Source organism: Odontesthes bonariensis, chromosome 21, assembly GCF_027942865.1.
Source record: "Odontesthes bonariensis isolate fOdoBon6 chromosome 21, fOdoBon6.hap1, whole genome shotgun sequence".
NCBI classification, from domain to species: domain Eukaryota; kingdom Metazoa; phylum Chordata; class Actinopteri; order Atheriniformes; family Atherinopsidae; genus Odontesthes; species Odontesthes bonariensis.
The window spans coordinates 12,738,233-12,860,128 of NC_134526.1; the positions used below are offsets into that span (position 1 = coordinate 12,738,233).

General features: G+C 40.4%; 7 protein-coding genes and 1 pseudogene across 10 annotated transcripts; 5 read left to right on the plus strand and 3 right to left on the minus strand.

Annotated features, from left to right (window-relative positions):
- Nucleotides 1–9,398: 9,398 nt before the first annotated feature.
- Nucleotides 9,399–36,776, plus strand: notch3 (notch receptor 3). Its single transcript, XM_075453789.1, has 33 exons — nucleotides 9,399–9,706; nucleotides 10,538–10,610; nucleotides 20,632–20,774; nucleotides 20,852–21,187; nucleotides 21,842–21,964; nucleotides 22,050–22,283; nucleotides 22,375–22,530; nucleotides 22,636–22,821; nucleotides 23,987–24,100; nucleotides 25,149–25,262; nucleotides 26,238–26,471; nucleotides 26,665–26,775; nucleotides 26,877–27,069; nucleotides 27,235–27,380; nucleotides 27,595–27,828; nucleotides 27,920–28,072; nucleotides 28,183–28,411; nucleotides 28,547–28,748; nucleotides 28,865–29,021; nucleotides 29,117–29,301; nucleotides 29,423–29,555; nucleotides 29,668–29,925; nucleotides 30,018–30,130; nucleotides 30,240–30,757; nucleotides 30,844–31,170; nucleotides 31,257–31,405; nucleotides 31,494–31,722; nucleotides 31,856–31,946; nucleotides 32,040–32,208; nucleotides 32,305–32,609; nucleotides 32,744–32,891; nucleotides 33,003–33,100; nucleotides 33,222–36,776. Exons 1-33 carry the CDS (start codon nucleotides 9,646–9,648, stop codon nucleotides 34,701–34,703), a joined length of 7,404 nt encoding a protein of 2,467 aa, XP_075309904.1. The 5' UTR covers nucleotides 9,399–9,645; the 3' UTR covers nucleotides 34,704–36,776.
- A 1,661-nt stretch (nucleotides 36,777–38,437) lies between these two features.
- LOC142371179 (retinol dehydrogenase 8) lies at nucleotides 38,438–41,752 on the minus strand. The gene is made up of 7 exons (XM_075453790.1): nucleotides 41,606–41,752; nucleotides 40,272–40,414; nucleotides 40,017–40,178; nucleotides 39,758–39,937; nucleotides 39,570–39,663; nucleotides 39,254–39,437; nucleotides 38,438–39,118 (listed from the first exon to the last, which is right to left on the minus strand). Exons 2-7 carry the CDS (start codon nucleotides 40,366–40,368, stop codon nucleotides 38,912–38,914), a joined length of 924 nt encoding a protein of 307 aa, XP_075309905.1. The 5' UTR covers nucleotides 40,369–40,414; nucleotides 41,606–41,752; the 3' UTR covers nucleotides 38,438–38,911.
- A 2,597-nt stretch (nucleotides 41,753–44,349) lies between these two features.
- Nucleotides 44,350–46,272, plus strand: soul5 (heme-binding protein soul5). The gene is made up of 7 exons (XM_075453731.1): nucleotides 44,350–44,438; nucleotides 44,578–44,637; nucleotides 44,767–44,848; nucleotides 44,941–45,061; nucleotides 45,464–45,600; nucleotides 45,687–45,850; nucleotides 45,968–46,272. Coding segments are annotated over exons 1-7 (642 nt in total). The 5' UTR covers nucleotides 44,350–44,436; the 3' UTR covers nucleotides 46,044–46,272.
- Nucleotides 46,273–48,265: 1,993 nt separating this feature from the next.
- On the plus strand, nucleotides 48,266–51,673 carry nr5a5 (nuclear receptor subfamily 5, group A, member 5). The gene is made up of 7 exons (XM_075453628.1): nucleotides 48,266–48,417; nucleotides 49,205–49,320; nucleotides 49,573–49,714; nucleotides 50,036–50,757; nucleotides 50,922–51,041; nucleotides 51,167–51,314; nucleotides 51,426–51,673. Exons 1-7 carry the CDS (start codon nucleotides 48,318–48,320, stop codon nucleotides 51,671–51,673), a joined length of 1,596 nt encoding a protein of 531 aa, XP_075309743.1. The 5' UTR covers nucleotides 48,266–48,317.
- A 580-nt stretch (nucleotides 51,674–52,253) lies between these two features.
- camsap3 (calmodulin regulated spectrin-associated protein family, member 3) lies at nucleotides 52,254–79,500 on the minus strand. 3 transcript variants are annotated; one of them, XM_075454890.1, is made up of 18 exons: nucleotides 78,983–79,500; nucleotides 72,356–72,618; nucleotides 64,844–64,984; nucleotides 64,568–64,654; nucleotides 62,326–62,358; nucleotides 61,372–61,510; nucleotides 59,504–59,643; nucleotides 59,334–59,418; nucleotides 59,187–59,229; nucleotides 59,032–59,087; nucleotides 58,708–58,744; nucleotides 56,516–58,619; nucleotides 56,282–56,406; nucleotides 55,721–56,013; nucleotides 55,502–55,595; nucleotides 55,054–55,178; nucleotides 54,833–54,951; nucleotides 52,254–54,679 (listed from the first exon to the last, which is right to left on the minus strand). In XM_075454890.1, exons 1-18 carry the CDS (start codon nucleotides 79,113–79,115, stop codon nucleotides 54,380–54,382), a joined length of 4,317 nt encoding a protein of 1,438 aa, XP_075311005.1. In that variant the 5' UTR covers nucleotides 79,116–79,500; the 3' UTR covers nucleotides 52,254–54,379. The 3 variants fall into 3 exon arrangements, with proteins under 3 accessions (XP_075311005.1, XP_075311003.1, XP_075311004.1); XM_075454888.1 differs by having other exon boundaries at nucleotides 58,708–58,780; XM_075454889.1 differs by lacking the exon at nucleotides 62,326–62,358 and having other exon boundaries at nucleotides 58,708–58,780.
- A 1,239-nt stretch (nucleotides 79,501–80,739) lies between these two features.
- Nucleotides 80,740–88,663, minus strand: xab2 (XPA binding protein 2). 2 transcript variants are annotated; one of them, XM_075454010.1, is made up of 19 exons: nucleotides 88,514–88,663; nucleotides 87,998–88,146; nucleotides 87,644–87,767; nucleotides 87,338–87,535; nucleotides 86,888–87,022; nucleotides 86,620–86,784; nucleotides 86,279–86,423; nucleotides 86,040–86,191; nucleotides 85,830–85,949; nucleotides 85,592–85,723; nucleotides 84,526–84,657; nucleotides 84,301–84,414; nucleotides 84,013–84,175; nucleotides 83,700–83,890; nucleotides 83,236–83,358; nucleotides 82,961–83,132; nucleotides 82,178–82,298; nucleotides 81,930–82,033; nucleotides 80,740–81,813 (listed from the first exon to the last, which is right to left on the minus strand). In XM_075454010.1, exons 1-19 carry the CDS (start codon nucleotides 88,547–88,549, stop codon nucleotides 81,752–81,754), a joined length of 2,538 nt encoding a protein of 845 aa, XP_075310125.1. In that variant the 5' UTR covers nucleotides 88,550–88,663; the 3' UTR covers nucleotides 80,740–81,751. The 2 variants fall into 2 exon arrangements, with proteins under 2 accessions (XP_075310125.1, XP_075310124.1); XM_075454009.1 differs by having other exon boundaries at nucleotides 82,178–82,304.
- Nucleotides 88,664–91,342: 2,679 nt separating this feature from the next.
- Nucleotides 91,343–102,383, plus strand: LOC142371607 (myosin heavy chain, fast skeletal muscle). The gene is made up of 41 exons (XM_075454309.1): nucleotides 91,343–91,379; nucleotides 91,710–91,758; nucleotides 91,875–92,096; nucleotides 92,224–92,367; nucleotides 92,521–92,677; nucleotides 92,788–92,815; nucleotides 92,903–93,014; nucleotides 93,100–93,192; nucleotides 93,277–93,340; nucleotides 93,491–93,589; nucleotides 93,677–93,780; nucleotides 93,864–94,002; nucleotides 94,143–94,261; nucleotides 94,359–94,508; nucleotides 94,590–94,760; nucleotides 94,876–95,182; nucleotides 95,526–95,599; nucleotides 95,689–95,776; nucleotides 95,863–95,980; nucleotides 96,074–96,197; nucleotides 96,291–96,427; nucleotides 96,543–96,798; nucleotides 97,117–97,359; nucleotides 97,470–97,646; nucleotides 97,728–97,873; nucleotides 97,956–98,046; nucleotides 98,411–98,800; nucleotides 98,904–99,030; nucleotides 99,104–99,222; nucleotides 99,370–99,566; nucleotides 99,650–99,833; nucleotides 99,907–100,072; nucleotides 100,190–100,314; nucleotides 100,457–100,765; nucleotides 100,848–101,051; nucleotides 101,134–101,259; nucleotides 101,357–101,527; nucleotides 101,645–101,749; nucleotides 101,832–101,927; nucleotides 102,029–102,160; nucleotides 102,270–102,383. The coding sequence occupies exons 3-41, from the start codon at nucleotides 91,893–91,895 to the stop codon at nucleotides 102,285–102,287; spliced, it is 5,814 nt and encodes a 1,937-aa protein (XP_075310424.1). The 5' UTR covers nucleotides 91,343–91,379; nucleotides 91,710–91,758; nucleotides 91,875–91,892; the 3' UTR covers nucleotides 102,288–102,383.
- Nucleotides 102,384–103,111: 728 nt separating this feature from the next.
- Nucleotides 103,112–121,018, plus strand: LOC142371895 (uncharacterized; annotated as a pseudogene).
- The last annotated feature ends 878 nt before the right edge of the window (nucleotides 121,019–121,896 follow it).

Genomic DNA, 121,896 nt, shown 5'->3' on the forward strand with positions numbered 1-121,896 from the left:
CCATCTTTAATGGTGGAGGGTTTTGAGGGCCTGACAGCTGCTCTTAAATTAGAGAGTACGAGGAAACTCTACAGGACCCGGGAATGTCTGGATTGTCTGGATTGCCTTTTTCTTCCGCAGAGTCCTGGGAAGATAGCTGCACCTAAGTCATAGTTTAGTCAGGATGCTGGTTAATCCAGTGCATCATATATATACATTCCTGACCTCACAGCATTCCTCTGGAAATTCTAGTTGGCTTAGAATCAGCAGGGGGCATATATGCAGGCAATGGATAGTAGAAGATTAATATAACTGAGCAGCAGGGACACAGGAATTGAACGTGTCAGTTATTTGTGACAGGCCCAATAGTCTGGCCATCCTGAGTAAAAACCTCCTGTCTCTTGCATTATCACACTTCCTTCATTGGTTGCTGGGGAGACAGTGACCAGGCCTCTGGGGTCAGCGTGGCCAGAGGCATAGTTGTAAAATTGCCCAAACAATAAAGCCAGCCTCAATAATGATGTAGTGGTCATTTAGGACAGATTAGCAGGACACAGGCTGGGACCCACCCAGGAGCAAAACCTCTATCTAGGGCTGTAGGAGCGGTGTGAAAACAGGTTTACAAGGTTTCCAGACAGGAAAATCTGTGTCATTTTGAGTATAGATATACGGCTGTGAGACACAAAAAGGAGATGGTGGAACAAAAAATTGGTAGAGCTGGGAACAGAAGATGGGTGGTTTAGCACAAAGTAAGGAAGAGAGATTAGTGTTGGCTGGGCAGCTGTTTGGACAACTCTAAATGGAGGTAGAGAAGCAAGATGATAGAAAAGTAAAAAGGGAATGGCTTTACTGAGAGGAAAAGATTAAACATTCATGGAAGCTTAGTAGCACAAGCTTCCAGATAGATAGTGAGAAGGAGGTTGGATCCAGCCGTCATGCTGATTTCATCCTCCTTCTGCCATTGACCAGCATGTTGTTTTTCTTCAATATGTTTCAATAAAAGTGGAATTACCAAGAGCCCCCCTATTCCCTCTGCCCCTTTGGTGACGTGATGTGGAATGTCTGGAGCTACTCCTTCCACCCACTCTGTGGCACAACTAGCATTTCTGAAAAGGGTTATTATTTGACTCATACACTTGACCCAAGTGACCCAGAACTAAAGAGAAAAATATTGACAGCAACAGGCTTACGGTAAGTAAGACATAAAATGCCTAAAGCTTATCTCAGTGGAATTTTATAATTTCATTCAATGAAAATATTTTTCCATGAGAGAGCTGAAAAAGGCCCAGTCACAACAATGTCCTGATAAATTCTCTATCAGGTCAGTTTATGTTTTAGTGTACATGAATGTTGTGTTTGGAATGAGCTACAACAGTTAAGAGCAATAATAGGTTTCTTCTTAACGCCGGATTATTAGTCTCAAGCATTTGAGATTACCTCGGACCCTTCACTCTAGCCCAACCTTGTTGTATTTCTGCACTGCTTTCCTCAAGTTTGTCCTGAGGCCAGCCAGAGAGTAGGGAAGGAATCAACATGCACCTTTCAATCTGTGTCCAGTAAGCCTGCCATTTCCCAATTTCACCTCTTTAACTTGGCTTAACTCTTGCTTTCACTCCATAAGATGATCATAGAGCACCATTGGCCACTTTTATTGAAGTCCAACAGCTGGGTCTGGTGGGTCGATGTACAGTATTGTCTTTGACTGGATCTACTTCTGCTCCACAACCAATCTAGAGTGGCGATGGTGGGGAGAATAACCATGCATGTAATCTCATACTGCTTCAGTAGGCTTTGATTAAAGCTGGACTTTGCAATCAGAGACTACTTGGCCAACAAAGTAAGCTGGTCTATTGGATTTGGTGAGAAGTCATGCTCAAACTGAGTATTATCACTTAGATAGATTTCAGATATTAACAATTGGCAACTCCACACTCTTACACAAAGCCACAGCATTATAAACTGGAAGGTTAAACATGTAAAATCTTATACATAATCAAAGTTACATGGAAATATACAAGTTAACAGTTAAAACAAATTGTTTCAAACCGGGTCATGTGCAAAAAAGTAGTTATGGGTTTGGTAGGTATATGTTAATTATCCAATTTACGGTTGCTTTGGTAGTAATAATACCTCAGTGGTAAACTGGTATTGTTACATACTGGCTGTTGTGATTGCGCACTTGGGACATTTAGTGTGTTGTTGTTTTTTTTCCTTTTTTTCCCTGTTCTTTTCTTAATGAAGATCCTGGCTCAGGAGGGTTCTGCTGGAACATGAAGAGGCACAGGTGGGGCTGTGGGTGCAGCCTCTCTCACCTTGGTGTGTTAGTGTGGGAACCACTCGGCTGTCAGTAGTGCATGAGTAACAAGTATCCTGAGGGAGTGTGGCGTAATCTCCTCTAACGCTCTAGTCTCTTGTCTTTCTCTCAATCAATGGAACACACACAGTCAGTCAGAAGACTGAGTACACTCAGGCATTTATCTCAATCAACACGTTTTGCAAACAGCAATCTTCAAATGAAAGCTCACTCTGAAATCACATACACACAGCCATATTTGTATTGTAAATGCAGTCGCAGCCAAGTAAATATTACCTTGCAGTGATTGCATTGTTGGAGAAAAAGGCAGAGCTTTGGAAAAGAAGCTTGGAAGACAAATCACCCCATAGGAATAAACTAGTGGGACAAATACGTGACGTAAATTTATGGATGAAAAGTAATTCAACAATGAACCTGCTGTTGCAGGTAGAGACAAGATACATTCTGCCAAGAGCAGTTGATGACACAAATTTTTAGTGATATCACTGTTTTTGCGTGCCCCAACTCAACCGCACCTAACCCTGCATAGAATAAAACACTTGCAGAAGATCCTAAGTAATTAACAATGAATATGCAACTGACCACACAAAGTAAAGTTCTGCTAATTTTTTAACACAGATTACCTCAGTGTGTCTCACTTGACAGAGCTAGACTTTTTAAATGTCCAGACAGGAGAAAATGTTGCATTACTAAATTGTATTGTATCATGTATAAAAATACAGGTCAATAAGCACTGATTTCATCTTGTTAAATTATCTTTATCTTTGGAACGAGCAATAAAATATGACATTATTAAATGAAAAATACTGTAAAACTGGTAATTAAAAGTCCAAATAAATATGGCAGGTGCTTCCATCACTGAATAACATTTTTAAAACAATGTAGCACAAAAAAATTGCACAAATTTGATTGCAATGTTTACAAAATTTACTATGCTTAAGTCAACAGAATTTGCCATGACATCCAATGTGGACATATTTGTGAGGGAATGTAAAGGAATGACAATAAATTGCTGTCCTAATACAGATTTTATAGATCTGCGTTGGTGGGGTGGTCGAGGGCAGTGGGCTGGCAGCTGTTACTGCTATGCGGGGGCCCTCAGGTCCTGGCCTACCCCTAATGGCCAGACCAGCTGTCGGAGTTCTGTCTGTAGGGGCGCAGGGCTTCAGGAGGCGGGGAGGGCATGAGAACTTCCACCCCCCTGTCCTGGGGGGCGGGTCCCCGCCTTGTCTGCCCTCCTCTGAAAGGGGGTGATTGATGGCGCAGGGTTGACACCATGCTTCCCCAACAATTGACTCAGGAGGGATAGAGGATGAACAGAGAGCAGGGGACCCCTCCATGTCTTTCTCTTTTGGTTTTCAGAAGCAAATGTGGGATCAGTCGCAACTATAATTCACTCATTTTTCTCAATATGTCTTTTATTTGACATTTTTAGTGCAGCATATGCCACTCGAAACATCTTTCAAGGCTGTCACAGTCATGATTCTGCGGAAAAACTCCAGTTATTTTCTACTTCATTGGTCAGATTAAAAATATTTGAATTTTTATTTTAAAAATGGCTCAAATTACCCTTTGCTTTGCGTTAAGATAAGCCCTCTTGTCGCAGTGGGCCTTTGGTGCCCTCTTTGTTACATCAGTTCAATTCATCTTGAAAAGAGAGGCCTAGATACATGGCTTATCAAGGATGGACATCGTTGTTGTCCCAAGAGTGTGTGTTAGGTCATCAGTGGGTATCAGCCCAAAGTCTCGGCACCAGGGCCTGCTAACACAGATATGACCTTTTGCACTGAACCCCAGGATTCTCCCGAGATCCCTTTCAGCAAGTCGCCAGCACCTCTGTTCTCCTTTAAGATTTACAGCCTTATGGAGGGAGACAGGAGTTTCAAGAAAAGAGGGGGGGGGGGCACTGTCCAGCAGCTGTTCATAGTGGTCTTAAGTAGCTATTTCACACGGAAGCAGAGTCATAGCACTCTCAATTCCTCCAGCTGCCGAGTCTCTAGCTCCATCCGAAATGCATTCCTGCACAGATATATTTACTGCACGCTTTCACTGCTGTATGGATGCACATCCTTACAGACCTTCCACTGACAGTCCACTGTCCACCCATCTGTAGATTTATATCTCACAAGAAAATGAAAAAAACTGTACCATCTTGACAAGTGACAGGAAAAAAATCTATTTCCTTCCATCTGTCTTTTCCAGTGCTCTGCAGAAAAAAGACCTGTGCACACATACACACACAAAATTTAATAGCCGTTTAGCGAGCTTGTGTGAAAGTCAAACACTTTTTCCCACAATCCAAAGAAAGATCCATCATTCGTGTATGTTTACTTTAGGCAAGAAGCCTCAGTCTCTAAGTCACCCTGTGTGTGTATGTCAGAGAGTGGGTGGAAGGAAAAAAAGAAGAAAGGAATCACAGTGAATGAGGATACAGAATGTATGAATACAAACAAAGCACCAGAAACTTGTTTCTCTTTAGAATGCTTGATGATAAATTAATAAATTGTGGATTGGGGGATTATTGAGTAAGTAAGCAAGATGTTGTGTTTGTAAAGCAAGCCAACAAAACACAGGCATATAGGTTTAAAATGTTTGAAATACATTACATTAAGGGACAGAAATGTTGAACGTTTTAATCCATAAGTTTTGACTTGGCAACACAATGGTCATCAGTACACACCAAAGCCAAGAGAGATGTCAGATTATACAAATAGATTACACACTTTTCACAATATTCTCAAAGGTCATGAGTCCAAAGACCCATCTCTGCTACTTTAATATGTGTAAAAAATTACAAGATAAAACCTTCAGTGGGTATGCAGTGGGGGCTGTTGCTCTGTTGTGTATTTTCTTGGAACAACTGATGCATAAGTGGAAAAGCGACTGAACAAACAACTGTGTAAGATCTTGGGAGAAGCAGACGTGTTTATTTCCAAACTGCAAATCCTTCCCTCTCCAGAACAGAGCAGAAACAAAGAGCAGTAATCTTATCGCTGTGGAATACAGATGGGTGTGAGCATTCATGGGGGCTGCTTGTGCTTTCACACATAGAAACAAGGAAAAGAGTGTGCCTCGTATTTCGTCACAGCTCAGAAAGCCACAAAACTTAAAACCAAAGTTGTAGAATCCCCAAAAGATATTGAGATCATACAATTTTGTAGTTGTGATTAAATTAAAGTCCATATAAAAAACCTGAATCCTCTTCTTCAATTGGCGTCAAGTCTGTCTGTAGGGGGTCTCAGCTGCTGATTGGCCATGACCACTTTTCTAGAGGAGCTTCTAATCCTCTCCACACTCTCTGTGGGTGCTCTTTAGGCTTTTCCCACATAAATCAGTCTGGTCTGGGTGGTAAAGTCATCACGTCCACTGTGTCCACACACACTGCCTGTTAGTATCCCTATCACAAGGAGCGTGCTAGCTCAGAAAAGCCAGCAGGCTTTAAAAGGAGTATGATGATTGTTCATAAAATAGTCAGCATATTAAAATGACACTATAAAATAACAAACTATTTTGTTAGTCAGATCAAAACCGGACTTGTAAAATGCAATAAAATCATACAATAATACAATACACCCAGATATTGCCCTTTGGGGGTTGAATGGATACATTCGTGCAAATAGATGTTTGTGTGTGAGCTCAAAAGTTGAATCCTTACAATGTTGGTGTATACTAATGCACTTTTTTTCTGGTCCTGGTTCTTTTGTCTGGCAGTTACAAGCTCAGAAATTGTGACTACCTTCCATTTAGGCTACCTGTCAACTGGCTACTGCCTGAAGCCTTTCCAGACAGTTCTTCCACTCTGATAAAATCACAATGACACATAGAACGTGCACATAAAAATGCACACTGGTCAGGAGGTCACAGGTAAACAAAACCTGTCATGTTTTTGTCTTTATTGACAAATAAGACTTTATTATTTAATTTTCATCTGAAACCACATTTTCCTTTAAATGCACCATAATTCAAGTCATCCTCATTTAAATACATTTTTTAAACTGTCTATTCTATCTATGTACATCTATATTCTTCAAGTATATCTCATTAGCCTCAACACCTTTAGGTACCTCTATGGTTCTTGTTTGCAAGCCTGAAACCTGAAACTCCCTTTTTTGTGTGAGGTATTCATGTCAGAAGATGCCAGAGCACAAAAAGTTTTTTTTAAGTTTAGCAGCTTTAAGCCACACCTCTAATTCTGATTAAAAGGCTTTATTTAAATTAGAGATGTCATGGAGCTAGTTGCTTACTTTGGAAACACAAAGTTTCACATTTTCAGAATGAACGGGAAATTAAAATAATGTGTTATTGATCTAAATAGATTATAATTCTTGTCAAGTATAACTTTCTTGAAGATCGGGCCATATCGGGCACATTTATTGGGTTCACTTAATTTTTCTTATCCTTATACAGTATATGGAGGTTCTTACTTGCAAATTTACTTCAGAATGCTGTTGGCATGACTGATACAACTACCATGAGTTGTATCCCTATTGAGAAAGCTCTGAAACTTTAAATAAGATGTGTTGTTAGGTCTGTGAACCTGCTGCGAAAACACACAGTTGCCTGCTGTGTGAAAAGCCCGGCTGGGTTACGACGGCCACTGACAGCATGAGTTTCACATTTTGCTTTTTACCCACAGGTGGTCTTCCTTTACCAGGCTTTGGCCAGCTTTTCTTCTTGACACTGCAAACGTACAGTATCATTCACATGCAATTCTGTATAAAAGCTTCTCTGTTAGCACTGTGCATCACACTGTGCATGGTATCCAAAGGTATTATCAGAGGGAGCTACTTTGTACAGCTGGATATACACAAGCAGAGAGGTGCTGCCAAATGCAGGTTCTACAATAAATATGCATGCTTATATGTCCCACTTAAAATAGAAGTGCTATTTCCTTAGCTTTACATCTATCGACTATAAACAGTGCAAACATTGTTCAAAGGGAAGTGCTGCTCTGTTTTCAACAGAGAACAGAGCTATAAATTCTGACCTGTCACATTTTTGTTTGTGTGATTGGAGATTCCCCCTGAGTCCTGTGCGAGAACTTTGTCACCAGGGCTTCCACTCTCACAGCTTCTCTCCAGTACAAACAAAGCACTGACTTATTTGCCCAGTTTGTGTGTGTCTGTTTACAGAAAGAGAGTGGGTGAGACAGGGGAGATACTGAGGCAAAGGTGTAACATGATTAATATTCAAAATAAGAATATACAGACTACATTACAAAGAGAAGAACAAAGTATGCCCCACAAAGAAACAATGGGCAAAGTTCTTTTTATTTTTTTAAACAGTTAAGGAGATCATATTTCTCAAGGGAATGGCTGGAGTATCCTCTTCCACAAATGAAATCAGAGAAATAGAAAACAAAGTTGTATTTCCTCATTGGCTTTTTCTGTTCTTTATTTTTATCCTTCATATTCTCCCAGTTGTTTATTTTCAAGAGTCAAGTGGTATTTATTGCAAGCCTCTCAAACAAACTATTTCAACTTGACCGGGATCATTTGGGAGTCTACCTCCAAACAGCAAGGCCATCAGTTTTTCACAGGAATAAAGCACATTTGCAGACAGATAGTAAAATATTTTGAATGCATCTGTCTGACCTCGAGCGCAGTAAGAATACTCTCACTGGGATCTCTTCCAACTGGAAACCAGTCAAAACACTGCCCACACCTGCCAGGGTTGGGAATGTGTCTACTACATCCCTAATGGTGGAAGACATATTTCACAGTCAGATGAAAACACAAAAACAGCTTATTGCACTTACTTGTCACATGCATAAACTGTATTACACTTTTTTCCATGCAACAAAAAGATAACACATCATCAGCATAAAGATGGCATAAGTTGGCATTTCAAAAATAGAAAATTTGACCAGGCGTAGTACTGTACGAAAGGACACAATAGTTTAGCATATAAAGCTAAATCTAGCTATTGAAAACTTTGCACTACCCAACTCATCACACGGTGGGTGCCAAATGAAGCAGGTGTCTGTGAGGCCTAACAAGCTCCCATAGATGACGTCACAGGCACTAACGAAGCTGTTTCCAAACCAGCCTGCTGCATTCATAGCCTAACCCATGCCTGTAATTTATGCAAGGCCAGGACCAGGAATAGAGTGATAGAGAGGGGGAGACATTGGAGTAGGAGCAATGTGCTTGAATATTGGTGCGCTGCCCTCCCCTGCAGAGAGAAACTGTGTCATAATGCTGCACTGCTTTTATGATTCAAATCAAGGCTATTGTCTCTGAAAGCGGCCGGCTCTGCTCTGTGCTGCAGAACAACTGAGGTACTATACGGAGGCTATAGAAAATGAGTCCACTGCCATAGGCTGAGGAGGTGCTGGCTGAATTGAGAGAGCTGATCTTAGGAATCAGGTCTCCAAGTTCTGTACACTGGCTGTGAGGACAACAAAAATGCCTACTGTCTGCTTCTCTGCTACCCTGTAAACACAATTCCCTCTGTTATCAATGATTCATCAACCCTCAACACACAAACAATTAAGCTGGCACAGAACTGGACACATTCCAGACTGCTAGCACAATAAAGAAGCTGTAATCTTGGAGTTGATGTTGTTACTATAAATTTAGCAATGTTATCAAAGGAAATGTATTGATTTGAAGTCATCATGTATTGGGATCAACTTTAAGGCAAAGTTTGGCGCTTGAAACTTGTTAACAAAACCAGACCAGGAGTTTTTAATCATGTTCTTCTGAAATGATTCTTTATATTTTTGGTCTCCCTGAGATTCTAAGATTGCTGTCAGTTACAGTGGTACTCCGTCAAACAACAGTCTAACAAAGGTCCTGTGTGTTTTATTTGTAATAAGCAAGGTCTCAATTTTTCTCACAAATGTTTTGACGATTGACTTTTTTTTTCTTTTCAGAACTGCATAGTTCTTTTTTTTTGGCACTTTCTGTTTTTGAAGTGTGTATATACGCAGACTATGTGTATTGTAGTACGCGTGTGTGGGTGAGAGAGAGAGAGAGAGAGAGAGAGAGAGAGAGAGAGAGAGAGAGAGAGAGAGAGAGAGAGAGAGAGAGAGAGAGAGAGAGAGAGAGAGAGAGAGAGAGAGGAGGAGGGGGCGGAGTGATACCAGACGCCGAGACTCATCTGGAAGGAAAACTTTTTCAAAAGTTTTAGGAGGTGAGAGGAGAATCACAGCAGCCGTGGCCGAGCTGCGGAGGATAATACGGGACTGGGACTTAACGCTGCGCTTTCCGGCAGACTTTACGAAAAAAGAGAGAGAGAGAAAAAAAAAAACTTCTTCGAGTTTGGAGCCTTAATTTTTTTGTGAACTTAACAAAGGATGTATTTCTACTGAAAGCCCTATTCGAAACGCTGGAAACTTTTCCACAGAAATGGAAGGGAATATTCCATGGATTATTTTGCCATTTTTATTGTTTATGCATTTTGCTGAAGGTGAGTTCATTTAACACTTGTTGCATGCAAGTAGGTTCAAATCCACAGGTGGACTGGACATGTCTGGACAGCCAACCCACCTTCGTCCTCATTATAGTCTAATTAATGCTTTGCTTGAATATCAGGCTACCACTGAGTACCTTATCGTGTGCAAAAGTCTTTCATTACTTTCCTTTATTTTTGTTTGCTTTATTCAGTAGTCCCGGCTATTATATCAGTAACAGACACGAATGAACACGTTTTGCAAAGCCTCTTGTAGTAATTTAACCGCCACAGAGAAAACAGAACAAACAGAATCAGATTAGCATATAACATGTTAACATATTTCATTCACACACGTGTCTCCAAGAACAAGGGGAACAATTAAGTAGGCTATCCCCAAACTTTCTGCTGTTGAAAACGGTGGCATTGTTATCCTGCGCCAATGATAACTAACAAAACGTAATTGTAGAGGAGAGGAGGTTTAAAAGGCCATTTGAATAGGAAACGATAAGACACACTCATTTAAGAAAAGAAAAAAACATGAACATAGCTTAATGCCAGCTTATATCTCTATCAACGAAACACAAAAGTTTATCAGCTTTCGACAAAGTAAAAACTAAACATGCGGGACAGTCTGCAAAATGCCACAAGTGGTAAACGCCTGCTATCTACACATCACTGTCAGTGAGTTTAACGGAGTTGGAAGAGTTGATGAAAATCTAGGCTTATCTGCTTGTTTGATCATGCGAATTTGAGTTGGGATTTGTTAGATTCCCTCTGAAGGCTAAAGTGGATGACATCAAGATGTATAAGTTATGTGGTTCTCTAACGCATGTCTTCAATTCACAGGGTTCCGCTGTTTGGATAAAAACAGACCTTGTGAAAATGGAGGAACATGCATAGATTCACCCTCTCAGTGCATGTAAGTGCAACATAAAGCTTTCTACAATATGTAATGATCTACCAGGATAAGGCTTATGGGACAGAGTTTCTTTACAGCACAGTCCTCCAGTTGTCTCCTGCACTAACACTTTCTGAACTGAACCTTTGAAAAGCATTCAATCCCAATGTGTTGACCTTGGTATGAATTCATTTACACATGCTTTAATTTGTCAGTTGGTTCTTGAAATGTTCAAGAGTGTGATATTTAGTTATAGACAAATAATTAGATAAGTTATATCCTTGTTATACCCTGTTGTCTGTTCATTTATAGCACACACATGTTGGCTAAGTGTTGAAAGATATGACAAATTGATTAGGCCTACACAGATGAGCATCACCAATCCTCAAAATGTTTTACTGCCTGACTCATCTCTTGCACCTGTTAAAGGACTTTCTAAAGCATGTGTATTTTTTTGTCATAGCTTTTTTAGTGGGTGAATACTTTCATTGCTGCTGTAGGGTAAGCTCTTTTTAGCAATATGAGTTTTTTTTTTGAGTTTGTGAGTTTCTAAAAACGTTTTGATGAATTGCCTTTTTTTCTTCCCGCCTGTGCCTGGAGTCTTGAGCTCTTGGATCTTCTGACAATGATAAGGCTTTTGTTTTTCAAGTTGGTGAGGGGGTTGTATGGGAGCCTATTACAATAGTCAAGTTAAATAGCCTACAGTGTCTTGGCTTGGGGTCATTTGCCCTTTTTTAAAAACCCTTTAGTTTAGGAAACATGCCAGTGTTCCAGATGTATGGGATACAGTGATGGAACAGAAGTCCTTGGTTTCCATCTGCTCCCCTTCAAAACAATCCATTTTTTATTCTATTGGTGAGAGCTTTCAGCGTACCACACTTGAGGGGTCAAAGTTGAACCAAAACCGGGAATGTACTTGTCACTGGCAAGAATAGGTGTGTGTTAATGTGCATTTGCCAAGAGTTCTATAAAATCCTTATTCTGCTAAGGGTTGCCATTACACCCTAGCCAATGTGTAACTCGACTGCATGTGAAGCATGTAACTACTACCCACATTTTTTCAATCATTAGCTGTAGTCAAGACGATTGTGGGTCATTTAGTAAATGTATAATTTCATCAGACAGATCTTTTTTCACCATATCTAACATCACAGTCAGAAGCAAATCTTTTCATAATTTCAGAGATAAGAACTCCCCTACTGTGGGTGAAAATTAGCACAACACTCATTGTTTTGCCTTGTGTATACAATAATCTTCTGATTTTGTGCCATGACATCAAATGTGAAATTAAATCAAATCAAATATCACTTCGTAGTGAGAGTCTCATAGCAGTGGTAAGCAGTGAAGCAGATCATGGACACATGAGAGTGGTCAGACCAGTCCTATGAGTGGTGGAACCACTCCACCCCTTCCCATGGGAGCCCACAGAAACGGGAGATCCAGAACAGCAGAAAAGATCCTTTCTTCCCACAGATACCTGGCTGTAACCTGGCACCACAGCACAGGGTGTAGGGAGGAAGAAAAGAAAAAGGCCATTGCAAAGAGAGGGCAATATGGAGGGGAAAGAAATAGAATGCAGATAGAGATAGATGTTTTTGCTTTCACAAGGAATTTGGGAAACCAATAGAAAACAAGCTTGAAAATACAGCTGTTCCAAAGAACTGCACACATTGCTTTGTGGAGAGAATGTTCATCTGTTGCTGTGTGTAATTAAGCCACTGTGGTATTTCATTTCTGTTACAGAATATAGCATCTTGAGTGACAGAAATACTGTTTGTATGGCAGATACCATTGTTACTGTCCCAGATACCAAAGTATCCAGTCTTGTTGGCAAGAAAACCATGCCAACGTTTGAAGGGGCAATTAATCTTGATAGTTTTATGTATCTCTACGGTAGCTTCATTCTCAGATAACTTGTTTTTTCTTTTTTTTTCAATCAAGAGTATGACATACCAACATGGGTCTGTAGCCATGCTATCGACCTTTATATAATATGGCAGAAAGAAGCTGGTTGCTACAGGTGATCTGATTGTTTTAATTCAGGGTTCAGCATTATGTAGTATGTGGTGGCATTCCCTACTCCTAAAAATATTTGAAAAGAAACCAGTGTGCACCACTGCTGTGACCACTTATCAAAATTTGCCTAAACTGATCACTGACCAATGGTTTTTAGTGATGTCATAAATGCCACAAGAGCTGTAAATTGGATTATTTTAAGTACTTTATAGTACAAATCTAATTATAGGAACTGGATTTCAGTCCAATCCTACCGCAGATGAATGTTCTTCACTGATAGAATTAGAGACTCTGTAGATAAATGCATATTAATGCTTTAAAGTTAACTTTACTTGGAAACACAAACCCTACAAATCAGCCTTCAGTTATTGATATGATGATCATATGTTCAACAAGTTCTAAAAAACACTTGTGAGCACAGTCCTGATTCTAATTTCTGTTCTATCCTGTGATGTGAGGTTTTAATCTGTATTTTCTGACCCTTTCCTACACATACACTGTAAATATTATGAGGATATTCTCTCTATAATCCTACAATGGTTTGGAGTATTGAACTTGACAGTGGATGGCTGATAGTGTCACAGACAGTGTGGGCTTCTAGGTGAGCGGTCAGAATGTCCAGTTGAAGAGCTGTGGCCCTCAGCTCCGCCCTGTGTGCAGAATTTGCTGCGTGGAGAGGGCCATGGCGGCATAGCTTGAGGAGAGATAATTAGCCAGATTGAGCGGGTGTCATTCAGAGAAGATCCAGCTGGAGAGATTGGGCTGGGGGTAGGGAATGGGTAAAGGGAGGCTGGGTAGGGGGGATGGGGGAGAATACTTTGGGGGGGGGGGGCTGCGTATAGGACAGCTGGTGGATGTTGTGATGGTAATCCAGTGAAGTCAGATCTTGACAAAGGGAAAGCATAGGGCCAGGTGCTGCTATTGAGCAGTCAGTCGCCCCCATACTGTGAGAGACAAGCTTGTGGAGGAATGAAGCCGGTAGCGCACAGTCCCTTGAGCACATGTTGCTTCTCTCACAGTGCAGCAGCAAACGGGACGCTTTTTTTCTCACTGCATGTTGTCCCACTTTTTGCCTCTCATCCTCTGTCTTGTAGCACAGTGGCTCATTGCAGATGACAACCAGTTCTTTCCTCTCAGATCTGCTTAGCTGAGTGGAAATAAATCTTGGTCCTCTCTGCTGTCCAAAGCCCATGGATCGGATATAGTGGTCCACTTTATGTTATAAATGTTCTGCCCTTGGCCTCAGTAGCAGAGTCAACATATAAATTGAAGATGTTTTGTCATGACCCCATAGCAACTCCCAACCTCTTAAAACATGATGAAAGAGAACATCTTTGACTCTGATAAGGAGCAGGCTGTCCAGATAGAGTGGAGTGCTGTTTCTCTTAAAAATGCTTCAACTGATTACTTTGTCAAAATACAAGTCCAAAGCTTTTAGGAGAAAGCACAGCATCCTTTTTTTTTTTTTTCCATCAATGAAATTTTCAGTTTATGAAGATAGGATACAAATTTTCCAAAGGGTAAATTTGGACTACATGTAGATATATTTTTCTATATGCGTTTTAAAAATAACATTTTCTCTAGTAAGTAGAAATATACATTCATGCCAAGGCATGCACTTACTGACAAAACTATGGCAAAGAGACAGATTATATTGTTAGCTTAGTTCACGGCACCTCAGGGCTAGTGTTTTCTTTGGCATCTTTATGGTGGATTAGAAAGGAATGCTTAGTGAGTAAGATTCCTCCTCTCCCTCTGGTGCTTTCAGGTTATTGTCTCTACCTCCCATCCATTCACCCAGTTTACCCCTTCAGGAATGCCTTGAACAATAATGTTAGCCTGGACTCATTGAAAATTGGACGTTTTAAATGACTTGTTTGATTTGCAATTAGTTACTCTGCAATTTTGTGTGGCATCATATAGCCCACATCACTCATGCTGCGCTGTCAAGCAGATGGTGCCATTGTCATGTCATTTCCCAAGACAACTGATACACTGCAGGACGAGTAGATTCAAATGGTAGTGTTCATATCCATCAGGAGATGAGTACTATCTGACAAAGGGGTTAAAGATTTGGGTTTGCTGTCCCTTCTCTCTCTGGGTCATGTTTGGAAACTGGGAGCTGTGGTTCCCAGGCCCCGTCAAAGGAAGTAGTGCCTTCTGACCTCCATGCTACGCACATCCTGCCTTATTTCAGAAGCTTAAGCAGCTTACAGAGTGTATGAAGGCCTCCATGCTCCTCACTTTTCTCATCTTTTGCTCCACTTTGTTCCATCCTCTCTTTTCCCCAAATGGCTAGAATGCGCTAAATATCTTCTTCCTTTGTTACTTTTTACACCTGGGGATGTGGAAATGTAACTTGTGTATTTCTTTGCACGAAACACATACCAAAAAAAAGTAGTTTTTTCATTAAGTGAGCTGGCAGTAAAACATCCTGTTGGAATTTGTGTATTATTCTTTTTGGACTCGATGTATGTCTGAACCACAGGCTTATGTAGGGATAAGCCTGCCTTTGAAGTCTCATCCCCTGGTTGTTTGTTCTTATCCAAGAGAAAAGGGCTTCTTAAGAGACATTCAGTCAGGTCTGATTGTAATAACCATGGTCTACCAGCAAAATTTCCTCAGTCTCTCCCTCCCTTTAGGGATGGGCCCATGATTAAATGATTCAGGAAAAGGCATTCTCTTTTCCACTAAGCAGACATTCCACACACATCTTGATTTTAACCATGCATTGTCTTGCTAATGTTTACCTTTTCCTAATTTAAGAAATGCTCAAAGCATTGTCAAAATGCCTGAAAATACATTTTTGGGACTCCATTGAAACTTCTTTCAGTTTATTTGACATGCCATAATGTATGACTGTCACACATTCGCTAACATATCTAGTACTTCTTTGGTTGACAGCACTTGAGATAATAAACATTCTCTGGCTGTTTTCCTTAGCTTATCACAAAAGACCTTTGCCAGTGCACCATAAACAAATCTCATTCTTCAGGACTATAAGCATGTGAGAGTCTGTGCTGGTCTCAGTCAATCTGTGTGACAGTTTCTGTCAACAGTTTTAAGTGTGGAGTGTTGTTTATCAGATGTTGTTGTAGGTTCTATTTATTCTTCATTCATTGTGCAGAAAATCTATGCAACACATGCCATACATACATATGTGTGTGCGTGTGTGTGTATATGTGAACACACGACTTTCAGGATAGGTTGAGGACGGGGTCTTTTCAATTTCAAAGTTTTACAGAAATCTGGTTCAGTTTAGATGGTTGGGTGGGGCTTTGTGGCTGAGTTTAGTTGTGAACGATTTTAAAAACCTCTACTCTTGAATTTATGTAATGTGGTTATGGGCAAACGCATTGCTATTTGAAAAATGTTGGTGGTGTGTTCTTCCAGATTAACATTGGATTCAAATTATTTGAAGATCATGTCTGAACTACAGGAAAAGTAATGACATTGTGAGCATGTGTCTGGTTCATTTCAGAGCAGTATTACTGAGTACATTTTTATTCTCTTGGTGCAATAGATCTTTACAGTCCAAGAAATTGTCTGGCATTTCCTTAGAATTTTTATTTATTTTCTTGTAGATCTGACTATGACTATGAAGATCAGAAAGGTGGGAAGGATTTATATCAGTCATCATTTTTTGTGAGATTGATCTCAGTTTTTCATCAAGACATACTTGAAAGTCTTTGTAGTCACATGGTTAATGTTAATATTTATCAGATGCTCTGGAGGGCCTCTGGAGATCCCTTCATTGTTTACCAAAAAACTCCTTTTGAAACAAGCTTTGTCTATACTATAAAACACACATACTTTGGACATGATTGCAATTACTTATCGGACTGAACTGGTTCAGTAGCAGCGCTCAAAGCTACCTGCATATGGCCGGGGACCCATCCTCAGAAGTACTACAACTGTCCTTATGAAACCCTGCCTCCCACCACCCCCTTTCTGTCTCTGTCTCACCATGGGTTACTGTTGCCAGGCTACAGCCCAGGCCTTGAAAGACTAGCTGTTTGGGTCACTGCTCCCCCTAACCACCACCCCTCAACACTTTTATACAAAGGAGTTCTGACTACTTTAGCTCTTTTATTTGGGCCACAAAACATCCCCCATCCCCCAATCTGGCTATGTGCTGTAGAAGGGAGAGCCAAGCAGAGAAGACCTGAGCAGAAGAGACTGCTGGAGGGAGGGAGGGCGAGGATGGGCTCCTGTTGGCACTGTGGTGTCAGTGTAGGCTCTCATAAAGGAGAGGAGCTGGTTTCTACTTGCCTGGGGGGGGGACGGGGGACGGACACAGATTGTCTTGGGAAATTCAGACATTTTTCCAAAAGTACAAAAGAGTTTACAAAACTTTCGTCAGATCCTTTCATGCAATAAATGTATTGAAATGTTACCTTGAGTCGAAACACAGCAGTTTTGTTGTTGCTCTTCCTCCTCATTTGACTTAGGAAATACCTCAGAGGTAGGAAAGCTCCTTTTTACTTGTTGCTTTGTGGAGCATGACTGTGTGTACGAAGCATGTCAGAGATTACAGCCTCTTTGTTCACAGGTGAACCACCTTCTGACCCCTGGCAGAGTAGCTACTATTGTGTAGAAGAGGATGAGCTCAGGTTACGCTGCTGAAGTGAACCAGAAAGCAGGAAAATTAGCATTGTATTACACATGTATTGGTAACAGAACTCAGTCACATAAATCAAAGTGTTAAGACAGATAGTTGATACAAAACAACTTAAATATCACCACACACAGATTAAATGTCTTATTTCAAATAACCAACAAAAAAAATGTTATAATAATTTGTTGCACTTTTTCTTCTTCTTCCTCTTCTACTTCTTCTTCTTCATCTTCAATAATGTTCTCAGTGGATCTTTAATGCATTCATGGTTCTACTGTTCCTCAGAAGCTGAGACTGGTTGTAAGTTTATCTTCTTTGTGCTTGGGTGTGTAGTGACTGTTGCATGCGTTTGCCCTCTTGCAGTGGTGCCTTTGTGTAACAGCTCTGAAAATGCGTGTTGAGACTGAGGAACTGCTAATGCATGTGTTTGTGAAGGATGACCACATCTCTCGAGTGATGTGAAATGGCTTATGTGTGCAAGTATGCGTGTTGGTCAATGGGCCAGTCCCATGGGCAAAACAGCACAGTTGTTTTGGCTTAAAGTCTGGCAGGAGAGGTAAATGCCAGACACGCAGAGGTACTCTGACAGATGTGGACAGATGGCAGGATTGCAGCTGGCAAACGCCATCATATGTGTTGACACAGAGAGATTACCCGCTCTGGCCGACTTTCTGCTGCACTCAGAGACCTCCTCATCATCTGCTGTACTCTCTTCCTCAAAGGTCAAATGTCGGCAGTCACAAAGTATGAGTCAGGGGCTCGTTGCACAATAGCAGCCTGCACCTGCCGTTTACATCCGGTACAAATAAAGTAGGACCCAGGCAATAGCTTAGATCATGCCCTGCTGTTCCCATAGACAGTGGAATCCATAAGATTGAAGAGAGCCTGACAAGCAGAGTTTTCATAGCAGAGCAAAAAGTAAACTAGGACAAAGTTGCATATCTTAAAGTCTCTGCACTGATAGCACTCTAATTTGTGTGTTTTGGGAGTAGCATGTTGGCAATGAGTCAGGTCTGGACAAAAGTATGTGTGTTTTGGCTTCTTGGTTCTGTGTGCATTTGTAAGGGAGGACAAATAATTTATCAGGCATCACTACAATCTTTATTCTTACGGACCCACCCACACACTCTCATGGTCAAATGTGCACTAATGGAAACACAAATGAACACCAGGGAATTTAATTCCCATAGCTGAACACACCTTAAACCTGAACAGCTAATATTTTTACATATCATATTAACATGCACTGTTACTCATATTGCTTCCTAAAGTGAGTTGTTAAGTTACTCTCTGTCCACAGGGAGTCATGATGATTTTTGGTGGACAGCAGCTTGTTAAGATTCTTGCTGTGGTTTTCATCAGCACTCAGTTGCCCACAGTACTAAGAAGTTACTGGAGAATGTGACAAGTTGTGCTGTATTTTTTTGCTCTTTAAGCAACTTTATTCATCGGTGCTTTCAAAGACCTCTTTGTGCCACATTTGTGTTTCATTTTTGGTGACACCCTAGATTCCAGACATAGTTAATTTGCCTCTAAATAAACCCAGCCAAGCCATGACAAATAGCCATGGGGACTAAGGGTGGGGGGAGGGGGTGAGTGGTTGAATGTCAGGCTTGCTTGTTCGTCTGCGAGGTTGCTAGGGCAACAGAAATTGTGCACAAGAAGAGAGTGTTGTGTTTTCAGAGCAAGGGGACCAGGGATTACTGGAAATATGACATGACATTGCCACTGGACCAGGCTGCTTTCCTCGATTTTTAGTTTTCCTCAACAGCAATTGCAGCCTCCAAAAAAAATGTTCTCCTGCAGAGCAACACCACCCCACACTCTGCCGCCCAAGTGACATTATCATCACAATCAGACAGGGGACCTCTGACATCTGACCTCTCAGCGCGTGAGAGGAGGGAGTCGTTCGGGGGAAGGCAGAGCTGGCATTCACGGGGGATTTAGGAGCTGGAAGAGAAGCTGTAGTAACTGTGCAGTTTCTTTCTCTCAGCATAGGCTCTTGAGTGCAGCTTCACTTTAACTTTCCAACCAAGTCCACATGCCTTACTGCTGGCATTCTGAAGCTTGTCTTGGAAAAATCTTTCTCAGTGGCATTTATAGTTCTCACACAATGGATTTTTATACACCAAGAAACTATTTCTTTGGAAATTTTGTACATTTATCACTTTTTCTGCATTCCTGTGGATACTCTTGCATACATTCATGGTTATCCCTGTGGCTGCTCCTATTCACAATTGACTCTGCAAAAGTAGGAAAGAGTACAAGTAGAACAACAAAAAAGCCAAAACAAATAAAATAAAACTGAGAAGTTTTTCTCCATTAGAAAGGGCAGCAGCAGCATATCTCAGAGAAAATCTAGATTTGGATCAATTCTCCCTCTCTTTAGGTTAACTTTGACTTCTTCTGTTTCCTAGAATGAGGCAATAATGTTTGAGTATTTGCTAAATTATTTTTACTGGGGAAGCCTTAAAAAAGTAAACAATTAACAACACTAATATAGCGATGATTATCTTGTAAGTGAGAACATAAGAAAACCTACTGTTGATCCTGCCTCTGGGTTCCTCTCCACCCAAAGAAAAGACAGAGCCCAAGGGCAGGCCAGAACCCAGCTGTCACTGCGCTGCCACCAGCATCTTAACATTATGTTTGAAGTGGGGGTTCGTCTCTCGCCAAAGGCTCCACTGTGGGTAGAGTTACTAGCTCCACAAACCCTGTCTGAACTATTCTATAATCAATAGATTACTGACAATGATTGTGATCAGAATATGTCCTTGTCCTCTTGAATGAGGATTATGATTGATACAAACACGACAGCTGCTTTTTCAATTGCTTTAATGGCTGCTGTGTGGATGCCTTTTTAAATTTTTTTCCTCATGTCAGGATTTGCTGACAGTTGTTAAGTTTCCAGACTGCTGTCTTTGGGTGTGCTCTTTTTTTGTGTATGGGAAACAGAAACAAGAACTGAGATGTGGAAATAAACTTTTAAGTAGAGGAAAGTTAGCTATGTAGAGAAATTAGGTGCTTCCTCTGGAAATAAAAGCATGTGTCTGATAAAGCCAGTAAAGCGCAGCAAGATTTCTTCCTCCATCTTTGTATGTCTTTGTGTCAATGTATGCAGTCATACCCTGATTAATGTATTGCATGAATTGTATGTATGGGGTAAACAATCTTAATGCAAAGTTATCTAAGGGCCTAGGGATATTTATAAAAGTATGAGTAAGGGATCATGCCTTGCCAAATTGTCACAGGATCCTGATTACTAAACCCACAGAATGATGGAAATTGGGCTACAAGTTCCAATCATTTAGCAAGCCTGTTTTAAATAAATTAGCTGGTCATTTTTTTTGACTGGTTCTTGACCTGTGTGCCAAATCCTAATGTGTGTGAGTAAATTTGTTTATACAGATGTCGTCCCGGATTCATTGGTCCTCTCTGTAAGCACCTGGATCCTTGTCATCGGTCGCCATGTATGAATGGAGCAGCTTGTAAGAGCCAGGTGGTCAGTGGTGTCCCACAGTACACATGTGTGTGCCATAGAGGGTTTAGAGGTAAGCATCTTCATAAGTAAGATTGGGCCTAAGAAGCTAGATTAAACGTTTTTTTAACGAAGTTCTTCAATCCCTAGGCCAAGACTGCTCCCTCATTGATGCCTGTGCCACAAGTCCCTGTGCCAATGGGGCCCGCTGTGTCAATTGGAATAACCACTACAACTGTTCCTGCCCACCTGGTTACCAGGGAAAGAACTGTCGTAATGATATTGATGAGTGCCGCAAGCCTGGCATGTGCCTCAACGGTGGCCTCTGCATTAACACACATGGGTCCTTCCGCTGCCAGTGCCAACCAGGATATAGTGGGCGTACATGTGAGGTGTCCACCCTCCCCTGTGCTCCATCTCAGTGCCTTAATGGTGGTACCTGTCGACAGACCAGCGACCATTCCTATGAGTGCACTTGCCTCCCAGGTAGAGTAGCTCTCTGTCAGTAGAACACACGCATACTCAGTATCGGTATGCATGCCTGACTGTTTTCACAGGCCATCAGCAGAGTTCTAAAGTCAAATAGACCTTCCCAGTGAGATTACGAGGCTGGTAGTGATGTTGCTGGGATTTTGTCCTGTGTCTCAGGTCAGCTTCCTGCCTGCTATTAATAGGTTCTGATGGGAGATGAGATGGTGGGAGAGTTGAAGACGGAGCTTGCCTGCAGTCTTCTCCACAGCTCTCCTCACAACTGAAGGAATTTACTTTATGAGCCTTCTGGTTTCCCACTGGGGAGCTGACAGGAAATGTCTCTTGCCAGAGAGGAAGTCATTGAAACTGTGAGAGATTATAAAATAAGCAAACACTGAAGGGAGTACAGACCTCTGAAGCAGGCTGGAGTCACAGCCATTGCTGGCATTGTGTGGGAAAAGTCAAATGAAGATGTAAACAATTAGACGCCTTCTGAACCTTTTTACTGCCCACATTGCCCTACACTTTTTCTAGAGTGGGAAATGTGTCTGGAGGTTATGAGTAGCAATGTTTAGTGTCAGTAACAAGGGCCATAGACTGTTTGATAAACTCACAGTTGGTGTCTGTGTCTTTGTATCAATTTCTTTTTTATGTCTCTGAATGTCTTAGGATTTGAGGGACACAACTGTGAGAATAATGTGGATGACTGTCCAGGTCACAAGTGCATGAATGGAGGAATATGTGTGGACGGAGTCAATACCTACAATTGCCAGTGTCCACCAGAATGGACAGGTACAGTTTTTTCAAATAAACCTTGAATGTACTGTATTTATCATTTTGGATGTGTTTGAACCAATATGTCATCTAACCACTCTAGGACAATACTGTGCTGAGGATGTCAATGAGTGTCTCATGCAACCCAACGCCTGCCATAATGGTGGTACATGCTTCAATGCCATTGGAAGCCATACCTGTGTCTGTGTTAATGGTTGGACTGGAGATGACTGCAGTGAGAACATTGATGACTGTGCAATAGCCGTTTGTTTCAATGGCGCCACCTGCCATGACCGTGTAGCATCCTTCTTCTGCGAGTGTCCAGTTGGAAAGACAGGTATGTGGGTTTGTTAAATATCCTCTGTGTTCCTTTTTATAATGGCTGCTTAATAACTAGAAAATATGTTCTTTGTGGGATTTTTGCACAGGTTTGCTGTGCCACCTTGATGATGCATGTGTGAGTAATCCTTGCAATGAGGGTGCAGTATGTGACACCAACCCTCTTAATGGCCGTGCCATTTGTACCTGTCCTGCTGGTTTTGTGGGAGGTGCCTGTAACCAGGACATGGATGAATGTTCTATCGGTAAGTGCTACATTAAAACATTTGAGAATTCCATAGTCATGTGTTTTTCACTTATCTTTATATAGTGTTTGTTTCATCTCCTAATCCTCTGCCTTCTATCAACAGGTGCAAATCCATGTGAGCATTTTGGCAAATGTGTGAACACAGAGGGCTCCTTCGAGTGTCAGTGTGGTAGGGGTTATGCTGGACCACGTTGTGAGATTGACATCAATGAATGTAATTCCATGCCCTGCCAGAATGATGCCACCTGCTTGGACCGCATTGGAGAGTTCACTTGCATTTGCATGCCAGGTATTTGGACTTGCTAAAGAGCCTCCTATTTAGATAGAAATCTCTTCCACCATACTCACTGAAAAATTCAAAATTTATGATTACAGAAATATCTTTGTTTTAACTTAAAGCAATACTATGTAACATTTCTACCTTAAAATAACAGCTTGAAAAAAATTGTGCGGCTAGAATGAGTTTTAATATTACGATTGGCCTGTCTCCAGCTAATTATTCAAACTTGGCCCTCTATGGACACATCATTGACATTCTACCACACTGACTGCAAGTGTGGACTGTTATGTCACACTTTCCCACCAATATTAGAGGAACAGAGGCACATCTCGGCACTCTGCACTGCACTGTATGGCCGATGGGGTATTCGTTTGGACTAAGTGATAGTTTGGACACTCAGTGACAAAAACACAGTGAAACTCTCACGCACAGTCCTACATGCATCCTGGGGTTTTGGGAGCTATACAAATTAGAGCTGGGAGTTGGGTCTATAGGACTGGATGTGAGAGAGGGCGAGCAGTTAGGGGGAGGAGTGTGCTGTGAATACTAATGAGGTGTAGAGTGGTGGGAATGGAGTGGAACAATAGGGCCCCTCTGTGCTCCACTTTGCACCCCTCATAGACACAGAGAAGGAAAGAGGCTTTTTCCCATAGCCCCCCCTCTTCATTTCCAGAGACAGAACCTTCCTCATCACCCTCCTCATCATCAGTCAGCCTGGCAAAGCTCATGTGGAGTTGCTGATTATTTTTGATTCCACGCTAGCCTCTCCCCAGGGGCAACACTCTCATTCACATTCTGTTTCACCTCAATGACGGAGCCCTCCATAGTTTGCGTACACAGAATGTATAACATGTATTTGGTGAATGGGATACTGACCCAGGGAGGGGAACTGCTTCATGGACAGTAGGGTGTGGTGATTCCAGGTCAGTGGAGTGGGAACACTGGGGATGCTCAAGGGATCTTTTATTCTATCTTATGGCTCAGCAGAGACTTGTGTCACAAATTCACACGAATGAAAACTTTCCCACAGATTCCCTTCCCAGCATGCCCTCCTTGCTAGCTCAAGCTTACATAGCCATACATAATTTATGAACATTGTGAATCTGCAACAACTGCAAAAAAAAAAAGAAGAAAATTACAGGTTGTGATTTTAGTTTGAACTTCTGTCTTCCAGGCTACATGGGAACTTACTGTGAGATTGACATAGATGACTGTGAAAGCAACCCATGTGTGAATGATGGCATCTGTCGGGACATGGTCAATGGCTTCACATGCACATGCCAGCCAGGTAGGCTTCACTGAATTACCCTCAGCAACAGCAGCAGCAAAACAGATTGTCAAAGTTTAAATATCCCCAGAACCGGAGCATGGAGGGTCTGCCTCACTACTTCTGTCTGCTGGTGTTTAGAGCCACCACTCGAATAAAAAGGCAAGCCCAAAAGGCTGCATATCCTCCTGCCCAAACAAAGGCCCTATTGTGACCCCCGCTTCTCTCCTCTGTGGAATGTGGAAGGGACAGCAGTCTCCCTCAGTCACCCTGCCTTGGTGGTGGTGGGGTGGGGGGCAGCAGTCCTGCTAATGAGATTCTTTTCCAGGTCCGCAATTTACATCTGGGACAGACGTCCCCCCTCCACCCCCTATCTCGCTATTGAGCCGGTGGAGTTGATGCAGGCAGTAGAGGAGGAGGAGTGGGGTCCCCAAAAGAGAAAACAATCCCTCCGTCTCCTCTAAACCTCCCTTTAGCTACCCAGGCACCAACACACACAAACTGTCCTGACAGTGTTAATCAACTGAGCAGTGTGCTACCAATGCACCACTTCACCTCCTTCTGGTCACTGTGCCCAACGATTTCAAGCCTGTTCAGTTTCTTAAACTTTTCACAATCATTATTATTATTATTATTATGTTCTTTTTCTTGTTGCTTCTCCATACACCACAAGTCCATAGCCTTTCAGGGATGAATGATCATGATTTATAGACTAAATGTACCATAACCTGGCTTGAGTTGTAGCTGCACAAGTTGTATTTACCAGCACAGATGTTTCATTTCACCAGTTGGTAATATGTATGTGATGTTTTTTTCAGAGCTGCTTTGACTTTAAGTCCCTCTTTTAAAACATCAATACCACTTTCTGGTGGTGAGCTCAGCACTGGACTTGATGCACAGATGACATGTCATTAACCAGTCGAGACACTTCCATACCCTACCTTAGCCAGACGTACCCATAACCTAAGCAGAGTCCTCTGCCCTTCTAAGAACTGCCCTCTGACCTTATTGTGGACCCTTTCACTGGACCGTCTGTCTGACCCTTAACCTCTATGTTTGTATGTCCCAGGGTTTACTGGCACCATGTGTCAAATCGACATAGATGAATGCGCTAGCACACCCTGCCAGAATGGAGCAAAATGCTACGACCGACCCAATGGGTTCGAGTGCCGCTGTGCTGAAGGTAAGGTTGTGTGAATAATAGTTGTCAGAGTATAGTTGCTGGGCACTGCACAAGTCAAGATTTCTCCTCAGACAGAAGAACAGATGATCGTGAACCACTTGCTTGGTCTTTGCTAATCATTAAGTGTTTTGAGGAGTGATCTATTTCTTTGGATGTATGCTGGCCAAGCAGACTGACTCGAGGCCCCTAATCCCCCTCTTTCCCTCACTGGCTCTCAGGATCACGGGGTCACTGAGCACTAGCAGTTGCTAAGAAAGGAGCCTTGGTCATCACCCTGACATCTGTTCATCTGTTAAAGCCCCTTACAACACCTTATGCTGCATCTTAACTTTCATTCCTTCCCATTGAGTCATCTCAACATTCGAAAAACACAGCCAGATACATTACTTGTATAGAAAATCAAAAAGGCTGTATATATAAGCTGGTTGCATGTATACACTGATTTTAACATGTTTGTTTGCACCTACGCCTACGGAGGAGCATGTTTCATTGTTTCAGTGGCCAGCTGCCTGGTATTCGTTGTGTTTGTGGGCCCCTTCTGTTGAGTGAAGTGCCCCTGTTTGACATGGTGCTGTCTATTGTTCCATCCACCAATGAGAACAAAAGCAAGACTGGGAGGCCTGTGTAGAGCCCTTCTTTACTGCTTTGCCCAACTCAGCATTGCACTGCACACATACTAGACAAACCAACAGTTACTTGCCTGACCCCCAGACACCGTTGACATAGAATCCACAGTGATCAGAGCCTAAAGTTGAGGAAGATTATGAAGAGAAAGTAGAAAGCAATGTGAGGAAGTTCAGCATAGTAACAGATAAAATGGGGAAAAAATGACAAATAAGTAAAATATTAATAAATGAGATCTAGGATGGAACCATTGAAAATTGTTTGGTAACCGGAGGCATAAAAGCTAATAATTGGTTTTCAGGCAGCAAAAGTATTTTATCTAACGTCTCCTTTTATGCTTTTTTTGCTTAGGTTATGAGGGGACACTCTGCGAGAGTAATATCAACAACTGTCAACCCGACCCATGCCACCATGGTACTTGCATAGATGGCATTGCCAGCTACACATGTAACTGTGATGCTGGATACACAGGCTATCGCTGTGAGAATCAGCTCAACGAGTGCCACAGCAACCCCTGTCAGAATGGGGGCAAGTGTGTAGACCTGGTCAATAAATATATCTGCCAGTGCCAGCACGGAACCACAGGTAGGGGGGAAAACTCAACACACATACACAACACACCTTGTTCATTTAAATCAGTCATTTAATATTTGTAAAAAAAATGTAGTAACTCTTTAGTGGTCATGACAACAAAACTAACATATCTAGTATTTTTTATTTATGTTTTTTTGGCCCTGCAATCTACTGACCCTAATGAAAAATGTCCTTATCAATCCAGGTACAAACTGCGAGATAAACCTTGATGATTGCGCCAGTAATCCATGTGATTACGGCATCTGCAAAGATGGCATCAATCGCTATGATTGTGTCTGCAAACCTGGTTTTACTGGTAAGGCCCTCTGAAATTGAAAGCACAATTTCACATTTCAGATGGTAAAATTAGTTCACAAATGAAAAACTGACAAATGATTCGAACATTTCTTCTGCCAGGTCCAAAATGTAAAGTGGAAATAGATGAGTGTGCATCCAGTCCCTGCAGGAATGGGGGAACGTGTGTTGATGAAGAGAATGGATTTCACTGCCAGTGTCCTGAGGGCTTTAAGCCCCCTTACTGTTACTCACAGGTGGATGAGTGTGGCAGCAGCCCATGTGTCCATGGCTCATGCAGAGATGACATAAATGGGTATGAATAGTTCCAGCTCTTTTCAAAATTCAGTGACATATCTGTTGTGATCAGGGTGCTAATATGTGGCTAGTGCTCCAGCTTTCCGTTTGCACACCAGGTCAAAATTAGTTCACTTTCACAAACTAGCATATTTCTGATTATTGATTGTACTCGTTTTTCCAGTTACCGTTGTGACTGTGAGCCCGGATGGGTTGGGAAAAACTGTGACTTGGATAGAAACGACTGTTTGCCAAGTCCTTGCCAGAATGCTGGCACATGCATCGACCAGCTCAATGGTTTCACCTGCAAGTGTCGCCAAGGCTTTAGAGGTGAGAAAAACACACAGTTACCATGAACTTTGAAGAGTACAAAAGAAATGTTACAAATGATTGCTCTGAGTATTTTCCTCCTGAAGGAAAATTGTCTGCCTCCCCCTAGTGGTGTGTTAAAAATATGCAGATACATTTACCAGTTAGATTTACCAGTTACAGGCTTGTCAAATTTGTGCTCTAAGTGTTCAAGTTTCATTTGTAATTTTGACAGGTAACCTCTGCCAGGTGAACATCAATGAATGTTCATCCAGCCCCTGTCTGAACAAAGCCACCTGTGTGGACGGTGTGGCAAGTTTCACTTGTTTGTGTGAACTTCCGTACAGTGGACCCACTTGTGCTGAGGTCCTCACCCCTTGCTCCCCTAACCCCTGTGCCAATCATGCAGTCTGCACCCACACACCAGACTATTTGGGCTATCAATGTAACTGCCAGCCAGGATGGCAAGGTTAGGAAACTTTGCACTCATCTATTGTGAGCTAATCTGCTTTGAAGCTTACAAATGAAACCTCACTCTACCCATTTTTTGCTATCCTCAGGTCAGTTGTGTAACATAGACGTGAATGAATGTATCTCAAACCCCTGCAAAAACCGTGGGACCTGCACTAACACACTTGGAAGCTTCGTGTGCTCTTGCAGAGCAGGATATACTGGGCTGACCTGTGAAACAGATATCAATGACTGTCTTCCAAGTAAGTGGCGGATAAACATAAGAGCAGATTTGTTATACCTCTCTGTATCTGTCAGTCACAATACCAGTACATTTATTGTATTTAACCAAAGTTATCTCCTCTTGTTGCAGATCCCTGCCTAAGTGGAGGTTCGTGCTCAGATGGTGTGAACTCGTACCACTGTAGCTGCCTACCAGGCTTCACCGACCCCCAGTGTGCTTTAGAGATCAACGAATGCCAGAGTTCTCCCTGCAAAAATGGAGGCACCTGCACAGACTATGTTAACTCCTACACTTGCACCTGTCGGCCTGGTTTTACTGGCATCCACTGTGAAACCAACATCCCTGATTGTACTGAGAGGTGAGTGTGTGTATTTGAGTCATGGAAATTCTCATGATGTATTTTAAAAAACTTCCTCATGTATTCCTGTAAGTAAGTACTTAATATGCTCAAAGATTTTGAACATTCAAGTCCTTATTTTCACATTGCCCACAGCTCTTGCTTCAATGGAGGGACATGCACAGATAAAGTCAATGGATATTCCTGTACCTGCCGGTCAGGCTTCACTGGCTCCCACTGCCAATATGAAGTAAATGAGTGCGACTCCCAGCCTTGTCTCAATGGAGGCATCTGTCAAGATGCACTGGAGTCCTTCCGTTGCTCTTGCCAGAAGGGCTATACTGGCAATCGCTGCCAGGTACAAACAATTAAAGATACTTTTGAAATGTCTTGTTAAGAGCTTGAGTTCTAAAACATTTATTTTTTTAGGTATATGCTTTCTGAAAATTTTCCATCTACCTCTTGCCTTCCCAGACACCAGTCGATTGGTGCAGACGATCATCTCCATGCCAAAATGGAGGACGCTGTCGCCAAAAGGACGCTTCTTTCACCTGCGACTGTACTAATGGTTGGTCTGGACGTTACTGTGACATCCCCAGAGTCTCCTGTGAAACAGCTGCGCGCCAGAGAGGTATTTTTCATCTGCTGCACATTTGCTTTCTCCATCTGATTTTATACTCTGGAGTGAATTAAGTAAAGCAAAATGTCCTAAATTTTCTTAACCAGGAATCCAAACAGATGAACTATGCCATCACGGTGGCCACTGTGTCAACACGGGGAATACCCATTATTGTAAATGTCCCTCTGACTACACCGGAAGCTATTGCGAAAGTCAAGTGGACCACTGTGAAAGCAAACCTTGTTACAATGGCGCCACCTGCAGGGGATATGTTGGCGGTTACCAGTGTGATGTGAGTCTATCGCTCTGTATTGCTGTGTTCTTTATGGTCAGATTTCAACAAAGTTGGTATTCACTTGTTACTTTTTCACAGTTGTGAAAATCATGTGCTTGTCATATGCCTATCATTGCAGTGTATGCCGGGCTATACAGGACAGAACTGTGAGATAGAAATCAATGAGTGCCAGTCTCATCCATGCCAGAATGGAGGCACTTGCATTGATTTAGTGGGCCATTACATCTGCTCCTGTCCTCCTGGAACACTAGGTACGCAAGACAAACACAACAGAAAGCAGTGCTTCCACTAATTAGATGTCACCGCGCCTAAACAAGAAATAATACCCATAAAATAGTTTATGATAATGTTATCCTTTTAAAGGTGTTCTCTGTGAGATCAATGAAGATGACTGTGCGTCATTCCTGAGGCTGCGTGGTACTCCTCCAAAGTGCCTGAACAATGGTACCTGTGTGGACAGAGTGGGTGGTTATCGCTGCAACTGCCCCCCTGGTTTCACAGGAGAAAGATGTGAGGGAGACATAAATGAGTGTCTCTCAAACCCCTGCAGTTCTTCCAACAGTCTTGACTGCATTCAACTGCCCAATGATTACCTCTGTGTCTGCAAGCCTGGCTTCACAGGTTAGATGATACACCTCATCATATTATGGTTTTCAATGTGCATTCTGTGTGTGTAAAATAGTAAAGCTTTACCATCCATATGTTGCTTTTAGGTCGGAGGTGTCAGAACAGGTTCAGTGTGTGTGAGTCTCAACCTTGTCAGAATGGAGGAGCCTGTTCTATAACCAGCAGCTCTTCCCTGGGATATACTTGCACATGTCAGCTTGTAAGTTAGCAGTCATGTTGAGTACCTTATTTGATATTGCAGTGTATTATTTGCACCATTTATACAGCATTTACAGTTCACTAATCGTATAAATAATGTCTATCTTTAGGGTTATACTGGTCCAAATTGCGAAAGAAGCATGTCCTGTCGGGAATTGTCCTGCTATAATGGAGGTAGCTGTGCACTTACCACAAGAGGGGCACGTTGCACCTGCCTCCCAGGATATGGCGGACCCCAGTGTCAGCATCGCAGTAATGAAGGGTGTTCCTCCAAGCCATGCCAGAATGGAGGGTTGTGCACTGAAGAGACCAGCTACCCATTCTTTCACTGCCAATGTCCAAATGGCTGGATAGGGAAACGGTGTGAGCAGGGCAGATCCTTTGAGCCTTCATGCCCATTGGCCGACTGTCATAGCAAAGCCAATGACAGCGTTTGTGACAGGGAATGTAACACATATCCTTGTCGCTGGGATGGTGGCGACTGCTCCCTTGCAATGAACCCCTGGGCTCGTTGTGCAGACCCTCGCTGCTGGCGTGCCTTTAACAATAGCCAGTGTGATGAGTCTTGTAACAACGCCGACTGCATGTATGACAACTTTGACTGCAGAACCAAGGAGAAAGTTTGCAAGTAAGTTTACTTTTACCAGTAAGGATTCCTTTATTCTATACTGACCTGAGAGTACATTAGCTGATTGTTGTTTGTGTTGTCTCCAGTCCAATATATGAAGTCTACTGTATCGACCACTATGCTGATGGACTGTGTGACCAGGGCTGTAACACAGAAGAGTGTGGTTGGGATGGCTTGGACTGTGCACGGAAGATTCCAGAAGAGCTTGCTGATGGTGTCTTGGTTTTAGTTGTCCTTCTGCCTCCAGAGGAGCTTCTCCGTACTGGCACGGCTTTTTTGCAGAAATTAAGTGCTATTCTGCACACTTCAGTGCGCTTCAGGCTGGACCACAATGGAGAAGCAATGATTCTCCCCTACACCCGCAGAGAGGCGCGCCTCAAGCGGGAATTACAGCCTCAACAGGAGGTCATCGGGTTAGTCAGATTTACAGTTAATGTAAAAGCTGATTCCTTTCCTGTGGAGTGTACAATATAATAAATACTTTCTGCTTTTTTTGTAGGTCTAAAGTCTATGTGGAGATAGACAACCGTTTGTGCTCTCAGGGTTCAGAGGATTGTTTCCCCACAGCTGACAGTGCTGCAGAGTACCTGGGAGCCCTGTCAGCAGTAGAAATGCTCCGCTTTCCATATCCACTCAAACAAGTTCGTGGTGAGTGGGGATGCATACTAAAAACATAAAGGATTAGTTACATAAATGAGGCACATATATGTAATTACTTCCTCTTATCTCACCACAGGTGAAAAGATCCCACCTAATGATGACCCCATTCCACCGTGGGGAAAACTGATGCTGGCAGGGATAGCTTCTCTTTTTATATTGGTCATCCTTGTGATAGGCATGTTGATTACTCGTAGAAAGAGAGAGCACAGCACCCTCTGGTTCCCTGAAGGCTTTTTCCTTAAGAAGGAACCCAGCAGTAACAAAAACCGCAGAGAACCTGTGGGCCAGGATGCTCTAGGAATGAAGTGAGTTATATGTGTGTAAATGTTAGCACTTACTATGTTGTTGGGACTGAATTATTAATGTAGTACGGTTTGGAATTTTTGTAGGATGCTTTTCCTACAACTTACATTGTTCCGTATTTTTATTTGTAAACAGACACATGCCAAAAACTGTTGAGGAATCTCTCCTTGGAGATCACAGTGAGCAGTGGATGGACCCAGACTGCCCAGAACCAAAAAGGCTCAAGGTTAGTCACATAACTCTTTCATGATAAATTGTTATCATGACTTGACTTCACAATTTGAAAAATTCATATAGACAAATTGTTGTGTGAATCCAGGTGGAGGAGCCGAGTATGCTGTCAGACAGTGAAGATGCAGTGGACTGCAGACAGTGGACGCAGCACCACCTTGCAGCTGCAGACATTCGTGTACCACCCACTATGGCTCTCACACCACCTCAAGGAGAATTTGAAAGCGACTGCATGGATGTTAATGTCAGAGGCCCAGGTTGGTAGTGGACTATTAAACATTGATTTGTAGATAGATTTTTATACTTTTTTCAGTTAACCACAATGTTCATCCTTACCTGTTTTCTTCTTCCAGATGGTTTTACACCCCTTATGCTGGCATCATTCTGTGGAGGTGGCTTAGAGCCTGAGGTGGCAGAGGAAGAAGAAAGTGAAGAATGTTCCGCCAACATCATCTCTGACCTAATATACCAGGGTGCATCCCTCGCTGCCCAAACAGACCGCACCGGTGAGACAGCACTTCATCTGGCAGCTCGCTATGCCCGTGCTGATGCTGCAAAGAGGCTGCTGGACGCCGGGGCAGATGCCAATGCTCAAGACAACACAGGACGCACCCCACTGCACGCTGCAGTGGCTGCAGATGCACAGGGTGTCTTCCAGGTAAACAAACATTAACACAGTCTGTTTATTGCCAACATCAGTTGTAGAAATGCCTGTAAACGTTTTAGGTCTTCTGTGCAGTATTTGGTATATGTTTATCATGACGTTGAACTAAATATTTACCACCTCTTTAGATTTTGATTCGAAATCGAGCCACAGATCTTGACTCCCGTATGTACGATGGCTCTACTGCACTGATACTGGCTGCACGGCTGGCAGTAGAAGGCATGGTTGAAGAACTCATCACTTGTCATGCTGATGTTAATGCAGTCGATGAATTGGGTAAATATGTGTGATTTTTCACTCAATGTTCCAGTGCAGATCTTGATTTCTATAATCGTGTCAATCCTAAAACAATTGATGTTTATTTTCACTGTTTGTTCTGGCTTGCAGGTAAATCTGCTTTACACTGGGCTGCTGCCGTTAACAATGTGGAGGCCACTGTTGCCCTGCTTAAGAATGGAGCAAACAAAGATATGCAAGATCTCAAGGTGCATTATCAGTGTACACTGTTTTAACCACACCTATGCATTAACATGGATTTGATAAAAAAGCATGTTTGTTTTTAACACAGCCTATTTATTTATTCATTTCTTCTTTTCATTTTTTCAGGAGGAAACCCCTCTTTTCCTCGCAGCTCGCGAGGGCAGCTGTGAAGCTGTGAAGGTGCTGCTTGCTCACTTTGCAAACAGAGAAATCACAGACCATATGGACAGGTTGCCAAGAGACATTGCTCAGGAGCGCATGCACCATGACATTGTGCAGCTTCTTGATGAGTACAACACAGTAAGGAGTCCCCAGGGCCATGGAGGGCCTGGACACCACCTTACTGGGGGGCACACTCTGTCCCCACTTATGTGCCCACCAAGTGCCTTCCTTCCTAGTCTGAAGAACACCCCGCAGGGCAAGAAGAACCGTCGGCCTGGAGCCAAAGGTTCCAGCCTGGGTGGCCAGCATGCCGCCAGTCTCAAGGAGTCAGTGAAGGCTCGCAATAAGAAGCTAACCCTGGACATGCAGAGTGCCTTACTTGATAGCTCAGTGACTCTGTCTCCAGTTGACTCACTGGACTCACCCCACGGGGGAGCTAGCAATGCTGGCTATATCACCAACCCAACTTCTCCTGTGGCCATGCAGTCACCAGGGCTTTACCACTCCTCCATGTCAGTCCCAAACACCCCAATGGTACATAGTAGCATGTTGGAAGGAGGCGGTCCCTTTGCTGTGTCTCTTGCACAAATCAATGACCTAGGAGCTGGAGGAATGTCCTTGCAGGGTCATGTCACTATGGCTTCAGATGCCACCCATGGCTATGTGCTAAGTTCAGGCCAGATGGGGCTCAACATGGGCATGGTCAGTCCTGTCAGTGTGCCTTTTGACTGGCACAGCCGCATGCCCCCCTCCTCCCAGTGTGGTCAGCAGGTTGTGAATATTGTGCAGAATAGCCAGCCAGGCATGCACCCCCAAAGTCCAGCCATGCAGCAGCAGAACATGATGATGCACCAGCAGCAGCTCTATCGCAGTCCCATGCTCCAGCCCACACCTGTCACCTCCACTCCCACTATCAGCCCTGTAAAGTTGCCTTCTATTGCTGAGCAACAGCAGCAGCAGCTCATCAATCACAACATAACCAACCAGCAAAACATTGCCCGAATGGGCACTTCCACTCCACCAACACCTCAGACCTCACAGCCTCCACCATCCTTCTTCCAGCAGCAGCAGCTGCCGCAGCAACCCACTCAGTCACAGCCTCCTGCTCAGCCCACCCAAGGAGCCACGCCAGCAGCCCAGCCCACCCAGGCCCTTCCCTCCCAACCAAGCGGCAGCACTGTAGGAAAGGAGGATTATCCAACCCCTCCATCCCAGCACAGCTATTCATCTGCACTAGATGCCACACCCAAGCATTACCACAATTTGCCCAGTGAGCACCCCTATCTGACCCCTTCTCCAGAGTCTCCTGAGCACTGGTCCAGTCCTTCCCCTCACTGTGTCTCTGATTGGTCAGATTCTACACCAAGCCCAGCGGTTTCTGTCCCCAACCAAACCCAAATTACTCAAATTCCAGATGCCAATGGCAAGATGCAGGTGTTTGCATGAAGTTCCTATGGCCTCTGCCTGAAAAGGGAGCTGGGGTAAAAGAAACTTTGGACTGGCTCTTGGGCCTGTCTGTGTTTTTATATGTCAGCCTGTTTCCAAGATTTTCATTGGATTTGGATTGACACTTTTTATCACGAGGACCGTCTGCCAATAATTTTTGCAGAGGAGAAAAAAAAAGTAAAGGGAAATGTGTGTTGTCTGAAAGAAACAGCAGACAATTTAATGAAGTAATTCTGTCACAGATGGACTTGTTTTTTATTATAAAAAATGTATATGAAGAAAACCAAGTCTTTAATTTGAAAGACTTTGGGACACTCCTAAAAACTAACAAACATTTTAAAAGTAGATAAGAGAAAAAGAGAAATGTTGAAGGGAATTCATTTATTTTTATTTATTGTTTTTATCTATCTGAATTGCTTTTTAGTTTTTTGTCCGTTGTAGCTTCTCAGATAAAGTGCCATCAAGATGTTAAACTGTGCTCTAGCAAATACATTTCAAGAGTTGCTCTGCAGTAGTGATGCTTGCGTGAGTTGTGGTAAATAATTACTTTCTATATGAGTATTATGAGCAAGAATGTAGATGAGTGTCTCTGAAGCACTTCAAGTGACCAGCCTCATAGGGCAAGTCTAAGTCAAATCCAACATTTGACTTCAATGGATATTTATAATATATGGGGGACATTTATAGTTGATTTGCCTTATAATCTTTAAGAAAAGAGGAATAAGCAGAGAAAAAGTTTAAGTGGGATGCTTCCATTTTATAGCTTCTCACTGGCAATAAAGATTCTTACTACCAGCTTTTCTGCCAACTCTGATAACTGCAGTTTTTAAGCATTTTCCAGCCTATTTATGTTTCATACATAACTCATATATAACCTTTTTTGCCTATAAAATCAGCCTTTCACTGCCCTCATGTTTTGTTTTTGATTGTTTTGTATTCTGTATATTTGTTGAAAACCATGAATAACTTTTTTTTTTTTTTTAAACATCACTTCAGATGTATTAAGCTATGCTTATATCGGCTGCTATTTTGTATCACTCTTCCCTGCAAACATTCCTCCGGTGTTCCTGCCTTGCTGAGTTTGGACGCTGTGCCTTTAAGTGACATCCAACACAGAACAGAACCGGACCGCAGGCTGGTTGAGTTTGTTAAGCCCATACCCTGTCCTTGAGCAGACTAAATGGACTGTCTGTAGCAGTTGAGATCTCAGTGGTGCTCTCACCTTGTCTCTGCTGGAGTCTGCAGTGGAGTATTGCACAATGTGAGGGTGTGGCTGCTGAGCTGTGACTGCTTATGCCCTGTCACTCCTCAGGGAGGTGTTTTATGGCATGCGGAGGGACAGTTCCCCTGCATCTACAGTAGCTTCCTGTCCAGGGACCATGGAGCTGCATCTTAAGAAGACTGTTAAAAAAGACTGAGGAAGAAAACACTACTATGTAGTGCTGCACCCTTTAACTTTTTACAAAATTCTGAGATGACACTCCCTGTCATCCTAACGGCTTGTAAAATGTCTGATCAACTCTTTTGTTTTCATGTGACCTGAGCATGTAGGAGAGTTTACACTCACTTTAACATGGCATGCACATTTCAACAAAGTCTTTTGATAATGATAGAATTTTGAGAAAGTAACCTTTGCATTTTTATCTCGTCTCATCATGAGCAGAGATGTTTAGGCCACCACCCCTAGCTACTACTTCTGTGGTGACTTAAACATTGCCCCTAGTTGTGTCATAGATGGAGTTTATCTTTAATTCATTGTCTTATCCTGTTCATTATAGAATCTGATACTGTTTTGTCAGACATGGGAAGCATGTTGTTTATGGTCCATTTTCTATCTTACTTACAAGTAAAACAGTTATTTGGTTTGTTTGTTTTAATGTTATATATAACTGGTCTTACTATTTCCCCACCAGGTCGCACTAAGTGTTTTTTGTACATTCAACCTTTCAGTTTCTGTTTGTAAATATGTTTGTTCTGGGTAGATCATTGCTTGAGAAGTCTTATGTTTCTAAAATAATTGTTATGTACTAAAAAGGACAAAAATAAAGTGTACTTCATTTAGCATTATTTGAAGCCAAGGCTTGGTTTGATGTTTCAGTGGTCTTGATATTAGAGGAGTCATAGATATTTTCTATCATTATTCATTTCTGTGCTTTTTAAAACGTAGTTCAAAATCATTGTTCAGGGTCATTAAAGACCCTATCAACAGTTTGTCTTTCTACAGTCAAAAGATGTCAAATAAGTCACTTAAAATAAAAACTGTAGGTAACTACATTTTTGTGTCCTAATGTTCAGTAAAGGTTCATTTATATAATACTATTAGAAAAAAAGAGAAGGTTTAAAGTAGTATTTTTCTCTGGGCACATCTGTTAACTTCTGTGCATGTCTAAAAAGTTATTGTCACATTTTTAACCATCATTGGTTTGAGCCAATTCAAACTAAGACGCTTTTATGGTTCAAAATAACAAATGAAAAACAAAAAGAAATACAATTACCATTGAAAATTAAGAAAAGTCGTTTTATTTGCTCAATTAGGCTTTCAAGAGGAAGAAGAAGAGATGACAGCATTCACTTTTACAGTGATTCACAACAGTACCGGACGGGACTGGAACATGTATCTAAAGAGCATTGGTTGGCTCAGTGCTGAGTTTGCGCTCCGTTAATTCACTTATGGTTATAGTTTAGGAGGAAGAGCAGAAGGTAGGTGGTTAGAATCTCAGCTTCCAGCTTCCTACCACATGTCGAAGTGTCCTGGAGCAAGATACTGAACCGAATGTTACCTCTGATGCATCCATCTGTATGTAAATGTGTCTGATAGAGAAAAAGCGCTACGCAGCCTGTAGTTTCTAAGTGAATGGTGAGTGTGGCTTGTAGTGTAAAGGCACTGTGAAGGATCAACTTAAATAGAAAAGCTTCACATTAAAATGATTCTCTATCTCATCTCAGGAAAAACAGTGATTATGAATAAAACTTGAAATGCCTTTTTGTCTTTGTCATGTCAAATGTCTGCAGTTTTTGGAAACAAATTGTAGACAGATAAACTTCTTATCCTAATTCTTAGAATGAGAAATGTTTTGAGGATCGAAAAAGAAGATTTAAAGTTCAATGCCCTTTATTGCTGCTTTTCAATGAGTTTAGTTAGGTAGCTTCAAAGGTGAAGGAGCTGGTGAGTCTAATAACCAGTTTCTAAAATACAGTCGGCAGGATGGGTGTCAATACCATCAGTATCAGCGGAGTTTAATCAGTGCTGTGTATAATTAGCTGAATTCTTTATCTTCGTGGTGATAAAGCATCCCTCACCTCTTTATTGTAGAGCATATAATCTTATATAAGGAGCTGCAAGAGGATAAATAACACCAGACTGTTATCCAGGAAAGCGTGAAATGGTGCACCTCTCTTAAATTAACGTTTAAGCGGCATTCAACAGTAACAAAGTTTATGAGCTTCACCTAAGAGATCATTAAATGTAACCTTTTATAGTTTGAGTTGTCAGAAATACAATTTCCAAGTGCAGATTTTTGGATATTTTTGTGTGGGACATTCACCGAGTAAACATGATGTTCAGAGGTTTTGTACATTTGACAAATACCTGTACTGTTATTCTGGAGAGGGTGTGTGGATGCAATAGTGTAAAGACACAAAATGTCTTTACCCATGGGACAATTTAACACACAATGCTGGAATTAGGTGGGTGGATCTTAAAAGATATGAACACTATTTGAAAGTCATCGCAGTGAAGAGTGAATGTAGATTTTTATTTTATTTTGTGATAAATTACACCACCTAATAATCTGTTTGTTACATATAGGGCATGGTACTAGAATCCCTTACAACAGTTTTTTTAATAAAATGTATCTAACACCATTGTAGTACATTAGATAATCTTTTTATCACATTGCTGTTGTTTCCCTGAAATTAAGAGTAAATCATGTAAACTTGTTACAACCAGTATAAGTTTAAACAAAAGATCTATCAAAGAGTAGGCAACAAAGTCCATAAATATTTGAAAATCCTTACAGAGAACTAATTACCATTTCTAGAGTTGCTGAATTGATAAAATTAGCCATTGCCATGTTCACTGCTCCTCAGCAAGAATTGTTATATTAAAAATGTTTTTTTTTTGTTTTGTTTTTTTAAAACAAGGAGTGCCCAGAAGTTGTAGCTGACACAATCAAACATTTCTATTCTGAGCAATAGCCAAACTTTCCTTATTTCCGTCCCCTCCTCTGCAGTATGCGTAGAACCCCAAGAGTGGCATTGAACACACTGTCGTGTTTAAAGATCATCTTATAGAAAGTGTCCAGAGGCAGTCTGCCTGTCGGGTCGGCATGCTTCAGTGCAGTCATGGGCATGTACAGGCGGTTGGTCTGGTGGCGCAGAGGAGGCTCCTTGGCTACGATCACTTTATGTGTTTGCTAAATATATATATAAAAAAAAAGAAAACAAAGTCAAACCAGAAGTAGTTTCCTCATTATACCTTTTCACTGACACAAGACAGTTTTCTGAGAGACCTTTTAAACTAAAATGTCATCAAAATGTTTGCCACTTACCTCAGCCACTTCCTCTGGTGTCTGACCTAATGAGGCGAAGACCTTTTTAGAGTATGGCAGGTAAATTTCACGGAAGATCCGTGCAGTCTCCTCATCAGTCTCTGACAGATCCATCTTCTCAGCGTCTTCATACACTTTCTTTTCAAACTCTGTTACCACGGGACCAGGTTCCACTAAAGTGGTCCTTATGACAGAGATAGAAAACATAAATCTAGGACCGGTGTTCCATTGCAGACGTAAAGCTGTAAAAATCTTACCAATGTAGGCTTACTGATAACTCAAGTTTTACTTAAGTTTTTTCAGGATATGTAATCACTTGATGTTAAACTTCATTGCTTGCACCGCCAGACTTTCACAAAATCCTTCCACAGCAAATTTGGAGGCGGAGTAGACATCGTTGAACAGGAGTCCTGTGTGGAAACATTAGGAGATGTTTTAGCTCTCTTTGAGCTCTCCTTTAATTGTTAGCACCATCTTGGATGTCACCAAAATAAATAAGCATACCTTGTATTCCCATGACACTGCTCATCACCACGATATGGCCACTCTTCCGCTGCTTCATGTCAGGTAGCACCTCTTTCACCAGTCGTGCCAGGCCAAAGAAGTTGGTGTCAAAGACCTCCTTCATGGCAGTGATACTTTGGCATTCCAGTGGCCCAATCATGCCAACACCAGCATTGCTCACTACAGTGACATAATGTTCTGTTAACAATATGTACTTGCAAAAAATATGGCATGTCTATGCGACAAAGAGAAGACAGACCCAGGACATCCACTTGTCTGTTTGGCAGGCTGTTGACACACTCTTTGATGGAGGCTTCACAGCAGGCATCCAACTCTTTGATTTCCAGGGTTTTATGTAATGAGTCGCCTGCTGCTTTCTCCAAAGGCTCCCGTTTCCCAAGATCCCTCATTGTGGCAACCACTTTATCAGGCGAATGAACACACATGACGTCAGTATTGTCAGTCACTCCTATCCTCTAATTTTTTAGTTGAGTCAGAAGAGTGAATGGCTGACCTTTAAAGCGTCTGAGCTCATCCTTGGCCAGCCGTACAGCCACAGCCAAGCCAATGCCAGAAGAGCACCCAGTCACCAGCACCCTTCTAGTTCCCATCCTAGCTCACCTTTGAACGCAAGGCTCAGTTGGTCCCTGAAGATAACTGACAATTCAAATGATGTAATTCAATATTATGTAACTGTAATATCATCGTACAGTTAAGATGATATGTTGTAAAAAGGTATAATATGTCAATTTTTGGCTAAATCATCAACAACAAACATATTCTTTTTTTTCCCCAGTGACTGCTTGCAATTTTTACTAATTAAATCCCATTTTGTAAGAGGTGATACTTCAACAGGTAGACATCAGGGAGGCCAGAGTCAGTCTGTGTTTTTCTTGATTTGTTCCTTGTCTTTAATCTGATTTATGTGTGATGGAATGTTAAACTGCTTATACTGTAGCTACAGCCAAATGCCAAGTTCTTAAAACAGCACGTGCCTTCAGGATAAGTACATATTAAAGAGGCAGTATCATAATAACAATGCTGAAAAGCTATTCCCATACCAATCAGTGTGCCATATAATGAGTGTTAACTTCATTAAGATAAGCAATATGGAAGGATGAACCTACAAAATAACAGAAAAAAATACTATTTCAAATAGACCCTGTATATTAACTGTAGGGATCACATCTATAAAATATCACAATGTAGAAAAACACTGTTGAAAACAAAATGTATGCATTTAGCTTTTCTTCAGTATGCATTTAGCTTTTCTTCAGTAAGACTGAAGTATCATTGGCAGAATCAAAAGCAATACAGACTGTCTCTTTCAGAATGATTGTTATTAATGAGCGTGTCGTTTCAATCACTAGGCTCAAGCCTTATTAAGGCAGCCCTGACTTGTGTAGCTGGGTTGAACTGTTTAATTTACATGAGTGGTTCATCTTTAGCCTTATTCATTCGAAAATTATTCGCATGTATTTCTTTACTTTTCTGTATAGAAATATATTTAATAGGTTGCAGAAATGTCCTTGTTTATAAGGCTAAAAACTCTTCACCTCGCTTTCAAACGATATAACAGACACTACCTCCATAGAGGTGGAGAAACTAAACGCTCTCCTAAGTGAAACATGTACAAGTGACATTATTTTTCTCTGAATAAGGGGGAAACACAGGAAAAGACGAGCGGAAGGTAATTTAAACGCGCTACTTTGATAGCGTATTTAAAAAAACGTACTAGGTGAATCACAGTGATACCAAGGTCACTATAAAACTGCGAACATATAAGTTAAGAGCCACACGAGGCCTGTAGGCTATATGTTCTTGTTTGTATTATTGCAGTATACCAACCTGCGGAGCGAGCAGAGCCTTCCTCTCTGCGGGGGAAATGGAAATAAAAATAGACTGTGGTGATCGGATCGATGGATTGGGGCAGCACACTGAGAGCAAACACGGCCAACTCTCTCACATCGGGACGCGCAGCTACAGAAACTCAGGGATTACTTAAATGGGTCAGGTCGGCTCAGTATGGGAGTTGTAGTTCTTTGAGTGACACTCAATTTAAAACCATAGGACATTTGGTGATGTTTGGGTTTTGTTGTTTTCGCTACTAATGCTGCCTAATTTTGACCTATAATGTGTCGTAATAAATTCTACTTTCTATAAATTCTAACTATTTTTATTTTTTTTAAAGACGCATAGACGACTGTAAGTTGTGCATTAATTAGTTTAGTAATTGCTCCTGGTAAGGTTAGATATATTTCAAATTAAGATGTGCGCGTCTTATCCATGTTGCATTAACCGCGATTCGTGAAAAACAACTCAGCAAGACAGCGTTTAACTAATTGTTGCAGTTCCTCACAATGACCACTGGAGGGCTCACTCATCATTCTAGGATTCATCAAAATTCACCTAGTTATCAAATAGTTGAAAATATGGCATGTTGAACTGTTTTAACTCAGCATGCAAGGTTAATTGGTAACTCTAAAGTCACAATAGGAGTGAGTGCGAGTGTCTTGGCCCTGTGATAGACCAGTTTCACATTCTATGACCTGAAACATGCTTTAGCCATGAATGTTACAGACCAAATCCCTCAGTGTCATCGACTTGTTTATAGCACTAATAAAATGTTAACTCTTGGATTAATAACAACAGAGCAAGAGCAGGTAGTGTTGGTGGAGTTAATAATAGCTCAGTGCCACAAATCCCAGAGAGCCACAACAATTAAATGGCTTGTACAACAGTAGAATGCAGTATCACCTACGTTTTGTGTTCACTGGAATTATGCTTGTTACAGCAACAGAGGGATAAATGACATAGCTGATTCATATTCATCTTCGCAAAACTATATTATATAACGACTTTGGTCATTAGTCAAATTGAAGGAAAAAGTCATATGTGAGTTTTGTAACATAGAGAGAGTTTCACCTTCACGTCTAATGTGCTTTGTCCCCAGTGACAAAAGAAAAATCTCTCACTATGGACATGCTGTTGTGGACTACTTGGGTTACAAAACCCCTTGATCTTTAAGTTCTTTGTGCAACCTAACATTTTTTTTTGTTCTGACATGTGCAATGAGTGACAATGTGCTTACATAAGTAGTTTAACTCAGACAAAAGAATATACTGCTGTTAGAAAAAGAAAATGCTTTTTTGCTTTTCAAAAGTCTTCTGAATTTGTTCTGGTCCCCTCAAGCATTTAAACCAACAAACATAAATATTTTTAGATTGTCAAAACTAACAGTCTTTCTCCTGAGGGTTACTGAGTTGAGATCAAGTGTGCAGGTCCTAATAGTCAACTGTTAGACAGTGAAAAATACTTTTCATTGCTTTATTGCTTGTTTTACAGAGAAAGCAGACCCCACTTGTGTCCATACAGTCCCAAATAAAAGTCACAACTGTTGAAATTGCATAATTCAACCAGCAAGCAAAATATGAGGCCTTTTTTTTTAATCAAATATTTTGTTGATTTTTTTATGCATTTATTTAAACTATTTAAGAAACAAGCATTTTAATGTTGAGAATTATTTTTTGATCTCTTGTCCATTGTACATGGGCGTGTTTGGACATTTTGTCTTACAGGTGAATGCATTTTCTTGAGATGAGAACAAACAGCAAAGATCCGGTGTTGCAGGTACAATACCTGTATCGTGTGGGCTCCAACAAAAGACGTGGACAATGTCAGCAATTCTTTTGAGACATGAAAGCTTACTTAGCCAGTCCATTATTTTGGTTTCAGACATGTGTTTTCATCTATTGTGCAAACGGAAAATAAGGGGTCATTATAATATAGTCTGTACAAAGCAGTGGTAAATAATATTGCATCGGAACACTTAAGCCAGTTTCTCACATGTTGTTCCATCTGACCTGGGAAACAGAAGATCTCGTCAGGTGGGCAGCTTATCAATTTATCTGAAATGGTTTCAATTTCACGTTTTGTGTACTTTTAATTTTAATCATGAGAGGAACAAGAACTTAAATTGGGTCCTGTTTAGGAAAATCATATTTGCATTCAACAATAGGAAAGCAAGGCTGCTATTTAACCTGTAGTGCATTTGATTTAAAGATTTAAAGTGATTTTTCCCCTTTTTTGAAAAAAAAAAAAAGTTTCATAGTAGTGCATAATTATGACAGGAGGCACTGGTGATTGGCTCAGTGAGCAACAGCTAAGCTAAAAATTAAAAAAAAAAAACCTAAACCAATAGAGGAAATGTTTTATTCTTATTTTATCATGTCATTTTCCTGTTGTGACATGTGTCAAACCTGCAGTGTGCCGTAGGTTACACCCACATGTATGCAAATGTGAACACCACACAGCATTGGAAGGTTCTAACTGACCTGTTTATGTTGTTTAAAGTCAGCCAGGAGATATTAACACTTTTCAAACAGTCTGATGGCTTGTGATAAATTCTGTAATAAAATTCCTGTTGCATCATCTTTAGTTTAGACTTATGTAACTTCATTAGATGTCAGGTTACAAAATTTAAATGGCACAGAAATCCTTCCCAGATTCCCTTGTATCTGCTTGCCCATTGGTCTGTTTACACTCGATTGTCTGGTGTGTGTTATGTGTTATGGGAGTGTCAAGTTTTCCTTTCATAACCAGGGTGGATAAATTCTTGTTTTAGACCGAGCTGAAAATATTCTGTTTTGTGAATCCAGAGAATACAGCAGTCAGCCACGATGTAAGTTTTATTTAACAGATTGTCTTCAAAGAAAATAACTAAACAGAAATGTATTGGTGTGTGAACTGTGCGTTAATGTTTCAAACTTGTCTCGTTTTTATTAGTTCTAAGTTAAAAACTCTCCATATGTGTGTTGCAGGATTTGTCTTACAGGGCTTGTTGGCTTTCTGTTGATTCTTACAGCTGAGGCCAGAGTTGGGTAAGTAAGGTGGAGTTGGTCAAGTTTTTATTGTGTGTCTGGTACAAATTATTTCTGTCTTACCTCTTTAAATCTTATAGTATCTGTATCAGTGAGCTTAAAAACAAATATCCTCTCTATTTTTTACAGAAACTCCTCTCAGTTAGAGTTCTGCACTGAGACAGAAGAGTGCCTGCTGTTTGATCTGGTTTGTGAGACGGACAAATATGAGGTGAGCGTCTCTGTGCAGGAAAAGAAGCTTTTCACGTTTGAGGTGCACAAAAAAACCCTGAAACACTACATGTGCTTGTGCTTGTCTCTCAGGTGCGTCACTATGGCTCTGTGAAATGGATTTCAACTGACATGACTTCTTACGCCATGGAATTTGCTGCACCGAGGGCTTTTTCACAGCTGTTTAAATACATCAGTGGAGAAAACAAGGCTGGTATGTATGTGTGTGCATGTTTTCTCTTTTTCTTTCTTTTATTGTATAAGCTTTTACTGAAAGTTATTATTGTGTAAATGTTTCATTTGAAAGAGGGAATTGTGCTCAAGTATATAAAGTTACAAGTACAAATAAGCAATGCAGAAAATCCTAATGATACAGACTTCACATACAATGTACACTGTATTTTTACACTTTAATCATAAAACATAATTTGTGCTTCAGCTAAAATTATTATGATTTTTGACACAACCTTATAGGAAGTTATTGTACAGAGAAAGGAAAGGTAGGGTTGCTGTTTTGAATCATAACAGGTGCATTTGCTGTCCCGTCTTTTTTGCCTTTAATATGCCTTTATTTGCTGTTGGTTTTATCCTAGCTGTCTTATGTGTTCACTTTCAGGAAAGAAAATTAAAATGACTTCTCCTGTTATTGTGAAAATTCCTGAGAAGAAATTTTGGGAAAGGGGTGCTTTCACAATGAGTTTCTTGCTACCATCTGAACATCAGATGAACCCCCCCAAACCCAACAATGACGATGTAAGCTCAAACTTCCCGAGATTATGTTTGGATTTTTTTCTTTGAAGTCAAGCTTTTGCAGATAATGAAACTTTGCTAACTTTCAGGTTTACATCAACGAGATGCCAGAAATGTACGTGTATGTGCTAACCTATGGAGGATGGATGACAAGCATGGCTGACAGCAGTAAAGCAGATGAACTCTCCTCTGCACTTAACTCTGTTAATGCAAAATACACAAAAGGATCCCACCATGCTGCTGGATATAACAGGTAATACAGTCACAGTATTTTGAAGAAAAAATGTTTAAGAAAGTTTGAAAAACCCTCAATATGTTGATTTTGTGTTCTGATATAAATGTTTGGGTGCATTTTATTGTCTTCTTGCAGTCCAATGACACTCTTCAAAAGACACAACGAGGTGTGGTATGTTGCTGAGGGAGACCCCGTGTGCCCCAGCAACTAATGACTGGGTCTGATCTCCTCTTTCTTGGAAATTGTCAGCCCCGTGCAGCAACAGCTTACTGCAGACGACACATGTGAAAATATGTTGTAGTAGACCATTGCTGTAAGTCACATATCAAATATATAACCTACCCTGTGAGCACACAGTTTTTAGATACCTTATGAATAGAAAAGTTTACTACAGATTTCCTGTTTTTTTTTTATTCAATAAAGTCACCTTTTTGCAACTATTCCTCTGTTTGTTCATGATTTATCCACCTTTTTTGACTGTGGGCGGCCTCTGAGTGTCTGAATTATGGTGAAGGCAGAGTACTGTTCAGTTAGTTTATTTATTTTTCCATAATGTACATGCAAACCAGGGTCAGCCCCTGAACAAACAGGCAGCTTTTTACATAATCTCCTGCTAACAGTGCTAGACCACTTGACACCTGGTGGGGGTGTTTCCATTTCACAAAAACAGTCGTGATATTAAATTCTAACGCTTCCTGTAAGCAGAACCATCCACAAAATACCTAATCATAATCAAGAATAATTTATTTTATAAAACCATGTCTTAATCTTAAAACTCATTTCTAACACCTTGGAACCAGAGCAGACTGACTCCCCCCAATCAGTGTATTTTTAAACTTTTAAAATGCAAATGTGCGTGATCAAATAGCCCAAAGTGCTACAGCAATTGATAACAGTTTACACATTTCATGAAAGGAAATTCTTCTTCATAATATGGACTTGCACCCAAAAGCAGCTGATTTAACATTAGACCAAACATACAGTTTAGAGCAATTTCAATTCTCTGCCACAAGATGGCACTACCAAGTCAGAAAGGCCAATGCCTGCAGGATTCCACTTGAGCCCTTATCAGCACTTTAGATTTTCAGTTGATGTATACTTGAACAGTTTATGAAAATGTGATCTCTGAAAGTAGGGGGGCATTGTGAACTTTCTTAAGCTAAACATGCAGATTGAAATAGCTAAGTGAGCATTTTTTGTCTCTCTCTTTTTCTTTATGAAATGTTATATTTATTTACAAGCTAAAGTGTATGTGTCATAAATATCCACCTTTGAGCTGCCCTGTGGCTTTGACGTCACTATGAGGTTCACCACATCGGCTTGCCAATTTAGGTGTTCCGTAGGACCTTATCACCTCAAGCATTGGCTGGAAATGTGGGATAATAAAATCCAAATCTGTTACAGTGCATATATCAAATTGTTATATAATTGAATGCCTTGCTAAATTAAAATTCATAAATTCCTCAAAGAAATGTATGGACTAAAACAAATTAAATAGTGTTTTCTTCAGATATCTGTTGTCAGCTTTGTTATATTTCACCGCAGTAGAACACATATGCCTTCAGTTTGATCGTAAACGTTTGATCTCACACATCTATAGATGCTAAAACGCAGTAAATGGTATGCACGGATTACTTGCATAAAGAACTGAAAAATATACACACATTGTGGTGTAACAATGTCAAGAGCAATATGCACAGCTGCTAGTGCACAAATCTGTAGTGTGTCATGAAGGGGATAGGATGAATTTACCCTGATGGAGAGCAGTATGTTATCTGACACCTGTTCCTCAGTGACTCAAACTCTGCTGGTGGAGCCAAAGTACGTGTAGATGAGTCCTTTGGGACCACTCCAGGAATTATCCAGACAAAAATGTCATCAAGACTATGGTCTCAGACTTAAGACTAAAGTAACCACCTTTGAAATGGTTGACACTATGGATTGATTTGCCTTTAGGTTGAGAACCACTGGACTAAACAGAATGTATGTGATGTAGTTCAAACTACTCAAACTCATCCTCACATTGCTACATTGATATGAATAATCTATAATCGTGAAATATATATTGAGTTTATATGCTTAAAAGGATACTTATCTTATCTTACTGGAAGTAAGATGGAGTGTCCTCAGTGGACTCTTATCTTAACAGTTGAGATCCAGAATGGCTCAGTGATACTTTTGTTATTTCACTTTAGTGAGATTCCAGCAGGTGGCTATCTGACTGTCTCCCATGGAGGGGCTGGTTGGTCAGCTTGCTGACATACTGACTGGGTAGGAGTGCCAGTCAGGAGAGGTTTTATGACACTCACTACAGATCAAAGTCCTCTTGTGGGCCTCAAACAGCCGTCAGTCCATCGGAGCTGTGGGGCCTGACGGCCACCTACCTCTTCTTTGGCTCTCCTGCTGTGTCTGTCTGGTCTCCTGATCTCTGCAACAAAGTGAATGAAGCTGAGATGACAATGGATTTCATGTCTCACCAGCAAAGATGGACATACCTTGTTATTATCCACAGCTGGCTCAGCCTCTTATCCACCACCCTGGTAACTATCCAGAGGATCTATTAGCTTTTGAGGGATCATCAACATGTGAGTACTAGATGGAAGTGCACCAATAGTAGATGAGCAGATAAATGTAAGAAGATTTGCATTTTTCCTTTTACATTTTTCAGAAATGTATCCATGTTTTTTTAAAAAGACGGTTTAAGTTTCTAAAGTTGTATTTGGCCCTAATAGTGACTGTAAACGCATATCACATTGTGGTGGATGAAACATAATAATAATTTTTATTTGAAAATCTATAATAAATAGACATTTAAGTTTGGCTTTTAACTGTTTTCCATTTAGCTGAATGGCTGTAATTATGTAAAGGTCTTATCTGTGATCATAGTTGAGCAAATCAAGATGAGTGATAAGGTACTGTCTGCAACAGGGATACAGTTGCCCATAGTGTTCGTTGTTTTCTCAACACTTGAGCAATAAACCTCATTAGATGACACATTTTCACACTGGCTGCATGGTGCTCCTGTCTCTTCAACCACTTGGGCTTTCACAACAATCTTAAAATTTGTTACACTGCTTCTTTGTGGCAGACTTTTACAGACTATTACGAGCTGGTATAAACTAAGAAATATGTTGGATGCTGGCAACACTTATCATCCTTGAAAACAAAATATAAATCACAGTAGACACTCAGTTGATACCAGAAGTTCACTTACTTTGTCCTGGCAGCTTGAAACGTTATCATGACCAATCATGATCCACATTTTACAACCCGCTCTTGTCTTTTTAATCTGCCCCACATTGCTGGCCATCTTAAGTCAGTGAAGTTTGTTTCATCACCTAAATCTAACATTTTATTCTTGTTTTTCTCCAGCTCAGGAGCAAAAGACAGGGACAGACAGCAGGCCAGAGTCAGAGGAGAGCTGTCCTGTTTGTGGAGATAAAGTTTCCGGATACCACTATGGACTTCTCACCTGTGAGAGTTGCAAGGTAAGTGATAAGCTGATGACAGCTCACCTATATCACAGAACAAGGATACATGCTGCTTTTTGTGTTAACGTACTTATGCATTTTAAGGTTTATTTGGCCAGGAAATTAAGCTCTTGAATCTCCAAGAGTATCCTGGCCAAGATAAGCAGGAAAGTGACTAGGACTGCAGAGATGTATGTTTCATATTTTTGTCACAGATTGTCTTGTTCTCAGCATCGCATCAAGCAACAGTCTCCCTCTCTCTGTGTGCAGGGCTTCTTTAAACGCTCAGTGCAGAATAACAAGCATTACAACTGTGCAGAACAACAAAGCTGCCCCATGAACCTTTCCCAGAGAAAACGTTGTCCTTTCTGCCGTTTCCAGAAGTGTTTGGCTGTAGGCATGAAGAAAGAAGGTACCAATCTGCTACCACTTCCTACTTAGACATATACACATATATTCTCATGCATTTAAACTTGTCACTGCTGCATTGTGACATGCTTTGTGATCTACTGACATACATGTTTTTTCCTCCTTTGTGACTGATCTCAGAAGTTATATAAAGTGTTGTAATAACGTAATGTAATAACCTAGATTGCATACAGTATGATGACTTTGTATTACGGAGCTAATATGGGCCCTCGAAATGTATTGCTTGAATGCCACGAATGATCTCAGCTAAAAGTTAAAGTCTTGTGGTTCAACCCCTAACATTTGTCTCTTGTTCTGTCATCAGCTGTTAGAGCAGATCGTATGAGAGGTGGCAGGAATAAATTTGGGCCTCTATACCGACGGGACAGGCAGATGAAGCAGCAAAAGGCTAATCCTGCTCCCCACAGAGTTAAGATGGAGACAACACAAACCCACTATCCACAATCTCCAAATGATCCTCACCTCATCAACAGTCATACCAGTGAACCATCATCTTCTGATGCTTTTCAGCTATCCCACATGTATCCATTTAGCATGGGGCAGTCAGGTGAACCCCGGTCTCTGGACTGCTCAAGTCCTCCATCCGTGCAATACCCTGAACTGTACTGCACCTTTCCTGGATACCTCCAGGAGAAAGGAGAAACATCTTTTAGCTACAACCCAGCTCCCACACATTATCCAGTACATTCAACTCCAAATACTTCATTCCCTTTTGGAAACATGCCAACATCATCTCCCTGCTCTACCCCAAGTTCAGCTTCCACGCTCCCCCAGGCTCCCACCCAGACCCAAATCACCCCTTCATCGCCAACTCTCACATCTAACTTCCTAAACCAGCTCTTGGAGGGCGAGCAGGGTGAGGTGCAACTGTCTGCCAAAGTCCTAGCTTGTCTCCAGAGAGAGCAGGCCCATCGAGGGAAACATGACTGTCTAAATACCTTCAGCATCATGTGTAAAATGGCTGACCAGACTCTGTTTGGGCTTGTGGAGTGGGCCAGAAACAGTAATCTCTTTAAAGAGCTCAAGGTGATGAATCATGAAATGAAGGACATTATGTCAAATTCACCATTTTGCAGTAACAGAAATAATTTAATCACTCATCACAAGTGAGAGAAAGCTTTTCTCTATGTTTTGGGCTGTTGCCTTTTTAATTCCCACTAACACACTGGGCATGTGAACCCTTTTGACAGGTGGAAGACCAGATGGTGCTTCTGCAGAGCTGTTGGAGTGAGCTGCTGGTCCTGGATCACCTATGTAGACAAGTTACTTATGGCAAAGAGGGTTGCATATATCTGGTCACAGGTCAACAGGTAAAGTAAGACACTTGCCACATAAAATGTTACATTGTCATGCTTATAAAAAATATCTCTATATTGTGGTTGTGTGTTTGGTCAAATAAAGAAAAGTTAAAGATCACGATGTACTTCTGATGCAGATTGAAGTGTCAACCATTATATCCCAGGCTGGTGCAACACTGAGTAGCTTGGTAGCAAGGGCTCAAGACCTCGTGTCGAAACTTAAGGCACTCCACTTTGACAGACACGAGTTTGTCTGCCTCAAATATCTTGTACTATTCAATCCAGGTGGGAATTTTCTTTTGAAATTCTAGTGATTACGCTCTTTTACGACAAAATCGGATGACTTTTCTAATATGATTTGATGCATTTGCACTTTTGTGTTTTTGCCTGCTTCAGATGTGAAGTCAGTACACAACCGTAGGCAAGTGGAGCAGACTCAAGGGAGGGTCAACAGAGCCCTCATGGAGCACACCCAGCGAAGTCATCCAGGACACTCTGACAAGTTCGGCCAGCTACTTCTCAGGCTGCCTGAGGTACGCAGCATTAGCTTGCAGGTTGAGGACTATTTGTACCAACGCCACCTTCTCGGAGATTTACCCTGCAACTCTTTACTTGCGGAAATGCTACATGCCAAGCACAACTAAGAGGATGTTGCAATGCAACAGTGGAGTGGACTCGACTTGCTGCTGTGAATTTTTGTTCATACTTTACTCCCTTTGGATTCCAACTGTGCCTTTTAATTACAATTGCTGCAAGTTAGAGGAAAAAAATAAATAAAATAAAAATAAAAAAAATCACAGCAGGAGGTCCAAAACCATCTGTTAATGAGTAATATATGCCTAAATTGCACCATGCATTGACAAAGTTTGTATCTAAAGTATTACTATAACCAAAAAGCACAGTAATTCTTGTCAGTATTGAGAGATTTGAGACCCAAGCAAAACCATGAAGTTTACATAGAAAAAAAATTAACTATTAAAAAAGGAGTAAAATGCATCACTGAATAAAGTTATTTGGCTTCATCGTGTATGTGTCTACTCTTATCTCAGGGAAAATACAGTCAAAAGGACAAAACAATCATCAAGTCTGTGGCACTGTCTCACTTTGCAGGAGGACCCTTTTTCAGAAGATTTGTCTGCCCGAGAACTTTAAAATAATAAAAAAAATGCATATGATTAAAAAAAGAAAAAAAGAAATCAAAGCATGGGTATGAAAGAAACAATGTTGATGATTTAAAAAGGATTTTATTTTTCTGGTCCAGTAACCAAAGGACAGTCATTTTTTTAAATGAACATATATAACGTGCTGGCACAGATAGGAAAACAGAGGGGGAAAAAAAATGCTTTGACAACTTCTATGAGAGGAATATTTGACTCAACCTTAACCAATATTTAAAAAAAAAAAAAAAAAAAAAAAAAAAAAAAAAACCTAGGGAAACAGCAGAACCTGAAACTAAAACAAATACATCATCTATTGTAATTCAAAAGCAAATAAATACACCTCTGAGTGATCATGGGATTGTTAGGGAAGAATTGTACAGAATCAAAATACGGTGTTTACTACCACATACTAAGCTTTACAAATACATAAATACAAACATCCACTAATTCAATATGCATTCCTTCACAAACATTTCTAATCAATCATTCAACCATTTTTCTTCGCATCAATGCTTAAATTTCTTTTCACATCTGGATTTAAATCCCCTTCAAAACAGATTTTTTTTGGAGGCAGTTAGTGATTTTGAAAGAAAACAGCTGCACCGCAGCAGTTGCTGTAGTGTCACCAACTGCAAAGGAAGAGAAGACGGCTTATTTCCCACAGATTTCGTGGCAATATTGAGTTTATCACAAGCAACTGTGGGGTTAGTGATATCGTTATAGCACAAATGCTGACAAAAAAAAAAAAAAAAAGCAGTTTGGCATTTTACATTCCCCCATTTTTCTTTAATTTTTTTTTACATGAAGGAGTCTCTAGAGACTGTGGGGTAGAAGAGGGCTGTTACAGTCCAGAATGATCCTTCATTAAGAAACCTACTGTTTATATGCCAGGACACACAAACAGGGAATAATATATTAGGAAACAGACTCTCAGTGGCCTAAAGGATTTATTCATCCCTAGGCAAACAGTTTAATTCATTTCAGCTGTTTGACAATTGATCATTCATACATTCTCATCTCAAACATACATCTCACTAATGCTCAAGCAGCAGGCTAGTTTACTTCAGTTTACAAAGCTCAACTTACTTTACAAATCATTGTCAAAAAAAATCTGATAAATCAGCATTCAGTATATATTAAATCAGCATTGATTATCATTTCCATAAAGAGCTGTATCCAAGTAATGATAAACATGATAGAGCTCTCCTTCATGTTTCTAGGATTCTTTTTCAAGACCAGCTCAGATTACACTTTAAAGAGAAAGCAAGAATGAGAAATATGTCACATGAAATGTCATTCTTCTTTCAGCTCTCAAAGACTGGATTCATTTGTCCAGCAAAACATGTCAAAAGAGTATAAAAAAACATCCAGATGTCTACAACTGAAGGAGAGTTGGAGTGGAGTGCACAAACTATGGGGCACAGGCGGTTTCTAGGTGTGCGAGTCCATCTGCAACCACAGTATCCACCACCAGTGCAGCCCAGAGAGGAACCACCCATTATGGTTTTTTCTGGTCCTGACGAAACTGTGAAAACACCCCTGAATGAATTGAGCTGTTAGTGTGTGCCTTACATTCATAAGAGCAGTCTTACCTGCCATTACACTTCAGCTGAGATCTCCAAAGAGAACTGAGAGCTTAGCTACTTGCCTCAGTAGCCTGAAGAGAAAGTGAGCCCTGGAGGAAGAAAAGGCAGCAAAAGGAAAAGCAAGCAGAGGGGCGGGAACTACTTGTGCCCAAAATACTGTTGTGCATGCAAAGGCAGTGTGGTATTCCCCTCTAATTCTTACTCTCTTAAGAGTCGCAAAAATGACTCAGGCATAGCAGGGTAAGGCAAGGCATGAAGAGTCATGGGAAGAAGAATTCTTTATCCTAATGGAATTGGTCATATTTAATTTTACATTCTGAGTAGACAATGCAGAGCCTGTCAAAAACTCAGAAGATATAACTATTGTAAATACATTAGCTGATTGAGTGATTGATTGGCCCAATCTCTTGGTATGTAAAATTAACTGGATTATTCTTGGAGTCCAGATTAATAACTGACCAAAAAACAGTCAATCGTGCTGCCCGCTGCTAGTCTGACCAAAATATCTGAAGCGCCACATTGGCAAAACTAGAGGAAATGTGTCAAGTCAAGATGGGAACTGATTCCCTGAATGCTTTTATCCTTATCCATCTCGCGTAAGTCTTTATTTGGGTGTGCTGAGCTTCTTAGGAGTTCCTGGGCGCTTTTGCCAAAAGTGGCCGGGGATGGTAAAGGCGTCAACACTCATGGACATGGTTTTGGACGGGATGACAGTGAACTGCTTGCGGTCAGAGCTGTACTTGTAAATGGACTCTACCATCTCGGGTGCGATGATTCGCGGGCCAATGCCAGTGAGCCGTACCATCTCCTCCGTTTCAGGGTTCATTGTATAAACTGCTCTGAACTGGCAGCTGTAATCTCTGAAGAGGATGAGGAAGTGATTGGCTGTACTCTTCTCCATTTCCTGAAGAAAATGTAGAGACAATAAAAATAGAATTGTTATAGGATTATTATATAAAGAGTCCATATTTGGTCTAAAGCCTCCACTCCAAGTGTACCATTTATTGTCATGTTTGTGCAGGCATCTTAGATGGACTGAGACAAAAGGATGGCTTACCTCTACAATCTTGTTTTTCTGTGGTTCATTGACTTTGCCAGCAAGGCAGCAGCGAGTAATGGCATTGTGAATGATGAACTTGTTGGACTTAAAGCTTGGCTCCTTGTACAGCTTTGGTCCTGCAAGATGCAGAATTTCCAGATGTCACACACCAAGCAAAAGTATGCTTGCATGTTTGATTTTTTACAATCTCTTATTTTTTTCCCCAACTTATCACTGACCTGTGTATTCTGGAATGGAGGCAGGGGAGGAAATGGTAGAGCCATTCTCCCAGTCCTTTTCCCCATTCTGAGCACTCATTCGTCCTGGTGACATTAACCGTGATCGGGAAGGAGAGTGTGAACGGCTGAAAAAAACGTAAAACAAGTTCAGTGATTAAAGTCAGTAACAGATAGGTACATTTAACAAGTACCTTTGCATATGACAGCACTGATAGCAGCTATGATAAACGCAAAAACACATGTTGAAAAATTGTAGTTCACTCCATTATCAATCTAATCGATATAAATGTAAAATTCAATCGTCCATCTTAGCTAGATTACAGATAATTTCAAAATAAAGATATTCCTCTTTTCTGACAGTTATTTGAATAAGGTTAGGGGGAGCTAAATTATGCACTTTTAAAGCTTTTCAAGATTAAATGCAAACCATCGTCACTTTGAAGGTTACCTAGGAGATTTCCTGATAGTCATGCCTCCAGAGTCATTCGCCATAGAGGACAGGTTCATTGTTGAGTGGGAGTACACCTTGTTAAGCCTACTGCCTACGAGGAGAACAAGATGGAAGGAAATCAAGTTTCTATTCAAAAACAAATCCGTGTGACTGCAGGAACAAGGCAAAATAACAAATAAACAAACAACTCTGGCAGTGTTTGTCAGTGGTATTTACCCATGGAACCCTTGACAGGGCTATTAAACAAGACGGAGTCATCTCTGAACACAGTCTTGGGTCTCTGCTTCTTGACACCACGAACTGTGGTGGGCTTCTGCCTCAGCACTTTGTCCAAGTCTTCCATGATCTTCAGCTGGTGTCGCCTCTCATACTCCTGCCTGGTGAAGTCTCCTCTGCGTTGGGGAGTCCCCTCTGCTGGTGGTGTGCGTGATGCTGGAGGAGTGCCTGGGGTCTGAGGTCTGTCATCACCTTTATTCCCCCAGCCCTCGATAATCATCCACTGCGGCTTGCTAAAAGTACAGGGTGAAAGTTTCAATTTATGATACTGAAAGGAGAAATTCATGAGGAGACTAAAGTATTAAAACAAGTTAAAGCACCAATTTGAATTATTAATTTAACAAATGACAGCACTTAAATGAATCCTAATCATCATCAGTTTTTGCTGCATAAACTTCCTAAACACATTCAAATTCAAGAAATTTGATCCAACTACATGTAAAGTATCCATTGTCATTGAAAAAGTTTTACTTTGGTTATGAATGCAGGTATTAATCTCACTTTGACTCTTTTTCTTTTTCCTGCTCAAGTTTGCGTTTCTTCAGCTCTTCTGCTCTTTTCTGCTGTTTCTCCAGCAAAGCTGCTCTTCGCTGAGCCATCTCATCCTCCGATCGATCTTTGTCATCCTACATACAAAGATTGCAAAGAGAAAAAAAAAAAAAAAAAAAGCATGAATACAGTCACAAAGAAAGTTTTAAATGATAGAGACTTAAATGATAGGAATCAGTAGCCAACCTTGAAAAAGAACCCAACTCCTGCTTTTGATTCTGGCTCGGTTCGGTCACTCATCGAATCAGAGAAAGCGTCAGGCATTTGCTCTTCCTCCTCCGCATCTCCTCTCAAGTCAGAGAGCGAGATCTCTATCAAGCTGCTGCGTTTTCCATTCAACATCCCTGCTGGGGCATCACTCTCAAAGGAACACTCTGATGGGGCACCAGAGCTGCACCCCCCACTTGCAAGCCCTTCCTTCTTAAAAGGACTACGTAAGGACCCCGCGTCGAGGTCAATGCTAAACACACTCTGTCCATCGTTGGAGCCTACCTCTGACAGGTTGTCGTCAGCTGGAGGATGGGGAGTTGGAGTAGGAGTTGGAATGGGGGTCAGTGTGGGTGTGGGGGCAGGAGTTTGTCCAGAAGAGTACAGCTCATCTGGGCTATCAGAGTCACCTATTGAGAAAGATGAAGAAGTTTGGACTTGGGACTGCCAGGGACTTACTCGACGAAGATGGGGGATGCAATCCACGTTTTGATGTGGGATGAGAACCCTCGATGAAGTTGGGACCTTCATGTCCATTTTATTTCTGTGTTTGGGGCTTTTAGGGGGTACAGACTGGGCTCTCCGATGAACGTTAGGAGATTTCGGAGGAGTGGTATGGTTTGTGATTTTACGGGATGGTGATGGAGAGGAAGAGGTCGAGTTTAAACCTCGGGTCGATTCTCGTGACAGGCGTGCAGGGTGTGGAGTGGTTGTGGAGGTTTTAGGGCTAGATGGAATAACCCAGGATTTGTTGCTGGAAGCTGTATCTTTCTTCTTGATCATTTGATTTTGCTGCTCAGTCAGTCGCTGCATATCACTTTGCAGAGAGGATAGAGCTGCAGTTAACTTGGACACAGCATTGTTGTAGTCTCCTAAAGGAGCAGCTGCTTTCTCACCAGGTGTTCCAGAGCTCTTCCCTCCTGGTGCACCTACCTTTTCTTTGGTCTGATTGACCTCTTTGCTAAGTACAAGTCTTCCTTTAACATTGCCTTCATTGTCCACAGAGGGATGCTGTTCGTCTTGTTCCTGCTGCTCCTCTTCCTCCATTCGAGCAAGCCTTTCCTCCAATGTCAAGCGAGAGAGGTCTTCTTCTGTAGATGAGGTGGTGACCTGGCCATCTCCTCCTTTCCCCTCACCATCATCCTCATGCTGCTCTTTTTTTAACTTCAGAAAGGCACTCTTCCCCAGTCTTTGCCGGTGTTTTGCAAAAATAGCCTCTATGCGTTTCTTCTGGGCTTCAATAGCTTTGCGCTTTTCTTCAAGCCGAGTACCCAGCTCAGACATCTCATTGTTGAGCTGGGGGCTTTCCTCAGATTTCTGTGCCCACGTGGTCATCTGTGGAGAAGATGGGCTGCTGGCTTTAGGAGAATCCATATTCTTTTTACGTTCAGCAAAGCTGGTCATCTTCACACCACTATCAGACGCCTCTTTACTATGGCCTGTAGCAGAGTTTGCACTGACAGCTGGTGTGTTTGGAGTAGACTGGGCCTTTGGCAGATCTTCTGAGGCATCTGAATCTACACTGCCGTCTCTCAAGACTGAGTCATCATCTCTTGAACATTCAGAGGCGTTTCTGGTGCGAGCTGGGTCCCTGGACTCTCCTGTAGGGCGGTACATCATTCCTGAGCGTGTTGGAGCAGAGCAACTGATGGGTGTCGAGTTGCTGTTATACCTAGAACTAGCAGGGTCATCAGGAGAGTGGAGGTAGAAGCCATCAGGAGCACCATCAGGGTGTAAACGAGGCTCCATCTTGCTCTCATTGTGAATAATTTGCAGAGCTTCTTCTATGGTAGGCAGCTCTCCCGTTTCAGTTGTTCCATTACCATTCTCCTCAGCCAGTCTTGGAATACTGGGAGTCTGAGTGGCCCACGATGCTCTCTGTGGACCATTGGGTCCAGGTGGTTTGTTGAGTAAATGGCTGAGATCTTCAGGTGGAGTGTAGGGCACTCGGGTTATGTTTTGGCCAGATGGGTTGAGTTGATCTGAGCTCACAGAGCGGGTTATTACAGGGTTGCCCATCACAACGTCCACATCACTGTCCAGGCCAAAAGGAATGCTGAAGGATACTGCTGATAAGGGCCGGCTAAGAAGAGAATAAAAAATGATAGATAAATAAATAAATAAATAAAAGAGGTTCATACAAAACGGTTTATTCATTTCATGCGTCATACCTCAGAGGCTTCTTGCTCCATGTCTTTCCAACTCCTTCTATATGAGACATTGAGGTAGACTGAGTCAAAGATCCTGAGTACAATGGGGGGGACACAGACATGTAAAGGCATGCAAACCACACAAGGATGCATACATCGACCCACAAAACATCAATGGAAGGAAAAAATATGAACAAAATATTTTGGATGTCCACACAAGAAAAACATTACGACAAAAAACACAACTTAAAAAAAAAAGAGTTGCGGAAACAAACACGTGTAAAATACATTATAAATGTTTCAGTAGCTTGATTTAATGATGGCAGGGGGCAGTGTTACTCTTACCTGATGCAGGGGAGGAAATTGGAAGGAAAGGCTTCTTAAAGATGGAGGGGGAGGAACTGCAAAGTGGGGAAAAAAACCTTTCAGTTCAAACAAGTTTCATTCAAAGAATATGCAAGATTACATAGCGCAAAATCTCATTCTGAAAATTTCTGTACCTGTTACCAGTCAAGCTACTTGGTGTTAGTGGTGTGGATCCATCTGACAAAGAAGGAAACCCTCAATTAGAATAGGTAACATTTATTGAATGTTGTCATCTCAATGGTAATGTTGTACACCATTCACAAGGAATCAGTGAGACTTACCTAAAGTGTCTATAGGCTGAACAAAGTCTGGCCTTTGTACTTCAAACCAGCAAAGCAGTTCTGACAGGAAGCTCAGAAAGTTCAGCTAAACAAAATACACACAGTAAATCAGGGATTAAGACGACAATGTAGTATTTTCAGTAGTTTAATGATCGAGACTGTGAAAGTACCTGAAGCTCCTTTGGTGTGTATAGCATGTCCTCCAGTGCCAAATGACAGCAGCCCTTCAGACAGCTATCACAGAATTCACGGATGAACTGCAGGTTGTACAGGCAGTCTGCTACAGACATGGAGTCCTTCATACAAACATCTTTCAGAGAGACCGGGAAACAGAGTTAAAACTGACAAATATCTGTACTGAGAAGCCATTTTATATACAGGTGCTGGTCAACGAATTAGAATAATTTGAAATAGTGCAATCAATAAATTCTTTGAATGCATTTTTCGTGCAGAAAGCAAATCAGGTGTTCACCGCACCTGTCCTACTCGTTAGACTAATCACAGAACTCGTTACCTGTAAAAAAATTTGCTCAGCTGATCTTTCCAAAAGGCCCATTTAGGCCATTTGACTGTGACACTGTTGTTTTATTGAATTAGAATAATGGAGAAACTGTTTCATTGAATTAGAATAATTTTTATTATAATTAGAATCATCACTTTCTCAGTATTTTGTGGCTGCCCCCTTGGCTTGTATGACTGCCTGAAGTCTCCGCGGCATCGATTTGACCAGCTTGTCGCAAGTTTCCGCACTCACAGCTTCCCAAGCAGTGGCGATGTTCTGCTTCAGCTGGTCCAGCGTAGTAGGCTTTCTGTCGCGAATTTTCCGCTTGACGATGGCCCAAAAGTTTTCAATGACATTGAGGTCAGGCGAGTTGGCCGGCCATGCCAAAACTTCAAGCTGTTTTTTAGTGAACCAATCTTTGGTCGACTTTGCCGCATGAGCCGGTGCAAGATCCTGTTGAAATATGAAGTCTTCTTCGCCGAACTGTTCCTCAACAGTCGGAATCAGGAACGTTTCCAGAACATCTTGATATACGGCAGCATTGACAGTCTTCTTGAGGAAGAAGAGTTTCCCTACACCTCGAGCGGACATGCATCCCCAGACCATAACGCTCTGGGGAAACTTGACGGATCTTTTCACGCACTCGTGGTTGTAGGTTTCGCCACCACGACGCCAGACACGAGGACCTTGGTCACCGAAGGAGATGCAGAAGCGTGATTCGTCACTGAAGACCACTTTCTGCCAGTCTTCAGCAGTCCACTCGCCGTGTTCTTTGGCCCACTTCAGCCGTTTCACCATTTGTTTCTTGTTCAGCATCGGTTTTACTGCTGGAACGCGAGATTTGAAGCCGAGTTCGCGCAGACGACGGTAAGTGGTTGATCTGGAGACGTCAGCGCCGGTCTGCTTGTTCCACAAGTCGGTGAGCTCGGAAGTGGACTTGAACCGGTTGCTGACTGCGATCTTTCTCAGCTGCTTGTTGTCGCGAGCAGAAGTTTTTCGGACGCCGGAACAGTTGGTGCGCTTGCTGCAGTTTTTCTTGAGAGCTTTGCAGACGGAAGACTGGCTGATGCCGAGCTGCTCAGCAATTTTAGTTTGGGTCAAGCCTTGTTGGCGAAGGGCTTGAATTTGAGCCACTATTCCGGTTGAGAGGTCGCGCTGCTTACCCATGATTGATTTTACAACTTAGAAATTCTACTCAACCCTGACTTTATACTGCACAGTGAACACTCTTCACAGAAAACAAACATTCGAGCATTTATTCTAATTCAATGAAACGGTTTCTCCATTATTCTAATTCAATAAAACAACAGTGTCACAGTTAAATGGCCTAAATGGGCCTTTTGGAAAGATCAGCTGAGCAAATTTTTTACAGGTAACGAGTTCTGTGATTAGTCTAATGAGTAGGACAGGTGCGGTGAACACCTGATTTGCTTTCTGCACGAAAAATGCATTCAAAGAATTTATTGATTGCACTATTTCAAATTATTCTAATTCGTTGACCAGCACCTGTAGTACGTGGTGAAAATGTTTTAGTACCTTCAAGTCTTAGTAGGCCAGGGCAATAGTAATGTATGACAGCAGCAACAGCACAACCACTGGACAGATCTTTAACTTCATTTACAACTGGAAAAATCGGCTTTAGTTTGGACTGAATTTTATCCTTCCGGTATCGAAGCTATAAAGCAAAAACAAACAAGACAATTAAACTCTAAAAAGTCCTCATAATTGTGCATTTACATAATTGACCTTCTAGTTCATGTTAACAACTACCAAAGTCAAGCTTTTAATAATACAAGCAGGTAAAACTTTAACACACAATATAAAATGTTAAGAATTACCATATTAATGTCACAAAGAGTGCAAATAAAGAGGCATGCTAAGAGAATGTAAAAAGAAATGAGTTTGAGTGAGCCATGGAAGATACAAAAGGGATGATTTAATTGGAGCAACAAGGAGGGTTTTATCAGGAGAAAGTGGGTCAAGTGAGGGTCTCAGGAGGCAGAGAGAAAGCTAGAGAGAAACAGTCTCAAAAAGAGAGAAAAGGTTTCAGGTATAGCTGCAGCACACAAACGAACAGCCCTCTCTCAACAGGGACCAGCTAGCTGAAAGCCTGTCTCTCTTTACCCCCACACAAACACACCGTTTTATCCCACATCAGAGCAATCAGTTGTTCAAGGCAGTTTCAAAGTCCTGCATGAAAGCAACTGTGATTCATGCGACGTTCATGTTTCCACAAACATGACCTGCCACACACTGTGGTAACTCCAGAGCAAGTTCACTCAGCAATGCAGACTAAGTTATAATAGGTGATGCAGTCTTACAGCAGCATAAGGGGGATTAAAAAAAGAAATGCAAAAAAAAAAAGAAGAAAATAAATAAAAAAATCAGACCTGATCATGATATATTTGCGTAGAACTTTAATGAAGACACTGGAGGGATGGAGGGATGGAGGGATAGGATAGAGGAGGCAGGGGAAAGCAGTAAACTTACAGGAACAAGTTTCCAGTACCAGCGAGTAGGACACTGTCAAAGCAGAAGAGGAAATAACACGACATAGAGAAAGAGAAAGGCATGGAGAACAGGAGCACAAGGAGAGGTTTTAAGCCTACAGTGGAAGAACTGGACAAACAGGAGAGAAGATTGTGATTTCTTAAAACGACAAAACAACCTTGTTCATACAGCATAGACACTGCCCAATGTTTTAAGGTGTCAACTTCTACTTGTTAGGCTTCTAAAGTAAGAGACCTTCAAAAACCTAAGGCCATCGTGGATGAGACCTAATCCAGCTGGAGCTAATGCTGGGGAAGGAATGCAAAAGCAAATGGAGCAGGATACTCTGAGAGCACAAAATAATGCCAACTGGTGATAAATGGTCAAAAATAGACATCTGCCCGTACATCTTTATTTTTCATTTAAAAACAACTTGTTTATTCTATCTTTATAGCAGTTTTCACATATGGACCTTAGACCTGAAAGTGTGTGCTGGTAAGAGTTTTTTCTTAATTCTATCTTCTGCTGACCTGTATTTTGCGTGCCACTCACAATTATGCGATCAGATATGCTATAGATATAAACACAATGAAAAGCCTCACCTTCTATTCTCACTGTGTTTTAAAGAAATGAATGGCAATTTCAACAATGTTATTTCGACATCAAGTCCTGCCTTGTGTGCGCTCTAGAAAGATGTTTCTCACACACCCCCTTCTTACACTTGTGCTGGAGAGCCCTTTTCCAACTGAAAATCTGTGAAGCACGTGTGTGAACAGCAACTGCAGAAAAAGTCTGGACCAAGTTATCTGCACAGTCTCATGTAAAGCTCTGGTGTTTGTGTGGAAATGGCTTAAGATATAAACGTGTCTTTTCATAGAGGAAGAGAAAAAAAATATACTTTGTTAAAATGGTGCCTCAGAAGGATGGACATATCTCTATCAGAGACCAACATCTGTGCTCCATTCTACTGGTTATTACTGAAGCTCACCCTGATTCCAACTATTATAAAATGGCACCACACTAGTGGCAGCCTGCTGTAGTGGCTCTGGACTGTCTTCTTTGCATTTCTACAGTTTTTGTTTTTTTTTCAATTTAATTGTCTATGCCAGTTTGGATGCTGGGCTGCTGAAATGATTTCTGCTTCTTTTTTGTTTTTTCAAACAATCAAACATCTGTTATGATGCACAACCCTGCCAATGGGAAAGTTGTATGCTTTTGGAAGCAAGCTTGAGATTTTCAAAGCTCAAGTGATGCCTGGAATAAGACAACATTTTCAGTCAAACTGAAGAGGAGATGTCTAGGATGTAGGGCAGGAGCAAAACAGCGTGGAAGGAGAATTTTGAACCACTTCTTCCCTTGATCATTATGGAAAATGTGAGTATCACTGATAGATACAATGGAGGACTTTGGAGCTATGTAGAGGATGCAGCAAAAATATTGGTATGTTAATATTATTCGTTTCACTGAGACATGCCTGTGGGAACAAATCTAACACCTCTTTATCTAGATTTCAGACTATACAGGCAATCAGACTGCAGACAGAGAGGTAACAGTAAAGGAGGGGGGATTGTAGTGCAAGTAACGACAGTTGGTGTATATCCTAGACATGTTACTAAGAAGAGGAGCGTTTCTTCAACCTGGGATATTGCACAGCTGGCTGCGTGTCAACTGTGTGACCTGCCAACACTGTTTATGACACATCAGGTAAGTAGTTGCCAAGCGACCAAAAACAAACAAAAACCTAATCCATTCATGGCGATCTCTGAATATTGCAACCACACCTCTCTCATTGCTTCACTGCAACTTTCCAAAAGTTTGCCTGCAGATTTTTTAAATGCGTCTCATTTTTACTTTTATCCATTCATTTATTTAGCTATTTATCCTAAATAATTTATACTGCAGTAATGTAATTTACCTACAGGGAATAACAAAGTATGATTGAATTTAATTAAACTGATGAGTCAGTATTTCTCCCACTATAGCTGCCCATGCAGACCCCCCATAATGGCCTGCTCAGCTGCATCTCAATCCATCTGGTTTGCCAATAGTAACTTTGGTCACCAAAATTGATAAATAATTGCTGGTCACACACATTACTGTTTGTGTCGGGGGTTGCTTTTGCATCTGTGCTTTGTTATAGGAGAATAAAGCCTTGGTGAACAATCCCAGACAATTATCAGGTGTGATTGAATGCAGTAATTGCATAATAAATACAAATGCAATAAATGTATGCAACACTTACAGAGGGTTCAACAAGTTGAGGCTCCGTAACTGCCTGAGATGAGTCATTCTGGGCTTCTGCAGTACGCTCTCTAAGTTTTCGATTCAGCTGGGGGCAAGATAAAACATAAGACATACATTGTCACATTGTTACGTAAATAAGAATGTGAGGCTAAATAGATGGTAGATCAACTACAACAGAAGGCTGAGGACAAGACTGAACAATGAGTCGTTGCTGATAAAATACAACAAAGATGTACGCTTGAGACAGGCTTTATTTCTCTGAACTGCTCCTTACCCCATTAACCCAATAAAGCAGAGCGTCCTCCCAGCTGGCAGCTCCACCCAATAGCTCGGCAGAACCACATGTCTTCACCGCAGTCACCGTCTCCATGGCTCCCACGGCCATCAAGGCATCCATCACTGCAAGGTGAGCGCTCTGTACCAATCACAAGGGAGAGAGAAGATAAACTGAAGACCAACAAGGCAAGACAACATAAATCAATTACAGTTAACACAATCATGTTGGACACTTTTATTTCTAGTGGCTGACCAGGGCACTGTTTACTGCAGTGAAGATACCATCTCTGTCTGCTGCAGCTCTGCTGTTGTTTACCAGCAATATCCACTAGAGGTCATTAGAGCACAGCTGCACATCAGCAGAAACTTTGACAGGAGTTCTCGGACAGTAAACACATATATCAGTTGATGTAGTGGACGAACTCTGGACCCATGTTTGTACACTCATTAAATCATTAAGTAGGCAGTGGACCTGTAATATGATAACACAAATGTCCCGGGACTTTCATTCCTCAGATGCTTTCCCTTTATTTACCATCCCTTCAGACACTTCCTTTCTCTTCCCTTTTGCGCAGTGAAATGTTTCTTCATGACTCATGTGTAGGAGACTACAGGATATAATGAGAGGCTGTAACTAGATCAGCAGAAAACACTAAAAAGAACAATGCTATGGAAAAACAGGTGTTTGAGACGGAATACATTTTTGTCAGACAACTTGATGGATATAAATCCTACTGTAGACATGGATTTTACCAAAGTATAATACCAATAAAGCACAATATCTAACAACATTGCCAAGCCTTTCTATCCAAGAGATATTTTCTCATTACTAGAAGGCCATTTGTGAGCTTCTTAAAATACCCAGATCGTATTAAAATGCACCACCTACATTATCAGCTCAGTTAAAGCGAGTCCCTTAATTCTTTAAACCTGTTAGCTTATTAGAAGTTGTACTCTGTTTGTGCCATAAGGCTATAATCGACAGTGCTTCTTATGTCTCATGTCTCACCTCTGTCTTGCCAGAAAGTATTCAAACATTTTTAATTAATCTAATTAACTAAATCAAACTGCTGCCTTTTGTCCAAGTTTTCATCCAGTATTAAATTTTTTCAAAATACACAGATGGTAAAGTGAGTGTTTTTTCATATCTTTAAAAGATCATCTACTGGAACACAGCTCATTAACAAAGTCAGTACAGCAGGGTTAAAACTAAGTTACAGGAAATAAATTAAATTATTAAATTATCTACCTCAGTCCATACCTTTTAAAGTGTGATGCTTTATCTTTGACTTCTTTATCTGTGTTATTTTTAAGTTTCTAGACGGCATCAGCAATTCTCCTACTACTGGCGAACTGAAGCAAGGACTTAATTGTAATATTTCAGTCTGAACGAAAGAGAGGAAAGGCAGGTCACAAACAACACATTCCTGCAAAGAGGCCACTCACTCAATCTCCAGGATACAGTTTTGAGCTTAATCTGTTCACATGAGTGCCTGGTCTCTTTAACTACTTACAAATTCCACATTAGAGGCCAGACATTTTTACTCCCACCTCTTATGTAGCCCCAGATGGGGGCTGGTGGCAGTCCAGCTGCGTATATTAGCCCTGCCTGCATGTCTGCCTACTCAACCCTGATGTAAAGTGCTGACCTGAGCAGACCCAGTGCTGGGACAGGCAGAGCAGGCTATGCCAGCAAAGGCTTGTCAGATAGTACTGGGGCAAGCCCTTTGAATGTGCTGCACTGTCATTCACTGTGAGCAGTGTGGCCCTAACACTGATGCCGAAATAAGGGTTGCTACTCGTATATCCATAAGACGTGGCTTCGGTTTTTAGTGGATTTGTATGCAGCACGGATGGGAACGAATGGTCTGATACAGGGATGAATGTATGAGAATGAGGAATTTGAAATAAATGTTCTACTAACAAGTTGACTGACTCAAATGCTTAGCAAAGATTACTGAGAGATGGTAGGATTTAACATTTTCTAACTTCAGTCGGTCAAAATATTGTCGCTTTCCTACAATTTTTTATTTATTTATTTTTAAATGTCAGCTATTGTTTTACATGTACAAAGAGTTATGAGACATGTAAATAGTCTATAACCCATGTGCAATTTGTGCCAATGGCAGCTGGGATAGGCTCCAGCCCCCACGCGAGCCTGAATGTGATTAAGCGGGTATAGAAAATGGATGGATGGATGGATGAATAATACAACATGCATGTCTACATCTTTGCTGACAGATCTATCAGTAAATTATTCTAGCAGTTGGGCTTTTAACACTAAGAAAAAACAATAAATTAAGGTTGCAACTGATCTTTGCATTCAGTCACAATGTGTAATCATTGGTTGGAACTATGGTTACACAGGAAACAGGTTGACTGTGGAAGTGAAAAACTGATCTAATGAAAAGTGTGGCCAATTCTGATGTCATGTTGGACAGTAATTATTTAGAGAATAGACTAGAGAGGAATTCAAGTCAAAAACTGCAGAATGAAAGGTAGAATAAGAAGGGGGAGTCACTTAGTGAATTTCCCATTGCAGACCCAGGAGAGCTCGCTAAGCTAAATCACAAGGCTCCCTAATGAGAGTACAGAGAGGAGCCACTCGAACGCACAGCTCAGTGCCTGCCAGATCACCATAACAACCAACCAGCTGACCCACAATGCACCTCAGTACAAGCCTGACTGCAGCACTGATCAGTGCTCCTGGCTTAGCCCTTGCTCTCAGCTCAGAAACATCCAGCACCTCTCAAACCAATGTGACAGAAAGAGGAAAAATGAACACTCCATCTGTTAATCCCTCAAACATGAAATGTTTATGTCCTTATTTTGCAAAGCTGCTTGCATACATGTATGAACAACTTTGTTAAACAAAGTAAGCAAAGACATCTTGTTGATCATTATGCAAGATTATGATGAGGGTAAAATCTGATTAGGTCTGAAATATGACTTAACCCCACCCCCCCTACTCTGCCTGGTGCCTGCAGATGAGGAGACAAACAGGGGGATCAAGCAGGCCTGGGGCCCAGCAAGGGATTTTGGAGAGGATATTATATGAACTCTTATATGTACATGAACTGAAAGCTTTAGTAAAGAAAACCACATACAAAAGCTAACTTTAATTACAAACGTTCATTTTCAGTCAGCACAACAATTAGTGTAAGATGATGGTTAGTGTTTCTGATAGTCTGCCAGTTCTATTTCCAGCTAAGCTCTCGACTGGTGTTCACTTGACCAGAAACCTGCCAACACAGCAGTATGATTTAAGACAAACTGTTACAGCCATTGCAAAACCAACAGGGTACCAGGAAGAGTTAGCTGCATTATGGCTAGATGACTTATTTTCACTGTGGGAACCAAAGTCAGACCCCATCAGTTGTGTACTCAATAGCCCTTTTGACACAGCCCATTCAAGGTGCACCTTCATTGCAACCACTGCTGGAGGCTGATGCAGTCTCGAATCTGAACATATGCATTAAAGGGGAAGCTAGTATACCGGGACAAGCCAACCAGTTACAAACACTGCTAGATATGAAGTCACAACTCTCCCACCACAATGCTAGCATGTAGGACTAACCCTGACTAAAACCGTTCTTGGTCGACTAGCAGTCGCAATTTATAGCAAGTAGGTGACTATTTGGCATGCTTTTATTAAAAAAAATATATATTTTTCCACACAAATATCAGCTGCATGCAGCACTTTGATTCATCCACCAACCCCTATCTTTTTCACTCACACACACACATTACATCAGCCCCTCCCCTCTTACACAGTGAATCAATACATTGTCATGCATAGAGGAATGCTTGTTAGATCACACAAAAAACGCCTAGATTTCCCAGCTTTGAGACTTTTTGTGGAACCATTTAAGGTTTATTTTTCTTTTTTTTTAAATGTACCAACCAAAAAAAATGTAGCAATGTTTTGAACCAACAGTTACTTTCAGTGTAGGACAGCCCCTCTCTGTTTCAAGCACAAAGAGGGAGACTTGATATCGGCGCATTAAATAAAGATCATACAGGTGCGTCGCAGCCGATTCAATGAACGAGGAGCCAAACAACGACTGACAAGGGTATGAAGTGAAAGAATAAGGTATTCTCTTGCTTGCTCACCGCACGATTAACTGATTAATGAAAATTTGGGTGACTTTTACTGTCAGCTATAGCTTAGTCAACTTTTAGGGTAAAGCCCTTCTAAAAAGCTATTCTAAAGCATATACTAAGTTGGCACTACAGCCATACCATTTGGTTAATTATGAATAAGTAAAGGTAAAGAACAGCTGCACAATGAGGAGTTGCCATTCCATTTCTTCTTCTTTTTTGTTATTCTTTTAAATAAAGTGAATTATATCACAACTTTTGTGTGAAAAGTCCACGGTCAGTCACTGGTCATCTCTGCCATGTCAACCAATCATGGATGATGACGTTCAGTCTGTACGGCAGATTATCTCTAATCTTCAGAGATCTTTATCCTCAATCTGAGGAGTGATGGGGGTTGGGCTTCTATCAGAAGGACGGGTACCAGTAGGACATAGACACACTAACATGTATACAACCTCAGCGACTACAAATAAACAAAATGATGACCGAGCCTAGGCACATAAACACATATTTCCTTTCTCTAAAGGTATTTTTCCAAAACATTTAATCATGGACCCAACACAAATTAAATGTAATTTCAAGGAAAATGGGACTCACAGCCCACACCATGAATTTTCTTCCTCAGTATATCCGAGTCTGTTAACTGAGGAACTTCTAAAAGCAGTGACAAACAGCACAACAGCTTCATGCTTTAGCAGTCATATCATCAGCATTTTGGATTAGTTTTCGTGTAATGTATAAAAACACAGTGGAATACACCATGTGTTGTTGTTCATTCAAGACTTTAGTGCATTTTAAGACCTGCTAATGATCAAATGATTTTTATCACGTACTGATACATAAGTCCTTAAAAATGACAGAGGGACTACTTTCTTTCGACATGTTCTATCTGTATTAGGAGAGCTACAATGTGTCTCCTTAAGGCCTACTTTGATTATAGCACAAACTAGATTTACAGGCAGCAGGTCTCTGATGCTCTAAACTAAGCCAGCGCCAACACTTGGTTTATAATGAACCAGTTTTCCTGGATTTCCATGAACCTAATTTAACAATGATTAAAGGCTTGGCAGAATGGAGTACCTGGCAGCAGTGTTCACCTATCAGTAACAAACAGGAATTTCATATACAGTGTAAGCAATAAAATGTTATCCTCTGGTAAAGCTTCACGTTTTTTTAGAACAAACCGCAGTCCTGGAGCAGATTGCTGCTGTTGCAAAGCCATTTTACTGGCCAAGACCCACATTGAGGCTCCATCCTTGTAATGCAGCAGCATGACCCACTTTCTTTGCTTGCAACAACCTAGCTGCAGTGCCAGCCAGTAGCAGACAAGCTCCAAGAGCAGCCAAAAAGTGACTGCAGGGCTCATACACCAAAGCCGTGAGCAGCAGATGCATCACTGACAGTAACAGCCAAATAAGAGTTTAATGATTTGGATTTAAAGCTGAGATGGACCATGGTCTGACCTCAAAACCTTATTCAGAGCTAGGACACGCAGCATGAGAGCAGATAAATTCATGCACAAAGGGATTACAGAAAACATCATACATGACAGATACCTGTCTCATTTGGCCCTTATTGCTGGTGCAGTGGTAATCATAGAAGCAAATTGTAGCCATCATCACCGCCTACAATTATTAACCTCTTGAGTTTTCAGTTTTATTCTGCTATTTTATCATGTTTTTTTTTATGCATGAGCCTGGATATGTGTGCATGTGTATTTTCAGATGTAGTCATATGTACATGGATATGCGCATTTGTACATTAATCTCCTTACTGCACTGCCATTTCATTTTCATCTACCTCAATTTCAAGCAATTTCAAACTTTGTTTTGAATAAAGGTGCTGAGTAAATTATCATCAGCATTATTATTATTATTGCTTTACTTTAAAGTATTTATACCACTGACTTCTTGGTGTAAACTACAGTGTGTCTGAGAATTAGTAAATCATCATAAAGTCCAGCACATATCTTTGAGTCAATCCCCAGGCCCTGCACATCAAAAGTGTCCTCGGCAAAGACACTGAACTCCACGTTGCCTCCAATGCGTACATCAGTGTGTGGATGATGAAGAAAAGGCACAGACTGTGTTTGTGAATGAGAAACCTATTGTAAAGCACTTTGTGCAACCTAGCTAACCTTCAAAAAGGTGTGAAGATTTACAATTCATACCAGATAGAAGAACGATTCAATGCTGAATTCAGTGGATCAATGAGATTACATGTGACATGCTTTAGACAGATCTTAGCAAAATACTTGACCAGTCACTCATTCTGCACTAAAAACTAATTATACCAAAAGGCAGAAAATTAGAAGAAGCAAAACAGTAGATAAAAATAAAGACAGGAAAATCCTGGTGAAAAAGATGGACGAATATTAACCTTCTTCGTGCACCGCATGTTTAGTTAATATGTTAGAAGCACAAATGTTTACATGCACACAGTTTAGTTGATTATCACAACACTGTCATCAACAGTACAGCGGTCAGCTGATAGCTGCAGTGAAGCAAACAGTGTTCACTTAACAACACTGTTGTCAACAAATCCCCAACAGGTCCTACTCCGCTTCAAATGTTGTTCAAAATGTAGGTGCATGAATCAAGATGGCTGGGAACTGCTGCCTCATAGTGGGAAGGATATTGATCTGGGTAAAAAAGTTTTATAGGAGTACTTCATAGTCACAGTGAGCTGTGACAACTGAAGCAAAAAAGCATCATGTAATAATTCTAGATTTGAAAACAAAATTTGTAACATGTATGTTTCCAGGCGGGAGAACTTAGTTATTTATTATGCTACAAGAAAGTCAGACAGACAGATCTTTTGTCAAGGGCTAAGAGGAAAAACCTGTTTCTCTTGATTTAACTCACTCAGCCGGCTCAGCGTAGTCCCTCAACACAGCATCTAAAGTTTCACCAGAACTGTTTGGCTATTGTTCTGATCTGGACCATCTATTGTATATAGACTCCGTCTCCCTCTCACACCCTGAAAGTAAAGTAGTCATGCCCTTGTCCTCGCAGCTGGAACCACTCATCCTCTGAGATCAGCTGGGGAAGCGTTTGGGAATGGGGGAAGGGCTGAATGAGTGGGGGTCTTTTTGATGTCTTTTAATCCCGAGAATCAAAGCATAAACATGCCCCTATATTAGCAACTGAGTGAACCTGACCCGCTTGTGCATCTCCACAGACTCCTGGAAAGCAGACAATCTGGTTCCTACAGAGAACGCTTTCACTTATTTCGGTGAGAGACATCTCTAAAACAAAATAATGAAAAATAAACTCCTTCTTAAGGTCACCATGACCACTAAAAATAGCTTACTCTTCTAGGGGGGAATCATCAACTTTGTGTACTGTTAAAAAAAATTTAATAAATAGATAAAAAGGCTGTTAGTCCCCATGTTAGAGGAATACATTACCATTTTGATGGGTTTATGTCGAAGGTCTGCATCGGTTACTGTTGTGTCCAGGTCTTTGGCGTTTACGCCTCTCTGAGTGAGGAGCTGCAGCAGCGCAACGTTGTCTTTGGGCTGTGCATCGGCTCCAGTATCCCCAAGTAATAGGCTGTAGGTGCGACAGTAGAGCTCTGAGGACTGCAGGAGGCGCGTGACTGGAGGTTTAAGGTGTTCCTGTTCATACTGGTCACAGTAGAAGGGGTCACGTAGCTCTGCAGGGACATTTTCTTTCAAGAAAGTGAGAGAAAGAAAAAAAATAAACATTTAGATTATGAAAAATTTGAACAATTAGACCACAGTTTGCTTTCCAAGCTGTTGCTCGTTTGCTGCCGTTGTTAGGAAAAGCAAGGTGACAACATTTATGAATACGCTAACTTCTCAGTCATTGTTAAAATAATATGTAACCATGTGCTCCTCAAAAGAGCTGCCTAACACTCAGAAAATGAAAAGAATTAATATGAAGAAAGCAAAAGAAAACCATAAGAGGATAGAGTTTTTAGGAGGCTGTTTCCTGAATTTGTAGTGTAATTAGAACAGGAAAGGTTTAGGGCAAACTAATGGTAGGATTAACAGAAAGGCAAGTGTAAAATCCTGTCTGACTGAAAAAGACCGTCAGAAAGATTCAACCGACTGATGAAAAAAAACAAAAAACATTTTCTATGTTGTTAGCACAACATTTTGATCAGATATTTGCAAATGAACATCAACCAAAATGAGCCCACGAGGTTAGAAAAGACTGAAGCCACTGTAGTGCAGAGTGAAGTTTTTCTTTATTTCTTTTTCCCTTTGATAATAATAATTAATGATGTTGATAATAAGCACTCTAGTATGGCCTGATTTTTAACCAAACATTTTCATGCCACTGTGTATGTTAAGACATATGTTGCAAGAAAAATGTCTGTTGGCCTTTATCAATTTTGGTTTTAGCCAAAAGAAAAACAAGAGCATGTTCCACAGAAGCTGGCATAGAAACGTACCGTCTGCTAGGTTCAGTGGCAGATTAAGACAGCTCTTGTAAACCACACAGTTATAATCATACAAGTGAGTAAAGTAGAGCAAGCACCAAGGTCAGTGGGGCATGATGAGCTCAGAGGTTGGCATCTGCAAATTAAAAGATGTTCTGCAACTTGTAATTGCAGAACATTTTTACTTGCCTCTTTTTTAAAGCTCTTGCCTAATTTTTGTCCAAGGCTTCTTTGAAAAAAAATTAATAAATAAATAGTTGTCAAAGATCTACAGAGATGATGTAAATCTCATAATGATAATTCAGCAATGTGACAGGAATCTTCAACCTTACAGATAATTAAAAACTTTTAATTTGTGTCACCTTAAAGAGAATGTGCTGGAGAGACAAGGCACCGATATTAGAGGCTAGATGGTACACAATGCTATTCAGGCTGAGGTCTCTTTAAAAGAAACCTATTCTGCAAACATTATCCTATAAACACACACTTGACGCACCCACTCTACAACAGGTTTTTCGGCATACTGACAAAACCAGCAGGAAGTCGTGTGCATACAACAGTCTTGCTGTTTAAAGGGCCTGCAGGAAAGATAGATGAAAAACTGAATTTAAAAAAAAAAAAAGAAAAAACTTTAATGTGTGTTCACGAGAGCCCAAGACTGTATCTTACAGAGAAACAAAGGGGTTATCACAAAGACACCACCCTGGTGATAACTACACTGTTGCATCATTATGCAGTCGTGTAATGGATCCACTGACATAAGGTACTAAAACAGTCTGTTGTGGACAGTGTCCTGTTCTGTCTCTTACTCCACAATGACAACAGTTGTCAGACAGTATGGTCAAGCATGCCATACGTTTCATTTTGTTGTGAACTTTTTTCTTCTGAGCACTACAACTAAACTGCTCTGGTATCAGCAGTTTAGTTGTCATAGGCGCATGTCGTTTTTTTTTATATGTAAAAGGGAAAAAAGTCCCACAATGATGTATTTTAAGAAGAAAACAAAACCCTCCCCCAAAAGGCAAAGCAGAATGCAAATGCCACAACTCTGTTAGATGAGTTATATCGATATGAGCATGATTTCCCTATGAGACAGTCTTGCCATTAAAAATGAGTTTCATGTCACATATTGGGGACAAATTGAGTACAAATGTGAGTAGTGAGCTCACACAATTGTCCAGAAGTAGGTTTTATTCAATTTAAAACTACATAAAGCTCACAGCTAATCATAAAAATAATAATTAAAGGTGATGAAAAGAGGGATCTCTTGGAGCTGTATTACAGAATAAGTTAAAGAGAAATGTGAGACCACCATAAAATTGACAGCCACACACCTCCCAGAACTATTTAGATTTAAAATACAAGCGTCTCTGGTTCGATGAACTGGAGCAACTACCTCGCTGTCACTTTCACAGGTCATGGAGTCAGCGCTTATCAACAGGTTTGAATAAGAAGGCAAAAGTCAAATGTGTGCAAAGTTTATTGACTCCGTCTCACATTTTCATGGTTTGTTGAGCTGGGAGCTCACTAATAAAGAGTTGCAAAGGAGATTGCAATCAACAAATGAAATTTAGACCAGGAGGTTTACACCCTTGTACCTGCACAAAGTCTGCGCTTAAGCTTACTGTGACCTCTTACCGTCTTAACAAGGTGAAAAACAAACTAAGCTGATATGCAAAATATTTTTCCTGGTAACATTGTCTAAACTTTTTAAAGCGTCTCATACAGCTTACCACCGTAGCTGTAATCAGCTGAGCTGTGTTAGGTGCTATCTATTCTGACATGCACTGTTTGATAACAGCAACCATGTGTCCCATTTCATTGACTGTTTGAGCTAGCTTGCTGGTTGCGTCACAGACATTATCACACATGGCTCACAGCACTCATCACACAGAGAAACAGAAGCTTATACAGCTTTTAGTTGAAACCAGCCTCTGTTTAACCAAGCCAGGTCATTTGGTAGAAAAGGGTTTGACGAGACCCTACCAACCACCCGTTCTCATGTTGCATTAATGTGGAACAACCAGAGTTGGATTTCAAGGTTTCCTGAGTAACAATGTACACTGAGTAGCTCCCTTTACTACCAAGCTGCCTGGTGAAAACTTTCAGGAACTCTGGCAGATGTTAAATCATTTATAAGAGCACAGATATGCAGAAGTGCACCAGAAAAGCATTAAAGCAGGAAGCTCAAATGGCAAGATTCCCTCCAGGAAGTCATGTTTGGCCATCAGTGGTTAAACTAAAGTCTAAAAATGCCAATATGTCAATTCTAAAGAATATTTTACAATTGTAACAACTAATGATTGAATGCGTTTTGATAAAGTTCCAAAATGTATTCCTCCTGCCAAAGTTGCATTTAAAATATTTTCATCATGTGGCTTAAAGGATCCAACACTTAGGCTATCCACTCTTATTTTTGGAACAAAGCAGGTATTGTTTTATTGCCTCTAAACCTAGCTGTACTGAGAGGGGACAACGCTAACATCTCACTCTCCACGTGGCCACGAGTAGTGAAATGCGAATGCCAACAAAACAAAAATATTTCAGATAAGACTGGAAGGAATTGTCAATAGTTATTGATGTCTACTTCCCACTTTGTCTTTTTGGATATGATGCACATTACATCACTTTTAATATTTAAATATGCCAGTGGATGAGTCAATTTGTTAAGACTTTACTATTCAATCTATTATAACCAATAAATAACAAAAGTAAAGTAGCATATATTGGGAGCCAACGGTTTAGAAAAACTGCATGAATTCTACACTCCATTCATTTGGTCAGTTACTGAGTTAGTTAGCACAGTGCTCATATATTGATTGTTGAAATGTGATCTGACAGCATGCGCTCAAAAGGAAAAAGCACACTTCAAGCACTACACATGAAGTGCCTCTTAGGTTCTCATGCATTCAAAGGTTCACTTATCATAAACATGCTATCCCTGACAGCAATGTGTATCCTGTAACATTAGCAAAGGCACTGATCTGCCGCAGAGCAGGAGCCTTAAATTGAATTGTACACAGAACAACGTCCTATAGACAACATGTAATTACATTATGGGTGCTTAAGAGGCAAACAGGACAACACTGGAGGGCAGGGTGAGTACCTATCATGCAGAACTGTCCTCTAGTTGGAAAAAAAAGAGAAGTCTGAACTCTGAACTAGATCTTTGTGTACTTTTCTAAAGCCCACTTGAACCTTTGATGTGTAGTGTAGTGTGGTGTGTTGTGGTACCCGACTTTGTCTACAATAAAGTATCAAATTGTATTGAAACACACTTTTCAACTCAATAACTTTGCTAAGGGGCCTTACCTTGGAGTTTCAGAATAGCACACCAATAGGAATTTGAACTTTCTGAGTAAACATTAATAGCAAGCCAACATCCTTCTCAGGTCCTTGTCCCATGTTGACACACCATAGTTACATTGACTGGAAAAAGGTGAGTAATTGCGCCAGCGGGACTTCAGTATGACCCCATAGTTTTGTAGCTAAATGTAAAGGTAGTACCTGCAGTACTGGTATCAGGAGAACTGGTTTAGCAGCAGTTAAAAGTATCCACAGGTGAACATTAGTAGTGTGAACTCAGACAGAATACTAAAAGACAATAGTAACATACATCATCACCATGAGCTTGTCAATTTATAAAAGCAAGTCTCTCCCCAGCAATAACAAGTAAATTGAATTTATTTCCAATGTAATGGCAAACACTAACTTACGTCACAATCAGATGATCTGTCAAGTCATATGTCACAGCAATTTCAAAAGGTAGATTATAAATGACATCTTTGCTTAACCACTGGTCCCTAGCTTTGTTTATTTATATATATATATATACACACACACACACACACACACACACACACACACACACATCATGGAACATAGAAAAATCCCCTTTCAGCTTGAACAAAAATAAATAATGGCCACCTTTCATTAATTAAGCCTTTGCAGAATATACACTGAACTACTATGCTAAAGCATGGGATTAAATGGTTATTGTTGGTGGTTGTGGTGAAGAAGAGAGCAATTTATACAGGGGGGGGTTGTCTACATTCTGGCCTTTTTTTAATATATATATATATATATATATCTACATAGATATTTCAATGGAAACCCATGAGCAGATTATCAGACCAGATAGATCAGTATTTATTTCAGAATTGCTTATTAGACTAGAAAGGTTTTTTTCTAAAGATTTTAGCTCCCTTAAATAGACCTTTAACAATGCTCTGGGTCAATCAGGACCTAAGTTAGGCTCGCTATGTGGTCCAATGCTGAATTGCAAAGACAACAACTGTCATCTATTGTCCTCATTAAGTTAAGCTTAAAGAGCTGAGGGCCAGATGACCCAGCCAGGCTCCAGCTGGGCTATGTGCTGTTAAACCAAGTTTCTAGAAAGGGACTAGATGATGTCATCTTGAATTTGCATGAAACTATCAGCAGGCCATTTACTTGATTAACAAAAACTGATTGCAGCATTTGTTCTTGAATTCCTGTGCCTTGGCACTGAGTGACTTTGACCACAGGGCGTGGCTGAGGTGCTAAATTGAGTACACACAGGTTGGAAGAGCCAGTAGGCTTGCCTGGGATTGTGTAATTAACAAGTTATGTTGCTAAAGTAAAACAGAGTTCACCTCGCAACCTCTCCAGGCCAGACTGAGTCAGGTTTCTGCTCCTGGAAGTTCTTTTGGTTTAGTAATGCCCAAGTTTTATTTGAAGACAATGACCTATCATCACACTGCTGTGTACACATTGGTGAAATAAAGTTGACTGCAATGAAAAGGGGTATGTTCTTAAGCCTTTCTCCTGGAGGATTGTTTTGGTTTCTCCTTTGGGAGATCAAATCGTTACCACTTAGTGTTCTAAAACAAAGACACATGTTATCTCCTCAGGGTCAAAGCAGACGGGAGTTCAAGAAGCCCAAACCAGAAAGAAGTCTTATGATAACATTGCAGTACGCACAATAATTATCTCTTTCAGCTGGGCGTGTTTTGCATCACAGAGGCTAGGCTAGATGATTCTTACGCTTGAATTTTGCTGACTAAGGATACTGGAAGAAAACGCCTGATTGAGGTAGCATAGGAGCCTGTGCCAAATGTACTTAGAGCACAATAAGCCATTGCCTGCTTTTGATCCCAATTTTTGTCTTTTTTGCTTTAGAAATACGTGCAATAAAACGCGCTGTGCAGTTGGGCAAGTGGAAGCTGTCACCGTCCCAGAGGGAGAAGCAAACCAAACATGAATGCCCCATGTGCTATGTCTGTGTAACCTTTTTGAAAACATGCCCAACCGCCTGTCATTTTCAGATGCCGCTACTGGTTATAAGACAAAAAGCGTGATAAGGGAGGCCTACGAGGGGAGGCCTGTTTCTCTGACACCAATAGGCTACTCTAGGAATAAATGACATGTGTCACAGTTAAAAAGAAGAAAATGCATGGTGTATGCTATGCGTCCTCTTTTCAAATGCGTCTCTTTGTGCTAAAATCGCTGAACCATACACATAATTCCCCTACATACATGCGCTCCTCGCTAACATATCGACACAATGCTGTACAACAAAAGGATGGTGGTCTTTGATAAGCCTCCAAGTGTCATTTTCACTCACCAGGCCTACACTAAATCCTACCTGCACTGCCGTAGGACTTCGCCAACAGCCATCCGACACTTGCGCATATTTTTGATTTAGTGCAGTCGTACAAATCCAATGGCTTTATGTCTGGGACCACAAAAGTCTTCTTCATGGTAGGGGAGTCCACCATAGCGAGTCTATCAAAAAAAAAAAAAAATGGGAAGCGGTGCTGGCAAAAAAAAAAAAAAAAAACTGATACAAGAGAGTAAAAAAATATTCAGGCAATCATTCTTTATGTAGACTAGTCCGCACGGCCACCGGGGTTGGGAATACGGATGTGGTTTTGGGTTTTCCTCGGGAAATATCCGCCCCGGTTTTTGTTTCAAGCCAGCTAATGTCCTCTTCTGCGTGTTTCTGGAGACGAAATATCCGATTAGTTGTGCCTTACAATCAAATTAAGCCCCGACCCGCCGGGCTGTTACAGAAAACCGAACTATTCCCCTTGTTTTTGTCCCTCTTCGTCCGCATTGCTGTGTTGTCAGTTCACTGTACGCAGCGCCACTTCAGTCCTGTAGATGACTGACTACCAGGTGCTCCACACTGACATCGCTCTCTCGCCCCGTCGTCCAATAGGAATCGAGCCTGAACAATGAGGGCGGGATCTCTCTGTGAACGCAGACAGCAGGTAGAGGTGTGGTGTGACTCTTGCTACAGGTGCATCTGGTGTACAGGTGAACGCCTGAGGGCCCAGCTTTTGACAGATTGTCAAAAGGTTGGAGATGAAGAGGAATATTGGCGTTTCGTGTATTACTGTAAAATGCAGCTTAATTTCTTGATAGGCGGTCTGAAAGCTCGTTTTAACCTATCAAATAGAAAATTAACACAGTCAAATGTGCTGAAAGTAGTCAAAAAGCCAATTTCCCAGTTGAAAATATCTAACATATTGCATCTTTAAATTACAGATGTTCTAAAATTGCAGAATTTTGCTTGACCAATTTGATAGTATTTTATTTAATGTCATGACTATACTCTCAGTCTTCCCCTAGATTTTTTTTTTTTTACCAATTTTGTCTAACATCCCCCATCATCCTCAAAGTCCGACAGAGATCCAGTGATTTGACAGCGATCTTTTACATTTTTTGCAATTTCTTTAAAAAAAACATGATAAACTAATTACCCATCACACTCTGGACAGTTTGTGTTATTTACCCCTTTAAATTTGTTGAATAATATTAAGCCTATATAAGCATGAAATGAAAAATGTGTATAGCTCCATTATTCTCTCCGGTTGCCCATAAACATGCAAAACAGGTGCAAGGATATGCGATTGTCACCTGCAGAGATGGTCTTATTTGCATGCATATGTTGAGGCAAGCTGCAGTATGCACAAAGTGCCTACTATAAGAGAAACAGAGAAAACATTAATATCCCATCTAACCATGTAAAGAAAGTGGGATATTGAAGGCTTGTTGGCATTATATTACTGTTACTAAGAATAGCTTCTTCCCAGTTGTTTTTTAATTCATGATTCCTGTAGTACCAGCAACACTGGAAAACAAATCTCCAGTGCCTCATCACATGAAGCTCAAACTTGCAAGGTCTCCAAACATTCCACTGCAGTAACTTTGTAAGACGATTAGCTTTCAGCTATTTTAATCTACTTATGAAAGAAACAATTATTACTAATCAGTAATCTCCAAGTTCTCAGTTTGACTCTTATAATGTAGTAATATGAGCATGAACACTGAATAATTTTAATACCAAGGAGTTTCGCAAGATTATATATATCAAATATGACCCTGTGACTCAAATGCTCTGCTTTAATTGCGATGAATTTTATTTAAAAATCCTTTTTTTCCTAAAGCATTATCTTCTGATATTGTATTTTCCAAGTAAAAATGTATTTGTGTAACAACTTGACTTGTAGAGAAAGTTCCAGTGATTAGAAGGTACAAGCTCGTCACAACCAATTCTGCAGGAATGTAGTTCACCTACACCAGCAAGATATATATAGTGTGGCAATAGAAGAAAACCCCTCTGAACTCTGACTGTCTGTTCACAAGTGGACCCTCATGTTAGTCACATTTTTATTGCATCACTGCCTACAACTATATAAATGATCAGTGAGCAAAGTAACCTGCAATTCTAACAAAAACAGGAAGTGGGATCTCTACTAAATAATTCTGTCATTTAAATACGACAAATCGATGAAATCTAGTTGTGAATATACAACTGCACCTTGAATCTGGAGTCTTTAGAATCTAGAAGTGACATTTGTATGCAGGTTTTGTAAACGTCTTGGAAACTCAAGACTTTTCAAGCCAAACACCTACTTGTAAGAGTTAAGCCAACAAAGGGAGGCTTGAATGGTCAACTCCACTTTGAAATGAATGCTCCCTGCTGAAGAAAATATGCTCCTCCCCTATGTTTTCTAGGGCAGAGCTTCCTGTCAGAGAGGAATCTTTACATTTCTCAGGGGTCCAAAAGAATTTGTACATATAATTGTTTTACAAAATGTTTTTCCAAAATAAAGTCAAACTACATCATATTTCAGTTACATGTATCGTATCAATACAATAGTATTTCATAAGAGAGAGAGAGAAAAAAAAAAGAAGCTCGATGGCACAAGTATGTGGAGTCCCATACTTGGGAAAGACTGACACCTTGTGGCCAAAATAAGCAGGTATTTGTTTACAGAAGACAAAAATCTATTCTATCAAAATAAGAATACAACCAAATCTTTAGCCAACTTTAAAAAGGCATCTACTGAAAGGTGGCAAGACAAATCTGAAGACCACAATTTGACTTAATTCTGTGTCTTTTCTTTCAATCATCTTTGAGGCCTCCAAAGACAGCTGTTGGGACGCTCTTCTGCTCAAGACGAACCTCTGTGAAGACCAAGAACACAAGCCAATCATTAAGTGCCTGTTTTTGCAAGTAAAACATATCTACACTAATGTTTAAACAAACTACTTGTCCCACTTCAACTGTGTCTACCACTCACCCTCAGGGCCTTGGTCATCATCTTCCTCATCTTCATCAATGTTAATCTCATCAGGATTGGCTTGCTTGGCAAGCTCAGCCAACTCACTGCGAGACGTGTCACTCCTGCATGTGCATAAGACCAATAACACTAGTTTCATACTTCAGTTTTTGGACATGTCGTGATTTTCCACACATATATATTTCCTTGGGCATAATAAAAACACAAATAAAGAAATTAATAAATAAATGAACAAATGAACAACAAACCTGACGAAGAGAATCTTTTCTTTGAGTTTGGGTTTGTCCTGCTCAGCCTCGGCAGCGAGCTGCTGCGCTTTCTGCTCCAACAACTTCATGTCATCGATTCCCATCTGGCCAGGAGCAAGATCTGAAACTGCCACAGGGGAATGGTTAGATAAATGCAGCAACAATTGGTGGAAGACAAAAAGAAAAAAAAAAGATAAATGAAGAAATTCATTAATTAAAATTAGTCCATAGATTCCTCTGCAGTGCTGGCGTTAAATTCTATAGATTTGGGGAAAATGTAGCACTTGTGTAGTTATGTAATTCTGCCCACTTAGTGCATATCTATTAGTAGGCATACAGTAGCTTAAAGTAGAAGTCACTTCAAGAAAAGTCTTAACCCTAAATCAAAATTACAAATATTTTCTCCACTGTCAAGAGAATAAACTTCACAGTTAGCAGTATGCTCACTTCCTTTTCACAATGAAGGTTTTAGTTTAAGTAGACAAAAAGATGGAAGACTTGTCACAACAAGGTTTATGGATCTTGTTGGTTAACCAGTTCACGGTTTCTGGATAGAGACATCGCTATTGAGTTTTTCCAACAACAATATAGTAACCTCGCTGTCTGAGTGCCTTCCAGGTTCACTATATTCAAGCGAAGGGATAGATCTCTGAGGCAGATATCTCTAAAACTCAGCAAGTCAGGGCAAAACAATCTAGATGTCTAGATGGTACTTCAGGCCTGAGGAAAAACATGTATTTTTGATTTGAGAGCAACTTTGAAAGTTAGTGCAAGTTGTCTCACCAGTGCCTGTGGAGCTTGTTGTGGCTTTGAGCATCTGAGAGGACATAAAGTTGACCTGGGTGTTGTAGGTAGCTTGGACACTGCGTTTGATCCTCAGCATCTCTCTAATGGTGTCCTCGTTTCCATGGCGGATCTCAAATTCTTTCCAGGACTGCCAGAAATTAGCTGTCACCTGAAAGACCAAGTTCATAAGTACATTTTTCAAGAAGCAGCATGAAATAAGCCCTCACCTTTCATTGAAATGCGGCATTTTATTCAGGAAGAGAGTCTCTCACCCTTGGATCACAGATCTGGGAGCAGTAGGAGTAGATTGCTCTGGCCCGATCAATCTCACCCAGTTTACTCTCCATGTCAGCAAATCGCACACACATGTCCCTTGAATACTCATCAGGAAGAACCTGGACAAAAATAGACGGTAACCCTAAATTGTTATGCCTTTTAAGATTGAACAGACAAATACAAGTGAGGGAGGAAAAACAAAAAAAGACATCATAAACAGCAATTTTATATTACAAACAGATGTACCACAACTAGCACAGTCACAATTCTGGAGGGGGTCCAAATAATGAACAAATAGTGGGAACTTGTGAGTTTACAATTCATATTTTCCTCCTCAAGTCTTTTATTTTTTGCACAATCAACACTTGTTTAGTAACACACAGTTTTGATTAACAGGTATACAATATTAGCCAAAATATTAATTATTAGCATTTCTGAACCAAGAACAATTCTATCATACCTCAATAGCCTTCTGGTAAATTGCTCTGGTATATGTAACTCCATAAATTTCAGCTGCTCTCTTTATGTAGATATTGAACATGTGATGTCTCTCCACTGTTTCCACTGCCTGCGTTGCTCTTTCATAGACAGCCATGGCATGTCGCGCCAATCCATACTCCTCCTCCAGTTTGGCGTACAACAGATAAATGGCTGACAAGACAAAAACAGACAAAGAGTGCTTTAGTGCATTTTACAGGTAGGGAAAACGGAGAACAAAAACAGAACGAAATATAAAGAAAAGTTGTTGGTAAAATGCTATCCAAGATATTTACTCTTGGCAAACTTGGCAGGACAACCATCCAGGGCTTGTTCAAATAAATCCCTGGCTCTCTCCAGCTTTTTGCCCCCATAACGGTCAATGAACTTGGTGAGGTAAGTGTTCCAGATGTCATAAACATTTGGCCACCTGAAGAGAGCGATGCCTCGCTCATACGCCTGAAAAGGTATAAACGAAGACATTTAAAAATAATAATAATTAAAATTAAAAGCATTAGAAATTGAGCAAGGATATATTGTGTTCTGTGAATAATTAGAGGTTCACTTAAGTTGTATGCCATTACTTTAAAGCTTTCCTCAAAGTAGTTGTGCTCTTCAAGGAACATGGCATAATTGATGATGATCTGTGGAGTGGCGATGCGGAGATCAATAATGCGATCATACACTGCTTTTGTAGACTGAGGAAAAAGAAGAAAGAATTAAACAATTAAATATCTGATTGCAAGGCTAATATCTATGTATTTCTTACATATTGCACATTGTTGGGTGAAAACAAGTGGTTAACATACCTTGAAAGTGCCAAGACTTTCCTCCAAGTCTGCCAACATAGACCAGACCTTCAAGGACTTGTAGACTCTGTTTTGGACTGGCTCAGATGCATCAAAGTACTCTGCTTTCCTAGATGGGATGGCTGTAGCTTTCTATATTAAATCATTAAAACATAAACAAGCTTACAATGGTATATATATCATAGCAGTAACATGACAGAGAAAGATAAAAGCAGTGTCATAGGTCTGAAAAGGTGCAATCAGTCCTAGGCACTTTCGTCAAAATTCATCACACAGACCTCTACAAAGTATGAACTACAGTGTGCACTATGCAGTTGATTTTGCTAAACTCGTCTCAATATTTCATACAAAGAAACAAACATAACATGTCTACATTACACAACATTTTCATGTGTAACTATCTAACTGGTTTGCATCAATTACAATGAATGACAACATGCTTTATATAAACATTTAGACGAGACGTTTGCAAGCGTTGCCGCAGTTACTCAACCTTGCCACTAGATGTTCCCAGACATCAACTGCAAAGGGGTGCTCCCCAAATTCTCTGTTGTCACATTTTCTTTTCTCTCCTCTGACTTTCTGCCCGTGATTCCGAATTAAATCTCAGCTAAACTTATTGAACTTATTGAAGTCATTACCCTAAAATGATCTGTAGAGAAGAGAACCAGAGGGGCTTGTCAAAAAAAAGCTTCCCTTTTAAAGTATTTGATACTTGTGACATACTGGAGCGTGACACATCATGCTATAAATGTAACGCAAATATAAAACTTCTCACAAACACTTAATCTGACAGAGATCATGTCATTTAGCTGTAAGAAAACAAGGGTCAGATGAGGCGCTGCTTCTAAATGTTTACCCTGAAACAAGGGTCTCAGTTTTTTCACGTGCCTGTCGTCTTGACTAATTTTTGCTTGTGTCACTTCCTCACCTACTCCACTTGTCTCGTTGTTGGGAATAGAAAGGAGGCAAAGAACGGTGTCTGGGATGTACAAACTATCAAAGAAAGACAGGGGTACTTAACTGACTGAAGCTAGGATAATGCTGAAATTTTTGATTGTGTTACCCTCAGGATGCGAAGTGCCTGTTCATAGTTCTCGTGGCGAAGCTCCATCTCGCCATATTCACACCAAACCGCAGCAAGGTCATCCACCTGCTTGTAGTTCACCTTGGTAGCTTTCTCAAAGATCGTCCGAGCCTATGGTCAGTAAATACAGGACATATCAAAGAACAGAAAAACAAACCTGTTCTAAAGTTTAAAAGCACTATTTTACTTCCCTTTGGAAAGAAACTTAGTGACTTACATCATCGAGCTGCTCATTTTCCTCATAGAATTTAGCAAAAGACACCCAGAGAGAGTGAGGCTTTCCAGTGGCCTTCATTGGATCCACAGTCTGTACCGCCTCAGTATATGTGTTAATGATCTGTAGAGAATATTTTGTACATGGATTAATTAGTAATGCATTGGATAGGCACTGTTCTTATTTTAACAACTCAAAGGCCCTTAAACTTACCTGCCGTGGATTCCCCTCATACAGATTTACCCGCTTGCGCCACTCATGGACATTGTGGGGGTTCTGTCTCAACAGTACACTGTTCAGTAAAAGGGGCCGTCGGGCTATTAGTTGCTCAAATCGTGCCAGTCTAAGCTCCAAGTCTATGTCATCTATGGGTGGAGAGTGACAAAGACTGAGGAATGAATAACAAGGTGCGTGAAAGCAAGGAATGTGATCAGTGTTAAGGAAACACAAACCTTCGTCATCTTGCCCCATCTCAGAAGTTGTTTCCATCTTGGCAGCAATCATGCTCTCCTCAAACTGTGCGCAACTATCAAACACCTGTGTGAAATCCCTAACCGTGACCACTGTGAGAATGGCCTCCTCATACACATCACGCGCCTGGGGAAACAAAGAGACCCAAAAAAAAAAAAAATCAAGAAAAAGTCAAACCCTCACTATGTGCCTCACTGAGGCAAACAAAATACATTCACATACAGCAAAAAAACGTTTTCGATAAAGATATTGCAATCAGTTAAATAAATCAAGTGATTTATGCAAAAAAAGGAAAAAAGAAAGCTATTTAGAGGAAACACACTTTCTCAAAGTGGCCACTCCTGATGTAATAGTCAGCTAAGGAGCACCAAAGTTTTCCAAGTTGATCTGTGAAGCGAGTGAGGCCTCCTCGTATGATGGCTCCAACATTCAGAGATGTCACTTTATCTGGATTCTGGGAGATCAGGTCGCAGAGCTCATGCCACAGCTAAACAAGAATGAATAGAAAAGCGAGATTAAAGGAAATGTTCACTTTCTGGTGGAAAGACCAGACACATTGAGAGGTAATTAATATGACATCAAAATCTTACTTGATAGTTAGACTTGCCCTCCTTGGACACAAAGCTTTCATCATTGACTATAGCGGCCAGTCGCACAGCTGCTTCATCCAAGCGGCCAACAGACCGTAAATAATCTATGTATTCCTCTGCATTTTCTGGAGAAAGCTACAAGATATAAAGAGAAAGCAGTACATTTTGATGTGCTCTATGTGGAAGGTTCACACGGAAATTTCTAAAGCATAATATTATGCTATACAAAGGACAATGTAGAGACTAAAAGAGCAAATTCAAAAGCCTTTGACTTAGCTTAAAACCTTCAGGCATTTACAGATTATGTTTACAAAACAGTACATTTAGATTTAGCAGATGACAGTGACATCAGTGACATCAATGAAAGCAAAGTCTGTTAAATCCGATTAATCCAAAACATTGAGAATGACAGCTGCTTTATCCCACTGGGTTGTGCACTTATGATCTCACCTTGAGGTACCTGCGATACACCCGAATGGCTGTCTCAGGCAGGGGCAGGTTGCGGACAAAGCGGAGATACAAAGGCCAGATTCGAGGGTGCTGCGTTACGGGAAGGGCTCTGAGTGCACGGTCAAATGTTCGCCGACTTCTTGTGATCTTACACTGAGACACAAGGAACTGGCAGTAGTCTAGCCATATTCTAGGCATCTAGTTTAAGGAAAGAAGTGGTGGTTAGTTTGAAATACAATATCCACAAGCCATAGTATAAGTTATTTCTTTAGTTTTTAGTTACAGTGAATACTGAGTCAAAATTACCTTATGCATGAAGACTAGTGCCCTTTCGTGACAGTTATTGACCTCCTCATAAGTTAGTTCAGTGACACATTTCCCTTTGACTTGTTTTCGCCTCTCTCTCAGGTAGTTGTACCACAACTTATAGCTGTAAACAGAAGGGAATTTAAAGGAAACAAAGTATCACCATCTGGATGCTGTCAACTATATGAAGACCAAAGTAGGTAAACATTTATTTACCCCAACGCACTGCTTGCTACATTTTAACGAGATATGATTTTGATAAACACTCGTACAATAATCCTTGGAGCTGTAGGTATCCACAGCTATCTATGTAGTTCAATGTCTATGCTCTATTTTGACCTTCCAATCTCTCACCTGCCAGGCAGTTCCCTCAGAGCCCGCTCATAAATCATGTTGAGGGTGGTTTTGGGTCCATTCTGTTTGAATTCAATGTACCGCATCCAGCACTTGACCGAGTATGGATTCCTGATAATCTCCTCTTCATAAGGCAAATCATCATCTTCCTAACAGGGCAGATGTGGAGAAATCACCTCAGATACCGCTTCAAGTTAAACTGTTTTATTTAAAAGGGAATTTTGCTAAAGCTAACATTGTAGCGCGACAGTGTAGCATTACTGGAACGGTTTCAATTTGACATTGTTAAGAAAGTAGGTAAAATAACGACACATTTAAGTTCAAACTGTCCATATTTATACAAATATGATGCTTAGGTATATATATTTTATAGCTTTCAAGCTTAGAAACCTTAACTTCAACAGTGTTAAGATTAAACATCTAGTCAGGCTAGCAATACGGGGAAACGTTAACGCTAGCTTCCACCACTTGTCAAAAACATTAATAGATAGCAATATACTTTATGATGTAACTTACAAAGACAACTTCTGATTTTCCATTTAACGAAGGCATTTCTTCCAAGACTTCCAAGATTGATTATTCCAGTTAAAAGTAATGCTAACTTTAGCAAGCTACACTTCTGCTTGCACACTTGCGAGCGTGAGTCCTCCGCGAGACTTCCGGTAACTTCCCCACAATGAACGCAAGCGCAACGAAAAGAACTACAAACGAGATAACGTTTGTAGTTCGTATGAGTAAGTAAGGCCTGGAATATTTTGTTTTTTTCATTTTATTTTAGCGCACAAACTTTAATCAGTTATCTTACTTGTACTTGACATTAAGCAAATTCTGTCTTCTTAAATTTTGTCACCCGAAGCACATTTGACGTCTGAAACATGAAAATATAATAAAGGCTTCGCTGCTTTATATATATTGAGGTACACGTTAAATAGAAAAAAAAACATATGCATGTCATAACACTATATAGTTTCAAATATACACCTCAATGATTGTAGTCTTTACTATGTGAGGAAGAAGTAACCTTTGGAGACAGCTGAGGTGGGCTACAGCCCCCACCCATGACCCTGAATTGGATAAAGCGGGTATAGAAAATGGATGGATGGATGGTAACTTGAGGTGCAAGCCACAGTTGACAGTTTAAATCTCCTACTCTCAACAAGTCCACAGAGCAAAACTAAACAGCAAACATTCTGTACTGAGAGACAATCTTTCTTTTAGTGACCCTCAAACCTCATGAACCTGTCACATGTGGATACAAATATGGCATTGCCTGTTGAAAGGTGCTAATTTTGATCCCTTATTCGAGGAAGCCCTAACAAACCTTCAAAACAGCATCCAAATTGTAATATCTATTGGAGGGCTTATTTGGAAATAAATGTGCATGTAAATTTAATCCTCGTGTTTTAGGCTGTGATGTTATAGGATCATGGGCATACATTTCTTGTCATTTTATTACTCAAGTTGTACTCCGTGAAAGTGGGCTGCAGCAAACCCTGACATGACTTATGGCTTTAAGGCACAGATTTGAGGAAAATGAATAAAGATAAATATTATTTTCTATAATTTCTAATAATGTAATAATAATACTTTCCAATAATATTATATTATTATTATTTTCTTTCTTATGTATTTTCTTTCTTGTGTATTTGTCTGCCTAGGGACTACGGATGAAAACTAGCTTTGTAGCTATAATCCGGCATATTTACATTTGTTTTTATACTGATGTTCATTAATGTGCATTGTCCCTATTCAAATAAATAAAAATAGAAATTATCCTCCAGAAAGTATCTAAAAACACAAGATGGCTGTTGCAACATTATACTCTACTCAACTTTATGTAAAGTTATAGAATGTTTCAAATTGTTATCCAAGGTTAAAAAATATAGACAGAAAAGTTCAATTGAAGTCATGGTGGAGTTTAAAGGTTGAATACAGTAGTTTCACAGCTTTAGGAAAGAGATTACCCAGAATATAAATCACAAATTCACTGTCCGAATCATTGTTAATCCTACTGAAAGGCATTTAGGCAGGAATTAGACATATATCCATGGGTAAGTATATTATTTTGTTTTGGAGCTGTGCCAGCAATGTATCAAAACTATAGTTGGATAGTTTTTCAAGGACACTAAGTTTCCATTGCAGCATCAACATCATCAGCAGGAGGATAAAGACCTGTGATATCTGAGTGGGACTTATTATAGGTCTTATCTCAGCGTGGTTGGCAAATTGTCTCTTGTCCTAATAAGGCAGGGTGTGACAGCACTTGAACTTTATGGAAAGGGCCTTACATTCAGTTTTATTACAGGAACACGAGATGTGCCAGTGCTCTGCAACCATATACCAGCGACACTTGGAGGCTTCTTCAAAACAAATTTCCATTCTTGGCTATGACCATGTTTGATTGCACTTTTAAGAAATACATTTGTAAGAAGAGACAACTTCTCATTAGAAAATGAAAAATACATAAAAAATCTCTCACATGTAAGTAAGAATTTACATTTGTTTGTGTGAATCATTTATTGTCGCAAATGAAAAAATTTGGAGTCTCCGATGCTTTGCATAGCATCTATTTTTGGACATACTTTGAACATTACCATCACACTTGTGTTTTATGAGCAAGTGCGATACTTGCATGAGATTACTGATACAAAATTGCATACTCTTCAAATGAATGCATGTTTTGTGGCCTTTTTAGTTACATTATTAAGTTGTCAAGACACATTTGTGGTATTTTGAAAAAGAAAGGGCCTTCAAGCAAAGTTTTACTGCAAATGTTGAAATGTGGACAAGTCAAAGTCAAGTCAAATTTATTTGTATAGCATATTTCATGAACAAAACAATTCCAAGTGCTTTACATAAAATAAGAGCATTGCAGCGGGGAGTGGAAGAAGCATTGAAAATACATAAAAGAACATAAAGAGAAACAAATAAGATAATCAAAATGAATTGAAATGATTGAAAACAAGCAACAGTCTAGATAAGTTTATTATCATAGGATAAATCTTTTATTAAATATTAGAATTTTTCATATAATTCATGATTTGATCATATCACAAGGTCCCATGCTATAATGCAGTTTGAATATGTTTAATCTAAACATAAATCTTCATATATTCATCAGTTATACTAAAATTTTGGTTCCAGTTTGCTTTATTCAAGAGGCATGTTTCATCTTCCTTGTTTTATTACTTTTTTTGAACAGATGATAGATGTTATATAAAAAAACATAGCTGACAAAACTTGCAATGTCACACGATGGGTCTTACGAAGACAGGGATGCGTGACTAAATTGAGTGGCACATTGCTGCTGACCAGGCAGTCACTGCCTCTATAAAAGCAGCAGCCTCCAACTCCTCTGAGAACTGACAGGCATCCCACACAGGTTAGTGCTTTGCGTGTTGATGTGAAATCAGTTAGCTTTATTTGAAATGATTAGTTTTATTTGTATTCTTATGGTAATGGATATATATCGATACTTTAGAAATAGTTAACACTGAATCTATAACTGATATATTTTTTAAAGATTGAAAAGTTTTAGATTTACTTGAGAGGCTTTGAAAACAGTCTTTATTGTTGTATTTGTAAATAAATTATTGAGACTATAAAGAATTACATGACCATGGAAGTTAGCTAAAATAGGCAAAATGTTTACTGCTGTTTCTGCTTTAGTTGCAGTAGATTTTTAATGATTATGTACATTTTTCTTTAACAGCATCTTTAGACATCAACAGATCTGGGCCATTTTCTTGGGGTAAACTGAGGTAGGATGTGCCTACAATAACTTCATAATTTCATAATGATTAGAAGTATTTTCAAAGTTTCTTTAAACTATATTTCAATGAAACATGCTAACAGTAATTCAAACTTCTTTTGTCAGCCTGACTAAAGTGCCAAAATGAGCACAGACGCAGAGATGGCGCAGTATGGCCCTTCGGCTATATACCTCCGCAAGCCAGAAAGAGAGAGGCTTGAGGCTCAAAACACTCCATTTGATGCTAAAACAGCAGTATTTGTGACAATTCCTGATGAAATGTACGCCAAGGGAAAACTCGTCAAGAAAGAGGGTGGTAAAGCCACAGTTGAGACGGATGACGGGAAGGTGGGTACAATTTGCTGTTTTGATTTTACTGTATCTAGCTTTTGTTATCCTGTTCTTATTAAGCTGCATACACATATTATATATAAATAATTCATTTATTAGTTTTAAAAACACAATTTTTGTGCAGAGTGTTACTGTGAAAGAGGATGACGTCCTTCCCAGGAACCCTCCAAAGTATGATAAAATTGAGGACATGGCCATGATGACCCACCTCAACGAGCCTTGCGTGTTGTTTAACCTCAAAGAGCGTTTTGCATCATGGATGATCTACGTAAGTTTTCAACTTAACATTCAGATAGGAATGAAAACACTAACAACAAATGAACGCAGTGCGGTCTTTTCTCAACAGACTGAAGCACAAATAGAAATGATATATGTCAAATGTAGACAGTCATCTTTGGTGTGGTCTTCCCTCTCTTTACAGACCTACTCTGGCCTGTTCTGTGTCGTTGTGAACCCCTACAAGTGGCTTCCAGTGTATGATGCTGTGGTTGTTGTGGCATACAGAGGGAAGAAGAGGGTTGAAGCTCCACCCCACATCTTCTCTATCTCTGACAATGCCTATCAGTTCATGCTCACTGGTAAGATTACATTGAGAGGAGAGCATGTACATTTATACAATATGATATTGATTTTCATGTATTTTGACCAAATGTTGCATCAAATGAAACAAACTATTTGTTTATTTCAGATCGTGAGAACCAGTCTATCCTTATCACGTAAGTAATGGAATGAGTATGCTTTTAGTACATTTGTAGACATATAAAAGAAACCTCAAGATATATCTCTCTATCTCCGCCCCTTAGTGGAGAATCCGGTGCAGGAAAGACTGTCAACACCAAGCGTGTCATCCAGTACTTTGCAATAGTTGCAGTGGCTGGATCAAAGAAAGCAGAGCCAACAGCCGGCAAGATGCAGGTGTGCTTGACTGATATGAGAAAAATGATAACTGTCTGTTTAAAAAAATATGCAAAATATAAGTAAATGTCACTGTATTTTTTAGGGTTCACTGGAGGATCAAATCATTGCAGCCAACCCTCTGCTGGAGGCCTATGGTAATGCCAAGACTGTGAGGAATGACAACTCCTCTCGTTTTGTAAGTGTTGAAGGGACTGAAACTAACAGAAGCTCTTTAAGCTGTATTTCAAGAATCTCATTGACTTAAATGTGATATGTTTAGGGTAAATTCATCAGAATTCATTTTGCAACCAGTGGAAAACTGGCCTCAGCAGATATTGAAACATGTAAGTCACGCATGTTATTCAGTCACTTGTATTTGAATTTACGCTTGAATTGAATACGAGAGACTGGAAAACTTCAAGAAACATTTGATTCCACTGTGTGATGACATGCAGGCAACGTACACATTTCTGACACTGATTTGCTGAATTTAGATCTGCTGGAGAAGTCCCGTGTCACCTTCCAGTTGTCTGCTGAGAGGAGCTACCATATCTTTTATCAGTTGATGACAGGCCACAAGCCTGAGCTCCTGGGTATGTGGCTAGACAATCTGAACATGGAACTTTATTAAAATGAAAATGACCATGTATGTTACAGCTATTTCTTCTAATCATTTCCAGAGGCTCTTCTGATCACCACCAACCCCTATGATTATCATATGATCAGTCAGGGTGAAATCACTGTCAAGAGCATCGATGATGTGGAGGAGTTCATTGCAACAGACGTAAGACAACATTATGTTCATTTGGGTGTTGTTTAAACGTGATACCAGAAAGATATGTGACGAAAGCTTCATCACTTGTGCAGACTGCTATTGACATCTTGGGCTTCACTGCTGAGGAGAAAATGGGAATCTTCAAACTAACTGGTGCTGTGATGCATCATGGTAACATGAAATTCAAGCAGAAGCAGCGTGAGGAGCAGGCTGAACCTGATGGCAATGAAGGTAAACTTTTAAAATTTAATTCACATTTATATAAAAATAATCTATAGTTCCTCAAGGGTTAAAGTGTACCTGTTTGTCTGCAGTTTAACTAAACACATCCCTGTGCCTGTGGCAGCTAAAGATCTCTTTCTTTTAATCAGTGGCAGATAAAATCGCCTACCTCTTGGGCCTGAACTCGGCTGATATGCTGAAAGCTCTGTGCTATCCAAGAGTCAAGGTCGGAAATGAGATGGTCACCAAAGGTCAGACCGTCCCACAGGTAACTGAGATTTTACTGGAATTTCTTTTACTACCTATTTGTGTTTTGAAAGCGAACATATTTTGAAAAATGTAAATGCTCAAATCTTTTCTTCAAGGTCAGCAATTCTGTCAGTGCTCTGTGCAAGTCTATATATGAGAAAATGTTCTTGTGGATGGTCATCCGTATCAATGAGATGCTGGACACAAAGAAGGCAAGACAGTTCTTTATTGGAGTGTTGGATATTGCTGGATTTGAGATCTTTGACGTGAGTTGGAACAACATCTTAAATCGTAATGAAGATCAACACAATTTGTCCAGGAAATTAAATCCCTTTGTGTGATCACAGTACAACAGCTTGGAGCAGCTCTGCATCAACTTCACCAATGAGAAACTGCAACAGTTCTTTAACCACCACATGTTCGTCCTGGAGCAAGAGGAGTACAAGAAGGAAGGCATTGATTGGGAGTTCATTGACTTCGGTATGGACTTGGCTGCCTGCATTGAGCTAATTGAGAAGGTGAGTCACTGTTAATGTGGAAAAGAAATCAGGACTTTTAAGCAGATGTTGATGTAAATATGTATCAATAAACTGTTACATTTGACTTCTAATTTGAAATATCAATTCTTCTCAGCCAATGGGAATCTTCTCCATCCTTGAAGAGGAGTGCATGTTCCCCAAGGCCTCTGACACAACTTTCAAGAATAAGCTACACGATCAGCATCTTGGCAAGACCAAGGCCTTTGAGAAGCCAAAACCTGCAAAGGGCAAGGCTGAGGCTCACTTCTCCCTGGTTCACTATGCTGGTACTGTGGACTACAATATCACTGGCTGGCTGGACAAGAACAAGGACCCGCTGAACGACTCAGTCGTCCAGCTCTACCAGAAGTCTTCCAACAAACTGCTGTGCCTCCTGTATGCAGCCCATGCTGGAACAGATGGTAAATATAAGGGAACAGATTAATGAGAAACTACAATGTCCGGCATATGGTATATATAATTATAGTCAAACTACTGTTGTGATATTGTAGACACATATCCAAAATGTGTTAAATAGCTATCTCTTGACTGGAACTTTTATTTTAAGGTGCTAGATAGAGAGCAACATGGTTAAATATTTCTACTTCATAACTTGTGAAACACGAAGTCATAGTAAAAAGCTTACTATGACTTAAAATTCCAGCTGACTAATAGAATTAAATTCCATTTTTCATAATAAAGATAGTTAAACATATTTGTCTTTTTTCAGTCACATAAATTAAATTAAGTAATTTTTTTAAACAGAGGCTGCTGGTGGTGCCAAGAAGGGCGGTAAGAAGAAGGGTGGTTCCTTCCAGACTGTGTCCGCTCTTTTCAGGGTAAGTGTAGTTAGATCTTCTTGAGGGTAAAATCATAGATAAGTGCCTCATTATAAACACCACTGACCTATTATCTTGCTGATCTACAGGAGAACTTGGGCAAGCTGATGACCAACTTGAGGAGTACTCACCCTCACTTTGTGCGTTGCCTGATTCCCAATGAAACAAAGACTCAAGGTAAGAAGCCTCCAGTTGTAAATTTCGAACTTAACATTTCAGATTTATAAAACAAAATATTCACAACAGTTGTTTCTAATACCCAGGTCTTATGGAGAATTTCTTAGTGATCCATCAGCTGAGGTGTAATGGCGTGCTGGAAGGGATCAGAATCTGCAGAAAGGGCTTCCCCAGCAGGATCCTCTACGGTGACTTCAAGCAGAGGTGACAGCAGTTGACACCTAAAACAAGTAAAATTGATTTTTTTTTTCAGGTCAAAATTGGAATAAACACGAACATCATTACTTTTTATTTCAGATACAAAGTGTTAAATGCCAGCGTCATCCCTGAGGGACAGTTTATTGACAACAAGAAAGCTTCTGAGAAGCTTCTGGGCTCCATTGATGTGGACCATACTCAGTACAAGTTTGGACACACAAAGGTACGATTCAGTAGGATAATATGAAACTCTGGGCACAAGTACATTGTGCAGTCATCTTTATTGATGGGTGCTTGTTTTTACTTGACAAAATAGGTGTTCTTCAAAGCTGGTCTGCTGGGTACCCTTGAGGAGATGAGAGATGAGAAACTGGCTGAGCTGGTGACAATGACTCAGGCTCTCGCCAGAGGATATGTCATGAGGAAGGAGTTTGTCAAGATGATGGAGAGGAGGTGGTAAAATTATGACAAACAACAAATGGTGTTTTATTGCCCTCTTATTACAAGCAGTAAGTGCAGAAAAAGTAACATCTTGTTTTAATTTCTTTTGTTTGTTTGTTTTTTTTAGAGACGCTATCTTCACCATCCAGTACAACATTCGTTCATTTATGAATGTGAAGAACTGGCCATGGATGAACCTGTACTTCAAGATCAAGCCTCTACTGAAGAGTGCTGAGACTGAGAAGGAGCTGAGCCAGATGAAGGAAAACTATGACAAGATGAAAACAGATCTGGCAACTGCTCTGGCCAAGAAGAAGGAGCTGGAGGAAAAGATGGTTTCCCTGCTGCAGGAGAAGAATGACCTGCAACTCCAAGTTGCTGGAGTAAGTAGGAAGCACCAGCAAGTGTGACCACTTAACATCTATAATTCAATAACTAAGACAGCTAGCTAAGATGCCTGTCTTAGTTAGTGAAGTGATACTTCCACAGTGAAGTGTTACTTCTGCATAAATGTTTTAGACATAAATAAGATATATTGTTTATATATATATATATATATATATATCTTTTAATATATTCTTTATTATTAGTCAGAACTTGTAAAATACCTGTATACTGCAAAGATATATAATACCAAAGATATAAAAAGGCCTTAGGAAAACAATGATCCCAAATTCTTGTCTATTCACCACAATCCATAGGAAGTTGAGAATCTCTCAGATGCTGAGGAAAGGTGTGAGGGGCTCATTAAGAGTAAAATCCAGCTCGAGGCCAAACTCAAAGAGACAACTGAGAGACTGGAGGATGAAGAGGAAATCAATGCTGAGCTGACTGCCAAGAAGAGGAAGCTGGAGGATGAATGCTCTGAGCTGAAGAAAGACATTGATGACTTGGAGCTCACCTTGGCTAAAGTGGAGAAGGAGAAACATGCCACAGAAAACAAGGTTATTATCACTTAGACATATCAACAGGAATCTGATTAAAATGTGCCCATTTATTTTGCAGATATGCAGCTGTTATGGTGACATTTAAATGTGTTTCATGCAACTCATAGGTGAAAAACCTGACAGAGGAGATGGCATCTCAAGATGAGTCCATTGCCAAGTTAACCAAGGAGAAGAAAGCCCTCCAAGAGGCCCATCAACAAACACTGGATGATCTCCAGGCAGAGGAAGACAAAGTCAACACTCTGACCAAGGCCAAGACAAAGCTGGAACAGCAAGTTGATGATGTAAGAAAAGAATTGTTTTGACTTTGATTTAACAATCTTGGAACTGAAGCATACAATCAAGAATTACTTGTCATTTTATAGCTTGAGGGCTCATTGGAGCAAGAGAAGAAGCTCCGTATGGACCTTGAGAGATCCAAGAGAAAGCTTGAGGGAGATCTGAAACTGGCCCAGGAATCTATAATGGATCTGGAGAATGACAAGCAGCAATCTGACGAGAAAATCAAGAAGTAAGTGGTACAATTTAGTCAGGGAATATGTTGCTGAGTTCACAGTAATGAACTAACATTTATTTATGCTTTTTACAATAAGGAAGGAGTTTGAAATCAGCCAACTTCTCAGCAAGGTTGAGGATGAACAGTCTCTTAGTGCTCAGCTTCAGAAGAAGATCAAGGAACTTCAGGTAAGCATTGCATCAAATTAATTCCAGTTTATTACTATTTATCATTTTAAAATATCGTCAGCCTAATAGCATAATTGCCTACGTCATATTTGAATGTTTTTGGAAAATAAGAAAAAACACGATTTTTAGCAAGCACATTGGTATTTTTTATTCATTTTGTAACAGTCAGTTCAACCAGATGTGTGAAAAAGTTTGCAAACAAAAAAGGGAGGGGATGCAGCAGTGGAGAGTACAGTTAGGCAGATAGCATAATTTGGCCAAAAAATGACTAAGGCAATTATGCTATTAGGCTAACGATATATGTTTCAATGTTGAATCCAGTTACTGAACCGACTTGTTTCTACTTTCGTAAACTCAAATCCAGGCTCGTATTGAGGAGCTGGAAGAGGAGATTGAGGCAGAGAGGGCTGCTCGGGCTAAAGTAGAGAAGCAGAGAGCTGACCTCTCCAGGGAGCTTGAGGAGATCAGTGAGAGGCTTGAGGAAGCTGGTGGAGCAACAGCTGCTCAGATTGAGATGAACAAGAAGCGTGAGGCTGAGTTCCAGAAGCTGCGTCGGGACCTTGAAGAAACTACTCTGCAGCATGAAGCTACTTCAGCAGCTCTACGCAAGAAGCAGGCTGACACTGTTGCAGAGCTGGGAGAGCAGATCGACAACCTCCAGCGAGTCAAACAGAAGCTGGAGAAGGAAAAGAGCGAGTACAAGATGGAGATTGATGACCTCTCCAGCAATATGGAGTCTGTTGCCAAAGCAAAGGTCAGTACGTGGTTTGCTCATCATTTTGAATGTAACTAATGAATAATCAACTTGTTTTAAACATGTAGAAAGTAATAATATGCTTTATGTATTGTGATTTCAGGGCAACTTGGAGAAAATGTGCAGAACTTTGGAGGACCAGCTGAGTGAGCTCAAAACTAAAAATGATGAGAACGTTCGCCAGTTAAATGACATTAATGGACAGAGGGCAAGACTTCAGACAGAGAATGGTGAGTCACTTGTGATAAGAAACTGGCCCATTTATGGTTTATCATTTTCTTACACTTATTTATCATCCTGCAGGTGAGTTTTCCCGCCAGCTTGAGGAGAAAGAAGCTCTCGTTTCTCAGCTGACGAGAGGAAAACAAGCTTTTACTCAGCAAATTGAGGAGCTCAAGAGACACGTTGAGGAGGAAGTGAAGGCATGAAAAGTTTATATCACTTCACATCATTAGTTAAAGATTAAATCTTAAGGAGTAAAAAAACAACTTTATATACTATCCACCCAGCATTTGCATGTAACATTAGTTCAATGAAAATATGTCTGACACTGACTGTGTGTTTGACAGGCCAAGAACGCTCTTGCCCATGGTGTTCAGTCAGCCCGCCATGACTGTGATCTGCTCAGAGAGCAGTTTGAGGAGGAGCAGGAGGCAAAGGCTGAGCTGCAGAGAGGAATGTCCAAGGCCAACAGTGAGGTTGCTCAGTGGAGAAGCAAATATGAGACGGATGCTATCCAGCGCACTGAGGAGCTGGAGGAGGCAAAGTAAGTCACTGCAGTTTGATAATTAGAAATGTTTTTAATTTCGACTGTGCACTTTTAAACATTGAAATTTGGGTTCAATGCAGGAAGAAGCTTGCCCAGCGCCTACAGGATGCTGAGGAATCTATTGAGGCTGTAAACTCCAAATGTGCTTCTTTGGAGAAGACCAAGCAGAGGCTGCAGGGTGAGGTGGAGGACCTCATGATTGATGTGGAGAGAGCTAATTCTCTGGCCGCCAACCTTGACAAGAAACAGAGGAACTTTGACAAGGTAAAGAAAAATTCACAAACAAAATTATAATTGTTCAAATGCAATTAATAATTTTTACGAATTCAAAAAATAGGTCCTGGCAGAGTGGAAACAGAAGTATGAGGAGGGCCAGGCAGAGCTGGAAGGAACCCAAAAGGAGGCTCGCTCTCTCAGCACTGAGCTGTTCAAGATGAAGAACTCCTATGAGGAGTCTCTGGATCAGCTGGAGACCATGAAGAGAGAGAACAAGAACCTGCAGCGTATGTTAACTTTTAAACTATATCTAGATATGAACAACATACCAGACCTTATAAGCTTCTAGTTTTATACCATTTTCCAAAAGCTTAATTTTTTTTTTTTTGTAATTTTACTTGAAGAGGAGATCTCAGATCTGACTGAACAGATTGGTGAGACTGGAAAGACCATTCATGAGCTGGAAAAAGCCAAGAAGACTATAGAGACCGAGAAGTCTGAAATTCAGACAGCATTGGAGGAAGCTGAGGTACAAAAACATTGGGTTGATAGAGAGTCATTTACACCATCCAGAAGAAAGCAAGTCCTTGATTTCGGCTAATCAAATTTATATTTAGAGGCACTGCAATTTGAGTTTTTAACTTGTAATTTTCTATTAAAATTAAACCAAGGGCACTCTGGAGCATGAGGAGGCCAAGATTCTCCGTGTTCAGTTGGAGCTCAACCAGGTCAAAGGTGAGGTTGACAGGAAGCTGGCAGAGAAGGATGAAGAAATGGAGCAGATCAAGAGAAACAGCCAGAGGGTGATGGACTCCATGCAAAGTGCTCTTGATTCCGAGGTCAGGAGCAGGAATGATGCCCTGAGAATCAAGAAGAAGATGGAGGGAGATCTGAATGAGATGGAAATTCAGCTGAGCCATGCCAACAGGCAGGCTGCTGAGGCCCAAAAACAACTGAGGAATGTCCAGGGACAGCTCAAGGTAAGTTTGGTATCAGTGCAGAAATCAATCAAAACAATTTGGGAGAAAGGATAGTAAAGACTAACTCATATTTCATTCTTAGGATGCCCAACTGCACCTTGATGATGCTCTCAGAGGACAGGAAGACATGAAGGAGCAGGTTGCTATGGTGGAGCGCAGAAATGGTCTGATGATGGCTGAGATTGAGGAGCTGAGAGCTGCTCTGGAACAGACAGACAGAGCACGCAAAGTGGCTGAACAGGAGTTGGTTGATGCTAGTGAGCGTGTTGGACTGCTTCACTCTCAGGTTGGATTGTAATAAGTAACTTATTGCAATCAAAGATGTAAGACACGTACAATTAAAACGTCTTATATTGATAAATTTTCAGAACACCAGCCTTCTGAACACCAAGAAGAAGCTGGAGACTGACTTCGTCCAGGTTCAGGGTGAGGTGGATGATGCTGTTCAAGAAGCAAGAAATGCAGAGGAGAAAGCCAAAAAGGCTATCACTGATGTGAGCCTGCTGTTCCATTTAAACTGTTGTTTCACAAAATACTTATTTATGTTTGACAAGACAAAAAATAATATCGTGGAACTACCCATCATTTTAGGCCGCCATGATGGCCGAGGAGCTGAAGAAGGAGCAGGACACCAGCGCTCACCTTGAGAGGATGAAGAAGAACCTGGAGGTCACAGTCAAGGACCTGCAGCATCGTCTGGATGAGGCTGAGAACCTCGCCATGAAGGGTGGCAAGAAGCAGCTCCAGAAACTGGAGTCCAGGGTATGAACTGTGAGAAAAACTCACAATTTTTAATTTTCATGCTAGTAAAAAATTTACTTTTGCAAAAATGTTCGTAAGCAACACTAATATACGGTTTATAATTGAAAATCTTTGAAGGTGCGTGAGCTGGAGGCTGAAGTTGAGGCTGAACAGAGACGTGGAGCTGATGCTGTTAAAGGAGTCCGCAAATATGAGAGGAGAGTGAAGGAGTTGACCTACCAGGTAATATCTGGGGGGAAAAAAGCCAATGACATTATCTTAATTCTCTAATAACCTCTCAAAATGGAACACTTTACGTTTGTAGACTGAGGAAGACAAGAAGAATGTGACCAGACTTCAGGATCTGGTGGACAAACTGCAGCTCAAAGTCAAGTCTTACAAGAGACAGGCTGAGGAGGCTGTAAGTGAAAGACTTAAGACTTAACGTTGCATGTTTTCCAATTCAGTAATAATTGTTATCTGTCTTATAACTATTTCTATACAACCCCAAATCATTCCCAGGAGGAGCAGGCCAACACTCACATGTCCAGGCTCAGAAAAGTTCAGCATGAGATGGAGGAATCTCAGGAGCGCGCTGACATTGCTGAGTCTCAGGTCAACAAGCTCAGAGCCAAGAGCCGTGAGGCTGGAAAGGTAACAGTGTTTAATGTATTTAAAAGTGTTTTGCATGATCAGCTGTGATAACATTGAAATTCAGTAAATGTTTATGATTCCCTACTTATTTCCGCTTCTTGTTTTTTAGTCGGACTCTGCAGAGTGACAGTCGTCATTCATTTGATGCGTCTCAACATAGTTCATAAAATATGAACTAGTAGCTCGGGGCTCATTGATGCAACAATAAAGATAATTAATATCATGATTGTTCTGAATCAATTTTTTTTGTTTTCTTGTGACTATCCTATTTAACTGCACAAAGTAACAGGAGTTCTAGTCCTGTTCGAATAAGTCTAGCCCATGTACCAAACCAAAGTAGAGCACATTAATATGCTGAAACCCACTGCTTGAAACCCACAAGAGTCATCTTTTATGTGTGTTCTACGTTTTCCGTTTACACTCATGAATAAGTTCACAGTTTTAACACTCACATCGTCCAATAATGGCTTACATGACATGGATATATCTGTAAAAACTCATACAGGTCAGACACAAAGATTATTTTGCAAACATTTGTCTTCACCTTTTCGCATATTGTTGTTTTATTTTGTTCCGTTACATCTGAATTGAATAACAAATCCCTCATAAAGATTGATTAAAACGATTATTGAAGATTTTGGAAAGTATATATTGCCAAATTAAGAAGAACAAAAAAAAAGTTTTTTCTCTTATGAATATGAATCAAATTCTGCTCTTACACAAGAAATGGCTCAAGCCTCCCCTGCATTCATGCAGTGTTCTATTTGGGATGTCACAAGCAACAAAGTGTGTTGCCAAGTAATGTTAGTCAGTGTCTCCTGGAAGAAACTAAAGCTTTACTTGGAATCTTGGAGCATATCAAGGACTCCACTCAATATATGGTGACATGAAAATATGTCCATGTAAAACAGGCAGCAAAAGAAATCCACACAACCATCAGTAGAATGCATAATGCGTCAGAGGAAAAAGGTATCTAGCTTATCTGTTAAATAATATTCACATGTGAGCATTCCAATTGAATTGAGATAATATTAGGCTAGTAACAAAGCATGTGGACTTGTGGCTATCATTACAATACAATCAACTTTGTTGCTCACTCATGTACACACTGAAACAAACAAATCAATGCAGCAATAATGATAGCACATCTTGATTACTCCTATCCCTAATTAACTTAATTTAAATAACCTTACATGACTTGTATCATCAGCAAAGATACTATAAGGACAGATAGAAAATACTTGTAACTGTCTTGAGTTTTACAGCATTTGCCCTAACAAAACTGTAAACTCGCCAACAAAATACTTAGCCATCCCATTGTTATAGACGACCTGTTTCTAGCATCTGTATTTGGATTGCCTGACTAAAAAATGTTTATATATAGTTCAGAACTTAGGATTTGCTGGGGCCCTGAAATTATGATTTTTTTTCAGCAGGTGTCACTTTTGATCAAATGTAGCAGCTGAGTAAAGTTAATTTCACCAGCTGTAGAGCTTATTTTGAGCTTCATCTCAGGCACATTTCCAACAGTTTCCTCCTCCATTTAAGGAGATGTAAAATGTGTGATTGAACTTTTATGATGGGTAAGACTTCATATTTAATTTTATTCCAGGAATACGAGATGTCTCATCGTCTTGTAACTAAAGACCACAAAAATCTGGGGGCTTCTCCAAGACTAAGCTCCGTACATGCGTCTGACTAAGCCCATGAAAACATTAATATGATGTAATAGCTATTAATAAGTGATTTAACTTTGATGGATGAAATCAAACATCACTTAACTATAGGCTACAAGTATACATTTAGAGATTTTCTCTAAATGTTACTGACATATACAAGGTTTTCTTTTTTTTGTGAAAATAACCTTGATGATGGTTTTGCAGAGTGATCAACATCATTTTCATCAATAATTATCCAACACGAATATATTTCCCCGTAGACCTTAGTAAAGTTGTTGCATTTGTACTTGACTTGAACGTGAATGACATAATACCTCTATGTCAATGAAGCTCGAGCATGACTGTCATTTAACAGGGAACCTTTTGTTATTTCAGAGATCTCAAATGTGCAGTGTGCTGCAACTGAACACCCGTGGCAAAACCAACCTAAAGCTGCTCACAAATGCGATAAAATATTTCCAGTGTTCATTTGTCTCAACTTTAAAGTCTCTTAAATCAAAAGCTATTGGAAACAGATACAAACCATATTCTGCACCATTCGGTGAATGATGTTATTTAGCCATCGCTTCTATGTCTGCAATTGGAGGCAGCAGTGAAGCAGATTTTGGAGGAAGGGTGTTAATACTACAAATTATCATGTAGTACCTCCTTTTTCTTTAAATTATTTTACATTTTTACAATGTAAGAGGAGACAAGTGAGTCTTATTTTTTGTTAAATATTTTTGATACAGTTGCTTGAGAGTGTATTTTCGTGACTGTTTGCTCTTGCCTGTAATTCTTCTTTTGTTACAGTGGAGAAGTTAAGATATACATCCCCATGTTTTGTCATATCCACATTAATGATCAAGTCAGTCATTTTGTGTCATATCGTAATACAGCAAATTACTTTTAAAGCTACTGCTGGCAATAATTATGAATATCACTCTTATAAACAGCACTGCCATAAAATAAGCAACGTGCCCAAAGATCATGCCCAAATTGAGAGAGCTGCTACTGCTGACCAGGCACTCTCACCCACTATAAATAAGGCAACTCCAGCTTTTGCATGAACTGATAAGCTCCCATCACAGGTGAGTGTATGTACTGTGACCTAAGGTTATGCTTCTCTTTATTATATATAACTGCGTTTTATATATATATATATAACTGTGTTATATATAATTATATATATAACACTAACAATATATCATTATTATATATAACTGCGTGTTACCGTCATGTTTCAAAACTATTTTCAGTTTTGTAGAGTAGTTTTTTCCCATACTCTTTCTGCTACATATTTGCATATAAATCAATTATTCAACAGAAAACAGTTCAGATTCATCAGTCAAATTTTCAGCAGCTACTCTGCCAGTGTCTTGTCAGAGTCAAAGAAATTTCTGGAAAAGTGAAAACCTGTTCTATGGTCTGTCTCTGCACTGGCTTCCTGTCGCTCAGAGAATAGGCTTTAAAACAGCTCTGCTTGTGTACAAGTCTCTTCACGGTCAAGCGCCAAAGTACATCTCTGACATGTTAGAGCCATATGAACCAACTCGGGCTCTGAGAACCTCAGGGAGGGGTCTCCTGCTGGTGCCCAGAGTCAGGACTAAACAAGGTGAGGCTGCGTTTCAGTTTTATGCCCCTAAAATCTGGAACAGTCTTCCAGAAGATGTGAGACAGGCCTCAACTCTGACAATGTTTAAATCCAGGCTGAAAACAGTTCTATTTAGCTGTGCATATGACACCTGAAAGTATTTTATCTGCACTCTTCACTTTTTAATTACTTAATGATTATTTTAATGGGTTTTAAATTTCTTTCTTTTTTAATTTCTTTCTTTTATTTTTTTTATTCCTTTTTAATGGTTTTATTGCCTTCTTGTGATTTTATGTAGCTGTAAAGCACTTTGAATTGCCCTGTGTATGAATTGTGCTCTATAAATAAAATTGCCTTGCCTTGCCTTGCCTTGCCTTAATTCCAAAGCATCTTCAGACTCCAACAGAGACTGCACCATTCAGTATTCTTTTTAAACGAGCTGAGGTCAGATATACATAAACTGTATGTGATAAATTACAATGGAGAATGATCATATTTTAACACTATTATAGACTTAATTGTACTGTCATCTTTTAGTCTCGACTAAAGTGCCATCATGAGCACAGATGTAGTCTACAAAGAGTGTCACTGTGAAAGAAGATGATGTCAATCCCAGGAACCTTCCAAAGTATGACAAAATTGAGGACATGGCCATGATGACCCACCTCAATGAGCCTTGTGTGTTGTATAACCTAAAAGAGCGTTATGCATCATGGATGATCTATGTGAGTTGCCACTATACTTTACAATCTCAAAGAACAAAGGACAGCTGTAGTCCTGTTTCATTTTTTTTTTAATGTTTGTTGTCGATCGGCTGAGAGGCACCTGATTCAACTGCAAACAACTGGAAGATACGATATCAAATTCAATGAAAAAATACTTTATTTATCCCAAAGGGAAATCATGTATGCAGAGACTACTGTTTTCACTACTTCACAATCTCAGATTGTAATACAATTCATATATAAATTAAAATTGTATGTAAACATGTCAATACTGTGTTTATTCCCTGTACTATAACAGACCTACTCTGGGATATTCTGCATGGTCGTGAACCCCTACAAGTGGCTTCCTGTGTATGATGCTGTTGTTGTGGCTGCATACAGAGGCAAGAAGAGGATTGAGGCTCCACCTCACATCTTCTCCATCTCTGATAATGCCTATCAGTTCAAGCTCACTGGTAAGATGAATGTTATCATCTGAAATATGTTTAAGTTTTTTTTAAGCAATGATTTACCATGCAAACATAGGTTTAATAAAGAAACAGGAGAAAAAGGAGCAGGCCGCTGGCAAAAGGCAGGCAGATGTTGATTAAAAGTGTTTGTCTAAGGAAATTATACATTAAAGTATAGCTCATTTACCTCAAACCATCTCTTGCAGGGCTCCCTTGAGGACCAAACTGTTGCTGCCAACCCTCTGCTGGAGGCCTATGGTAATGTCAAGATTGTGAGGAACGATAGCTCCTCCTGTTTTGTAAGTGATAACATGATTTTTACTGATTCCTCTTGTTTGTTATACATAAACTAATGCTAACAATAATCTTGCTGTCTAGGGTAAATTCATTAGGATCCACTTTGGTGCAGCAAGCTGTCTTCAGCTGATATTGAAACATGTAAGTTTCAGCCTCTGAATCATCTTTGCAAGAATACATGCTTAATCTGTCGCAGTTGTAAACGTGCAGTGGTCCAACTGTGATTTCTCACATGTTGAAGGACAAGCTAAATTTAAAAGCTATCCTGTGATAAGACGTTTCACATTGTAAATTTGAATCAATTTCTTTCTAGATCTGCTGGAGAAGTCCCGTGTCACCTTCCAGTTGTCTGCTGAGAGGAGCTACCATATCTTTTCTCAGTTGATGACAGGCCACAAGCCTGAGCTCCTGGGTATGTGGCTAGATAACCTGAACATGGAATTTTATTGAAATGAAAATGACCATGTATGTTACAGCTATTTCTTCTAATCATTTCCAGAGGCTCTTCTGATCACCACCAACCACTATGATTACCATATGGTCAGTCAGGGTGAAAACAGTGTCAAGAGCACCGATGACGGGGAGGAGTTCATCCCCACAGATGTAATATGACATTTTGTGTTTTAGTGTTTTGTGGATTTTTGTACTTGATATTAAAGAAATGGTTAATCAAAGCTTTGTTTCCTGTGCAGACTGCTATCGATATCTTGGGTTTCAGTGGTGATGAGAAATCTAACATGTACAAGCTGACTGGTGCTGTGGTACATCATGGTAACATGAAATTCAAGCAGAAGCAGCGTGAGGAGCAGGCTGAACCTGATGGCACTGAGGGTAAATGATAAAAAAAAGAACTTTTCTTAGTGTCCATGTTTCCAAGTGTGGAAAATCAATTTGAAATTGATTTATGTTAAACATATGTTTCCTTCCATCAGTGGCAGATAAAATCGCCTACCTCTTGGGACTGAACTCGGCTGATATGCTGAAAGCTCTGTGCTACCCGAGAGTCAAAATCGGAAATAAGATGGTCACCAAAGGTCAGACCGTCCCACAGGTAATTGAATGAAAAACACTTTGTTCAAAATATTCATCTTTTAAAAAAATTATCAGGAAGAGGGGGGTAGTGCTAAAATCTCTTCTTCTAGGTCAACAATGCTGTCAGTGCCCTGTGCAAGTCTGTCTATGAGAAAATGTTCTTGTGGATGGTCATCCGTATCAATGAGATGCTGGACACAAAGCAGCCAAGACAGTTCTTTATTGGAGTGTTGGATATTGCTGCATTTGAGATCTTTGACGTGAGTTGGAAAAACACCTTAAGTAGTAATGAAGATCAACACGATTTGTCCAAGAAATTAAATCCCTTTGTGTGATCACAGTACAACAGCTTGGAGCAGCTCTGCATCAACTTCACCAATGAGAAACTGCAACAGTTCTTTAACCACCACATGTTCGTCCTGGAGCAAGAGGAGTACAAGAAGGAAGGCACTGATTGGGAGTTCATTGACTTCGGTATGGACTTGGCTGCCTGCATTGAGCTAATTGAGAAGGTGAGTCTCTGTTAATATGGGAAAGAAATCAGGACTTTTAAGCAGATGTTGATGTAAATATGTATCAATAAACTGTTACATTTGATTTCTAATTTGAAATATCAATTCTTCTCAGCCAATGGGAATCTTCTCCGTCCTTGAAGAGGAGTGCATGTTCCCCAAGGCCTCTGACACAACTTTCAAGAACAAGCTGTACGATCAGCATCTTGGCAAGACCAAGGCCTTTGAGAAGCCAAAACCTGCAAAAGGAAAGCCTGAGGCTCACTTCTCCCTGGTTCACTATGCTGGTACTGTGGACTACAATATCACTGGCTGGCTGGACAAGAACAAGGACCCACTGAACGACTCAGTTGTTCAGCTCTACCAGAAGTCTGCCAAAAAACTGCTGTGCTTCCTGTATGCAGCCCATGCCGGTGACGGTAAATATGAGAAAGCAGATTAATAAAAAACTCCAATATCCTGCATATGATATCATTCTAATCAAACTCCTGTTGTGATATTGTTGACACATAATGTGACAGCTCTTTTTCAACAAAAAATGGCAGCATTTAAAGAGCAAGGCAGTTGAAATCAGTCGATTCCGTAACACAGAAGGATCTACACAAGTGCAGCTTATGACGTCAATAGACCTACATTAAATTTGTACCTACATGTATTAAACTGTCAGGGTTGCTCTTTCATCCTGGGTTAAAATGCAAAATGTTGGCGTTAAAGTATGCTCATAAATTAAACTCTCTGTGTTACTCTTCAGCAGCTTTATTTCTTGACAAACAATGAATGAAATTGATATTCTTTTTTTTAATCGACTTTTTAGCAGAGGCTGCTGGTGGTGGCAACAAAGGAGAAGAAAGCCCTCCAAGAGGCCCATCAACAAACCCTGGATGATCTCCAGGCAGAGGAAGACAAAGTCAACATTCTGACCAAGGCCAAGACAAAGCTGGAACAGCAAGTTGATGATGTAAGAAAATAATTGCTTTGACTTTGATTTAACAATTAATCTTGGAATTGAAGCTTACAATCAATAATTACCTGTCATTTTATAGCTTGAGGGCTCATTGGAGCAAGAGAAGAAGCTCCGTATGGACCTTGAGAGAGCCAAGAGGAAGCTTGAGGGAGATCTGAAACTGGCCCAGGAATCCATAATGGATCTGGAGAATGACAAGCAGTAATCTGACGAGAAAATCAAGAAGCAAGTGGCACAATTTAGTCAGTAAATATGTTCCTCTGTTCACCATATAATAACGAACTAACATTGATTTTTACTTTCCACAATAAGGAAGGACTTTGAAATCAGCCAACTTCTCAACAAGGTTGAGGATGAACAGTCTCTTAGTGCTCAGATTCAGAAGAAGATCAAGGAACTTCAGGTAAGCATTGCATCAAATTAATTCCAGTTTAATATAATTCATTATTATTGGATATATGTTTCAATGCTGAATCCAGTTACTGAACCGACTTGTTTCTACTTTCGTAAACTCAAATCCAGGCTCGTATTGAGGAGCTGGAAGAGGAGATTGAGGCAGAGAGGGCTGCTCGGGCTAAAGTAGAGAAGCAGAGAGCTGACCTCTCCAGGGAGCTTGAGGAGATCAGTGAGAGGCTTGAGGAAGCTGGTGGAGCAACAGCTGCTCAGATTGAGATGAACAAGAAGCGTGAGGCTGAGTTCCAGAAGCTGCGTCGGGACCTTGAAGAATCTACCCTGCAGCATGAAGCTACTTCAGCAGCTCTACGCAAGAAGCAGGCTGACACTGTTGCAGAGCTGGGAGAGCAGATCGACAACCTCCAGCGAGTCAAACAGAAGCTGGAGAAGGAAAAGAGCGAGTACAAGATGGAGATTGATGACCTCTCCAGCAATATGGAGTAAATTGCCAAAGCAAAGGTCAGTACTTGGTTTGCTCATCATTTTGAATGTAACTAATGAATAATCAACTTGTTTTAAACATGTAGAAAGTAATAATATGCTTTATGTATTGTGATTTCAGGGCAACTTGGAGAAAATGTGCAGAACTTTGGAGGACCAGCTGAGTGAGCTCAAAGCTAAAAATGATGAGAACGTTCGCCAGTTAAATGACATTAATGGACAGAGGGCAGAGAATGGTGAGTCATGGCAAAGTAAGTCACTGCAGTTTGATAATTTGAAATGTTTTTAATTTCGACTGTGCACTTTTAAACATTGAAATTTGGGTTCAATGCAGGAAGAAGCTTGCCCAGCGCCTACAGGATGCTGAGGAATCAATTGAGGCTGTAAACTCCAAGTGTGCTTCTTTGGAGAAGACCAAGCAGAGGCTGCAGGGTGAGGTGGAGGACCTCATGATTGATGTGGAGAGAGCTAATTCTCTGGCGGCCAACCTTGACAAGAAACAGAGGAACTTTGACAAGGTAAAGAAAAATTCACAAACAAAATTATAATTGTTCAAATGCAATTAATAAATTTTACGAATTCAAAAAATAGGTCCTGGCAGAGTGGAAACAGAAGTATGAGGAGGGCCAGGCAGAGCTGGAAGGAACCCAAAAGGAGGCTCGCTCTCTCAGCACTGAGCTGTTCAAGATGAAGAACTCCTATGAGGAGTCTCTGGATCAGCTGGAGACCATGAAGAGAGAGAACAAGAACCAGCAGCGTATGTCATCTCCAGAAAATTGCAAAGATTGTAACAACATACTAAGTTTAAGTAAAATAGACATTTTGAATTTAAGACCACCCGTTACCTACTGTTAACCTGACAGGGGATAATTCATTTAGAATGGGACAAACATTGTTCTACTTCTGTAGGGCAGCTATTGACTATATTTTCATTTAATTCACTCTTTAGAGGAGATCTCAGATCTGACTGAACAGATTGGTGAGAGTGGAAAGAGCATCCATGAGCTGGAAAAATCCAAGAAAACTGTGGAGACTGAGAAGTCTGAAATTCAGACAGCTTTGGAGGAAGCTGAGGTACATATTGATCACCAGTTATATGTCGGAATAGTAGCATATGCATAACATCGTATTAATTTTAGTTTCAACTTTAAACTAATCTTTACTTCCTGTTAAATTTTCCAAGGGCACTCTGGAGCATGAGGAGGCCAAGATTCTCCATGTTCAGTTGGAGCTCAACCAGGTCAAAGGTGAGGTTGACAGGAAGCTGGCAGAGAAGGATGAAGAAATGGAGCAGATCAAGAGAAACAGCCAGAGGGTGATGGACTCCATGCAGAGCACTCTTGATTCCGAGGTCAGGAGCAGGAATGATGCCCTGAGAATCAAGAAGAAGATGGAGGGAGATCTGAATGAGATGGAAATTCAGCTGAGCCATGCCAATAGGCAGGCTGCTGAGGCCCAGAAACAACTGAGGAATGTCCAGGGACAGCTCAAGGTAAGTTTGGTATTAGTGCAGAAATCAAACAAAACAATTTGGGAGAAAGGATAGTAAAGACTAACTCATATTTTCATTCTTAGGATGCCCAACTGCACCTTGATGATGCCGTCAGAGGACAGGAAGACATGAAGGAGCAAGTTGCTATGGTGGAGCGCAGAAATGGTTTGATGGCTGAGATTGAGGAGCTGAGAGCTGCTCTGGAACAGACAGACAGAGCACGCAAAGTGGCTGAACAGGAGTTGGTTCATGCCAGTAAGCCTGTTGGATTGCTTCACTCTCAGGTTGGTTTGTAATAAGTCAGAAGAAGTAATTGCCATCAAAGATATTAGACATGTACAATTAAAATTTCTTTTCTGTATTCATATTATTGCATTTCTTAAACACTCAGAAAACCAGCCTTCTTATTCCTCGTCTGAATTCCCCGTCTGATTTCCTCGTCTGATTTCTTCGTCTGATTTCTTCGTCTTATTCGTCTAATGTTCCGTGGTTTTCCTCGTCAGTCCTTGTCCCACAAGTATTTCAGTCTGGTTTTGTTATTTTCTTAGTTTTATGTTTAGTTTAGTTTTTTTCAGTGTTCCAGCTTTGCTGCGCTTTTTGTTTATATTTAAAATAAATCCGTTAACTTTATTTCTGGCTCTTGTCCATGTCTGCACCTGGGTCCTCCCTTACCAAACCATGACAGTATTCACATAAACTCTTCCTATTTTTTTTTCTCTGTATTTTCATTATTTTGGAGTATATCAATACTAAAGACATTAAATAATACAAAGAAAATGTTGTACAAAATTAAAGTGAATGAGCACCTTAATAAAGAGCACCTAAGGAGAGTGCTTGCTGTTTTTGGAAACCATAACTTCACATTTACTGAGACCAAGGGTCTTCTTTAGACCAGTGGCCATATGTCTTAAAAACTTGTATGAAGAAAGGGGCAACGTTGTCAACTGATCACCAGCTAGTGATTTTGATAGTCAGCAACTATGACTTCTGAAAAGATCTAGTGAGCCCAAACAGGTTGTGAGGGTAAGCCGAAATGTCTGGCAGAGGACCCTGTCCATGAGATCTTCATCACACACACACACATTGACTGATGGGTTTTTCTCACCCATCCAGTTAAGTCTGGCGATATGGAATCCACATGGGCCCAGTTCAGGGATTCCATTGCTAATGAGACAATGGAAATTGTGTTCCAACCATAGGGGGAGAACGCTACTCAGGCTACGGCTACACGAAAACGAAACGAGGGTTTTTTTGAAAACGGGTACGAAAATTATTGCGACCACACGGGAAAGCTGCTGTAAAGACTCAGGTCCAGATGGAAACGATGAAAACGATGCAGCACACACGAAACACCTCTAGGTGCGCTGTAAGCCACCCCCACCAGTTACACCAGAACAATAGAAGAAGCAATGCGCATGCGTGTACGCCCCTACTTCTACCAGCGCGAAGCTCACGTTGTTCCTTCAACAATGCCGCTGTAGTTAGCAGTGTCTGCAGCAGTGCTGCTATCAATGTTGTGGGGTCCATGATGATCGCTGTCTGTCCTTGTTGTGTTGTCTTCTTCCAGATTTTGAATGGAAGCCGCTTTTTGTTCTGGTCACTGACGTGTATAAGTCACTGGCGTTGGCCATGTGGCTGTGACGCAGATGTAAACAAATCCGTTTTGGCTGTAACAATGGAAACGAAACGACGCCTTTCTCAGATCTTCCCACTCTGGAACCCGTTTTCCAAAACTATCGTTTTGGGGTAGTGGGAACGCCGGCTCCGTGTGGCCACGACAGCCAAACGATAAGCAAAAGTATCGTTTACAGTGAAAAACGTTTTCGTGTAGCCGTAGCCTCAGGCTCTGTTTACATTAATTCATTTCACCATTTCTTCGTGTCGGCGTCTTGCAAACTATTTACATTTACACAAAAAGTTGCTGTCCTCTCAATAAAAGCCTAACTGTTTACTCTGAAACGGGGATCGGCTGCTTCGCTAGTCACATGACTAATCAGCCATCACATCACATGATCGCCCTTGCTGGAGCATGCGCAACTGCTTAGAAAACACGACCTACAGGTGCATATTGCCTTACACACATGACGAATGATGAGAGAGACACTTGGACGGGAAAGTCCAAAGGCATTTGCAGTTTTCCGTAGTCTCCCTTCATCACTCAAGTAGTATAAGGTGCAAGCAACCTTGGTAAAAACGTCGATGGGCCGTCTCATTCTTGTTGTTTTCTTTTCCAGCTGTGGACGTAGTCGCTCGGACAGATTTATCAGGGCTGCTCTGGACATTCGAAAGTTCTCGCGCCATTCTTCGGCGAAAACAACTTGGTCCACGAAATTGTCCCACCATGCGCTGCTTCTTCCTGGTCTAACCCAAAAGCGGCGCTCCATGTACGGCTTGCACTGCGGATCCTCGTTTCTCACCGTTTACAACTGCTAAAATCAGCATCGTATGCGAATGCTTACGTGGGCTCTGGCGTCTTTGAATCCTTCCACCTATGAAGTCGTATTCCAGTATTTTAATGTAAATGGACAGTGCATCCGCGATAGAAACGATATAGAAACAGATTAGTATAAATGGCACCTAAGTCTCTCCAGGCAAGTTTACCCCAGGATGTTGGAAAGAAGTTGCTTTTATGGGCACTCAGTCAATCAATAATCAAAGCCAGAGCAAGAGTTGTGTCCAAATTGTTGGCACAAAGTCCAGCTTGTGGACCATGTGTGTTGGACTTCAACAGAGCTGCCTTTTTGTCACTGATCCTGTTTGTGGTGAACTGACAGGATCTCAAGGTGTTGTTGGACTGTACTTGTATAGCGCTTTTCTCGTCTAGGTTACAACTCAAAGTAGGGGTAAGATTTAGATCAAGTTAAACAGCATGTGAGACATAAAATATCTTGCTGGAGAAAATACCAGAAACTCCAATAGTCTCTGATGTGGATTCATTCTGATACATGAGTCCAGACATGTGAATGCCTTTCCACTTTTATTCAGACCATGTCACTTTACACTTTAGGAAAACATATGAAGTCAACAGATCATTTCCCTTTGCCAATTCTAAAATCTTATATTCTTTCATTGCACATGCTCAGCCATGCATCCATATATCAACCTTCATGGGGGCTCAGAATTTGGTTCATTTGTATTAATATAGCCAAAATAACACCTGGTCTAAAACCTGAAATCAAACATCAGATTGAATAAAAATTTGAATGTCTACGTGTTTTTCTCTTTGCTTCAATAAAAGCTTGCCAATACAATAACCTGTCATAATGTACTGGATGTCTCAGAGGATTATATTATCCTAATCAGCCAGAGTGGATGTGTGAATCTGCTACCAAAAAACTACAAATTACTTTCATTAAAAAATCCAGATACAGGAATCACACCCTGTCATTTCTGTTTCAGAATTTACTTTTTTTATTTTTTATTTTATCATTAAATTAATATTATTTCAGTGGCATACTGCAGTCACATGTCATCACAGGGAAATTAACATATGAGTGACTTTGCCCTCTGACATGACAAATAAGCACAAAACCATTCTAAAAGGTCAAAAATCACGGATGTAAAACGAATCTGGTTATATTTACTATTTGATCCCCAATAAAAGACCTTGACCGTGGTCATTTCTGTAAGCTGAATTTCAGTTTTCTATAGATCCTTTGACCTGTTGACTCATCAGCATATGTAAATATATAACTAATGAAAATATCTATCTCCATCTTTGTGGGAAGTAAGACTATTGCTTCATCCTGTAGCTGTTTTTCAATTTGAGTTTATTTTAGACTATATAAATAGCATGTGATCTGCAGATAAGATGGTGTATTATAAGCCAGTGTCAACTCCTGTTTAATCAAAGTCGACTTTGGGAATTATTCCAAGCTTTATTCTCACTTTGTTGTGTTATATTTTGGCCCCAAAATTGATCGTTTTAATACTCCTACATACCATACAATGTAACTTTTATGAATTATCTAAAACAAAAAGAAAAATATACAACAAAACCATTTGTTTTTAATGTCTGTTATGGACTTATTTGAGTTGGCAACTTCTCTTATGTTTCAGTTCCAGGAGGCATATACGACCCCTCCACCACCAATGGAAAGTCTGTGAAGTTAGCTTCAGCTATCTGAGTTATGTAAGCCCTGCAACTATACACCAGCGACATTCTAACACTTCTCCAACTTTAAGACCCAGTGATGGCTGTGATATTAAAATAAAATGGACACAACTGCCCATCATAAACTGTGTCAACTAAAATTTAACCTTTAAATGAATCTTTGTATTTAATGGAACAAATGCTTTGCAAACCATGTAATACCATGTTGTATTATATAAAGTGTGAACACAACAGACATAGTAAATATCTATCACCAAATTAAACGTCCAAGATTCATGATAAAAAAAAACTATTAACCGCATATGCATTAGTGATTTAATTGTATTTTAATTTTTGAGCCTCATTAAAAGAAATATTGGCTCAAAACTTTAAAACCTTGACTCTCTTCCATTTCTACATAAATTGTGAAAAAAACAAAAGAAAAAACGTTTAAGGTACTTACAAATGTATAGTTTTGGATTAACATATCTGTATTTTAACTATATTATATGTGCATGAACTGCCACGTATATTTGTTGTATGTATTCATTTTGTTTCATCCAACTGGAAACTTGCTGAATATTTTCTACATTTAAACTGTTAAATAATGTTAAATTGATACATAAAAAAGAATGTTGCTTATCACTCAACAAAATTGAGCAGAACACTTGTGCTGAGTTGGCTTACCTCAGCTTATATAAGCAGCAGCTCTTGACGTCTGCTCCAACTGCCAGGAATCTGAAACAGGTGAGTGCAGTCATATATGTACAATAATCTTTTTATAGTTGTTTGCACAGATATTCTATTCTGGTGTTGTTGTTTGAACATTAAAGCTACTTTATCCTGCTTGAATCAAAAAGCTAATTCTGTTTCTTCCTGAAATAAAATACTGACATTATAGCAAAGCTTTTTAAATTTGGCCATTTCATTCTTTTTGTAGCATCTTGGGTTATACACAAGATATGGGCATTTTTAATTGGGACCTTGTAAGGTAAGTTGCTTACTACAAAATGTTCTCTTCAGACAAAAGCTTCAGCAAAAAAATCTATCTAAATGAGTGAATGGTAAACTCATCAAGAAGGAGGGTGGCAAAGCAACAGATGAAACAGACGAAGGAAAAGTAAATGAAATTTTGTTTTTATTTTACTGTTTTTACTTTTTGTTATCCTGTACTTATTAAGCTCCATACCCTACATAAACCAGAATATCATTAAATAAAACAACTTGTTTTTGATAATTAGAAGAACACGTTTTCTATTTAGACTGTCCCTGTGAAAGAGGATGACGTTCAAAATTGAGGACATGGCTATGATGACCCACCTTTATGAGCCTTGTGTGTTGTATAACCTCAAAGAGCGTTTTGCATTATAGATGATTCTTTAAAGGGTCAGTTAATCAATGAAAGACATGATTTATGTCTGTATATGTATATTATTACAAAAGTGTTTATGTATTCTACCTACTCTGGGTTGTTCTGCGTGGTCGTGAACCCCCACAAGTGGCTTCCTGTGTATGATGCTGTCTGTGGCTGCATACAGAGGGAAGAAGAGGATTGAGGCTCCACCTCACATCTTCTCTATCTCTGACAATGCCTATCAGTTCATGCTCACTGGTAAGATCTGAATTTTTTTTTAATTACTTATTGAAGGAACACTGAAAATAGATTTCATGCGAAATATGGTTTATATTTCAGACCATGAGAACCAGTCTGTCCTGATTACGCAAGTATTAGACAAAGTCTGCATGTTAAATATTTCTAAGCTTAATGATAATGAAGCAAAGTAAAGCATTAAAATTGTTTCTTTTGCAACCCAGTGGAGAATCTGGTGCAGGAAAGACTGTCAACACCAAGCGTGTCATCCACTTTGCAACAATTGCAGCTTTTGGTGGCAAAAAGGAGCAGACCCCTGGCAAAATCCAGGTAAATGTGAATTAATAAGTGTTTTCAATGCTAACTCCCCAAGAGGTAGATTTACAAATAATGGAGCCTAGCTGACTCGAACCATCTCTTGCAGAGCTCCCTTGAGGACCAAATTGTTGCTGCCAACCCTCTGCTGGAGGCCTATGGTAATGTCAAGACTGTGAGGAATGATAACTCCTCCCATAATGTGTTCACATTAATGAAATGAAAAAAAGATCGATCTCCTACAACAAGTGATGCTTATAAGTATCTTGTTGTCTAGGGAAAAATCATCAGGATCCACTTTAATGGAAAACTGGCATCAGCTGATATTGAAACCCATGCTTTATCAGCAGCAATTCTACAATTCATCTGTCAGCTTTAATATTGCTGTGTAATTTCTACTACAAACAATACTTATAATGGCTAAATTAATCACTGAATCAAGAGATTACAGTAACTACCAAGTGTGTGTTTGAGAGTATAAGAAAATAAAATGAATCACAAAGAAATGTATCATTTACATTCAGTTGGAATGGGTGCAACAAGAAAAGTGTATGTCTGAAGTCAGCAGTGATAGAGAGGTAACCTAAAGCTGTAATCCCTCAATTAATCCTACAATCTTTAGTTAATCTTGTTCTCAGATCTGCTGGAAAAGTCCCGTGTCATCTTCCAGTTGTCTGCTGAGAGGAGCTTCCACATCTTCTATCAGCTGATGACAGGCCACAAGCCTGAGCTCCTGGGTATGAGACTGGACAACTTGGAATTGCAATTTAAAAATACATTTAATATCAGAGGAAGAGCTCAATTGTTTTGATTTTTGCTTTTCCAGAAGTTCTTCTGATCACCACCAATCCCTATGACTACCCAATGATCAGTCAGGTTGAAATCAGTGTCAAGAGAATCTTGTGGATTTTTACACATGATACAAGAAATATGTGATTAAAACTTTGTTTATATCTTGGGCTTTACTGCTGATGAGAAATTTAACATCTACAAGCGGACTGGTGCTGTGATGCATCATGATAAAAGGAAATTGAAGCAGAAGCAGCGTGAGGAGCAGGCTGGACCTGATAGCACTGACAATAAATGATCAAAAAAAGCAACTGTCATTGTAAACATTCTCAAGAGTGGAAAATCCTTTTGAAAATTATACATACTTGTATAATACTTATGCTTATATATACTTGCATGTATTGTGTTTCTTTCCATAGAATCTCCTACCTCTTGGGACTGAACTGATATGCTGAAAGCTCTGTGCTACCCAAGAGTCAAGGTCGGAAATGAGATGATCACCAATGGTCAGACCGTCCCACAGGACAAGTACAAGAAAGAAGGCATTGACTGGAAGTTCATTGACTTCGGTATGGACTTGGCTGCCTGCATTGAGCTAATTCAGAAGGTGAGTTGCTGCTGGTGTGCAAAAGAATTCAGGATGTTTTAATTCATGTGCAATTTTTTGTGTATATGGATAAATATGATATTTTTTGTTACATTTCTCATGTGAAATATCAATTCTTCTTAGCCAATGGGAGTCTTCTCCATCCTTGAAGAGGAGTGCATGTTCCCCAAGGCCTCTGACACAACTTTCAAGAATAAGCTGCATCAAAATCTTGGCAAGACCAAGGCCTTTGAGAAGCCAAAACCTAACCATACTAACATTCATTTTTACTTTCCACAATAAGGAAGGACTTTGAAATCAACCAACTTCTCAGCAAGGTTGAGGATGAACAGTCTCTTGGTGCTCAGCTTCAGAAGAAGATCAAGGAACTTCAGGTAATATGTTTTATAAAAGTCATAAAATCAGTAAATTGAAAACAACATGGATGACTCATTATATGACCTTTATTCTACTATCACCAAATCCCGGCTCGTATTGAGGAGCTGGAAGAGGAGATTGAGGCAGAGAGGGCTGAGAGGGCTAAAGTAGAGAAACAGAGAGCTGACCTCTCCAGGGAGCTTGAGGAGATCAGTGAGAGGCTTGAGGAAGCTGGTGGAGCAACAGCTGCTCAGATTGAGATGAACAAGAAGCGTCAGGCTGAGTTCCATAAGCTGCGTCGGGACCTTGAAGAATCTACCCTGCAGCATGAAGCTACTTCAGCAGCTCTCTGAAATGAGAACGTTCATCCATCCATTTTCTACACCCGCTTAATCCGTCGGTCGGGTCGTGGGCGTGCTGGAGTCTATCCCAGCAGTCATCGGGTGAGGTACACCCTGGACAGGGTGCCAGTCCATCACAGGGCCACACAGAGACAAACAACCACACACACTCATTCCTAAAGACAATTTCAGAGTCACCAATTGACCTAACATGCATGTTTTTGGACAGTGGGAAGAAGCCAGAGTACCCAGAGAGAACCCACGCATACATGGGGAGAACATGCGAACTCTACACAGAAGGGCCTCAGCCAGGAGTTGAACCTGGAACCCTTTCGCTGTGAGGCGACGGTGCTAACCACCACACTGCAGCTCCATTTCAGGTATAAAAATCTTAAATAATTTACCTAACTAGCTCGCACATCTGCTTTAGAAATTCATAAGTGACAATGTTTTATCTGCGTAGACTGAGGAGGATGGGAAGAATGTAACCCGACTTCAGGATCTGGTGGACAAACTGCAGCTCAATGTCAAGGCTTACAAGAGACAGGCTGAGGAGGCTGTAAATGAAATATAAGACCAGTGTTTTTAGCTATGAACATATGAAAATGTGTTACCGTTAAGCTTTACATTTCCTTTCCCTTTCCAGGAGGAGCAGGCTAACACTCACATGTTCAGGCTCAGGAAGGTCCAGCATGAGATGGAGAAAGCTCAGGAGCACGCTGAGCACGCTGACATCGCTGAGTCTCAAGTCAACAAGCTCAGAGCCAAGAGCCGATGCTGGAAAAGTAACTTTTCATTCAGTCCCATACAGACAATTTTTTAAGCTGATGACATATTATTCAAGTCCTAGCCTGCTACTTCTCTGACCTGATAAAAAAAAAACTGACTTTTGGGGCAACACAGTTAAATAAACAGACTTTTTTTCAAATTGCTTTGCAAGATATTGGTTTTCATATTTATTATAAAAAATGTTTTACTATAAGTATTAATTATGAGTACAATCATGAATATTACTTTTATTAACAGTCTATTAATGTTCTTAATCTCCACCCTTTCATTTCGGTCCCACATCAAGAGTATCACTAAATCTGCCTTTTTTCACCTCAGAAACATTTCAAGACTCCGGCCCTCATTATCCGACTCAGTAACAGAGACCCTCATCCACTCATTTATCTCCTCCCGTCTGGACTACTGCAGTGGTGTCCTGTCTGGGCTACCCAGTAAGGCCCTTGACAGGTTGCAGTATGTTCAAAACTCAGCTGCCAGGGTGCTAACTCACACCAAGCCCTAGCAGCACATCACCCCCATCCTAAAGCAAATTCACTGGCTCCCAGTCAAAGCACACGTCACCTTTAAAATCCTTCTCTTGACCTACAAATCTCTCCACTCACTTGCATCTAAGTACATCTCTGATCTCCTCCACCCCTACTCCCAGTCGCGGCTTCTGCGCTCCTCAGACAAGGACCTACTTTCTGTTACTCGTACCAGACTAAAAACATATGGAGATAGTGCCTTCTGTTCAACTGCCCCTACCCTATGGAACAATCTGCCACTTCACATCCGTTCTGCCCCCTCTCTACTAAAGTTCAAAAAGAATCTAAAAACACATCTCTTCTCCATGTCCTACTCTTCTTAAACCCACCACTCCGGCCCTACCCTTCCCCCCTTATTTTCTCTTGTTAAGCGACCTTGGGTACCCTGAAAGGCACTATATAAGTCCAAGTTATTATTATTATTATTATTATTATTATTATTATTATTATTAATCTAACTGCAGCCACTGATAAGCTGGCATTTTACATTACATTACATGTTTGGACTTACAAGTGAGCCAGTGATGCTTGACATGCTGAGGCTCTCATTGTTATGGAATGACAATTGTTATTACAATCCAGTAACCATCACAGGAACTCGAGCACTGCCTAATGAGTACTTTTTGGCTCAAGTGCTCAATGCTCTGAGAATTCAGCAATGTGACACTCAATAAAATCCAATGGGAGCCCTAATAGTACTATAAATTTATGAC

Coding starts and splice junctions, on each gene's coding strand:
- notch3 (XM_075453789.1), top strand. CDS start 9,646: ATGGAAGGGAATATTCCATGGATTATTTTGCCATTTTTATTGTTTATG. Junction 29,302..29,422: donor TTGGCGGTTACCAGTGTGAT/GTGAGTCTATCG, acceptor CTATCATTGCAG/TGTATGCCGGGCTATACAGG. Junction 33,101..33,221: donor AAGATATGCAAGATCTCAAG/GTGCATTATCAG, acceptor TCATTTTTTCAG/GAGGAAACCCCTCTTTTCCT.
- LOC142371179 (XM_075453790.1), bottom strand. CDS start 40,368: ATGGGAACTAGAAGGGTGCTGGTGACTGGGTGCTCTTCTGGCATTGGC. Junction 39,664..39,757: donor CAGTGTCATGGGAATACAAG/GTATGCTTATTT, acceptor GTTTCCACACAG/GACTCCTGTTCAACGATGTC. Junction 39,119..39,253: donor CACCAGAGGAAGTGGCTGAG/GTAAGTGGCAAA, acceptor ATATATATTTAG/CAAACACATAAAGTGATCGT.
- soul5 (XM_075453731.1), top strand. Junction 44,638..44,766: donor ACAGCTGAGGCCAGAGTTGG/GTAAGTAAGGTG, acceptor TATTTTTTACAG/AAACTCCTCTCAGTTAGAGT. Junction 45,851..45,967: donor CATGCTGCTGGATATAACAG/GTAATACAGTCA, acceptor GTCTTCTTGCAG/TCCAATGACACTCTTCAAAA.
- nr5a5 (XM_075453628.1), top strand. CDS start 48,318: ATGGACATACCTTGTTATTATCCACAGCTGGCTCAGCCTCTTATCCAC. Junction 51,042..51,166: donor ATCTGGTCACAGGTCAACAG/GTAAAGTAAGAC, acceptor CTTCTGATGCAG/ATTGAAGTGTCAACCATTAT. Junction 51,315..51,425: donor TCTTGTACTATTCAATCCAG/GTGGGAATTTTC, acceptor TGCCTGCTTCAG/ATGTGAAGTCAGTACACAAC.
- camsap3 (XM_075454888.1), bottom strand. CDS start 79,115: ATGGTGGACTCCCCTACCATGAAGAAGACTTTTGTGGTCCCAGACATA. Junction 64,985..72,355: donor GACATAAACCCATCAAAATG/GTAATGTATTCC, acceptor TGATTGGTACAG/AGCGCTCACCTTGCAGTGAT. Junction 58,620..58,707: donor TGGAGCAAGAAGCCTCTGAG/GTATGACGCATG, acceptor TTCTCTTCTTAG/CCGGCCCTTATCAGCAGTAT.
- xab2 (XM_075454009.1), bottom strand. CDS start 88,549: ATGCCTTCGTTAAATGGAAAATCAGAAGTTGTCTTT. Junction 86,785..86,887: donor AGGGCAAGTCTAACTATCAA/GTAAGATTTTGA, acceptor ATTCTTGTTTAG/CTGTGGCATGAGCTCTGCGA. Junction 84,176..84,300: donor ACTTTGAGGAAAGCTTTAAA/GTAATGGCATAC, acceptor ATACCTTTTCAG/GCGTATGAGCGAGGCATCGC.
- LOC142371607 (XM_075454309.1), top strand. CDS start 91,893: ATGAGCACAGACGCAGAGATGGCGCAGTATGGCCCTTCGGCTATATAC. Junction 98,801..98,903: donor AGTCTGTTGCCAAAGCAAAG/GTCAGTACGTGG, acceptor TTGTGATTTCAG/GGCAACTTGGAGAAAATGTG. Junction 101,052..101,133: donor TTGGACTGCTTCACTCTCAG/GTTGGATTGTAA, acceptor ATAAATTTTCAG/AACACCAGCCTTCTGAACAC.